This window comes from Lampetra fluviatilis, chromosome 41 (assembly GCF_964198595.1).
Source record: "Lampetra fluviatilis chromosome 41, kcLamFluv1.1, whole genome shotgun sequence".
Taxonomy (NCBI): Eukaryota; Metazoa; Chordata; class Hyperoartia; order Petromyzontiformes; family Petromyzontidae; genus Lampetra; species Lampetra fluviatilis.
In genome coordinates, this window is record NC_136315.1 from 915,372 (window position 1) to 1,038,116 (window position 122,745).

Sequence of the window (122,745 nt, forward strand, 5' to 3'; positions counted from 1 at the left end):
AAATCATGTCTCTAGCTTCTGTATATGTTCTCTTATCCACAAATTCTTCTGTCTGTGTCACTCATTTACACTCTTTTCAACTTTAGCTGTATTTTCCTTGTCAGCGTTTGAGTAATATATATTGACATATTTGAATCTAGATTGAAAACTAATTTCTTTAGAACTGCTTTTGTGTTTAGTGTGTTGTCCTTCCCTCGCACCACCGATTAGTAAGGTTGGCTACGCACGGTGCGAATTAGTTCAACATACAGCCATACGTAATATTTGCGAATCAAAACACTGTACACAACAGATGCCTTTCTCGCAAAAGTGCCATGTGCGGTTTGGAGTCGATAAAAACAACACATTGGACTGCTGTGCTGCATGTGCTAATTGGTCACCAAAATATCGTTTTGGCGTGGAATTAACCCAGAGGAATTGCCAGCGTGTCCCCTTTAAAAAGAAACATATCGCATGATGCATAGCGATATTAATGATGGCACAATCATATTAACCAGACACTTCAGATGTGTGGGTATGATTAAATTATGTCCTTGTGTGTTTGGCTAACGTCCAGGCAGCTGGGTCAACTGAGTGTGAGGAGTGCATGTCCCATGCCAGGTATTTTCGCCAATTCCCTCCTAATCGTGCAGTCGGGGGGAGGTGATGAGGATGCCTTCATATAGCAGTGGATTGAACATGGATGATGGCGATAATAATTAAGACAAAAGCATTTACCACATGTGAACAGAATGCGCAGTATTGATGACACCCGCACCTCCGATTAGCACGGTTGGATACGTACGGTGCGAAAAAAGTTTTACATACATATACGACGTGCACAGCAATTTATCCTGTAGCCTGACCTTGTTTAAAGTTAAAGGGGGAACAGGAGGTCGGGGCAGTGTACGAAAACTAATGGGGGCATTACAAGCTCTGTGAAAAGCGCTTAATAGCTCATCGGATTCCTCAAGTACAGTATAAATGCATACTCTGATTCTGAATGTTAAACCCTGACAATCAGAATTAGTCATGATCCGGTCTGCCTGTGTCTATGGTGCGATCTGCCGTAGCTCTCACCCCCTGTGTATGTACGAGGAATGGCTGTATGGTACCTACTTTTTTACTTGACGGCCGCATAAGAATGCAGAGGGGGCATCGCCCTCCCCGGCGCGACGTGTCTGAGAGCAACTCGAGGCGAAGGAGGCGAAACAACCGAACGCACTTGGCATCACGCCGTCCCCGTCTGCAAACGTGACGGTTGAAATGTCGACCAAGGCATTTAGTATTAGGAGTAATAATAATTTACTTATTTATTCATGAAAACCACACGGATTCGTATAGGTTTATTTTTTCCGGAGTGTTTTGCATTGGGTTTTAATTTTACGATGTGTCCAGCCAATTTGTGATGAGTTTATTATACGGGGATGGAGCCGCAGCACCCGGAGAAAACCCACGCTCGCGAGGGGGCAACGCTCCATCCCCGTACAGATGGAAACATATGGCGATTAGTCCGCTTGATGGCCAGCACTGTGGCGATGTGCCATACCCTGGTAACATAACGCAGAATGTGGCACACACCCTGCCCACGGGAAGGGTGTTTCCCAACCTTTGTGCGGTGATCGACCATCCCTCGCTGCTGCCCCGACAGCGCTGTATTACAGGGCACGGGCATCGCCACCACCGCCTGGCTTGTGTTTGGTTGACCGCAGCCACGCGACTTGAGTATTTCTCCAGCTGATCAGAAATTGCTGACATAGCAGCCAGGAACATTTTTCTATTGAAACCAAATGTTTCGTTTATTATACATTTTTTTCAACGTGCCACTGTAAAGTGTTTGTTGTTTTGCGACGGTAATAGAACAAGTTGGTTTATTAGCGAAGTTAAACAAATAGTTCGCCTAAGGAATGTATAGTGTACCACCAAATTAAACTGCACTGATTTGTGTTTTTTATTGTAATGTATCGCGCAGTATATTGTTAGCAATCAGTGCTAATGGTCTGCAGATGCGTGGGGTGTATACACAGAACTGAACCACTGCATGTTACGATATTATATTGAATAAACTGTACAGATGAATGGACTCTAAACGATTAAGAACCCTTCGAGATAAACATTTAGAAGAATAGAAATGCCATTTAAAAACATACAAAAACGTAGAAATGCACTTATGATTAACAGTACATTACCAAAAATAATAATTATGTTTACACTATGCTATGTGTAAGAGAGGTTAAAACTCAATGCCTTATTTAAAATTCCATGATGAAATTTAAATAGGTATATCCTGTAATTCCACATTAAAGAGTGGGGTGATTATTGTAGACATGATGAAGTGCTTAGCAGTGGTGAAGAGCTACCTGTGTGTGATATTCAGAGTTCACAGTAATACAGCGCAGAATGTTATATATTGCCAACAGTGCTGTATAATGGGACTTAATTGAAACAGGTAAGAGCCTACTGGCAGAGAAATTTGGCATGTAAATATCTAATCGTATGGTAAGCATTGTTAGGTAATTGTCCCACATGTCAGCTAGATGAAGCCATGCCCACAATAGTGTGATACCACAGCCTCGTGATGCCACGTGAGGCGACTTACTCCACTGCAGGCGTCGTCGCAGGCATCTTCCTGCCTTTGGCTGCTATTCTGTCACCAGTCTCTCCCATTGGCCATAGAAGTTTCCTCCTCCTCCTCCTCCTCAAGCCCACTTCTGAATCAGAATATCATAATCCGTTGAGCTTAAAGCTCTTTGTCATATGTTCTTAGGTTTTTTCGGTAAAGTCACGTAGGTAAAAAATTAAAATTAATAAAAGTAAAATAAAAATAAAATAAAAAATCACGACGTTTCGGAGGCAACACAAGCTTCCGTCTTCAGGTGGAACTGTCACAGCACGATTGCTGTATCAAGTGAGATAAATTCCAAGAACACAGTATTTGTATATATACTGGTTGAGGGTGGGAGGAGCCAAGGTAGGCCCTGAATATTATTTTTGTGAGGTTCGGTGCGGCTGAAGCAGGCTGTTAGGAATGAGCCTTTGTCAGATGTCCACTTATATTCTATAACAGTAAATCGGATTATTTCAATTGGCGTTTGTTCCCTGATTCATGTGTTACTCTTTCTGCATCTCGGTGTAATTTAAAGCATGCAATTCTCCAATGCCTCTGCATTTTGAGGTGTTTTTCCATTATATGTGTTAGTTGTGCATGTCTCTCTCCATGTCATAGCACACGCAACAAAAATACTCAACATATTCGTCAAAAGCAGATTATATGCACGGATTGAAAACTTTCTCCAGGCATGTTGCATTTAAATCCAAATTGTATTGCATTGTTAATGAGAAATAGTTAGAGAGCAAGACAGAACCAGACCATATGATAGACATAAGAGTAAAACTCGTGAAGGGACTTTATGCAGATCTCTAAAGAAAAAAAAAACCCTAAATCTAATATTTTTTTCAGATGAGGATGTTCCATATGCCCTTCACAATATGAATTATGGAAAGCCCCTGGACTGGATGGAATCAAGTCAATTTTATTTTGTTTAACCCAGGTGAGAACGCAAGAGACCCAGGATAGTCTCATTTGCGAGAGTGACCTGCAATGAGAAGAACGCTGTGGTCACCATCATGAAAAGCACAACCAGCTGCTGGGTTAAATTAGTTGAGCTGTTTACAAAACGTATATCCAGAAGCGAAATACGTCTCACGTAATGATTCCTGAGTCATTATACTCTTGAACATAAAATACACGGTTACAATGATGCACAAATCAACAGGGCATTGAATACCAACACCAAATCAAATAACACGAGCATTGAAACTTCCCAAGTAATTAAAACTATCAAAATACCGTACATTGCGGGAGTAACTGATAAACTAGCCAGATGTTTGGAAAAACAAAACATCCTAGTCCGATTTGGCATAGTACATAAAATACAAAATTTATATCTGGTACAAAAGATGTCTTTCCGAAGCTATCAACAGAAGGTGTGTACAGGATTAACTGCACGTGTGGTAAATGTTATGTTGGGCAAACAGGACGATGATCAACACGAGACTAAAAGAACATCAGAAAAATGTTAAATTATCCCAAATACAACTGTCAGCAGTAGCAGAACACGCGTGCCAACAAGGACACTCAATTGATTTTGATATTGTTGAACTTTCGTGCAAAACTAGCTACTACTGGCCAAGACTAATTAGAGAATCTATCGAAATTGAAAAATCAAAATAAATGTAACCGTTCGGATAGCTACCGTCTTAGTTCTACGTGGAAGCAAATCATCAAATAATACATTATTTAAATGCATGCCTACAAAGGGCAGCGTACTTCAATAGGGATTACCGTTGGGAGGGCTATTTTAGTAAACACAATAGACAGGAAGGACAAGTTCAAAGGGTTCGCAAAATGCACATGCATAATGTACGTTGCCTCAGTAATCTCCCCCCACATTGTGCAAGAGCGCAGAAGCGTGGTCACCACATCTACGCCTCTATATAAGGAACGAAACAGGTGGACTTCTCCACAAATCTGGCTGTCGCCTGATGAAGCTAGTTGTAATTACTGGCGAAACGTCGTACTCAAATAAAAAATGTTCTGGCTTGGCTCTCCAACACACCGGTTAGTGCTGTACTAGTGACGAATTGGCCACGCTCTGTTTACGTGACAACCCTTACTAGTTGGCTGTGTCGGGTGGTGGCGGGTTTAACGACACATTTATATATTTACGCGATCTAACCCAAGAACCTCTATTATGGATAAAAGACAACCCATTTGCAGAATTACAGATGCTATTTTGCTGTTTATCACGTTTACCCCATATAATTGTTCACAAAGGTCACACAGAACTGAATAACGCTAAATTTTGAGGCCAAACAACCAACCGAGCAAGCTACTGGTAGGAACCTCCTGGTTACACCAGCCCACAGGGGATTATTGTGTCCGTCGTGCAGGGAGGGGCTGGGTGGGGGAGGGAGGGGCTGGGTGGGGAGGGTGGGGAGGGGCTGGGTGGGGATGGTGGGGAGGGGCTTGGTGGGGAGGGTAGGGGGGTGCTGGGTGGGGCTGGGTGGGGGGTGGGGAGGGTGGGGAGGGGCTGGGTAGGGGGGCTGGGTGGGGAGGGGCTGGGTGGGGAGGGAGGGGCAGGATGGGGAGGGGCTGGGTGGGGAGGGTGGGGAGGTGCTGAGTGGGGAGGGGTGGGGCTGGGTGGGGGAGGGGCTGGTCACCCCGTGATGCCCTTATCAAACTCAACATTTAACCTACTCACGCCGACTTGTGCCCGCCCTCACAGTCGGCCATATTTGCGGAATACACCACGCCGCCGTTGACCCTGGCCATTGACCGAGCAACCCAACGTTCCTACCAGCTCCCTCCGCAGGAATGTGTTCTACCAATGGCTAAACAAGTACTGTGCTATCAGACGTCCAATGATGGATATCATTAACATGTGATGATGTCCATTGCTGGGCGGTGGTGGCTCTGCACGTGCCCTGTAACCTAGCACTGTGGAGGCAGCAGCGGGGCTTGGTGGATCGCTGCACAAATACTCTTTGTTTTTTCGGTGAAGTCACGCATTTTATTGATTATTTTACCTACGTAACTTTACCGAAAAAAACAAAGAGTATGAATCCTTGCGGTCACGAAAGCTTCAAATCTAGAATCACTGCACCAATGTTGGGAAACAGCCTTCCCGCAAACAGGGTGCGCGCCATCGTCTGCGTCCTGGTACCAGGGTATGGCACGTCGACACAACGATGCACAGCAAGCGGACTAATCGCCATCTGTTTGCATCTGTATGGGGATGGAGTGTTGCACCCTCTCGAGCGTGGGTTTTTGTCCGAGTGCTCGGGTTTCCTCCTCACGTGTCGTCGTCGGCATCGCAGTCGTGAGAGACCATCGATGTCTTGTGCCTTGGTTGGTGAGGTCTCAGCGCAGCGTCTGCTGCGGCTGCCAAGTCCAATCCGTGAGAGGCAGACATGGCCGCAGTTTTCTTGGTTCTTTCGGTAAAGTCACGTAGAAGGGAAGTAATAAAATAATAAAAATAAAAACATAATAAAATAATTCTCACGACGTTTCGGCCACAACGCAAGCAGCCGTCCTCAGGTGAAGACCAGGTCTGTCGGGGAGACAGCGTCTGAATGAAACACCACCACGCTTGGAAAGTCTATTTAAGCTGGGTTGGAAGGGGGGAAGGGCGCCTTGACAAAATAATTTGCATATCAAGAGGAATTTAGCATATTTATGGGAAAGCAAGTATGTGATTAGTACTACTTGTGAAATGCGTAGGAGGTGGGCGGGGGGTTTCAAAGTCATATTATGCCCGTGCATTATGCAGGATTAGCAGCATCAAAGGGAGGGGATAGGGGGTAGCATTAATAAGGGAAGGAATGTTAATAGTATGTAGCTGCAGTAACTAAACAACCACGTAAAAAACTAAAGTATAAACTACATAGTATCATATTCTCAGGTTTTTTCGGTAAAGTCACGTAGGTAAAACATTAAAAGTAATGAAAGTAAAATAAAACAAAACAAAAATAAAATTCACGACGTTTCGGAGGCAACACAAGTCTCCGTCATCAGGTGGGACCGTCACAGCCAGATTAGCTGCATCAAGTGAAGCAATGATTCAAGATGTAATCCCTTATAAGCAAGTTGAAGGGGGGGAGGAGAGGGGGGGGGAGTTCATCAGAATGTGGTAGCCAATGAATGGAACGTATCGGGAGGGAGGGGGGTGGGAGGGGGAGGGAGCCAACAAAACATTTGGCGACGGCTTGGACGCGGCTGCTGCGCACGCCAACACAATGGGCAGAAAGGGGGGAGGGGAGGTCTGATACACATGATAGAACAAAGGAACGAAAATGCCCATGTTTATACCAATGCAGGCTGAAAAATGAAGAGAGTACTGTTAAAAATAACTGGGGATGTTAACACTCGGTGAAGTAAATTAAAATAGTGCCTGTCAGATAAGATGGTCCAAAAAGTGTAATTAAGTCTTTTTTGCGTGGTTAATAACATCTTTCCAGTGATTACTGAGTTTGTACCCATCATCACGGTTGAAATTATGTCTGTGTTTGTATATTTGTATGGCTTCGTGTACATAGTATCATCAGTATACTAAATATACTCTCCAATACGCTGTTTTATTTTTATTATTTTATTACTTCCCTTCTACGTGACTTTAACGAAATAACCAAAAAGATGAATCCCTGCAGTCACGAAAGCTTTAAATCGAAATAATAAAATACAATTCTCACGACGCTGTCTTTCCGACAGACCTGCTCTTCACCTGAGGACGGCTGCTTGCGTTGTGGCCGAAACGTCGTGAGAATTGTATTTAATGTTTTATTTTTATTATTTTATATTTCCTTCTACGTGACTTTACCGAAAGAACCAAAAAGATGAATCCCTGCAGTCACGAAAGCTTTACATCGAAATTTAACGTCCCCTTCGTACATCAATTAAATGTAATATCATTTTAGAGAGTTTAGTAAAAGTGACACGCAATGGATCGTGAAAGGGTCGCTGATAAGATTGGTCAAGAATGCCTGTATCGTGTGCGTTACGTGACCGATCAAGTTATTCAGATTCAACACGAAGCTCTGTCGGGCGAATCTTGTCGCATAAATTTATTCTGAGGCCAAATTTTGACTTACAACTTTCGTGACTGCAGGAATTCTTATTCTATGGTTCTTTCGGTAAAGTCACGTAGATAGAAAATAAAGTGATTTAATATATCACAGCCTGTTCCTGATGACGACCGCTGGTGTTGCGATCGAAACGTCGTGATATTTTTAATCATTTTATTTTTATTTTTTATTTATAATTATTTTTTCTATCTACGTGACTTTACCGAAATACCATAGAACATGATATTATTCTGAAGCCCCCCTCGCCCCCCCCCCCCACATCTCGCCCCCCCCCCCCTTCTCGCCCCCCCCCCATTCTCGCCCCCCCCATTCTCGCCCCCTCCCCCTTCTCGCCCCCCTCTCACCCTCACCCCTCTGCCCCCTCTCGCTCCACTCCATCCCCCCCTCGCACCCCCCCTCTCGCCCCCCCCCCCTCTCGCCCCCCCCCCCTCTCGCCCCCCCCTCTCGCCCCCCCCCTCTCGCCCCCCCCCTCTCGCCCTCCCCCCTCTCGCCCCCCCCCCCCTCTCGCCCCCCCCCGCACTCCCCTCTCACCCCCTCCGCCCCCCTCTCCCCCCTTTCGCCCCCCCCGCGCTCCCCCTCTCCTCCCCATTCGTAGTGACGTCACTGCCGGCGCACTGTACACAGACTGTACGGCATCACGGCTCGCCTTGGACCGCGGCGTCCCTGCCGCTAATTTCTTCACTTTTAGTCGCCCTCGACTTGAATTGATTATTCCGCTTTTACTAATCCTCTCGCTTTGTTCGCAGTCGTCGTCGGTGGTGAGAGGGGGGAGGGGGGACGATGTCGGCTCCAGGTCGCGAGCTGCAGCGCGACAACGGTGAGCGGCGCTCTTAATGAATGGAGGGGGTGGGAGACGAGGCGATTTGGGCCCTCTCACGCCTCTCTCTCTCACGTCCCTCAGTCAGACACTCACTCTCTCTCACTCTCTCACGCCTCTCTCACGCCTCTCTCTCTCACGTCCCTCTCTCTCTCTCCTCTCTCACGTCCCTCAGTCAGACACTCACTCTCTCTCACTCTCTCACGCCTCTCTCACGCCTCTCTCTCAAGTCCCTCGCTGTCAGCCACTCACACTCTCTCCTCTCTCACGTCTCTCTGTCAGACACTCACTCTCTAACGCCTTTCTCACGCCTCTCTCTCACGTCCCTCGCTGTCAGCCACTCTCTCACGTTTCTCTGTCAGACACTCACTCTCTCACGTCTCTCTCCTCTCTGTCAGGCACTCACTCTCTCACGTCTCTCTCACGGCTCTCTCGCCCCTCTCTCGCTGTAAGGCTCTCACACATTCTCTCGGATTAATTATTATTTAAGGCGGTATGAAGCTGTCATTGCCACACACGTCGATAATCGATAATGAACGATGGGAGAGGGGGTGATAAGAAATGAGAAAGAACTGGGCTTTGCGCCTAACCTCATTTCTATCTCGGTGTGAGAACTGAGCTCTACCCGCCCTGTGCTGGAGAGGTGCTGGCGAGGTTACTGGGCCAGGATTAAGCGCCTCTTTGTCCCCACGTGTCCCTAGCCGGGCTCGGTCCTTTCCCAAGCCACCAACATTTAACGTGGATATTGTGTTGGTGCCTTCTTTGGAGAGGTGGTGAGGGCACTACGCTATACGTCCGGTGACCTAATTAAACTCCCAGACACGGCTCACATCAGTGGCGAGTAATATGTGAACCAGACCCGTGCCTCACAACCCACGCTGACCAGCGAAGTGAGGTTAAACAATCTCCGCGACGAACACGGTGAGGGAGAGAGGCCTTCGTATATATGTACTATACTTATCTATTTATAACTTTTTTCGCACCGTACGTAGCCAAACAGTGGATTGACAAGTGTCTTATAGTTCATATTTTAAACCCCAAACATGGCTGAAGAGTTAAAATATCAAGTGATGTCACAGTACTCACGTATTTCCCCCCCTACATTGACCCCTCGTGACAGCATGGATGGTTGTGGAGTTGGTCTCACTCTCACTTGTGTGGTCATGTGCCAAGCCCTACTGGTTGGTGATCGATTTGGTCCTGGAAAGCCTCTTCCCTTTGCGGGAACAGTTTTGTTACCGACTGGTCGTGATGGAAACGTGGCAACTGCGATGACAAATTATGCCAACACCTGCCTACGTACGCTTTGTGGGGCCCAGCATTTGCTGTGTTTGTTCTGTCCAGCTGCTTGTATGTACACTGTAGTTAATTTTACTTAAGCCTTAGCCTAAGAGCAAAACAATTGACTTGGTTGTCCTTCAGACAACATAACACGTCTCTCGTAGCTGAAAGGCAACATTTTGTCGGCACGTAAATTGCATTACCCGATTGTAGTGGGGGGTGGTGCTGTTAATATTGGGTCAGCACAGCTGAGTTTGTTCAGACATTGTTGTTATCATATCTTTGATTGAAAGCATTGTTCTTGTTTATCCTCTGGCAAAACACAGCCTGGGGGCTAGTCTATTATCCACAGTTATCAGAATTGCTAATTATATAATAACATTCTGCCTTAACCCTTTCTGCACATCTTACCCAACTGTGGTCTCTTTTTGAGTTGTATACATTCTTGTAACAAAATTCCAGTGTATTTATAGAACGGATAATCTATTTTGTGGGATTAATTCCATGCATATCAATGTATGGTTTCTTGATAGAATACCACAATTAACTTTTTAAAATCTTATCTGTACCTGAAATTCCATTTATGTGTACTATCCCCCTACATTTACCAATCTCGGACATGTTTTGTTGAAGTAATAACAGCGTATGGAAATCTACATTATACATTATAACCTTGAAATGTGATGTTTTGACTCAAAATAGCAAAACAAATTTTTTCACATGAACACAATTTTAATTATCAATATGTTTGCTTTAATTGAAAACACCAAGGGATGTGGAATGGACAGATGTCCATAAATTATGCAATCTCTCCCGTCCCCCCCTCACTTGCTCAGATTATAGAAATAAAATATATTGCTTTTTCGGTTTCAGAATAGCTGTCAAATTTTTGAGCAGGGATTGCTGGTCACAGGATGTGAGAAAAGTGTCTAAATAGGGACACATGTGTCTTTTTGTGAAGCGAATGTGCCAGGAAACGAGAGTTGCAAAACGGAGAAATGTGGAAAAGGTTGGAATTGGAGCAAAGACTGCAAAAAAAAATATTGCCACTCACTGTCACATGCACCGAAATGGTTTGGGATAATTCCAGTGAGATGTTATTAAATATGCTGGGTTTGAGATTCCAGTTTTTAAAATGTGCCTTCATGACAACATTTCTATTGGAGGTTAATCTCAAACTCAATATATATGTGGTCCAAATATGCCAGAAACAGTGTTTGGCAGTGTTTGGCATACTTCGATCTGGTGACCTGAGTTTGATTACAAAAAACTCAACACATTGCTCAATAACACTGCTTTGAAATAAGAATATGTATGTATTAGGGGTGCCACATTGGCGAGATGTTTACGACCTCGCTTGGTATACAAAGTAATTCCGACCCTGACCCCTCCATATTTGGAGTTTGCATGTTGTCCCCGTGGATTTTTCTCCGGTTTCTCCCTCCACTTTTAGAAACATGCGTTTAGAGTATTTGCCTGCTATAATTTTCCACACGATAAGCTGCAAAGTTGAGTTTTCATTTGTGACCAAATCACTTCTCAAAAAGAGCTTTATAGCTCAGTGGGCCTTACCTGGTAGAACAAAAAGAAAACAAATAAGCGACGTTTCGGGCAATGGCCCTTCATAGCGCAGTTTGATTATCATCAGTGGTGAGTGATATCTGAAGTGGTTCTGCACCCCCCTCTACCCCTTCATCAACCTTCACTGAGCAGCGTAGTGAAGCAAGGTCAAACAAGCCCCATGACCGACCTGCTGAAGAGAGGCCTTTGTCCAGGAGTGGATTGACAAATGGCCAAACATTTATAAAATATAATTTAAGCAAATATTAAGGAGCAGTATATATATAATTTAGCGTTTTATTTTTGTCAAATCGGCTTGTCTTGTGAGAAATATTTGTTACCGCAACATACATACGCTCATTTACACGTTTATGTTTAAAATGGTTTAAACGAAACAAAGCACCTCTTTGCCCAATATACTGTTTGGTTGCTATAAAGCGTCTGTATATAAATAGGGATTTGTATTAGCATTGTGGAATTTAAAATATATTCTGATATGTTGTTTAAAATAAGTCAAAACTGGATATTGGCGTGACGCTTGTCAAGTTTATCTTATATTTTCGTGTTACTTTTTGCAGGTTCTGCACACAACTGGTACCCAGCCATCCCACAGCCTGGCCCCTACAATGCTTACCCCTACCAGTCCCAGCCTGCTCACTCGGTGGACACAAACGGCCTGGTATTCCCTCCCACGTCCTACCACCACCACCATCACCACCCTCCAACTTCCGCACAGCACCCCTACGGGCATCACACCATGCCACCACTGACCAGTGGGCAGCCACCAGGGAGCCGAGCTCCTGTGGTGGTGGGGCAGCCGCCCCTCCCGGGACACCTCGCCAGTGCCCCAAGAGGCCTTCCTCCTCCCATGCAGCACCGGATGGCGGCACCTAATGTGCAGGCAGGGGAACCGTATGGACCAAGAAAACCCTCACAGCCTTACCCGGCCATGCCTACGTCTCATCAACGTTGTCCTCCTCCTCAACTGGCGACCACACGTGGCCCACCCCTCGAGCCGAATTGCTACCAGAAAGGGCCCGCCTCAAGTTATGGCTATCAGACGCATGCTGGGTTCTTCCAGCAAGTCCCGAATGTGACGGCAACGACCCCGTACGCTTTGCCGCCCGGCCACCAAGCGGCAGCAACGGTGGCGCCCGCCCCACGGCCGCCGGCAGCAGCAGCAGCTTCGGCGACCCTGCGACCCCCAAGCAGCAATGCCGCTGCTCCTCATCGCTCAGCGCTGGAAACTGCTGCTTCTGCCTCCGGAACGCAGCAGCAGCAGCCGCCCAGGAGCGAGGCTGACATGACCACGAGACAACATCTGCCAGCAGCGAACTTCACCGCCGGCGCGCATCCACCACGGTCGCACGCTGCACCAGGCGTGGTGCCACCGGCCGCGCTGAACGTGCCGGACGCGGAGTCCATGGGGCCCGCTCACTCAGCCGAAGCGGCGTTTACGAGTCATCAAACGCACCTGAGCGCCGGCTATCCTACAGGTGATACTTCTCCACTTTTACCCACAGGCCCCATTGAGTGCCAGGAACCTGGCAAATTAAGTAAAGCTGTCCGCAATGCACCGCAGCTCTAGATGTAGCAGCCGCTCCCGTTGTTTTATACGATGTGCGATGTGGCGCTTGTACTGTAAACGTATGATATCTGGGTGCGAAAAACTTAAAGGAGAAAAATGGTCACGAAAGTCACAGCCACCTCGCCATTATTTTTGTATTTGCCAAGAGTAATTTCCATTTCCATGTTAAGTGTTGAATCAGCTGTTTGATCAAGCCAACTGTCCCCAACTCCCCACTTCCCCCCTCATGATGTCATTGTGGTTGGAAATTCCTGGCAAGTGTTAAGAGAGGAAAGCTTTTTAATGGCAGGATCTTTTCCTGGTTTGGCAACGGCATTGGTTCGCATCCGTGTGACCCGACTTTTCAAGTAGTCTCATGTAACCTGTAAGATTTAAATATAATTTGGTACACAGTGACGATCGTGGATTAAATAATGGCACAGTGTTGGTATTGGGTTATTTTAACTGTTAAATGTTGCGTGTGTGGTTTTTTTTATGAAAGCCACTTAAAGATATTTGTGACAGGCCAGCACTTACTTAAGGCCTCATTTGCCATGCGATTAAAGAGCTGTTTTCTGAGCGAGTTTGGGCTAGAAGCGCGACACACTCTTTCATCGTTTTCATCCCTAGCTGCCGCTTTCATATTAACGAAGTTGTGACGTTACCGTCGTGAGTGTCGCTGAATGTTTTGCCGCTGCAACGTCGTCCGAACTGCAATAAACCCTTTTCATTGCCACAAAAAATACAATTCACATTTATGTTCCGAAAACACTTGCACAAGTGTGCATGCATCTAGCCGTTGGTTCACTGCACCGTGTAGCTTTGGCTTAAATTTCCTTTGCTGTCTACGCTGTTCGTTAGCACAGCACATAAAATAGGGTAAGAAAGCATGCGGCGTTGGCAGCAGGTTTTGGGATGGTGGTGGGTGTGCTCACCTCCTCTGGCTAATTAGTTGGAGTCGACGTCTTTCTCTGATTAGCTTCGTGCACTGTGTTCTTAACTTCGCATGAATGCCAATTATTTTTTTGGTTTTGTGACTAAGCCGCTTGCGTTTCCAACAGGGATGAGAGCCGTCAGCTCATCATACTGTGACGGCTCCGGCACCGCTACGCCTTTATCCTCCTCATCTGCAGCTGACGACGACTCAGGTGATGACACGCTCACCCAGACGTCAGTCATTGTCTGGGCAAGTGTTATCATTCTGTTCTTTAATCGATCGTAGAAGCCCTATCTTTTTGGCTTTAAGTACATATAAGTGTGTCTTTGTCTACTCCAGTAGTGTAGCGGTTAGTGCACTGCGCTATGAACCCACGATCCGACTTCGATTCCCGCTCATGGCCAAGACCAGTGACGATTTTCTGAACTGGTCCTGGGCCTCCCGTAGGTCGGCTCAGCCTCAAATTAGTTAATGGTGCGGTGTGTAAACATCGCCACTTGGGAGACAAAGGTGCTTGGGTGTGGTGCTTGCCACCCACCCCCTTGTGTGCCGTGCCAGTGTTCATAGGTGCTGGCTAACTGCACTTGTCCCAACAGTCTGTTAAGGCTATACGGAGGTCTTTGTGTTTGCTCTAAAGCTTATTGGCTGCTGATGGTGGGTATTGGGGATAACAGAGATGTTGGTGTTAATGCTGCGAAATGATGGTGGTTACGGTGGTGATGATGACTAGATTCAGACGCTTCCTGCAGCAGTGACCTTCAAGAGAACTGTGGTTATGATGCCCTGGAGGATGGTGGCTATTCTGGTGAGTAATACACATTAACACATTTATTAAATGTCAGTATTTTATAGTTTTTTCAGGTTTGTGCATGCGTGTGTGTTTGTTGTCTTTTTTGCGCATTGCGCTACAAATCTGGCGACCTGAGTTTGATTCCCACCCACGACCAAGAAGAGTGACGAATATCTGAACCGATCCTGGGTCTCACCTAGGTCAAGTCAATCTTAAATTAGTACCTGGTTCGGTGTGTAAGTATCAGCACTAGGGAGATAAAGGCGGCGAGACATGGTATTGGTCACCCACCCTCTCGTGTACTGTGCCTCCCTTTAAAGGTGCTAACAGCACTTGTCCCAAAAGTCTGTTAAAGCTGTTGCGTGTGGGGAGCAGAAATGTCGTGGTTTTGCAAACGGCACTGCGTTCCTAGAAAACTGGGTTCAAATCCAGGCCTCATGCAACATCAGTTGCAGGACAATCTGCAACTGCTCACTTGATAGTCTCAATTCCAAATCACAGTTCTGAACCAACAGAGGTGCCTTGAACCCATTACACTCAACATCTATGAATTGAAAACAATTATTCCATACTCGATTCAATGTGTGCTATCTGCAGCCTAAGACTCTATTAATTGATGGACTGACATATGATTCCATTCCTAACAATACAAATGACCCTACATCAGGGGTCGAGAAAAACTCAATATTTCAAGACCCGCAATGCATGTGACTACGAGACGGCGGTCCTTCATTGATAACGTCACGAAGCAGTCCTTTAAGAGCCGCAACTGGCTCCGGAGCTGCAGGTTGTTGACCCCTGCCATCTACAATGTGTGCTTGAGCACCTTCACACTAAGGAAGGCTAAGTGTCTGGCATCTGTTGCCTGCACGCGCACCCCTCACTACACGGCGGGTAACTCGCGATTATTCGTGGGTGGATTAGCCGGGCTGGAGATTAACCTTGCTTGCAGAAAATGTGCAGTTGTATTTTTTTGCACACACCGCTGGTTTAATTATCACTTGCTCATCACTAGTCGGGAGTCTGCGATTGGTTTAATCAAAAGACAAATACAAAGAACCCCCGTATAGCCTTACCAGACTTTTGGGGCAAGTGCTGTTTGTGAGCACCTATGATGGCCGGAACAGCACATCAGGGGGTGGGTGGCTAACACCATGCCCGGCCGCCTCAGTCTCTCCAGTGGCGATATTTACACATCGCACCTGGTACTCATTTGAGGCGGAGTCGACCTAGGGGATGCCCAGGACCGGTTCAGATAATCATCACTGGTGTTGGCCGTGAGCAGGAATCGAACTCGGGCCACTGGGTTTGTAGCGCAGCGCGCTCACCGCTGACTGTATACCCTGCAGAATAGTCGATATAAATATATAAGAGGGACTTGTGAGAATGGGGCCCCGCAGGATATAAGGTGCAAAAAGCAGCCCTGGGGGTTCTCCCTTCATATGTAAACGTCCGGAGGTTGAACCCTTGGCTGAGAAGATTCTCATTAATGCAAACACACGGGGCTCAATTGAATGTGCAGCCACAGCATGCAGAGTGGTACAGGAGTTGACGGCATTGCGGCATTTTTTTGTGGGCGCCATGCTGGGAGATGGAAGTGCAAGAGTCGGCCAGTGTTTTGGCCTTGACAGACATATCACCCAGACCAAGATGGGGGCCCCCAAGGCATCGTGTAACTCATGCGCATGTTTGTTTTCCTTAGCATATATTAGACGCCCTGTGATATTCCCAGCCGATGCGGCGTAATTGAAGTGGAAATTGTGCGCAGCCGGAGTCTATAATGAATGCGCTCCACATCTGCTAATTTATCACTGCACTTCGTGAAGATACTTGTTGAATGCTATGCGATGAAAGTGGCATTTGGATGAAGTTTTTATTGGTTTTTGCTTTCCGCTCCGCTGCGCAACAGACTTGGATGCTACACACACCTGCCTCGATCGCCCCCCAGGGTCCAACACCCAACGGAATCCACCCCAAGAATCCAGAAACACGAAGCTCAATTGCCAGCAGTCTACCTACTCGAATTCGCCCGCACACATTGGAAGGCCTGCTCAACAGGTACGTGCAAAGTAATTATCTTTGCGGCTTTGTTTCTGCCTACGTGCCTTCGCATGATCCCATTGGTTTCTGATTATGCTCGATTAGCCACGCATGCGTGCACCGTCTCCTCGCCACTATCCATTCGAAGGGAGAACAGTTATTGTGCGTTGATGTAGGACTTTAATGACACTCGCCCAGAAGGGATCTGAATTGATACCTCGTACCATAACGTGATGTAGCACAATCGTGATGTGACATGGATTGCACAGCTAGGAAAATATTTGGGAAAAAATATGAAAATCATTATTATCTGGGCTATTCTGTGATACACAGCATTGCCTGCCTCTGAAATGATACCAATAATAAAATTTGGATAAAATCAATATTCCTTGACCTCATTATGCATTTTAAAACATTCAGTTGTGGAAAATGTCGCAGCAGCTGCTACCGTGCAGCAGCTGTAGTGATTTTGCAGAAGGCAGAACGTGTTGAGGTACAATGTCACCGGCGGCTTTGGCCACGATGGCACCTCTTGATCTTGACTGACAACTTGTGGCTGCTTGACGACACTGAAATGTTCGTTCTCCCCCCCCCCCCGGGGGGGCCCTGTCCTCCACATGTCGCCCACCCCCCTCTGCCAGGGCGGTTACTCCGGGCTGGGCGAGCTGAGCGCACGTATGCAGGGTCTCGCGCTGCAGCGGTCTCCACGCGACTCCTCGGGGATGCCCTACGACGACATGCGACCCGTTGACCTGCTGCAGGAGCGCTTCGTGCTGCCGCCCACGCCGATGCCCGCCCCGAGGCCCCGCATCCACACGCACCTCAGCAAGCGCAACTGCAGCCCCGAGTATTAACCGCTATTCACAGCGCCATCATTGTCTCCAACCGTCATGATCATCGTTTAACTATTTTAACTTTTTTATTTTACCGGGTAAAGCCCATTGAGCTATGTAGTTATTTTTCCGAAGTGACCTGGCCACAAATGATAGCTCAACGAAGTGGCTTATCACAGACATTTATAGCCGCCAAATACTCTAAACACATGTTTATAAATGTGGAGGGGAAAACCGGAGGACCCGGAGACAAATCCATACGACCACCAGGAGAACACGCAAACTCCAAATATGCAGGCGTCAGGGTCGGGATCGAACCCACGACCCTACTGCATACCAGGCAAGGTTGTAAACATATCGACACCATCTATTGGAGAATTTCAGCTAGTGTTGACACTTCTATGCTGGATAACTATTGATAGGGACCAGGACAAAGTGATGCAGCTACTCGTTTTTCTGAGCCCAAACACGAGTGCAACCTTGTATATGAATACCAGCAGCACTAGCAACAGCACTGTCATCATCATCGTCATCATAGCCATCATTATTGGAGAGCTTCTACTCGTGGCAATAATTTCACACAAAATAACTTGGGTAAGGACCGGGGCAAATTATGTAGCCTTCGCCAGGTAGTGCACATGGTTCTGTATGTATGTTGAACTTGTTTCGCACCGTACATAGCCAACTGCGCTAATTGGAGGTGCGGGAGAAGGACGACCAACTGAACACAAAAATCTAAATCCACATTTAAAAGTGCATAGCTCCAGTGCCTTCCTAAAATCGGAAGGAAGAGCGTTCCAGGCGGCCGCAGAAACGCATCTGAAAGCGCACAATGCAGTGGCTGTCTGGGTTTGATGGCTAGCCAAAAGCCGCTGCGAGGATGACTGGAGTCTGAACCTAAAGGGAACATACATTCAGACAATGTCAATCATGGGGTTATTTGACAAGCTGGTGAGTGCGGGTTTCTGAAGTGGGGGGGACAAGATGTGTTCAAATGTCGCCTGCTTTTATTTAACTGTCTCAGATCACCTGGTTCATAGTGTGGTGCACAGAGCACTGCACCACTGCTACTATTATTTCATCAGCTTTTAAAGTTCAGTAAAGTTGGTGGACCATCTACTTGTGCACTCAGAAGACAATTCTGTTGTCATAAACTCAAATTCAGAATCTCAGCGATGCTCAATCAGTACTCTGATGACACAGCCGCCCGTCTATTTCTCGTCCTCATTACCGTTGTAATAACGCCAATAACGACGGTGACGGCAGTGAGGTGATGTTCTCATGCACAACTCCTTTTGCTGCCTCCAGGGTTCTGCGGTCCACGCTCATGAACCTGCCCCAGTCGCCGGCGCTGCTGGCCAAGGCCAAGCTTCCCCTGGGTCTGGTGCTGCATCCCTTCAAAGATCTCGCGGTAAAGGGTTTCACTCGGGCGAGCACATGTGAAGGTGGTGCCCTACTTGTGCACGTACACAGCCTTTTTGCGTCAGTCCACTGCTGAGCGAGGGCCCTCCCTACAAGCCGTCTTGGTCATGGTACTTTGATCATACTTCACCATGCTGGTTTTTGCATGTTGGAGAAAGGGGGGGGGGTACCTGGACAGATTCAGGAATCGCTCACCAATGATGTTAGGCGTGGTACATGTGCGACTGTTATTGAAGGGCCAAAAATAAAAGAGATTCTTTCTTCGTTCGGTTCTCATGCATGTCAGTTGTAAGTTGCCGAAAGTGAGGAGCATCGTTGTGGGAGCACGGAAGTACGGTACACGGACGGATCTGTTTTCTATAGAAAATTAGGCATTTACGATATCTCGGTTCAGTAGAGTGGCGCAGATCTCATCTCACAGGAAGGTTGCCCCCCCCCCCCCCCCCGTGTTCCGTCCATTGGGTGGATCATCCGCGGGTATTTTTCCGTTGCAAAATTGCCCATGACATCCGCCGCACAATGGCTTGCCCTCATGGTGAATAGCGCGGGATCTTCTCAAGTTAACGGCCTGTGGGTGTGCATTCCCACACCGCGTAACCGAGTGCCTTTAGACAGGGGCTGAAACCCAGTTATAGACCTTGGCTTCCCAGCGAATGCGTCGGGTTTTTTTTTTTAAGTAGCCCGTGTTTTTTGGGATGATCATGTGGCCTCCATGTGGTGCAACCTCATGTTGACTCCCAATGAATGAGCAACTATTTGAAATGCCAATTTCTTAAGCTCATAAGTCAAATAAAACGATTAAATACAAAAAATATGTTGTGGGTTTTAGGGATTTGGCTGCCAAACTTGACAATACAAATCGGAACACAATTGGTGCAGTCATAAAAGAAATTAATAAAAAAGTTAAGGGGTTCCTATGTGAAATGGTGCTTTTTTATGTGCAGTCTTCGAAGCCAGAAAAATGAATTGCATTGTTAGAGCTTCATACGCCCACGTGAGAATTTTGCATGAATTGTAGTGTGGAATTTTTTTTACATTTCAGTTCATCACCACAGGGGGGTGGGGGTACAGTAATAAATGTGCACCGTTACGCATCGGCTCTCACAGCACTCTCTTAATGACCTTTGCTGAAGTTTTTTCACAATTGTATCCACAAGAGTGCAACAGAAATGGCTCGTAACTGATTATGTTACATCCACTGCTGGATGAGGCCCTCCCTGTGCGTGGTGCGGGCCATCTGACCGCACTTCACCACGCTGATCGGTGTGTGGGTTTGTGTAGGCAAGGAGCATAGTACGGTACAATAAAGGATTTGCTGCATTGCTCTCTGCTGACTACATAGCCTCGCAGCGGCCTGTGGACACCCGCTTTGTTGCATGCAGTCACTCATAGAAGCGCTGTTCAGGATCAACTCTACTTCGTTTCTGATCTCTCTTGAGGTCAGGTGCATTCCGGCTGATTTTGTCATATGTTACAAGAGATCTTGCTACGTATTGTTATACCACCATTCCGTAGCAGCAGACCCGTGTGAAGTCACTTTTTAGTAGCCCACCATTGGCGTGCAAGACTTTGTTTCACAAGTGAATGAGCCAGATGGGTGGATTGCACTTATCTCAATTAAATGCATCTCATGAGGTATAGGGATCTTGTGATTACAGCACTTGTGTCTTGGTTTTGTTTGTTTAGCAGGGGATTAGATGCGCTTAGCTCTCACAGTGATGATGTCCAACCACATCTTTAGCAATTTGCCAACAACATGTGTGGGCTGGGTCGGTGGGACACAGACATTTGTCTCGAGATTTTTTAAGTTGTGCTTTTTGTCTTTCATGGTCATGGTGGCTTTTTGTTTAATCCCATTTTGTGTTTTTTCCTTCGTGGTTGTTGCATTTTATTCACAGTGTTTCTGCAATGTTTGTTAATGCCCGGGCATTCATTGCAAAATACCGTGTTTTCTTCCTCTCACTGGACCATGTGGTCTGAAGTTAATTGCATCATTAATTTCTCAACATCAGTGCATGTAATACTTGTGTTAATGAATATATATACCAAAAGCTGTTCATGAGTATCTACTAAGACTGGCATAGCATACATGAAATTTGTGGATTTTTCTCCGGGTCCTCTGGTTTTTCCCTCCACATTTCAAATCAACGTACGTTTAGGGTATTTGGCTGCTTTAAATGTCCACGTAATAAGCCAACTTCGTTGAGCTATCATTTGTGGCTATTTCGCTTCTGAAAAAGAGCTATGTAGCTCAGTGGGCCTCACCTGGTAAAATAAAACATAGTTTAGTTTAACCTCAGTTGCTGGACACCGACGCATGGACTGCAGCAGCCACGCGCTGTCCCAGAGCTTCCCTTGACCCGGCGCGTCCGTTCCATGGGTCGCGCGCGTGCAGCAGCTGCCCGTCATCACGTCGAGCGTCATCGTGCGATGCCGCTCGTGCAGAACGTACATCAACCCGTTCGTCGCGTTCATCGATCAGCGGCGATGGCGGTGCAACATCTGCTACAGGATCAACGACGGTGAGGACAGCTCGACGTTGAGAGCTGCGTGCCGCGGCGGTTACTCTCTCCAGATCCCCACGGGCCAGTGTAGTATTATTTGATTTAAAAAAATCTATTACCAGGAAAGGTTCACCGAGTTTAATGACTCTTTTTAAGGAAGTGTCTTGCCAAGTCTTTCGCAGTAGGGTGTTCGATGATTTCTACGTATATTCCAGTTGAGTAATATGCAAGTCATCTTTCAAATTTGGCAAATTTGGACCATGATGCCAGCCCACGCAATGCCCAACGCTTGCGAATGGTGTCACGGGGTCTTTGGCGTTCACCACAATGCGGAGGGAATTGTGTTGGTTAATACACCCGCAGTCATAACCAGGGCAGCCGCTGGATTTGAACCATGAACCTCTGCAACAAGTGGCAAACGCACTACAGCTGGGCCACGTCACCGCCACGTTAACATAATGACCCATGAACGTTTTTTGAGTGGCTCCCGGACTTATGGCCCACCGAAAGAGATGGCTCACTGAGCCATACAGAGATTAGTTAGATGAGAGATATTCAAGGGGTTGGACATGAGAGAGATGTAGATTCGTGACCACATGTACAGAATGATGCCATAACGATCCTGCCCCTCCAATTAGCACAGTTGGCTATGTTTTGTGCGAAAGAAGTTCAACATGTACATGACATGATATTGTACATGCGCCATGTGATGTCAAGTGGCCTGACAGCAAACACTAATTTCATGATGTGGCCCAACACTATATAGAGTTGACGCACTCTCCAGTATGAGAAGAGTGTAGCTCTTGAGTGCCATCTTTACTTTTGGTCTGTGTGTTGCTAGCAACTTTGTGTGGAAGGCCTGTGTTTAAACCAATGTAAATAATGTTAGGTGTCATTGAATAGAGTAAGAGAGATACGTAGATTACTATTGATCATGTCGCAATCATTGAAGAGAGTAATCCAGATTGTGTTGAATGCCTTTAACATTTTTGGGGTTTTTGTTTCCCGGCCCCAGCTCCCGAGGAGTTCATGTACAACCCGGTAACGCGCAGCTACGGGGAGCCGCAGAAACGGCCCGAAGTGCTTAACTCCACCGTCGAATTCATCGCTCCCTCTGAGTACATGGTGAGTATGAGATCAGTGTTGCGGAAGCTGGTAAGGTGGCTCGGCGACCAAACACCCATGCCAGACAGCTTATTGCCTCCACGTGAGTGCTGTGAAGCAATTGATGATTGGCCCGATCACCACAAGTTGCACACAAAAACCCAAATATACTTACCTATGCACGTTAAACTTCATTTGAACCATACGTAGCCATTCGTGCTAATCGGTTTGATGAGGTATTTTCCACACTGTGTAGTTTGTGGGGGTTCATTGACCATACTTCACTGCTAATTGCGGGTTGCTGAAGGCTGGGAGCATATCCATTGAAACATGGTACAGTACAAATATGGATTTTAATGCACCACCATGTGCTGCCAACGTAGCCCGGCAGGAGCATGCAAGCGCCTGTTGTGCATTCTGGTTATCCAACGCTGCTTAGCGTCCGAGATCTGATGAGATTGACCGCCCTTCTGGATGATTTAGTCACAGGCACACAGCTGGTGCGGAGATGGTTAATTCAGCCAAGACCAGCTATGAGGGGTATTAATTGGTCAAAAATGAACCATGTCTGCATGGCTAGAGAGAGAATTGTGGTCTATGGGTAAAATAAATCCATAGATGGAGTATCATGTGTTGGTCCGCTCTGTGGCTCGGAGATTTGTCACTGCTGTTAGGGAAATCAGGACAGAATAGAATGTTTACTATAACTCATTCTTGCGGTATGATTTGTACAAGTGAGACATGATTTGGTTTGGTTTTTGTAATTTATTTTTTAATTAACGATTCTTACTTTACGGGCTATTCGTTTAGAATAGTCGTGTTGAAATGATGTGGAAAAATTATATCAAAACAACATTTTATTATTTTGAAGCCTGCACATGCCTCTCTCATGAAATCTCATTAATTCTATAAACATTCTCCTATGTAAGCTACTGCAGAGCTATCACGATATTCAACGAAGCTGTTAGGAAGAGAGTGAAGGGCGTCATTAAAACTGAGTGGGCGTTTCTAAGAATGGATCACCCTGTACTTTCAAAAGTCACTTATAGACTGCTGATCTCATAATTGTTTCACTAAACTTGAGTTTAACTCTTTATAAGAATCACAAAATAAAGTTATTCCTTTGCCATTGAAGCGATTGGCTATACTTGGTTTCTAATGGCTCTTTAAACGCCAGCTTTATTCAGGAGTGTTTGTGGCGTAAGTGACTCCCACGAGTGAGAAGTTTCGTCGTGTTGCAAAGGGGCGCCACGGTGGCAAGATGTTAACGACCTTGCCTGGTATACAGAAGGTCGTGGGTTCGATGCTGACCTTGACGCCTGCTGTTCTCCCCATGGTTGCGTGGTTTTTCCTTCCGATCCTCCGGTTTTTTCCCTCCACATTTAGAATCAACATGCGTTTAGAGTATTTGGCTGCTCTAAATTTCTTTGTGATGAGCCCACTTCATTGAGCTGCCATTTGTGATGGCCACGTCACTTCTGAAAAAGAGGTCTATAGCCCAGTGGGCCTTACCTCGTAAAATAATTAGTTTGTCTCACCCCATCCGCGTGACGTCTCTCTCGCAGCTGCGGCCGCCGCAGCCGGCCGTCTACCTGTTCCTCTTCGACGTATCGTATGGCGCCATCGACTCAGGATACCTCTCCATGGTCTGCGAGTCTCTGCTTGAAAACCTGGACAGGTGAGGTTGGGCGGGGCGGTTCGTGATCCAATTGTGACCTTCATGCCCTGCCGGCTGAACACCAGACGATGTCATTAGTTATTGAGTGAAATTCGATATTTATGTACGTATATGCTCGTGAGATGTGCATCCAATTGTTGCGCATAAATATCCGTTACAATTTCAGTGTGTGCAACCGTCGTATTTCGGGAAGCCGTTTTTACGATTCGGTTTTTAAACAATTAAAAAAAGTCGATCAAATAACCCAACAGTTGAATTATATTCTTTGATTTTTTTCGGTAAAGTCACGTAGATAGAAAATAAAATTAATAAAAAATAATAATTAAAAACCAAAATCTCACGACGTTTCGATCGCAACACAAGCGGTCGTCATCGGGCGGAGAGAAAAGGGGGGCAAACCTCCAACTGCAACTGTTTATAAAGGCAGAAGGAGTGGAGGACAAGAGCTGTGGAGCAGCATAAAATGACGAACCAAAGCTGTGAGTGGGTGGGGCACAAGAGCCGTGGAGCCAGCGCTGAGCGGCGAGCGGCACAGTCCAAGTGTGTTAGCAGCATGAGCGGGGCAGCCAATGCTAAGGCAGGAGAAGACAAAGGGGGGAGAGAGAGGGGGCAGAGATGGGGGGAGAGAGAGGGGGCAGAGATAGGGGAAGAGAGAGGGGGCAGAGACGGGAGAGAGAAGGGACAGAGATAGGTGGGGAGAGACAAGGGGGAGAGAGATGGGGCAGAGATAGGAGGAGAGAAGGGGCCCGAGATAGGGGGAGAGAGAGGGGGGCAGAGATAGGGGACAGAGAGGGGGGGGGGTAGAAATAGGGGGAGAGAGAGGGGGTAGAGATGGGCGACATTGCACCTCGCTCCACACACCCACACTGCTGACGGTGGAGGTAGACAAGAAAACACAAATCAAGTCATGACCTAAAAGTGGTTGATGACATCTTTCCAATGATTGCTGAGTTTATAACCATCCTCTCGGTTGAAATTGTGTCTGTATATATGGATGGCTTCATGAACGAATCTTTGTTGATAGCCAGTAGGCTTGCAAAGTACCATCGTCTTAGAGAAATCAATTTCGTGTGAGCCAGCCGCATTAAAATAATGATCGGCCACGGCAGAAGTATTGGTCCTGCCGTGTTTCAAATCTGCCTTATGCTCACGGACACGGTCTGAGACGTGTCGCTTAGTTTCCCCAATGTAACTGCTGCCGCAGGTACTGCTTAGTTTGTAGACGCCGGGATATTGAATGTCAAGAATCTCGTCCTTCACAGATGGGATCAGGTCACGAATTGTATGTACTGTGTTAAATCGGACCTGGATCTTGTGTTCATGATTTTGGAAATATTTTTGGTTACGCCTGCTATGTATGGCAAGGTGATGGTTTTGATTGTATCCTCAGATGGCTCCTTCCTCATGGTCGGAGTGATGGCTTTGCGGATTGTGTAGTCAGAATATCCATTCGCCTTGAGTCCTAAACTCGGTGTTCCTGGGTTTAGGGGAGGAGAACAAAATTGAGCTCATTGCCCCAACCAGGTGGGGACCACGAGCGGGAGCATGGCAGGGGAAGATGAGGGAAGAAGAACACACGCAGGGACGGGGGCCCCTGGGGGATCCATGTCTTTGTGATGTATATCTACATTGTGACCTGTGCGTACCATTGCAGGCTGCCTGGAGATTCCCGTACCAAGATCGGCTTCGTCACTTTTGACAGCAGCGTTCACTTCTACCAGATGCACGAGAGCCTCTCGCAGCCGCACATGCTGGTCGTTCCCGACATCGACGGTGAGTGTCCATAATGGCCTCCCTGTTCCACCGTGGCGGTCGGTTGGCAGAAGGCGGAGGGGGAGGTGATCGTGTAGCTTAGGGAAGGCATGCTGGCGCTAGCCTGTGAATCCACCTTGTTGAAACATGGTGTGGTGGATCGTACAGATGTGTGAAACGCCCAAACCCATTCAGCCGTTCGGTGGAGGTTGACCATGTGGCTCGGAGGGGCACGATGATGCCATCCATGCCTGTGATCCACCACTCTGAAGCAACGGTTGGTAGAATCGAGCACATTTGTGAAACTCCAAAACTCACGCAACATCTCAGTGCAGGGCCTTAGTAAATAAGTAAGAACATTTGATAGTGTGCACTCTTATGAGTCCAGTCCATCACGAATGCGCGTTGATCACATGTTGAAGTCAGGCTCTCTGAACCAACAACACTGTTTAGAGTCTGTTTTATAACCGGCTCAGACTCAGGGACGGTCTTTGGGCCGGAGACCCCGAAACTGCGCTGGTTGTATCGCACGAGGTTTACACGTGGGTACAGCAGGTCGCCTCGGATCGTAGTCGGAGTCGATTTGGGTCTGTTGAAGCTGGTACGCACCGATCGGTGAGATAAGACGGAATAGATTGATGGAGACTGTTGAAGACGAGTCGGCATAATTAATGGCAGTTTTCTATTTAATAGGTAGCCAGTGCAACTCATCACGTATCAAAATCGTGATCGGATCATATTTCTGTTTCCTAACCGTCAGACGAGCTGTAGCATTTAACACCGACTGGAGTGGCCGCAGGTGAACAGCTGGTGCAGCCGAAGATGTTGCTGCAGTAGTTCAAGCAGCTAATGATGAATGCGTGGATGAGCATCCTCAGTCTCCACAGTTAGAACACGACGGACTGTGCGCAGTGGTCGAAGCTGGTCGAAGCACTGTCCAGTCAGGTGCCGGATGTGAGTGGCAAACAGTCTTCAGTCTTGATTGAGGCTATCCTCGATAATTAAATTATGATATACTTGCATTATATATTGCCTGGAGTGGAGCGGTGGTTCAGTAGTTTGGTGCACTCCTGCTATGGACCCGGCAACCTGAATTTGATTTTTGGCCACAGCTCACATCAGCAAACATCAGAGTGATATCTGAACTGGTCTTGTGTATCCCCTTCCTTACCAACCTGCACACTATGGTCAGACAGCCTCGATGACCAACACAGGATGGAGAAATGCCCATCCAGCAGTAGATTCACAAAAGCGCTGTTTCTACACAAACAATGTGAACGGAATTGAGGGGGGGATAATGAAAAACACAACACATTTTCAACGTAATCTTTTGCCTTTATTTTGTTTCTCTGCAATAGATGTGTTCATCCCAACGTCAGAACATCTGCTTGTCAATCTGCAGGACAGGAAGGAGGTAATGTGCTCAAACAAACCACGTACCGTCACGCCGTGTGTAACCACGATGCCCCACCGGCCCCACATGTGTGGTCATCGTGTGTCATAGCAACAACGGTCGCAATGAGTGACGGCAACGTTGACACAGAACTTGTGTCAGGCTACGTACACTTTGAGGCCATTTGAAGTCTCGAAGTCTCACTGGCAGGAGATCACGGGACAGACCAAGTTGTCATGGGTTAACTGGCTGAGATATCCGGCATTATGCACCACCTGTACTCTCTGCTATGCTTCCTTGCTGTGCTTTAGCTGCCATCCTTCCATTTATTTTACCTCGAAAAAGTGCGAGTTGACTGTAAATGGATGGGAGTACGAATATTATGATAACGATGATGGTGTATGTACGTATGTTGAATTTCTTTCGCATAGTACGTAGCCAACCTTGCTCATCGGAGGTGCGTGAAAGGACAACAAACTAAATACAAAAAGCAATTCTAAAGAAATTAGTTTTCAGATTAATGATGATGATGATTTTGGTACGACACAGGATTATGACAATGCATAGTATGATGATGGATGGAATCATAATGAATATGAAAGTAGCGCACCATTCAATAATTCCTGGGATGTTGATGATGACGACGAAGTGGACTGACGAGACTCGTCGTGCGTGGGGCAGCTGGTGCGGGAGCTGGTGCGAGCGCTGCCCGAGCGGTTCCGGCGCACGCACGAGACGCGCAGCGCGCTGGGGCCCGCGCTGCAGGCCGCGCACAAGCTCGTGGCGCCGACGGGCGGGCGTGTCACCGTCTTCCAAACGCAGCTGCCCAACCTGGGCCACGGCGCCCTGCAGTCGCGCGAGGACCCCAACGTGCGCGCCAGCACCAAGGCGAGGGAGCGCCGTGCACGCCCGCGGTCGCTTGCGTCATGGACCCAGTCGCATCGTCACTTCACTTATGCTTGGAGTTTGCATTTTCTCAGTTGGGCAGTGGTCGGTGTTACAACACTTCAATAACACCGCTTTGAAAGAAGAATATTGTATTTATTAGGGGCGCCACGGTGGCGAGATGTTCAATAGTTAGTCTGGCATACGGGAGGTCATGGGTTCGAATCTGACCCTGATGCCTGTATATTTGGAATTTGCATGTTCTCTTTCCTTGGTTGCTTGGATTTTTATCCCAGTCCTCTTCTTTTTCCCTCTACATTTAGAAACATGCATTTAGAGTATTTGGCTGTTATACAATTCCATGTGATTAACCACTTTATTGAGCTATCATTTGTGGTCACGTCATATCTGCAAAAGAGCGATATAGCTCAGTGGGCCTTACCTAGTAGTATAAAAAGTTTAGTTTAGTCTAACCGCGTGGCGCTTTAAAAAATATTGTAATCAGTTGTCCCAAGTATATTATCCTGTTCGTACACCTTCATCAAAAACGACAGGCAGTGATTTTTTCTGTAATAAAATGCCATTACGTGTTTTCGTCTTGGCCTAATTTGAATATTTAACGTAGAAAGCTAATATAGAATTGCGTCCATAAGAGCAGAAGTTGTTCATAAGGTGGGCTTCAGCCCAGAAAGCTCCCTTATGCATTTCTCATTTCGTAAAGCTGCATTTGTTTAACGATGCTGGTATTTTTCAGCTGGTGCTGTTAATTTTAAATTCTTTCGTCTCGCCTACAAAGTCCAACTTGTCTTGATTTTACCCTTCAATCAAGCGAACAGTCTTTATTTTTTGTGCCAATATCGATCTCAGTAAAGTAGCCATCGGTGCACATCACAACAGAATGGTAACGGTACAAGGGGCATGGAACAACAGGAACGAAAAAAACAACCCATCTCAATCTCAGCGGCTAACACCGACCGAGCAAAGTATATTTAAACCGCGTGCAAAATAAAGTGCAACTTTGCGCAACGAATGGCATAAGAAAGTTTAAGTAGTAAATACAAATAAATAAAAGAAAAGTAAAGAGACAGTTTTTTTTTTATGTTGCTCTAGTATTGTCTTTCCATCCGAACGAAAACAAAGACCCTACGTGGATATGAGCACCCGGATCATTGAAAAGTCAAACCCATCGTTTAGAAACCACTGCTCTGAGATATATTTCACAGTGTGGGGTTTGCGAACCAGCAGCGGGGTCAGGAATAGTCTGCTGGTAGCGCTCACCGGACCTCTTTGAAGTGAATCCAGCCAGATCTGATATCAAGTAATTTGGGGGTAATGTCGGTCCTGAATAATTGAACCATTACCAATGTAACGGTGTGTTAATGCAACTTTCAATGCTCGGCTACATCGGCCACCGTGGTTGCCTTTTTGGGCAGCAGACCTCGGTAATTTTGCTCGGTGAGCGCCAAATGGGCACCCAACCAGAGTTACATTCCCTGGGACAGATCCGTTTTCCACATTGAGTAGAGAATGAGGTCTATGCAATGTTTTTTTTGTATCAAATTCAAGCCTTGACACAAGTTAAGATGGATTCCTACTTAAAGGATTAGCTTTTGAGTAACCTTTGTCTCCCCATAGAAATTTTAAAATTCCTTCCCCTTTAAAATAGAAAAAAAATCAATTTTCTCGTTTCATTTTAACGGAGGGCAATAAGGAATGCTTGAGCGCCATGCGCTCGCAATTTGACGCGAGCATTCATCAGGCATTATAAAACCCGGGACGTTTCCTCAAAGACTTCGAGTGGGCTTTGTCAGGAGCTGATGAGACTATGAGGCAGGATATGGAGTGGAAGTAGATTGCATTCCTCAAATTCAATTTCTACCATTATCTACAGTAATGAAAATACTTGCCTTTCAATCGAATGTGTGTTAATTCTTAACAGTATTTGCATTTAAATTTAACCTTCGCATTTCTCCAGTTACGGTCATCTTAGATCATCTTGCCATACATTTTCCGCGGGTGCAAGTGAATCAATCCACAGGTGAGCCCAGGCATGGTGGACGTCCGCCTATATTCCGGCATTTAGGAGGCTAGCGTTGGTGTTTTCACGCCAGTTTTTCAGATTGACACGTAGGCTTTCACCATCAATATTCATAAGAGAGGTCATTTTTTGGGGGTTAGATTGCATAAGTACAAATTTGGCAAAATCGCCCAATGATGCTGGATGTAATTACCAGCAAAACGTCACAGTACAAAATTGTGAACATTGTGGATTTACTCTCCAATACTCCGGTGGGCTGAAGTAGTAACTAAGTGCCACGTTTTGCTCACGTGACAAAGCGATTTGTCAGACTTTACAACTGTGCGGTTCTCCAAAGGGGCGAGGGGGTTGTGAAGCCGTCTGTGGATATTGGTTTTCTCCCAAGTGCAAAATACATGTTGAAGTTCCAGTTGCCCAAATATGACAATGAAGGATCTTTGAAAAAGAAAGTGTTAAAACAATCCTGGATAAATATGTGATATTGTACGACCAGGTTTGGTTCCAAGTGCACCGTTCCCTTTCTCTTCCCCTTTAATGAAATTAATTGTCTGCGGTAATATTGTTGTATGAATGCTCATGCTGGGATAAAGCGTAGGAATGCATTCACATCTTTAACATCATCGTCGTTGCATGGAATATCAGCCTAAATGCAACCTACACAGGAAGGCTGCCCTCTTTTAATGTTACGAGCAATGCATACAAGGCTGATATAAAAAAAAACATTAATGTACTGCGGGTCTATTCTAAGTCTACACAGAAATGACATTAAGCATGCGTAGCCACCCACTTCCTCAAGGTTGATGATTGAATGCATATTGATTGCAGAATGTGCAGCACTTGCGACCTGGAACGGATTTCTACAAGAAGCTGGCCCTGGACTGCTCCGGTCATCAGATTGCTGTGGACCTTTTCCTGCTCAGTGGACAGTATGCAGACCTGGCTACCTTAGGTAAATGTTCACTTAGAGCTCCGTCTAGAGCTCCTCCAGTTGGCTACGTACGGTGTGAAAGAAGTCAATGTACGTACATGGTAGGTCCTTCCACCAGCAGTTACATGAGCAAGCAATTGAAGAGCTGTAGCTTGACTTTTTCTTAAACGATATATGTGGATCACAAATGTATACTTACAGCTCTCCTGAGAACACTGCTGGATAAGGACCTTCCCCAAACCCGTGCGTTGTCGTGGGGATTATGTAACCGTACTTAACCGTGCCTATCAGTGCAGGTTGAAGGCAGTGCACCTATAGATGGGAGCATGGAAGTGCAGCACAGAAATGGATTTGACCGCACTGCTGTCCACAACGTAGCCCCACATCAGCCTGATACGGCCTTTGTTATTTTGCACGTTTGTCGCCCATCCAAGCACGAATCAGACCTGAATCTACTTCCGAGTTCTGACAAGATCGCATACATATTATAATAGTTTCAAAGACAATGCATAAATTACCAGAGCATATTTTTGTTTGTATGTTCACCACAAGTATGTGTGGATAATGCACACAGGATTCCTTGCAAAAGGTTTCTGTTTGGTGTTTTAACATTTTAACTCCTGTTTTATTGCCAGAAAGGGTACAACCTATTCCAAAATTTTGATACTGGCAAGAAAGATCACATACGTTTCAAGCGTGTGGCTATGAACCATTTAATGGTTGACACAATGCAAATAGAAAAACAAATCTCGAATTGCCGACTGAGGCAGCGGCATATCCCAGCCTGCCTGATGCTCATTGTCAATCTTTGTCGGTATGAGAAAAGAATGAAAAATCATGGTTTAATGCCTTTCAAGAGCGCCACTATAGCACCCTCTAGTGATGTCAGCCGCAGTGTCACTGCAGTGACCTACACTATGAACCACGGTGCATTCTGGGAACTATAACAAACGTTACTCCGTTCGATGCTCCGTTCATTATAAATCTAATGGAGGTTTTTGCATTGGACAACTTCAAACCCATAATGGCTGGGGCCAATTGCATGGGCTTTCAGAGGTGAATATGCATTTTATAATTAGTATAAGTGTCTGCAGCATTTTGTCAATGCACTACTGGATGAATACCTCCCAACGCCATCTCAGTCATGGGGGTTGTTTGACCATACTTCACCAAACTTGTCAGTGCGTGACTGTGAACCGGGAGCCACGACCAATTGTGGTTGCGAATCTTAACTCGTGTCGCCATGTCCGTAGTACAGCGTAATGGCTCGGTGCACTTTTATTGTCGTGAGGATCAAATATGAACGTAGTATTACGTCGTGTTGCTATTGAAAACTGGCCAAATCGATCAAATGGTCGTCCAAAACTGAGACTGCTGGTGGACGAGCTTCCACTAGAGGGAGGTGTAGAGCGCCTATACTGACTCAGCAATGCTATAAGCGAAGCAATTTTTAGTTTACCGGGTGAAGCCCACTGAGCTATATTCCTCTTTTTCAGAACCGACCCGGCCAAAGATGATAGCTCAACGAAGTGGCTTATCACGTGGGAATGTATAGCAGCCAAAGAATCTAAATGCATGTTGATTCTAACTGTTGAGGGAAAAACCAGAAAAATGTACACGACCACGGGGAGAACATGCAAATTTCAAATATACAGGGGTCGGGATCGAACCTAGGGCCTCCTGCATACCAGGCGAGGTTGTTAACATCTCCCCACCGTGGCACCCCGTCACAGGGCGCCTGGCAGGGTTTAGCCTGTTGCATCTGTAAAGGAATAGTGTGGCACCCAGTTGTTGTTGCTTGATTTACGTCTAAGCCTGCTACGGTGATTTATCTGTGCCACGTGTGTGCCACGTGTGTGCAGCGTGCGTCTCGAGGTACTCGTCAGGCACGGTGTACTTCTACCCGTCGTTCCACCGCGTGCACACGCCTGTGCAGGTGGAGCGGCTGGAGAAGGACCTGCAGCGGTACCTCACGCGCAAGATCGGCTTCGAGGCCGTCATGAGGATACGCTGCAGCAAAGGTCGGTCTACGTCGGCGCTCCCACAGCCACGGTGGTGGAAGCCCCACGGCATTTCGAGCGGTAGTCTCAAAATATCTGGCCAATTTGGTGGTGGGAAGCCCACGGAATAGCCGTTTTCTTAAAAAAAAAACAGTTATTGCCGTGACCATTAAATTTAGGCCATTTCCAGCACGCGATGTATAAAGAAAGGCAAATTAACACCACACAAGCCAATTCGAGAATGCACAGGTCCAATGCTGGAGTGTTTATCGTGCAATGCAGCACCAAACTGGGACCGCCTGGCGCGTGGCATTTCTGCACAGCGTGGAGATGCTGATAACAAGTCCGCATTGTTTTGAACGCTGTTCACGCCCTGAGCTTCAGGAATGTGGTTTTCAATTATTTTGCTGATCACGCTACCGGGCATCTGACCAGCATCTGTTCAATGCGCCATACTTATAGGTTAATCGCAGACGAATAAATCAAAACCAGTCTTGAATTTATCTGATTCAATTCTACTTTTTTCGTGGAATATTTCTCACCCGTGTGGGGTCTGCCTTGACTGTTTTCTCCACTCATGCCTGTCCTGGACCATCTGCAAGCTGCTGCTTTAAAAAAAAAAAAATTTGTCCAGAAGTCTCATTGTCCGAGGGACGCGTGTGTTATTTAATTTTGGCGGTGAAAGCCTCTTGCCTGCGCATTGTCCGTGATTATAAACGTTTCGTTCCGTCTGTCGGGCGATGACTGCTCAGGGGTGTCTATCCACACGTTCCACGGGAACTTCTTCGTGCGCTCCACCGACCTCCTGTCGCTGCCCAACGTGAACCCGGATGCCGGCTTCGCCGTACAGATGTCCATCGACGAGACCCTGACGGACACGACGCTCTGCTCCTTCCAGGCCGCACTGCTCTACACATCCAGCAAAGGTGGGGGGGCGGCGAGGCGGCAGGGGCGCGACGCGCTGACTCGCTTGCACGGACAGTCAGATGCAGCGCCCATATCCCATGACGTGGTAATCACGCTGCCCTATTAACCCAGAGACCTGCGTTTGATCCCCGGCCTTGGTTAACATCGGAGGCGAGCGATTCCTGAATGGGTCCTCGGCACCCGCTTGAATATACAGCGCCGAACATTGTGTAAAAGTATGGTCGTACAACTCCGTTGAGCCACATGGTGTCGAGAGCTATTTATCCAGGAATAGATTCACAAAGGGCTGTTTATTCATTTTTGTTTGAACTGCTTTAACATGGATCGCCGGCAGAAAAAGGTTATCCTATCGTACCCGTCCTGCGTTGACATTAACATCTGTATTGTGTTTAATGTCCTCGTGACTGTGTGGTGTGTGATTGGTTAGGCGATCGTCGAATCCGGGTGCACACGCTGTGCCTGCCTGTAGTGAACACTCTGGCCGAGATCTACCACGGAGCAGACGTGCAGGCCATCATGGGCCTGCTCGCCACCATGGGTGAGTCTAGATGATCCCCTACCCCCTGCAGGATTGGTAACAGCATTGTGGGGGCTGAACTCTTCGGTGTGGTGGAGCAAATGATGCCATTTGGCTGTACTCCATACTATTTGGTTCTTTCGGTAAAGTCACGTAGGCAGAAAATAATAGATCACGACGTTTCGATCGCAACACAAGCGACCGTCATCGGGTGAGACAATCACAGCAGGGAAACTGCTGGAAAGCCTTTCACTGTCCTGCAATGCGATGCGTACGAGTGGTGTTGGTTGCGGAAGGCCGAGAGGCCACTGCGTAGGTCTTTTTGCGGTTGTGCTGCTTAGCACTTGATGTGTTTCCGGGTTGTGATCATGCGTTCGGGCAGAATAATACACTTGCTGGGAGTGTCTTTAGGAATTTAAACAGAAGTTTCAGGCATGTAAAAGTATCACATCAAAGGATTTCCGATGACCAAATTACCCAGATTGTATCGGACATGTTGAATGTCGGTATAACACGTGGTACGCGTGGGAGAGCGGTAGCCCAGTGGCTAGCCCAGGAGTGAATACAAGACGGTGGTCCTCAATAAATAACACTACGAAGCAGTCCTTCAAGAGCCACAGGCTGCCGACCCCTTGGCTAGCCATTTCCGCACCTGAGGCGTCGAGAATCTCGGCGCGGGCGTCAACTCCTGCGTGCGTTTCTTTTTTTAAACGTCGCTGCCGTTTCCTCTGGGCGCTCCCTCTTTCCCCCGGTCACCACTGCCGCCGCGGGCCGCAGCGGTGGAGCGGTCGGTGACGTCCAGCCTGCCCGACGCGCGAGACGCCCTGGTGAACGCCGTGGCCGACTCCCTGTCCGGCTTCCGCTCCACGGTCTCCAACCTGCAGCAGGGCGGCCTCGTCGCGCCGCGCTCGCTCAGCCTGCTGCCGCTCTACGTGCACGCCCTGCTCAAACACGTGGGCCGCCACCTCGCACCGGCACGCAACGCTGTGGGCGCTGGGGCGCAGTCGGGTCATTTCGTTCCCTTGGATAGGCCAGAGGGGGGGGTCCGTTGTTGTTGATCTGCGATGTCCTCCATGTATGACCTAGTCCCGAGTGTCGTTGATTGTAGCAGGTGAGGAGTCATCACCGATTTAGATGGATTCGGGATAGGCAAGCGTGACGTGTGACATCGTCATACGACATCACATGCCGTGCGCCCGCCTCCCCTCCCGATAACATGATATTCCACGTCCCGTCATCTCCTTGTGCAGCTAGAAATGTAACATCACTGCTAATTAAATACTTCCGAGGACAAAATGCCCGTTAGAATGTTTTTCTAGCAGCGTCGTAACCAAAAGCATCCTGCACCGTGTTCTTCGGCGCCAGTATGCGAAGTGGTTTCCAAGCTGGAACTGAAAGGCCTCCGGAGCATGCTGGGCTCTCGTGGCTCCCGCGTGGCTCCCGCGTGGCTCCCGCGTGGCTCCCGCGTGGCTCCCGCGTGGCTCCCGCGTGGCTCCCGCGTGGCTCCCGCGTGGCTCCCGCGTGGCGCCGCTCACCGCTGCCCCACGACCTCCGGTTGCCCACAGACGGCGTTCCGGCTCGGCACGAGCACGCGCCTGGACGAGCGGGTGTTCGCCATGTGCCAGATGAAGAGCCAGCCGCTCGTGCACCTCATGCCTATGATCCACCCACACCTGTACCGCATCGACAACCTCATGCAGCAGGTGGGGACATTGCGCGCGCACGCACGCACGCCTCACCTGCGAGTCCGGGTTCACGGACGGGAGCTGTCGGATCGTAGGGCAGTGTCGTAGTATTTTATATTGCGAGGCTGCCAGGTTTTTTGTTTGAGTTGTTTTCTCCCAATTCTATTCTAACAGTGTTGTGAGTGCAATGTGAAGAAATGTCCATTGGGAGCGTCATGAGATGCAGAAATGTTCACAAGGAATTTGCATAGAAAGTAGTGCATTGCCTCGTCTGTGAGAATGGTCCCTTGAACATAATGTTACAGAACTACATCTGAGGGCCCTTTGAATTGCTCTTCCTGTCACAAGGCGGTGCCTTTTACATGCTCGGCTATAATTGTGTTCATCACTTCGCATTCATGACGAACACGTTTTGGTTCTCAGAGCTGTAATGCACTGACTTAACTTAAACAAATTGAACAGAAAGGAGGTTGCCACCATCACCTTAATGCATTGGCAAATCCAGTTTAATCATGAATGTCCAATGCCGATTTAAATCGAGAATCTCACTGGTGTCAGCTTAGGGCTCTGACCAGGCATTAACCGAAAGAGCCGCCCGGCCATCCCCCGTTGGAGGAAGTCAGCGGTGATCATCCCATGAAAATGTGGAATGTTCATCACTGACTGACAGCCAGCCAACAGAGATGAGAGCCACTCCATGTTTATTTGAGCGGCTAAACAATTTAACTTTATTTTCATGCTTTGTGGCAGGTTGGAGTCAACTTTTCATTGGTGCAGTTCATAGAGTGTTGGAGCATTGCGGCGAATATCTGGTGGAGCAGTATTTAAGATCACAGGAAGCCAAGACAAGAGTGTAGAACTTAGCTTTGACAGTTTCTGTGATAGTCGTATTGCGATGTTCATTCACGTAGCGATGAGTGAGAACGGCAGCTTTAATACCCAAACGGGCGCAATATTTAACGTTTGCAATACAAAATAGTTCTTGTTTTCGACGATAAGTCTTGCGTCCTGGAATTTCATTGACGTGGTTGCTTTCTATGTGCACAATCTGCGGAGTGACGGTTGGGTTCTCCACGTTTTTCACTTCAGGTGACCATGAATATCAACGACAAGAGCGTCCCACAGCCTCCCATCCTCCAGCTGTCGTCTGAGCACCTCAACACGGACGGGGCCTTCCTCCTGGACTGCGGCAGCGTAAGGAGCGCGTCTAGAGCTGGGAATCTCCGAATATTTAAGCCGTCGATTACTCTTACCGATGATCGGTTTGATTACTCGACTTATCGGAAAACACGACTTCAGATGGAGATGGAACACAAAAGTCTCCCCTCTGTTCCTTCATGTCTGTCGCTGGACAGGAAGTGATATGGGGCAAGGTTTGGTGACATTACAGTCATCATTGGTCGTGTCATGCTGGGCCCGTCTTGTTGGGGTGGCCTTAAAACTTAAACGGACCCAAGTAATCGACCCCAATCAAGTAGACGGTTTCAACTTTTAGTTGATTAATTGACTCGCATGCTGTCTTAGCATCATGTGGCCTTGAGAGAGCGAGTGAATTGTTTGTTGTGTTTTTGTGTTTCCCAGTTTTACTTTAATTGCGCTATCAACATCGTGTCGTGAGACAGAGCATCCATTATGGAATGCCCAGAGGGCAGTGCAACAGCCTCATGCGAAAGAGAACGACCCGCAGAAGCGAATATAGTATCAACACTGCTTCTGAAATTTCTTGAAGTGACCTCTTTCATTTAACCACACACTTGGGGGCAGCACTTTCCCATGCGCCGTGCTATTGAGAACTGTTGGATGGCAGTCAAACCAATATTTTCAGTTTACTAAAGATATGTCTTTAAATATATATAGGGTGGCCCAAAATCCAGGACACACAGAGGTAAAATATTTATTTTAACAAATCACAAAGGGTTATGGCATTTATTTTAACGTTTTTCGAACTGACTTGCATTAATATTCATTTATGTTTGTATGAATTCCCTTTTGAATAGAATTTAGGACTTTTTCAAGAATCCAGGTGTAAGTGTAATCTTGAGCATTCATCATTTATGTTTTATCTCAATTCATTCAGAGTTCTCAGGTGAGGCTTGTAAATTATTATAGGTGACCCCCAGGAAAAAATATATTAATAACAGCTAGCTACAATATTTACGTAATGAATAGACAATTGAAACATTTTAATGCCAGTGTTAATAAAAGTTAAATAACCCTTTGTGTCCTGACTTTTGGACCGCCCTGGAGATACAGAAAGACAAAGATCCCCCGTGTAGCCTTAACAAACATTTGGGGCAAGTGCTGTTAGCGAGCACTTACGAATGCCGGCACGGCACACGAGAGGGGGTGGGTGGCCTGCACCATGCCCGACCGCCTTTGTCTCCCCAGTGGCGATGCTTACACACCGCCCCAGGTACTAATTTGAGGCCTAGTCGACCTAGGGGAGGCCTAGGACCGGTTCAGATATTCGCCACTGGTGTTGGCCGTGAGCGGGAATCGAACGCGGGTCACCGGATTCATAGCGCAGCGTAGCGCTAACCGCTACGTGACCACTCCCCATTGTATAGGCACACACACAAACACACTTGGTGCTTGTGTGTGTTTTAAGTTGCACCTTCAGAGTAACATACCAGGTGAATACGGGGATTTTCTAGAAGTGGCATCACCGCATGCTGTGGACATTGGCAAAGTGCTTTTATTCATTCCCACAGCAGGATACCATCCTCAAATGGAGGTGTAGGGGGTGTTTTAGAGTTACCTTGCTGTTTTGATTGCAAATAATAAAAAAAAACTATTTTATTTACCAGGTAAGACCTACTGAGCTGTATCGCTCTTTTTCAGAAGCGACCTAAGCCACAAATGATAGCCCAATGCAGCGACTTATTACGTGGAAATGTAAAGCAGCCAAACACATTAAACGCATGCTTTATAAATGTGGAGGGAAACACCACAGGACCCAGATGAAAAATCCACGCAACCACGGCGGGGGGGGGGAGAGAGAGAACACGCAAACTCTGAATATACAGGAGGCGTCAGGGTCGGGATTGAGCCTTGCCAATGAAAATATGCCGGAGGGGGGGTAGTGTCCCCGAGAGTCCAAAACCAACATGTCGCTGCGCTGCGCCGATGCTGGGATATTACACAAACAAGCCTCGGGAGAAGCCCCTGGGGGGAATGTTGCATTTGCAGGTGTTTGCTGCTGGCACCGTTGAATGAATGCGCGGGGTTGTTTCGACGTGCAAGGCAGTGGGAAAATGGCTTCAGAAGCCGTAGTTGTACCAATTCCCACCTTCCACCCTCCATACTCTTGGCCAAATAGCAGTCTGGGACGGAGTCGGGCACTGGAACTTGTAATGTGGTACTTTCGCTCCACTTGTCCTGCAATGAGTATTCCCAGGTGTGACCTCATATTCTCGGTTTATGCACCAAAACGTCGATGTAGAGCTTGGGGACCCGTTACCAGTTTCTAAGGGGTCGAGTGGTGGCGCGGTGGAAAGTGCACTTGCTCTACAAACCTGGTGGCCTGTGCTCGATTTGCAGCTTCGGCTAAAATTAGTGATGGGTGATTATTGAACCGGTTCTGGGTCTCCCCCGACCTCTTTCACTTGTATGGACCAGAGTGGTTAAATATGGAGAGGCCTTCATCTAGCAGTGGATTGACAAAGGACTGTATAATTACCAATTACTACAACAGCAAATTATTAAACCGATTTCAGCATTGCAGTATGTTTATCAGTTATCATATTTTGTTTGGTGTTTAAATAGATTTCCTAGTGAACAATATATTTATATTACCATGTGCTGGCAGGCCACATGACATCTTACATCATATGTATGGACATGATGACATCATACTTTATTTGGAGCTTTCGTGACTGCAGGAATTACTCTTTGGTTCTTTCGGTAAAGTCACGTATAAAGAGAAAATAATAAATTAAATACATGCCATGTGATGACATCACATGGCATCATGACGTCAATAGCTCTACATGTGGCCACTGATATTGTCTTCAGGTATATTGTCTTCACCTTGTACATCTTGCGTTCATCTCACGAGTCTGTATCCCTTGTCTGCAGCTCTCTCATCTTTGTCTATCTCCCTTTCATCTCAATAATATGTGTCTCGCTGGGTCCCAGCGAGCCATGTCTCTTGACAGGCCATCGTTTTGGTGGGTCCACTCCAAGAAGCTTCGTAGGCTGTATCTGGCCAGCGGGCCATCAGTTCGGGAGAACTCTGCACAAAATGAATGAATGGAACAGCGAACGCATTGGATCTCATCTCCCTCATCCATAGGTGCTGTACATTTGGGTCGGGAGGAACTGCAGCAACCGATTCATCAAGGACGTCCTTGGTTTTCCCAACTACATCTCCATTCCGAACACAATGGTGAGATTCATTCCCGCTGCTTCAAGTGACGTTTCTCCCGGGCTTGGGCCACACATGGCCACGCACCAGTGGCAGTGTGCGTAGGCCACGCTGTTGTGTGCCATGCTGGCTCCAAGTTGATGCTCTCTGTGTAAGAATAGATGTTTGTCTTTGCGCACACGTGTCTGTGTGTGGTTTGGGGAGTGGTAACGTAGTCGTTCATTAACTTTGCTATGAACCTCGTCAACTGAGTTTGATTCCTGGCCACAGCTGATGTTAGTGGCGAATATCTTGAGCCGGTCTGGGGCTCTCCTCTAAGTGGACTTGGCATTAAATGTGTACCTTGTGCGGTATGTACACATTATCACTGGGAAGACGAGGCTGTCTAGGCATGGTGGTCATACCACCTCAAGCACTGTGCTGGCCTCCACAGGTGCTCACCCACAGCACTTGCCCCAACTATTTATAAAGGCTACATGGGGGGTGTTTTGTATTTGTGCGTGTGTGCGAGCACACGTCTTGGTGTTTGATGTGTGCGATCTTGAGAGGCCACTTCTGTGCGGTGCCCTGATTTCACGGTGCAATGGTGCGGTGAAGCAGAGTCCCTGGCGATGCGATCTTTTCGCAGGTCGATTTGCCCGAACTGGACAACACCACGTCGGAGAGAACGAGAGACTTCTTGTCGTGGATTCGAGAGCCAAGGCCCTTCCATTCCACGCAGCACGTCATCAAGTATGCTCCCCACCAAAGACGCATCGCTCCTGATCGCTAGGCTGATTTTCAGAGGCGTTTTAAAAGCCACTTACGATATTCTTTGTTCTTTCGGTGAAGTCACGTAGAAGGGAAATAATAAAAAGAACCAAGAATATTGTAAGCGGCTTTTATAACGCCTCTTTACCGAAAGAACCAAGAATACGGATCCCTGCAGTCACGAAAGCTTTAAATCAAGATTTAGCCGCTTACGATGTTTATAAAATAAAATCGTCACATTTATTGCATCGTGCAAGTTGAATGGGGACCCGATGCTCAGGTGCACGAATTACATCTCATGTTTTTCATTTCTTTTGTCGGGTTAGCCCCTTGCACGCAGCTAACAAGGGAGTCAACTATAAAATAAAGAATGGGGAAGGTCACAGAGGGAAATAAACGGGAGGAGTGGGGGGGCACGGTCTGGTTAGGGTTAGTCCCACATGTGACATGTGTCAATGCTGATTTCAGAAGCCACTTTTTCTATTTAATGTTAGCGATTAATACGGTTGTGTGATACAGCATGCACGTATGTTCAACCAGATGCACATGTACAGCCCATTTAGCAGTCCATTGCTGGATGAGAGACTCCCAACGCGATGTGGGCTGCGCCTCCAAGTTGGCCATGTGCTGTTGTAGTCAGCATGCAGTCGCCCGTCGGTGTATGTTGTGCATTATGTAGTAATGGTCTCTCTTGTGCATGCACGGTGTGTGTTATGTCGTTATTGCGTTTAATAAGCATGCCCTTGACTGGCACTTGAAACGTGTCCACGCAGTGTAATTTAGGCCTGTGGTCTATTAGGTGTGCTCATGTTTCTGTACGAGACACCATGTAGTATACGCTGCCTATAGGGTATTATCAGTTACACGTTCATGTACAGTCTTTGTGTGCAATTTAGATGAAAAAAATCATTTCAAATTTTTTTTGGTCCTGTCGTTGGTGACTGGGCTTAGACCATCAATTCGCTGCAACTGAAAATCCGGTTTAAATCGTGAGCAGCTGAAATCCAGCATTGATGTATTTTGAACTTATTTCACATCGTTCATTGCCAACCATGCTAATTGGACTTGCGGGGGAAGGATAACAAACGAAACACATAAAGCAATTGTTAAGAAATTCGTTTTCAATGAATATTTAAAAGTGCATAGCTCCAGTGGCTTCATAATATCGGTAGGAAGAGCATTCCAGACGGCCGCAGAAGCGCATCTAAAAGCGCGCGATGCAGTGACCATCTTTGCTCCATGGCTAGCCAAAAGCCGCTGTGAGGATGACCAGAGTTCGCGTGATGGTTTATGCTCCTTAAAGAGATCAGCAAGGCATTGCGGTTAATTTGTGGCAAGCACTTTTTGTGTATTGAGTGCGACCTTAGAATGTATTCGGCGAGCACTGGACGGACGCAGTCAGATCATGCAGTACCCGTCAGTGTTTTGACCCCTGAGCCTCCCGGCCTCTTCTCTCAAGCCTTCGTTAACCCTGCACTTGGCTGCTTTCTATGACATTATCTTGCGGTAGTTGTCCCAAAGCGTCATTGCGCCACTTCCCTGTGTTCTAACCGTTGATGTTGCCGCTTGCAGGGACGACAGCACCAACAGGACGATCTTCATCGAGCATCTTGTGGAGGACAGGTCCGAGTCTTCGATGTCATACTCTGAGTTCCTGCAGCACATACAGCGACAGATCTGCAAGTAGGGAATGGAGTTTCGCTGGTGCTTATGGATCCTTGGAATCGGCCTCAAGTGGAAAAGCAGAGATGCTTTTTTTTGTCAGCTGGTTCTTATTTGGCTACAGTTTTTTGGATTAGGTGTTCTGTCAGAGCTCATAAATGTTGATGTGGAATTAACTGGTTTAACGGCGAGAGGCCAGTGGACTTGTGGTGGTGCTGCCTTTTAAAATGCAGGCCATTCGTCGGCAAGGAATGGCAGGACCATTGTGGGGCTCTGCACAGTACATTTCGGAGCACAGCTACACCAGAGAAACTGTCAATGCAGGAATGTGTGAGTCATCAACATGTCGATACACTAGAATCCAGACTAAGATATTGTGAAATATAAAAAAGTAATTTGCTGAATGTGCCGTATTACATATTCTCAGATCAATTACGTGGTCTTAACCTTGAATGCATCCGACACAGTTAATTCCAGAATTGATGAGAACGTTCGAAAAATGTATCCAAAAATTGATCCAAAAATTTATTAAATTGTTTCGCAACAACTTGAATTGCTTGGCGCACAGCCCATTAGGCTCATGGCTTTTTGGATTGAGGTGCCATGTGTTTTGGCCTTGGGGCCAAATACGATTTCAAAAGCTGATTAATGTTGTTTTTTGTTTGTCAAATGGCTGTGTTTTTGAGGATGAACGAACCCCATGCCTGGTTTACTTAAAGATGTGCACGTGTATAATTTATATTCACTGTTTCTCAACCCTTTCTCACGTGCCGAGTTAATTTTCCTCTCTAAAAAAATAAATCCACACCTGGCATTTTTTACCGTTAGTTGCAATTAACTTCTGTTATGAGACCATCCTTGCTCTCACAAGGCTGAGCAGTCTCTTTTTTGAGGTCTTATTTATTGATCATATCGCAACGTGAGCTGATGCCAGAGGACGGCCTTCGTTTGCTTAGAGGACCCCGGCAACATTTAAGATATTGAATCGTACAGAAATGTGAAATGTTCGTCTCATTTTTATACCGTATACTTTTTTCTATGAGTTAGAATAAGCTATAAAGTACATAAGGAAATAGCCCTTGCTTTGCTGGAGAGCTCGACACCAAACGGAAAATAACCCCCAGCATTAAAATGGATTTAAAGAGACTGCATGTCTCAAATGTTCATGATTATAACATGGCATCGCCATTTGATGAAGTGTTTCAGTAGGTTCCAGAGAAAAGTCTTCATGTGCGGTAGAATCGTGTGCTTGTTCTCAACCTACACAGGGAGTCTGAATAACGATACAAGTTGATTTAACTTTCTTTCCCACGTAAGGAAATTCGATTGTCCTAACGAGACTAAACTTGATTTGAAGCTTTCGTGACTGCAGGAATTACTCTTTAGTTCTTTCGGTAAAGTCACGTAGAATGAAAATAAAATAAATAATAGAGTACGACGTTTCGGTGGCAACAAAAGCAACCGTCATCAGGTAGAACTAAATTTGAGAGAGAGACACAACATAGACACACAGAGACACACAACATAGACACACAGAGAGAGAGACAAAACACAGACACACAGACACACACAACATAGACACACAGAGACAGAGACATCTCTGTGTCTATGTTGTGTGTCTCTCTGTGTGAGACGTCTCTGCGTGTCTATGTTGTGTGTCTGTGTTGTCTCTCACTGCCTGTGTGTCTGTGTCTCCGTGTCTGTGTTGTGTCTCTCTCTCAAATGTAGTTCTACCTGATGACGGTTGCTTGTGTTGCAATCGAAAGGTCGTACTCTATTATTTAATGTATTTTCTTTCTACGTTACTTTACTGAAAGAACCAAAGAGCCGAACGAGATTAGTTGATACAAATTTTCCCCAGCTGAATGGACAGCTCAATGGCAAAAGATGGATTTTTTTGCACGACGGTGCTAAGTTTGGAGAAAACGATGAAACTTATGGTTGTGATTTATGGCAACAGAGGCAATTTGCAGACGCTATAATTACAATTCAGCTGTCGTGTTAAACCGTGGCTTAAGCGTGAGCACATAAAATGAGGGCACTAATCCTTCAAAGACGACACCACTTGAATTGAATTATAAACACTACTTAAAACAAGAATGAAGTATTTTTTTTACCAGATGCACATATCTCTTCAGAGTGGGCTGTACCTATCGAAGCAGCTATTTCTATTTCATGGAACATTCTCATATGGTATTTGTAAAACGTTTAAAAACAAAAAATCACTGCACTTTCTTTAATAACCCTGAAATGGTGTACACAAGCAATGCTTTTGTTTTTCATGTGATCTTCGTTAAGTGGCTGCACGTGATTTTCTTTCCTCTCACTTTTGACGTTCGAAGCTTTGTTCCCTCTAGATGGCATGCATGGACTTAACTTTGGGCCTAGGTGCACGTGTCTAATAAGCCTAGTGAATGTGACTGACCAAAATGCCATGCTGTGGCTGCATTTGCTCATCAGAAAATATTAGGGGGAAAACCAGGAGGGTTTATTTATATTGGTCAGGTTTTCCCTGGTGACACGTTTCGTGGGTACATCTTTTCTACACGTGCAGCCCATTTTGTTAACCTGCTGCCAGAAAGGGCCTCCCCACCACTCACACCTTGATGGCCCTGAAGGATATTGGTCCATTCTTCACCACGCCGGTCAGTGCGAGTTTGTGCACTGCGGTTGCGCATCCAAGCACTATCCAGGCTTAAAGCTTGCTTAGCTTCCCAAGTCTGGTGTAATCAGGCGCATTGTGGGCGATTTCATCACACAGGTGGCACCTATATCTTGGGAAACAAAAATAAGGCGAGGCTGCGATTGGCGTAAACACTACGCAAGCATTGCATGTCTCTGACGACGTCGGCGTGGACTATCGCGTAAATGTAACACATTTTCCCCAAAAATAACATCAGCCTGTGGGCAAATCCCAACCCATTGTCCCACTGCTTTGCGCATTCTTAAAATAAAGCACAAACCTGCCAGTGTTTTCACGTTGTGGGGCCACCTCCGAGAAAACCACAGGCCCCGCCAAAAAAGTTCATGAACAGTGGCATATCCTCACATTGTCATTCGTAATATGTGAGCAGTACCTCTTAATACTAAATTGCAGAAGGATGGCTTTAGCTATGGGGCTCGAATGCTTGACTGCAGGGGGGGTGGGGGGAGTGAGACATTTTTAACTTGAAGGATGCTTTTGTGATATTCTCTCCGAGTGTAGTCCTTATAATCCACAGCCGTTCATTGCTTTTGCCGACTGATGGAATACAAATACTTGATGTTTAGCATTTCGTTATACAGTATACTGAAGCTTGACCAGCAGGGCAAATACATTATAATTATATTCATCAAGCCGTCAGCGTTTCATGTTTATGTCCGTGTGTTTATGCTTGTTGTCACATTTAGATGTTCAGTATTTGAGTGTACTTGCAGTATATAAGGTAAATGGTTTTTCCTTACTCTTGCAGGCATAGCAAGCAGGGCTTGGCATTGCACCTGAAGGGGCGTTAACCGGGCAGTTGTGGGGCGCACAAGACTAATGTAACTGTGCCGGAGATAAATCGCTCAGAACGTCTGTGGTTCAGGGTTCAAGCCCTGGTTTTGGTAAGTTAATAAAAAGAAACAGAGTCCAGACATGTGTTTTTTTACACACGCTGCATTTTATTCTCTCAGAACCGTCAGAAACTTAACGAGTTCTGAGTATATTGTCACAAGTGGTTGAACTCGATTTATCGCAGCTCAAGTCCCCGAGAGCAAAAAGTTACTTGCGTTTGAGTGTGGAATTCTGTTTTATTTATAAGGGAAAGGCATTCCTTGCACAAGTGCGTATTTTTGATCAGTTTGAAAATAACTTTTAAAAAAGTCACTATCAGTTATACAAAACAATTGGACCAACAGTGTTCCTTCCGTTCATAATTGTTACAGCAAATGCTGTTCGTGATTGGCATCTGCTGTAGTAGCTTTAAAATAACTCTGGCTCAAAACGCCAACGAGCATGTCTGCGTGCTGGGTCTTACATTTTTAACAGCTTGTGGTTTATTGGACCATCTTTTAAAATGCAGTCTAAAACTTTTGCTTTAAAATAGATTTGTTATTGTAAGTTAAACAAGCAAAAAAACAATGAAAATAATCCCACACAAAACACTCTTGCAGTAGATATGTGGGAAAAGAGTTGTGATAAAAACCAAAAATGGGAATTAACGATCATGGAACTCGTAATGTGGCCACTTTTTTAATCCCTATTTTCAGTTGCATTCAAAGAAAAGCTGACACACAACTCGGCGCTTAACCACCGGTAAGAATAAGCTTAAACAACATGCGGGAAAGCTGATCAGCTCGTACTTATTTAAACGAATTTGGTCCCTCCGTGTTACCCGAGCCGGCTTTTTTTTGCACAACTTTTGTGCAGTTTACATCGAACCTTGCGGCGTTTAAGTGCCGCGTGCGACGCAACGATTCTCACACCACAGCGATCGGTCACCCCCCTCCGCCTCAAGCGCAGCCCTTCCATCGCTGCCAGGATGCACAGTGCACACGTGCGGAGGTGATGTGAGACACGCGCCTGGAGTGGTAGCGATGGGAGCTTGGCTAAGGTGGTGGGGTACACGGTGCTCGCAGTTTGTGAACTACTGACACAAGGTAACTTGTAGCATAGTGTAACTAAGAGTGAAGGCTCACCGCGTCCTGTATTTTACTAACGTGTCTATTTACACTGGAGATGTGAAGCGTTTTATACAAAAATTGTATAGCGACAACCAGGTAACATATATAACTTATTTCCATGTTTAATCAAAATAACAGCAGCCTGCTCTGTTAACTTGTTTCCTTTGAGCTTTCAAATTAAGTGCAGAGTTTGAATAGTTAGCATTGGAAAGATCGATGGCATTTGAAAATTGTTGAAATAAATATTTTCTGGTCACGAGTTGATGTGTTGCCTCTTGATGCGCAGCTTCAAACGCCCGACATAAAAACCGAATATCGCTTGGCTTGCTACAATTTACCTATTGCTTCAAATAACTCCAAACATAGATATGCACAAATAACCTGATTACAAATATGTATAATAGCCTCTCCGATGTGTGTTGAGGTTGCACTGCACACGGCCCAACGTCAAAACCCGAAAAATAAACACCGGAGAGCAATAGGCCACAATCGCAAACCTAATCCATAAATAAAGTTTTGTACTGGGAGGAATTTTGAGAGTTTTTTTTGGGTGGGGGGGTCACGCTTTAAGGCAAGGCGGCTACAGTTTCACCATTATTTCAGCTTAACAAACCCGCTCAGCAGGGGGTAGACCACTCTGCTCATTTGCTGCTCGGATTTCCAGAAGACGGAAAAAAACCACATCCTCAGGTGATGTTCATGCAGTTCACGTCTGACAATGTTCCTGGCTACCCTGTATGTTGAATTTCTTTCTCACCGTACGTAGCCAACCGCACTCAACGGAGGTACGGGGGGAAGGACAACTAAGCACAAAAAGCAGTTTTAAAGATGTAAAAGTGCAAAGCTCCAGTGGCTCCTAATATCGAAAGGCCATTCCAGGCGGCCGCAGAAACACATCTGAAAACGCGCGACGTCTTTGTTCGATGGCTGGCCAAAAGCCGCTGCTGCGTGGATGACCACCGGAGTTCGCTGCGATGCTTCCTGCTCCTTGATCAGCGAGGTGCCGTGGCTCATTTGTGACATCCACTTTGTCCCATCGTGCTGCGGCGGCAGTCACTGGCAAGACGGGCCGTTTTTAAGTTGAAGTCTCCTCGCTCACATAATGAGTGATGGCAGCTTAAAACGTGCCAGCAGCTTTGGGGTCACATTGCTGGAATTTATAATTTATATTTGTATAAAGTGCCCGCCGAATGGGAAAAATGTCAAAGACTGTACAGAAATACAGAAAATGTATGCAGTGCCACGTTCCAAGTTACCATAAGTGTTCATCTAAAATCCATGCATTCTGCAAATTGCTTGTTTGTAAACAGTTTATTTGAGCTTCTATTGTACTATTAAAGAGTAACGGATGCAATAAGCTTCAAGATTTTTAGGAAACCATTGGATACGTTTTGTGAACTTGGCTGATTTCCACTGAATATTGGTCTCCGGCGTTAAGTGAAAGCAGTGCTTGGCAGTAGAGGCCTTGTATTTAATATTCACCGTATATCTGATACCTTAACATTTCATACCCATTCCTGAATCACAACAGCTGGGAAATTTTTCTACCAGTGTATCGCACATTACAGGAAATACCTTGGTAATGAAAGTCATGAAATAGATATTGCTCCATGAGCAATACATTTGCAAAGGGAAATAGCAAAATAACGTTTATCAAGACTCCCAGTATCAAGGTGATACCGAAAATACTGATAACTATATTTCTATAGCACAACATATGATCCAGTCTTGAATATTGCCAGTATCACTCGTTATACCATGTGTGTGTATGCACGGTTTCCACTGCTGGATTAAGGCCTTCCAACAGCGTGTGGGGGTTATTTGACCATACTCCATAACGCTGCTCTGTGTGGGTTGAAGGCGGTGGCAGGGGGGGCACAGAGGGGGTACAATACTACAATATATTTAGCTGCACACTGCCCTCTGCTGCCCACCACATAGCCCAGCAGAACTGGAATGCAGAATTCTCACCACAGGTTCACGGATGCCAATGGTGATGTGCACCACTCACCATGACTTGGAGAAAGGAGACTAAGGGTTGGGGACTGGGTTTTTCATAGTTGTGCCGTATAGCTCGGATGTGCTTTCAGGCTGTAACCGTGGGGTTGTTCGGAATTATGTCCTACGTTTCACTACATATCTGCTGGGAACCTCTTCACAACCAGAAGGTAGGAAGATCTCGAGAAGCTCCCAGCACGTGGGCCAAATTGTCAAACATCATGCCAAACAACACGCGGTACAAACCGAAAACAATTCAGAGCTAAGGGTTGCGGTGGAGGGGGGAGCGGAGTTGGTGGGATGAGTGCATTGCAGAGGGAAGGCCGGAGGAGAGCGAGAGAGAGCCGGTGCTCAGTACAGCTTGAGGTGCCCCGTCACCTCGCCCACCGCGCGCACGGGGCCGGGCCCCACGGCCAGCACTGTGCACGACCCGGCGGCCACCTGCGTGCGCCCGGCGTCGCACACCACGGGCGCCCCGAGCCCCAGCGCGCGCGCCCTCTCCTGCAGCTCCAGCAGCGCCGCCTCGTCTTCCACGCGCGTCACGATCTTGGCCTGCCCGCCGCGGCGCCAGCGTCTCAGCGCGCCCGGCTGGCGCGCCGCCGCCAGCCGGTACGCGGCCACGGCGGCGTGCGCGCACTGAGCCGCCGCCTTGCCCTTGCCCATCTTGAGGTCGGCGCGCACGACCAGCACCATCTTGTGCTCGTCGGCGTCGTCGTCGCTTCCTGTGTCATCGCCGACGCTGTTGCCGTCGCTGTCCACGTCGTCTCCGCCGCCGTCGTCGAAGTCGTCATCCTTGTCGTAGCCGTCGTCGCTGCTGCTGCCGCCCCCCTCGCGACCGTGTGCCTGGCCGGCGTGGTCTGCCGGAGGACCGTGGGCAGGGGCGGTGGCCAAGCGACCTCGCAGGAACCACGCGAGTGCGAAGCCGCAGCCCAGGCTGGCGAGGAGAGACGCCGCGGAGGCGTGGAGCGGCATGGCAGACATCGCTCGGGGAGGGGGTGACGCTTGAGATTTTTGAGATCGCGTCCTTCCTGCCCACCTTTAAAAAATGACAAAGAACATTAATTGCAGCACTTCATGAGATAAACAAAAGGCGCACACTCACAATGGTTTTCAAGTTGACAGGAGAAACATCCTCGTCACTGCCTTCGACATGCATTTAAAAAATGTGGACAAACTAAGCTTGATTCTAGATTTGAAGCTTTCGTGACTTTACCGAAAAAACAAAAGAGTATAAACTAAGCTTGACCAAGTTTAGTTAAGTTTACAAAAAAACATCCCATGTAATTTTTAGCTGTGTAGGGTAATTTATAAGGACCATTAATGTATGTAAACAAAACATCCAGTTTTTGTTTATGAAATATGCGACATGTCACTAAATCTTGTGGGTTTTTTCCCAATGGTCTCGACTCCAGAACAACATTGCAGCATGTTATGTATCGGCCCGTGGAATCCGATTTTGCTGTTCTAACTTTCTGACCCGCCCATAATGGACATCAGAGACAAAGAGCTTCATAGCTCATCGGATTCCTCCTCCAGTCTAAATCAAGATGCTGATATTTTACAAGGGGTGTGTAATGTTATTGTGACTTGCATTTAAAACATGTAAAATGTCACGCTCGATTGTTTTAATGTTTATGCACCGTTGCATTTAATTAGGCCAGTACTGTACTAAGAATAAATTGTATAAACTTGACACTGCCCTGACGTTGATCACTGCTGTCACAGCCTTTTCCGTTTTTGTCTCTTGGGATTTGGTGTTCGAGAAGGGCAAGAGAGATGAAATTGTACACACCCTAAAGTGTGGTGATTATCAGTCTGAAAACCCATCGTCAAACTTAGGCTCCCAAACGGCCCAAGCTGGGCCTAAAATGCAGCATTACATTGATTAGAAAGCAGGTCACGTGTAACAACAGGAACGTGTATCAGCCCCTTTGTCAATCCACTGCTGGATGTGTGTCTCACCCAGGCCGTACGGATTCGTGGGAGTTACTTGACTATACTTCACCGTGCTGGTTGCCGCCGCCACAGGTATCACTCGCCACTGATGCCAGACGCGTCGTCTGTGCCGTTTGAAACGAGATAGCAGCGATATGAATCACGATATCCGCACTTGTAGATACGCATAGGTACCGTACAACAAATTCGCCAAACACGAAGAGGTAATTCACTTCTGTGAATGCCTTACTTTATACGGTACGTGAAGAGGGGGTGCAGTGTATAGCGATGACTAATCCGGCGACCCGAGTTCCATTTCCGACCACGGCTAACGTCAATGGTGATATCCAAAATCGGCGCTGGGCCACCAATAACAACTCTATCCACTGTGCCTGGCCATGTGCACCTTGAGGCCACGTGAAGTGCTGACGGCTCGCTTACAGGAAGACCTCGGGAGAGACCCAGCAGGTGCCATGGGTTGGTTGAGATGACTGGTAGATGGAGCAGCTGTACCCCCTCCTGTGCCAGGCTAGGTGCAGGTCACAGGACAGACCCAGCAGGTGCCATGGGTTGGCTGGCTGAGATGACCAGTTGATGTACCCAGCTGTACCCCCTACTGGGCCACACCACGTACTGTATGTCACCCCTCTCCCCGTACTGACCAACGTGATGAAGTATGGTCCAACAATGCTGATGACCAACACAACGTGCGCATTAACTACAGCATTGTGGCAGACGCGTGGCTGACAATGACTGCTACTGTACACCCACGTGGTTCGGAGCACGTGGCCGAGTTAAAGATTCGTGGATTCGGCTTTAAGGCTTCATTACCCCCCCCCCGCGTCTCGTTCCGTGCGTCGTCACCAGCTGCTAACAACAAGATGTTTTAGTGTCTCTTGCGGTGTAAATATTTCGCGTTTCGTCGTCAATTCCCCCAGACACGTGGGTCGAGAGAAACCTAAGAAACGCGACCCGCGCGCGGCTTTTGACGCCGTGAGCCGATGGGAGTGGAGGCGGCGATCCTCGCGCGATGTCATCCGAAGGCCGCGTTGTTCGTCACCGCCGTCGTTCTCGACAACCCATCAGACCCGCACGGCGCACGAGGCAAGAGCAGACGGCGAAACAGAACGGAGAGACGAGAGCCGAGACGAGCGCGGTGGCGCACACGGACGCAGTTTTACCTGCAGCCGCGTTGCGCTAACACCCCCCACCCCACCACCCCCACTGTGATCTCGTATTAAAGCTGTCGCCTACACGGTTGTTCGTGTTCCCCATTAACCCTCGCTGCTAATGCGTTGATCAAAATCGTCAGTAACAGGAGTGGTAGTGGTGGTAGGAGTGTTGATGCCAACCATGGAACGACGTTCTTCGCTTGAAGCCGCCTGCCCTCCGCGCGGCGGCGAAGTCCCCGCCAGAGCGGGCGGGGGTAGTGGGGGGAGCCGAGATCCACTGACATCCCCCCCCCCCTGCTGCCTCCATCGTCCAGGCTCGATCCACTGCTGCCGGATGAAGGCGACCACCCACCACGCGTCCACTCACACAGCCCGTGGCCAGAAAGCCACCGTCCCTGCCGATGTAACAACAACAACTCAAATTTTCGATTTAAAGCTTTCGTGACTGCAGGGATTCATCTTCTTGGTTCTTTCGGTAAAGTCACGTAGAAGGGAAATAATAAAATAAAACAATAAAATAATTATTATGTTTTATTTTTATTATTTTATTGTTTTATTCTTATTATTTTATTACTTCCCTTCCACGTGACTTTACCGAAAGAACCAAGAAGAACAACTCAGTGCAGACGTATCACAAGTGCACGCTTATCCGGATTGCTGGTGTGCACACACGAAGTGTGCTTATATCCGCGACGTACGCTTGTGTTTAGAAGTGCACCATTGGAACCTCCTTTGCCAGTAGCAAAATGTAATTGTTTTTTTTTACCCTTTTATCTGGCAACAAAACTGACACCTTTTGGCGTCATCTGGTCCAACACCATGTGAGACTAGGCTCTAAGCAAAGCTGTCTCGGGTGTGGACCAATCAATTTCAAGGACAGTGCATACATTATCAGAGTTGTGTTTTTTGTTTGCATTCCGACCGCAGGTATTGTGGTCAATGCAAACATGACTCCTTGTAAAAATGTGTCAGTTTAGAAGTGCGCTTATCAGAAGTGTACTTGTACCAACGGTGTCCTTATATTCGAACTGCGCTCGCATCTGATCTGTGCTTATAGGCAAGGTGTGCTTATATGCGACGTGTGTACATGTGTTGGTCTGCTTGTATCAGAAGTGTCCTCATTCAAAGTGTATGTATATCCGAAGTGTGCTTAAATATAACGATCGAATGCTGTGCCTCTGGCAATACTGTCAAGACAAGAGTCGTTATAGCTATTTAAGTCTAATTTTTTAAGCCAATTTAAAGGTGAGTTTAAATTTAAAGGTGAATGTAAATTGGCTTAAAATGAGACTTAAATAGCTGACCTTTAAACTCCCCTTTAAATTGGCCTTTACCACCACGTGTCCTGCTTTCAAAAGTCTACGGATGAAAAGCGCCTTACAAATGTAAATAATTATTAATGACAATATTTATAATTGAAGTTTTATTGCAAAAGAGTCTCCCAGCTGGCCACCTCAATTCTCTCCTTCAGGTTAATCAAATAAGCGAGACCTGATTTGCCTGTACCATGAGTCTACTTCGGCAGCAGAATCTTTACACTGCAGGAGGAATCCGATTAGCTCTAAAGCTCTTTCTCACAGATGTCCAGTGGGGACGGGTCACAAAGTTACAAAAACAACAACAAGCAGTACAAAAACACGTGGAACAAATATTCCTCTTATCGTGGGCGGTTATCGATTGACGGAGTGGGTGGGTGAGTAGATGGGTGGGTGTGTGAATGTGTGAGGAGGTGGGTGTGTGAGTCCGCTGTGTGTAGTTGAATGTGTCTGTGTGTGTGCAGTGTGTGTGTGTGCGTGTGCACAGTGTGTGCAGTGTGTGTGTGCGGTGTGTGCAATGCGTGTGTGTGGTGAGTGCAGTGTGTGTGGTGTGTGCGGTGTGTGTGTGCGGTGTGTGCAGTGTGTGTGTGTAGTTGTGTGTATTTGTTTGTAGTTGTGTGTAGTTGTGTGTGTAGTAGTGTGTGTGTGTAGTTGTGTGTGTAGTAGTGTGTGTGTGTAGTTGTGTGTGTGTAGGTGTGTAGTTGTGTGTGTAGTTGTGTGTGTGTAGTTGTGTGTGTAGGTGTGTGTGTAGTTGTGTGTAGTTGTGTGTGTAGGTGTGTGTGTAGTGTAGTTGTGTGTGTGTGTGGTTGTGTCTAGTTGTGTGTGTGTGTAGTTGTGTGTGTGTAGTTGTGTGTAGTTGTGTGTGTGTAGTGGTGTAGTTGTGTGTGTGTGTAGTTGCGTGTGTAGTTGTGTGGTTGTGTGTAGGTGTGTGTGTGTAGTGTAGTTGTGTGTAGTTGTGTGTGTAGGTGTGTGTAGCTGTGTGTAGATGTGTGTAGTAGTGTGTGTGTAGTTGTATGTGTGTAGGTGTGTGTGTAGTTGTGTGTAGGTGTGTAGTGTAGTTGTGTGTGTGTGTAGGTGTGTGTAGCTGTGTGTAGTTGTGTGTAGATGTGTGTGTGTAGTTGACCACCCACACCCCTCGTGCGTCACAGTGCCGGGCGCTGCGCCCCGCCCCCCGCACTTGCCCCAGCAGCGCTGCGGCTACACGCGGCGCCTTTGTCTTTGTCTGACGCGCGGTCACGGCAGCCAGCGCCGCGCTGCATTGTGGGACGGCGCCATGTTGTCTCTCCCCAGTGGGGAAGTGAGTAGAAGCAGCGGCAGCAACGACAACCACAACAAGCACAACAACAACAACAGCAGCGACAACAACAACAACAAGACGAGGAGCAGGAGGCTCGGCACCCGAGGCCGCCGTTTGAATCAGAGCCGGCGAGGGGTTTTTTTAATGTAAATTCCCGCCCCCCACGATCTCCACAGCGCGCCGAGGCGACCGCGAGCGAGGCCCCCCTGGCCCGGCCCGGCCCGGCGTGGGATGTCGGCCTGGCCCCGCATGTCGGCGTGACGACGTGGCCCGGGATGTCGGCGTGACGGCGTGGCCGGGGCCGCGGCCATGAAGAAGTTCTTCGACGCGAGGCGAGACGGGGGCGGCGGTGGTGGAGGTGGCGGTGGCGGCCTCGTGGGGAAGGCGTTCGGTGTGGGCAGGTTCCAGGTGACGGTGGAGGATGTCCTGGCCGAAGGTGAGGGCGCGGATCGTCGAACCGCTTTGGACGTTCGAGGAGGTTAGGGCAGCAGCGGAGAGAGAATGGGGGGGGGGACGTTGAGGTCGAGCTTGGACGAGACGCGGGAGGGGAGATGGGGACGGAGACTTTGACTCGAGGATTCACAGGCGGGGAGTATCCCCACTCGCCATGATACACCAGCACGCAATGCACTGCATTGTACAGAATGTGTATGGTGGCAGCAGCTGTAGAGGACGCGTAGCGACATGGCAAGACTGCCAAGGAGATGGTTACGAGAACGTGGCACGGCGTGAGCATGTCACTCACAATGCACCACATTGTACACCGCGCGGACGGCATGTCAGCTCCTGTGGCAAGACGTGAAACAAGAGGGGACGGCGTGGACAGGTGAGGGCGAGGGACGTGGTGGCCGAGGATAAGACCACAGCCTGTGTTGTGACATGCTACGTTGCACAGACGATGCAACAGCTGCAGGGAGACGACACGGTAGCGGGTGGTTGGGAGGCTGGGCACGGTGTGGTGGAGAGTGGCGGTGGTGTGGCAGTGAGCACGATGCGCTACGAACCCGGCCACCCGACCTAGATTCCGTGGCCAACACCGGCAATGGGCCTCCCCCTAGGTCGACTCGGCCTAAAACAAATTAGGACCTGGTGCGGTGTGTAAACATCGACACTGGGGAGACAAAAGCGGCCGGGCGTGATGCTGACCATCACTCCCTCGTGTGCCGTGCCAGCCGTCATAGTTGCTCGCTAACATCACTTGCCCCAACCTTCTGTTGAGGCTTTACCGGGGGGGGGGGGATCTTTGTTTTGTTGGATGACGTGCTGGTCGAGAGTAAATCAGCAATATGCACGATGTAATTCTACGTGTAACACAGAGTGCACTACACACAACAGTGTACCAGCTCTGCAGGGCCCCCCATACGACTGTGCAGGCCAGAAGCAGGGAGAGACCCTGTCCAAGTGACTGGTAGAGGGCCTTCTGTCTGGCCTTGGGTTCATCGCTAACTCATTACAAGACAGTCCACGATATTCAAAGTTAAATACAATGTACAGAATATATGTAACCAGTCTATATGGCGCGAAGGTGGCGGGATGTTGACTACCTCGCCTGGTGTGTAGGAGGTTCTGGGTTTGATCCTGAACCTGTCTCTCTCCCCGTGGTCGTGTGGATTTTTCTCCAGGTCCTGTTTGTCCCTCTACGTTTAGAATCGACACGCGTTTAGAGTGTTTGGCTGCTATACATTATCGCGTGTCAAGCCACTTTGTTTGAGCTATCATTTGTGGCCAGGTCACTTCTGAAAAAGAGGCAGAATACAGGAAGAAAATGTTACACATGACGCGATGTGGAGTGAGCAGTGTCCCGTGTGAAGGTGGAGGACTTGCTGACCAAGGGTAGATCAAAATTAAATATACCATGCCATATAAAATATACTTAATATCACATAGTGCACTTTACATAATGTATAACTGTAAATAACATTCCATTACTATACAAGACAGTAGGAGACGCTGGGGATACATGACCTAATGTGAGTGGGCTCTAGCTCGACTCAGCCTTAAAAACGAGTAGGTGGTGCGGTGTGTAAACATCGTCACTGGGGAGACAAAAGTGGCCGGGCTTGGTTGTGGCCACCCACCCACTTGTGTGCCCTACCGTCCTTCATCGTTGCTCGCTCACAGCACTTGCCACAACAGTTTGTCAATGTCCATGCAGGGAATCGTTGTCTTTGGCCTCCGGGTGACTGGGAGGAACTGCAGGCTGAGAGTAAAATCTCCTCCTGGACATCTGTGAAAAAGAGTTTCATAGCTCATCACATTCCTCCAGTCTAAATAAAGATTATGATTCCAATTAAACACGTGTTAAAATGAACCGTGTTTTTTTACACTGCTGTTGGTATATAATAAAGGTCTACGTGACATATAACATCTCTACTTGACATCGTCACACAAGACGCGGAGGATATTACACGCTTCACACCGCAACTCTGTAATGCTCTCCACAAACAAACACAGTATCTATACACAGTCACACAGAACTAAAGCCTATAAACACTGTGTATAGTCTACAGAATGTGCTCAAGGTGCAGTAGGTAAAGGCAACGCACAATACTTGCAGCATAAACGTGCGATAGTAAACATCACGCTATATATACGCCTGTGACCAAAATCACCTGAAATACTCCTCACCTCGTCAAGTTAAGCAGGTTTGAACCTGGATAGTACTTGGATTTGTAACTATTACGCACAATCAGCTTACCTTTGAGGCTGCCCGCCTAACCTGTTGGTGAGCAGAGGGTAGTGAAATAAAAGTCCATGTTGTTCTGTGCTCCCTACTCTATGCTCACCACCTTATCCAGCCCATAGTAACCTTCGTGGAGAATTCTGGACAAATAAAAACCCCACGACCCGCGCAGGGCATGGCGAGGCCCCCATCCAGCAGGAGATTGACAAAAGGGCTGCTGTACATGCTCACAGCATGTGGTGTGACATGCAAACATGTGAACCCCACGAGACTAAGTTACACCGCGTGGGCATGTTTCAGGGGATGGTGAAGGGCACACTCATCAAACGAGATGCATACAGAAAATATCTAACTTGATTTAATGAAAGCGAAAACATTGTTATGTAATGTGAAAAATATACCTCTGAGATTAAATCTAACGCCAATGCATCATAATTGGATAATCTTCCCGGTGACTGCTTGAAGACCTCCAGGGTTAATGCACTCTAGGCAACAGAAATACAACAAGCATAGCAACACTGCCAACACAGCAGAGTGTGCGTGGCAAGTCACACGCAATGGAACAAGATCCCCCACGAACTCCCCCTTCTCGCATCACTCTGCTCCCCCTTCACTCTCATACCTTCTTGCCTTCTCATTTCAATCTGTTCCCTACCATGCACTCTCCGCTCCCATCAATCAAAGCTTTCTGTTGAAGCCGCCCGCCCCCCCCAAAGATTTGTGGCTTTGCCCCAGGTAGTGGCCGCCTCTCAAATATTTTAAACGGCTCGCACGAACGTTATCACCGGAATAGCTCAACACATCCTTCCTGGCAAGGCCACGGAGAGACCTTCCCAGAACTATTTCCTTTGGGCTTAACTTCCTTCACCTAAAGCTTCCCTTGTTTATTTGCGTAGGACAGAAGGAACCTTTGGGGTGGGGGCGGAGAACTATTGCTAACTTCCAGTCTGTGTGTGTACCGTTTATGGTTATTGCTTCATTGACAACGATAAAGGAAATACTGTAGATGTATTTTAAAACGGCTACCTCCCTTTGTACAAATAGTCAACACGGGAAGTCAAAATTGCAACGCGGTAAGATTGCGTGTCGAAGATGATGTAAACATCTGATATGTAGATTTCAATTGCTATGTTGCTATGTTGCTATGCACCCGTGCACATGCTTGTCGAGTGGCTCGCCTTCACTGCGTAGAAGTTACATGTCAACAGATTCCATGCATATTGATGACTTTGATGAACTTTCAAAATTAACAACTTAAAATTAACAACTTTTGCAGGCGTGTTCAAGGTGCCTACAATTGTGTAGAGGTACATGTCACGCAGCCCATTCTTACTCCACTGCTAGATGAGTGCCTCCCCACACCTGCGGGACATGGGGATAATTTAACCGTATTGCGCCACACTGGTCAGTGCAGGTTGGTGATGGCAGATAACGGATGTAGGAGCATGCATAATAAAACATTTTAAAAACCCACTCTTTACATAGAGGCTGCACAGCAGTGCCTTTGGTGCTGCTTTCAAGCCACCTTCACGGAACATCGCCACCGCTGGAGTTCCACGCATCGTGGCGGGGATTTTTGCTCGCCATGGTAGCTGCTTTTCTTGTCTTAGGATTGCCACAATGTGGTGATTACTATGAGCTATCATACAAAGTACAGGGGGGCCACGATAATCATGTTGTCTGTTTATCAAAATGTCGTTATAATTGTCAGTTTTATATTTTTTAAATCTGTAATTATCGGAATATTTCAGAAATAACGAGCACAATGCAATTTCTGAATAAGTAGCTGTTATCTGCTAAATTAGTACTTTTTGAAAAAAAATCTTGAATAATTAACGGAACGACGTTAATATGACATTATCATAGATATATTCACCCTTAGTTTAATCATTTCCTGTGTAGCATGTGCGGTGTAAGGGTTACAGATTATGATTTTTCAATGATTAAAGACTTATTACAGGCTCCAGTGAATGAACTGTGACCGCACTAGAAGTCGGGCGAAGCACACCAAAGCAATACTAAATACATGTACAAAGTTGTGGAAAACTGTTGGCACAGTCATCATATCTTTTATTGTCGAATCGTGCATTGAAATATCACGGCAACCCTGTTCTGTCCGCAGGTGAGACCGTGGCTCGTGCTTGTACAGTGCCTAAGGCGACGTTACCCCTCTCACAGGGCGTGCAAATCCTCGCTGACCTTGACTAGGTTTCGCCATTTAGGCCAAATAGCAGCTCGGCGAGCCAAACCTCTGCTGCAATTAGCCTCGTGAGACTGCCCGCTTTGTTAAACATTGCCACATCAGGCACGCTCAATAAACTTGGAGCAAACAGCATTTAAAGCTACATTTATGTGCCTTTTATGTGTTTATTGGAGTTTCTAAATAGCAGACGTGCGCACTTGTCACAAGTCGGCATTTGTACACGGTTTGCGGTGGAGTTGACTTGCGTCTTTTTTTATAATCAGATGTGGGGAGCAGTAACACACTGGTTGGTGCATACTGCTAAATAGAGAACTCATTTATTTAAAATTGCTTTTCATGTTCAATTTGTTGTCTTTACCCCACACCTCCGATTAGCAGGGTTGGCTACGTACGGTGCGAAATACGTTCAGCGACCTGAATTTGATTCTCAGCCATAGCTAACAGCAGCGAGGAGTGATGTCTGAACTGGTCCAGGGCCCCCATCTTCACCAACCCGTTCTGGTCAGTGCGGGTTGGTAGGTTACAGACACCCAACACTGGTTCAGGTATTACTTGCTGGTGTTGTTGGCCTTGGTGCGGAATGGAATTCCGGTCACTATGTTTTTCGCGTAGTGTGATAACTCCCTGCAATACTACTTCACCCCCTTTCATTGCTGAACAACTCAGAAATATTTTTTCTCAACAACAACAAGATTCCAGATTTTATCACAATGACTTTAGAGAATGTTAAACATTTATTTATGGCGCAGTTGTGCGCATGTGCATTGTAGCCAGGTATTATGTCCGCATTCTAGTGTAGTAATTAACACAGCACTGCCATCCTGCTGCCTTGGGTTTCGCTTATTGGCGATGGATTTCCCTAATTCATCTCTGTATAAAAATAAGCACCTGGGAGGTTGTGGTCATGATCGTAAGGATTTGGTGGACTAAGTCAACTGGGCACGCCAACAGCACCATCCCTTCGTGCTCCCTCACGCGGTTGCTCCACCAGTCGCAGACTAAAAGTCGCCTATGTCTCGCTGTGTGTGCGCGCGTGGTTTTGCAGGGGGATTTTCCGTCGTCTTCTTGGCCCGGACTCACAGCGGAATTCAGTGCGCGCTGAAGCGCATGTACGTCAACAACGAGCACGACCTCAAGGTCTGCAAGCGGGAGATCACCATCATGGTAGGCGCGGTCGCTCCCTTGCTTGGTTTTAGCACAAGATAATCCACACACTGCAGTCACCCAAGGGATTCTGATTTCTTTTTTTGTATTTCTCAATCGGCCGTGTGCCAATCGTACTACCCACGACCAAATCACCGGGAATGTGCCTGATCTCGGCAGATTTCGGAAGCTGAACAAATTTGAGCTTGGATAGATACTGCCAGTAACCTGTTGTTTCTACAGTGGTCTCCTGTCTGAGCACCCACCGGGTCCAAGCTTGCTTAGCTTACGAAAACCGACGAGATCAGACGCATCCTAGATGACTTGACAATGGGATGTAAATATAATAAATGCAAGGGGGGGAAATCAAGTTACGGGAGTTAGGGGAACACAGGGCGTGGGCCACAAGTATATACGGAAGTTGCGTTCAGAATTTTAGTTGATCGTTCGTGCGTGGCTGTGTGCGAAGACTGCGGGTGAGCACTAGCCGTTGTCCGGGGTCTCTGCGGTTGTTTTTTCCGTGATCGCAATCGTCAGTTTGAAACAATGCTTCAATATTCAGTTGAGTTGCTTGCCGTGTTTTTTTTTTTGCCGAATGAGTGACTCCGGTGCCATAAATGGAACATTCTCATCCAGACTTCTATACACAAGAGGCCACAGAGAAAAACCCTGTGGGAGGCAATCTGCATTCCAGCTTGACTCTTGGATTATAAACTTGAGATTTTAAGCCGGTGGGCAGTGAAATAGCTTCACGGTTATTCGGGTTGATAGTTGATCGTCGTTTTTTTCGATAATGGTTTCAGAATTGATTTTGAGGAGAGCTAAAATGCTCATGGTTAGTGTCCTTTCCGCATGGTTTGCTAATTGCTTTGGAGGAACGGTTGGGATGCCCACAGCATGAGAGAAGAGACACCCACGGTTGTGCACTAGACATCACGATGTCTAGACAGCGGGTGAGTCTTTGCTCACAATCTGGTTTTTGCCACATGTTGTCATATGAATTTGATTTAATTCACCAACGGTTGTGAGACTCACTGGTTACGTTTAACGGTTGATGAAGCCAAGAATGTGGGCTCTACCCAAGGCAATAGAGCACTCACTACCCCTTTCCTTCGGCTCCATATCAATAGTTTGATTAGCAATAGCGAGCAAAGAGAAATAAATAAACAAAGCGACGAGGTATTTTTTTAGGCTCTGCTGTGGTCATTGCGAACACATTGTTCCCCCTCTGCGTCTGTGCAGCTCTCAAAAGTGGAACAAAAAACGCGGAATGGCTGTAGCTAGATTGGCTGTAGCTAGATTTGATAATGTCAAAACTGACAATGGCGCAAAAGCCTTCAAGCTTTGCTAAGGGTTCCGTGGGAGTGCACACTCTGCTTTTATCTGGTCTCTGTGTCGCCTCACTTTTGCTTAGGGCCTCAGCTGGCAGTGTAAGGAATGTTTAAGTTATGTGTCAGCCTAGTCACAGGTTATAAGAATAGCTTTTACCCTTTATTGCAATACAACGGTTGTGTTAAGATGTTCAAACACCAAACAGAAACTTTTTGCAAGGAATCCTGTCTATATTAGCCACACATACTTGTGGTGAACATGCAAACAAAAATATGCTCCGGTAATGCATATAATTGTCTTTGAAGCTGATTGGTTTACACCAGAGACAGCCATCATTAGGGACACGTCTCAACCAGTGTTAGACCAGAGAGGGCCAAAACTAGACATTGCATATATTACCAGAGCATGTTTTTGTTTGCATGTTCACCACAAGAATGTGTGGTGAAGGCAGACATGATTCCCTGAAAAAGGTTTCTGTTTGGTGTTTGAACATCCTAACACAACTGTTTTATTGCCAGGGAGAGTAAAAACCTCCTCTTATACTCTGATACTGACAAGAAAGGTCCCATGTTGCAGTCATAGATTACCCCCACGCACGAGTGGCTCTCAATTCACAGCCCGTGCTCGGTAAAAGCTAATGTGAATAAGTTTAACGCTCTTTTCAGAATAAGCGTGCGTGTTTTCAATTTTTTGTCGGCTTCTTGTTTTGTATACCTAAAAAGAATGTTGTTGTGAAACTTTTTCCGATAGTTGTCAGTAATCGGATCGGATTCATGAGGCTGTGTTGGAACATAGATGACACATTCTGCGTGTCTTTGACACATGACGCATGGTCTAAACCAAACTCTTCCCATGTGCATACTCGTAAGCGCAATACTAGATTCAATCTTAAAAGTTTGTTCAAAGAACATTAAGGCTTTATCTCTCAATGCATTATTTATTTGTGATTGTGGATTGCCAATCCATAAAATCAGTGAAAAACTAATTTTGGAATGTTAAATGCAAAAATGTATCTTAAAAACTTAACTTTTCATGGATCTGTGCATAAAGTTAGAATGTGTTCACAAAGTGAATATTAGAAATAAACCAAATTACATGCAGTTTAGTGGGTGGAACAAGATGTTAAGTGACATCGCAGAATCTCAATGTGGTAGTTTTAGCAGAGACAGTCACTCTTGAGACGTGGCAGGAGGTGAATCTGTGGCCACAAGTGACCTCACATCGCGTGCACATGGAGACACCCCCCCCCCCCCTTTTCCGTGAATTGCGTTTTTTGGATTTTTTTCTCCCCTTTTATTCGACTTAATCCAATACCCTTCGGTTGCGGTGAACTGTGGAGAAATCCATTGCTGCTAATTTACATTCTCCAGTGCAGTGAAACGTGACACTGGAGCGGTTTGGTGGGAGGTTCTAGGTTCTAGAGAAGTGGTCGTGTGCTTTCCAAAACGTGCGAGTTGCGAGCTTGGTTTAGTGTTTTCAACCAGACGACCTGGTTTTTAAGATACATTTTTACATTTAACATGACGAAATGCTTTGGCACGTGGTCGTGACGGGTACTATAATATCGAGCCATGCCTGTCCAGTTCTCACTGAGCTGTATTTGCTTCCGGTTACCGAATTAATACATTATAGGGTTGCACTTATTACACGCATAGTGCTTGAAATAAATTAACCACAATACCCTTGCTGATCTCGGCAAAAGGCATAAACCATCACGTGAACTCCGGTCAATCTCGCAGCGGCTTTTGGCTAACCATCAAACAAAGGCGGTCACCGCATCGCGTCCTTTTAGATTCTCTTCTGCGACCGTCTGGAAAGTTGTTCCTTCCGATATTAGGAAGCCACTGAAGCTATGTTCTTTTAAATCATTAGATTGCAAACTAATTTCTTTAGAACTGCTTTTTGTGTTTAGTTCTGCTCCCCCCGCACCTCCGCTTTAACATGGTTGGCTACGCACGGTGCGAAAGACGTTCAACATACTTGCACGCATTGCCTTCGAGGACCAGTATGTTGTCCCACTTTAACTCGGTGCTAGGGCCATGAATACAAATCTGAGCACGATGGGAGAAAATATTCCAAAGTTGCAAGACTGGTCAACTTGCCTCCACTTTGTTGGCGTATTAAAAAAAAATGTTTGCTTGCTAATTTTGGAGCCTGTGACTAAATCGCCTAGAGTGCACTGTAATTTGGAAGATTAGCACCATTGATCCTGGACGTGATTGGATGGGGTGACCACCATGTTTGACACAGGTTGTTACAGGCTGTGGTTTTGGCTGTGGACAACAAAGGGTACGTCAGCAAAGTTAATTGTTGTACAGTTTGTCTGTACTGCCAAGTTTGTGCTTCCCTTCACAAACCCGCGTTGACCGGCTTGGCGAAGTCTGAACCCGCACGGCGTGGGGAGGCCCTCATTCGCTTTAATGCAGCATGTGCTGCCTCGTTTGCCCGTGTAGAAGGAACTGTCCGGACACAAGAACATCGTGGGCTACCTCGACTCCGCTATCAACGCTCAGGCAGTCACAGAGGTCTGGGAAGTGCTCATCCTCATGGAGTTTTGTAAAGGTAACCTGGAGGCTGAGTTGCCTCCCTGCACCTGGCAGAGAGGTTATTATGTCACTAAGTGTGATACGCATGTTTTGGTTTGGTTCCAATCTCTATTTCTTCATTGCTGTAATGTTTTTTCAATTTCTTTTGTTTATGATATTTTGGTGACCCAGTTCACTCCTGATAATGAGACTACAGTAAACTCTCGATTATCCGCGTGCGATTTATCCCATTTGAGGATTAACTGCACACCAGAGATTTTAACATAAATAACTCATGCATTTTCCCTTAAGCCCAAATTAATAATCTAAAAACATTCGTACATTTGTATTCTTTGAATTTTATTTTACAAGTCACTTTCTGAAACCAAACAAATTTGTTGCTCTGGTTAATCCAAGAACCATGTGATTGCCTCTACAGTACAGTAGTTGCATATCTTTACAAAAGTTGGCGGAGTTTGATTTTGATCGGCATGTCTCTGCTATGCACTTAGAGGGCCGAGTCTTCTGCGCGGGAGCAGGAAAATGTTGTCGAAAGAGAAACAATCAAAATCGTCAGTGGTGCATCACTTTGAGTGATTTATTTGATAATTTATTTTGCGAGTTTTAATTTATGAAATTGCGATGTCAGAGAAACGGAAGCGTGTGATATTCACTTTAACTTGGGTTTTTGGCTCGGAGATCCATGGAAAATTGATATTTTTGGTTCACCCGTGATTTTGAAATATCCGTGGCCGTTCCTCCCTGTCATTAGCGCGGATAATCGAGACTGTACTGTATATCCTGGTCTCTCGAGTTCTCACCCATTTAAACAAAATAAACTTGAAAACTTAACTTATCCTCACCAAACACAAGCACATTCCTCCTCCAGCAGCCTGCTCACCATGCCGCATTGTTGTACATCACACTACCCCCGCTTGTAAGTTTTCTGTGCACGTGATTTTCTTCCGCGTGATCCTCACCAACTCCTCCCGACTCATGGGGGTAGACCCTGACTACTGGCGTGTTCATCTTTGTCGGTGCAGCGGGGCAGGTGGTGAACCAGATGAACCGGCGTCTGCAGAACGGCTTCAGCGAGAGGGAGGTGCTCAGCATCTTCTGCGACACCTGTGAGGCGGTGGCGAGGTTGCACCAGTGCAAGACGCCCATCATCCATCGCGACCTGAAGGTGCTTTGGTTTCTGCCGTCGCCGTTAGTGCCGACTCCCGTCAGTTTCCGTCAGGGGGGGGGGGTGCGTCTCAGGCCCGCGAGCACCAGGGATGCGTGAACGCTCGGCAAGCAACTCGGACGCGCTGTTCACGGGCGCCCACTTCTGCTGGCGGGTTTCACGTCTCGATCTTTTAAGTTTCCACGCCACCCTCGCAGTCTGTGGGGGGAGCTCAGAGATTCTGACTGTGACCTGTGCTCGAAAAAGGGTTGCGCACGCCCCTGGTAGATGCGGCTTTCAGGTGGTCCTGCCACTGCTGTTCCTGCTGCTGTTTGCAGTTCTCGCTGCTGCTGTTGTTGACTTGCTTTGATGGAATTTTTAGTTATAATGTTACGCATTACCAGTTTCTTTACCTAGGAATGACTCGCACCATTACAATTGTTTAAAAATGTTCTGCTTAGATTATTTGGCTAATTATTCCTTTTTTGAGCCTGTTGTTTTCTCGTGAAAGATAACCAGAATGTTCGGAGCAAGGTACACTGCACAGTTTGACTATCACTCATTAACTTCCTTGCTACACTGCCTCCTGCAGTCATCTCTCTGCCCTCTAGAAAGACGTTCCACATACGTGCTCTCAGCTGCCTCCCAATCGCTAATTTGAAAATCGCGTGTCGCCACCATAGCTGAGCAGGCACAAGATTATGCGCGGGAATTGCGCTTTGGCGAAAAGCCATTAGTTTGTGACCTCTGCTGGCACAGCCAGTAATAATGCATGGGATATGACATTGCTCCAACAGGTGGAGAACATCTTGCTTCATGACAATGGCAACTACGTGCTGTGCGACTTTGGCAGTGCCACAAACAAGGTCCTGAATACTCAAGTCAGCGGCGTCCCAGCTGTGGAGGAGGAAATACAGAAGTAAGTCACGTGCGTCATTACACACTGATAGCGGCGAGCAGGCAACCGGAGGCGAGTGTGCAGAGTGTTATTGGTAACCCGCTTGTGGTTGTCGCGAGGTTTGAAAGCAAGGATGCGTGTTATGAAAACAAGCATTGATTTGTGTGTTGTAGGTACACAACTCTGTCCTACCGATCCCCCGAGATGGTCAACCTCTACAGCGGCATCCCCATCACCACCAAAGCAGACATATGGGTTTGTACTTCTGCATCGCGTGTCACGCTCAACGTTTGCTGCGAGCAGGAATGGCCTGGCAATCTACCTCCCTGCAATACAATTGGCAAGGAGGAGGAGGAGGCAATGGCGCAGTGGTTTAGAGCGCTGTGTTCTGAACTCGGTCAACTTGGGTTCAATTCCTGGCTACGGCGAGCACCAGTGGCGAGTAATTTCTGAACCGGTCCTGCCCCCATTCAACATTGAGCATTGCTATATACAGGTAAACCTGCCTAATTGTCAATAAAAGTCCGGATTCTCGATAGGTTATAAGTTTACATGATATTTTTTGTGAGGAGGTGGAATGTTTATGTTTTAACTTTTTCAGTAGAAATTAAAAATGCTAGACATAGCATTACTGCCATTGTTTTTTTTTATATCTCAACACTTTACCCCAAAGTATGTTTTACTCTGGCATGTACCAATGTCCCTTAGCTGCAGCAGATTGTTTTTAAATTCTACACCACAAGGGAAGTAGGAATATAGGTCCTTGATGTGAATACACACTCTGTGTCATTGTGTAGATCTGTGTATGTCTATACGTGCTGCCAACATTATTTGGACGAGGCCACATGCACAAAAGAGGGATTGAGTTCGAACTCAGTACTGTGGAAATGTGTAGCAGTCAAATACTATAAACTCACATTTCTAAATGTGGAGGGGAAAACCGGAGGACCCGGAGAAAATCCACATGACCACGAGGAGAGAGAACACTCAAACTACAAATATACAGGTGTCAGGATCGGGATCGAACCCACGACCTCCTGCATACCAGGCGAGGCAGATGACATCTTGCCACCGCGGCGTCCCTAACTCGGCGCACCCATCGGACGCTGTGGACCAGCGCTTGTCCAGCTCACAGCCCGCAGAGCAGATGTGGCCTGTGAAGGCTTGCGGAGATGTCGTACTATGATATATGGCTTTCTGAGAAAGGTACAGCTTAGCAAGATAAAAAATATACAGGGAACCTGGGGCTAAGAGGTGCATATTCGTGGTAACGTGTACAGGCTTTACGACGTCATGACGTCCGTACACATGACATGACGTCACATGGTTTGCCAGTACACATACTCAATTTGTTATGTGACCCACTGGGAAATATTGTTGTATAATCCTGCTATTGACCGTATTTTGCTTGAGGTTCCTACAGGACCATCTGTCAATTGTTCCTTACACCGTACTTCCTGCCGATGATAGGCATGTCCTCTGTTGGCAGGCCCTGGGCTGCCTGCTTTACAAGCTGTGCTTCTTCTCACTGCCATTCGGAGAGAGCCAGGTGGCCATCTGCGATGGCAGCTTCACCGTGCCCGACAACTCCAAATACTCACACGACCTCCACTGCCTCATACGTACGCATGCCTTACCTCTGCTATGCTTTAACCATCCCCTTATCCTGACGCACAGCAGCCTGCCGATTAACTGCGGGACTGTTAACGACCCAACGATTTATATTTATTCTTACGCTCATTGTGTCTCAGTGAGTTGTGTATCTAAGAATTGGTTACAGTTACCAACTGCTAACCTGCCCTTACTGGACATCTGTGAAAAAAGAGCTTTATAGAGCATCGGATTCCTCCAGTATAAATTATGATTCAGACTACAAATTGGATGGAGATGTTATGCAAATGTTTACCTTTAGGCGTAGTAGGCTGTTGCAGACAGAACAGACAAGACAGAATGAGACCAACTTTCCAAATGAAACTAAGAAATAACACCTGATTCTCGAGAGGAATTGTGACCCCTGAAATCATGGCCATTCATCAAATTTAGTCATGGTTGAGGGTGTGAATAGTTTTATTCCTTTCCTGGACGGAGGACCGATCCAATAATTAGTATGCAAAGCTGCTTATCTCATCTCATATTTTTATAGCGCCTTACATCCAAGGCACTTTACAAGGGTTTTAAACGGTACAGTTAGCTAAAGGTGATATGGTGGCATACGAGAGGAGGAGGGAAAAGAGGGGAGGGGGGATAGAGATGGGAAAGAGGAGATAGTTTAGTGGAAATGGGAATTGCGGGGGTACCTAGAGATGGAGGAAAGGATGGGCCAGGGAGGAGAGTAGGGGGTCTTGAGGGAGGAGCGGGAACTGGACAGGGAGGGTGCTCGTTGCTTAATGTGGAGGGGACGTTTGTTTTGGTGCTAAGGGGGCAAGTAGGGGAAAGGAGCGGAAACGGGAGAGGGGGGACGGTGAGGAGTAGGAGGGGGATGGCGAGCGAAGCGGGCAGGAGGGGACATCGTATGAGACGTGTCACACTATTATACCGTCTCATCCGGAAGACAGGAACCATCCGGTATTTTTTAAGAAAGTCTCACAAGGAGGAGGGTTCAATACTTTTATTTCAGGAGGGTCTATTTACTGCTTTCCTTGGGGCCCTTTGTGGTTGGTGTTGGGCTCAAGTTGCTTCTCCTCTGCCGTGCTTTCTGCCCCCCCTCCCCGCCCTTCCCCCCAACTGCCCTTCTACTCGAATGTATTTTGGTAAATCCCCTTGAAATATGATTCCGTGTTTTGTTTATAGGCTTATGAAGTTGAGTTCATGTTGTCTTGCTTTATGTTTCGCCCTGATTTATTGAGCATTCCCTCATGTAAGTCACTCAAATGTGAACAAAAATAGCTGAGCAACCCACTTTCTGTGCTGCCAACTTCTAAGCAACTGCCTCGTAGCCCAGTTCATCGGGCAGTCTGAAGATTGTGGCGGTGTTTTATGTGATCCATTAACTCTTTCTCAAAGAATGCTCGTTTAGACGGGACGTGCGTGATGGTGCCGAGCATGCGTTGTTGAGAGCCCCTTGTCCGTGGTGTCCTGTGTCCGGCACAGGTTACATGCTGGAGCCCGAGCCAGACACCAGGCCGGACATTTTTCAAGTTGCATCCGTCGGCTTCAAGCTTGCCAAGAAGGACTGCCTAGTGCCTAACCTGCATGTACGTCAGCCGGATCTTTTGTGTCCTTTTCATTTAGTTTGTTCGAAAAGAAAATCGAAATTTAGCCCATTTGTGCTGTCCAGTGTCCTATCAGGAGACAAAGTAATCCATCCGGGGGGGGCGGGGTACTCTTGCAGAGCCGTGTGCCACCTCCTGTGTTCGAGAATGGCTCGTGAAAGCGGATATCACAGAGCTACTTCTGAGTTCCCTTCCGAGTGTCCCCTGGCCCACACAGTAGCGGGCAAGCACCTTCCCACATGCCCTGCCACACCAGAGTAATGTTCATCGCATATTCATCAAACAAATGTATTTAATTGTCGGAGCTAAATTTTTCTGCACAAATGATGTGCACAGCCAAATTTAACATGATAATTGTTAACTTTTATACAGCCATTGATGAATTGGTTAAGATCATCATCTCACTACACTGTGATATCATTCGCATAATGAGGACACTTGTGTGTCAGTGTTGTGAACCGCAAAGTCCTCTCGCATGGTCATATGTGATGTACCTTGGCATTTAATATATTCCTCACGCAAGAGCTCATGGCTAATGCCAGTGGTGAGTAAAAATACCAACGTAGGCTGAAATGAAGTACCAAAGTAAAGCGTAACGTTGCGAGCAGGTGCGTCAAGCGTGGATGCGTCCGTGTGACTCTGCGTGTCAATCCCGTGCTGTCGCCACAGAGCGCACCTGTCCCGTCCCGGCTGCCAGAACCTCTGCTCGCGAGTGAAGCGGCAGCCAGGCGCATCCAGGTCAAAACCAAGTGAGCGACTTTGGGTGATCAGCGGCGGAGGGGAAGATCACCGTTTACTGTCTCTCCTTTAAAATCGACAAGCTTGGTTACTTGCGTGTGCGTGTGCGGTTGTGTACCTGTGCGTGTTCAGTGAGTGTGGGTTGTGTACCTGTGCGTGAACGCATCTTCAGTGTGTGTCGGTGTGTGAGAGCATGTGGGGGAGCGGTAGTGTAGCGGTTAGAGTGCTGCACTACGAACCCGGCAACCCGAGTTCGATTCCTGCTCACGGCCAACACCAATGACGATTATCTGAACCGGTCCTGGACCTCCCCTATGTCTGCTCAGCCTCAAATGAGTACCGTGTGCGGTGTGTAAAATCATCGGCACTGGTGAGACAAAGGTGTTCGAGCGTGGTGCTGGTCACCCACCCCGTCGTCTACTGTGCCAGCTTTCATAGGTGCTCGCTAACAGCACTTTCCCCAACAGTCTGTGAAGGCTACACGGGGGATCTTTGGCTTTGTGAGAGCATGTGAGTGTGTCCCTGTGTGTGAGAGCACATGTCTAGTGTGTCCTGCCATCTCCAGAACTGGGCGAAAACGTGTGTACGGAGTGCCCAGGGTGCTGTTGCTGAATCAAGCGTTGGCCTCCACTTTTTCTTTTATTCCAGGTTGCCTGACCCATGTGGCCCCACGGAGACCTCCATAGCTCCTCGACAGAGACCCAAGGCCGGCCACAACCCAGTGGGCCTGGGGGCCGTGTCCATACAGGCGGGCGACACGCCCCGCAAGGCCCCACCGGAGCATGCCGCCATGGGACCCGGCCACACTGCCGCAGCTGGTACGGAGCACAGCCCGCGGTTTAGATTGCACGCGGCTGTCACAGAGCACAGCTGTGTAAACACGAAGCAGCGCCGGGTGGATGTCTGCACACAGATGCAGAGATACGCACGTAAAGACGGTGACACGGATCGCTTTGGGTGCCCACAAAGAAGTGTGGGTTTGAACCCACGACCTCCTGTACACCAGGCGAGGTAGATAACATCTTGCCACCATGGCACCTACAAATAATACATTCGATTAAATAAATCGTGTCCCCCCCTCCCTCCCCCGTCCTTTGCGTCCTCAGACACAGTGGTGTGTGTTGCTGACGGCCACTTGGCACCGGAGCAGAACATGCAGCCTCACCCCACCCAGCCGACTCCAGCGCAGCTCCTGCAGCAGCAACAGCAGCACGCGTACATCCAGCAGGTGAGGACTGCTGTCCCAGACCCTGTGCTTTACAACCATCATTGCCACCATGCCGTTGGGTTTTTATGGTGACAGTTTCCCATCGTAGTTGTGTGGTGGTGGTGGGCGAGGTAGTGGACGTTCTGCATAACACACGAATAAGAGTCATTGCTGACATGTTCCCTATTGGAGACTTTTTATTTTAAGGCCAGAGTGTTATTGACGATCGGCGCTATATTTTATGCCTGCTGTTGGGCCTGTAATTATGAAATTAATCGTCAGTTAATATAAATTCTTGTGCTCAAAGGTGATGCGTCGGTCGTGCATGTGGGAAGGATTTTTGACCCTTGTGTGTTGCAATTGGTTCAATAGAGGCTTTACTTTGACCACTATAGCAACAAAATAATAGATTCTCACAATCACAGCCTGCATCGCGAGGGGTGCAAATTTCAACACGAGCAGTGGGGAGACAAATGTGGCTGGTGTGAAATTGGTTTAGTATTATTTGTATTTTCTATATTTTTAAAGTGATTTGGTTACTTTTCCTGTACTTTTAACTCCTTTTGTGTCTTTGTAGTGTAGGTTTGTTGTAACATTCTGACCCGCCCCTACGGGACTTCTGTGAAAAAGAGCTTTATAGCTCATCGGATTCTGCCAGTATCAATAAATATTCTCATTCTTAACTCCACCACGTCGTTCCATGATGGCCCGGATAGGTGATCACGGACAGTCTTAGCCCCGATTGTCTAAAAATATAAAGTTGGGATCTTTGTCATTTTCTCTTTTTTTATTTGCTCAGTACTTGGCCATGCAGCAGGCAGCGCAGCAGCAGCAACAGCAGCTGTATGCGCAGCAGATGATGATGCAACAGCAACTCTACCTGCAACAGCTGGCAGCCGCACAGCAGCAGGAAGCAGCGCTGCAGCAACAGGCACAGCACGAAGCCCAACAGCAGCAGCAACAGGCAGCGCTGCAGCAGCAGGCGCACCAGGCAGCTCTGCAGCAGCAGCAGCAGCAGCAGGCGGCTATTCAGCACAGGGCACAGCAGGAGGCCGCTCTGCAGCAGCAAGCTCAACACGATGCCTTGCAACAGCAGGCGCATCAGGCGGCATTACAGCAGCAGGCAGCCCTCCAGCACAGGGCGCAGCAGGAGGCTGTGTTGCAACAACAAGCACAGCATGACGCTCTCCAGCAGCAAGCAGCACTGCAGCAGCATCAAGCGCAGCAGGCAGCACTGCAGCAACAGGCGGCGTTACAGCACAGGGTGCAGCAGGAAGCTGCGTTTCAACAGCAAGCACAACACGACGCGCTTCAGCTGCAGCAGCAGCAGCAGATGGCGCTGCAACAGAAGCAGCAGGCGGCGTTGCAGCACAGGGCGCAGCAGGAAGCTGTGTTGCAACAGCAAGCACAGCACGAAGCGCTTCAGAAGCATCAGGCGCAGCAGGCGGTGCTGCAGCACAGGACTCAGCAGGATACGCAGCAACAGCAGCAGGAGGCAGTGCTACAGCAACAAGCGCAGCACCTGGCAGCCCTGCAGCAACAGGCACTCGTAAGTCATGCACCCCTGCTGCCATGTGAACACGCGGCCACGTGTGATGGTGCTCACCTGCTTGGGCGGCAGCTTGTGGGGGTCGATGGGGATTGTGGAATACACGTGGAGGTGGGAGTGAGTCAAATACCCTTAAGTGGTTCGTTCGTGAAGTCGAGTCTAGGTGAGGCTTTCCTGGTGAGCACATGTTGATCTTCTCTCCCGTGTGTTTTCGGGTTGTTGTTCAGCATGTTGGCTGACATCACTCTGTGCTGTGAGCACGGACCAACACGCTAGATAACCTTACAACAGCAGCAGGAATTGTCAGGAAGGAAAAAGTAATTTCTCTTGAAAAATTTCTCGTAAATTGAATATGTGTTGTCCTCTTTCTGTGTGGACTTCTGGTCCAGACATTAAGAGGGCAATACTTTCCCACCTGCTTACATTGCAGAGTAGTAGGATGAGAATGTGGGATGGCATCGTCAGCACCTGCCGCGGTGATCTTCTTACTAGAACGCAAGCCACAGGAGCCGTAAAATTGAGCGTCGCTTAGCGTTGTTCCCATCTGCAGTGGCAGCAGGCCCAGCACGTGCGATCCCCGGCCGCCGACAGGACGGGCCATGGTTCTCCTCCGCCCAGTCCGGCCGTCCCCGTGGCGAGCAACGGGGGCGGCACCCTGGCCAGCGACGGCGGCGGAGGCGTCGTCAACTACGGGACGCTCTTCTTCGTGACGGCCTCCTCCAAGTCCTCGCAGCAGCCGCCCCAGCCGGCCGAGGCCGCGGGAGAGATCGCGGAGTGAGTGATGCGTGTCCCCCACCCCCCCCCCTCTGGATATACATTGGCGATTGATTACGCACGCAGAGTGTAAGCATTGAATCGTGCGGGGTAAGAGTTATTTACAATGTTTTAAATTACAAATGTCACAATTAGGCCATGAGAATAACCAATACTGAAATTATGAGAAAGACCACGTGAATAGTTTGGTATCGACGAGATAAAAAAATAACCTATTAATGGTTATTAAATTTCCCATTGTTAAAATGCATACATTTAGTAATACCGTGTTGGTCTTTGTTTCAGGCCATTGGGCAGGGTGTTGAACTCCTCACCCACACCGCAAATCCACCACGGAATCTCCGACTGGAACCCCTTCGTGCAAGACACCTCCGAGTACCTCTGGGATTCGGCAAACAACAGTGAGTTGCGTCGGAGGTCGCGGCTTTCTCTCCACACGCCGGGGGACGGTGACGTGACCTAGCGTTCACCGCTTAATTCGCTCCTGGTGGCCGCCCTGGTTATTACTACGGGTTTATTGACAATAATACTACGACTAATCGCAGTCTACTACTCAGTGGATATTAAAGATGCCCTCACGTCATACGAAATGAGCTGTCGTGTTGTTCAAACTGGGTTCAATGTGATTAATAAAACCCAGAATTACCCCGTAGCAATGATTGTCCCTTACTGGCAGACTCACGTCAGATTGCAGGTCAGGTACAGTCTCATCCTTTTTATCCATAGGGGCAGCTGTCACTGGGAGTGCCCTTTCAAAGGTTTTGAGATGACGTCATTGTTATTTCACTCTGGTATTTTATTTTGTCCATTGTCGTCATCGTGAGACATAGAAATCGTTGCTGTCTCTCGCAGATTGTACTCAGGTTTAGGCACGTTTTGATTACAATAAAAATGGGAGGGTTTATGAGAATTTGTAGCAAGTCACCAGAGACCCTGGAATAGTTACTCGCCCTCCCGTATTATGTTGGGGAAAAGAGGAAAAAAAAGGAGACTTAATTTTCTCCGTGATTGTTGTTTTCTCAGCTGGAGTTGCCGGGTTAAAATTCGTCTTTGAGCGCTTTTGCGGACTCGTATGAAGCTGTCGCATTTCTCCATTTCTCGCGTCGTTTCCCAGCGACGACAGAGGTGGCGCCGCTGCACCCGGAGCGGCCGGCCACTCGTGACTCGTCCGCCTTCTCCGGCACCTCGCTGGCGTCCTCGCGCACTCTCGAGGATGTTGCCGGCACGGCGCCGTCGAGCGACGGCGACCCGGCGCGCGCGAGGATCTCGGCCTCCGTCTCCCTGCCGGAGATGCCGTCCGCCGCTCAGCCCTGCGCCCCGAGGCGCGACGAGGGCGGCAGCGACTTTGAGTCGGACCCGCCGACGCCCAACAGCAGCGGGGAGGAGCAGAACGATGACGAGGAGGAGGATGAGGAAGAAGAGGATGGAGCGTTCACCGCTTGCAGCCACGAGGAAGAGAAGCTGGGCTCCCAGCCGCTGCTCGTCGACTCGGGCAGTGACGTGGAGGAGGAGGAAAACGCCGCCGCCGAGGAGTTTCAGCGCCACAGCTCCGACTCGGACTCCGCGGGCAAAGGATCTCCGAGCGCCGCCACCGCTGCCGCCAGCGAGCTGGACGTGTTCGGGGCGGCTCCGTTCGTGAGGCCGGGCGAGCGGCCGGCGAGGGATGGCCAGGGCCGCGATGTGTTCCTGAGCGCGCCCTTCAGGCCCGTGTCGAAGCAGGAAGAGGAGGAGGAGGAGGAGGAAGACGACAACGACGCCTTCGACGTCTTCAGCAACGCTCCGTTTGGCAGGAAGGCGGCGGTGGTGGCGGCGGCGGTGGCACCGGTGGCACCACCCTTCTCTAAACCCGAGGTCTATCCGCCCCCTCGCACCGCCACCACCACCGACATGTTTGGCTCGGTTCCCTTCCAGCCCAAAGCGACGCCGAACTTTCCGTTGAAGCCGGACCTCTTTGGGCAGGTCCCCTTTGAGAAGATATCGCCCGGCCCACAAGCGAATGTCGCGATACAGCAGAGGTGCGGCCACCGGGGAGGCGAGCAGCCGGAGCCCCAGGACAGGCGGCGGCACGCTCCGCTGCAGCACTCGGCCAGCGTCGTCGGCCACGAGGTGAACAACAGCGGCAATGGAAGCGGTGGCAGCGGTGACAGCGGTTGCGGCGGCGGCTCTCCGGATCCGCACCACGTGCCGCGCCGATCCAGCAGTTGCGACTCGCTCGGCAGTCGCGGCGAAGCGCGGACCCCGGGCGGGACGTGCCGGGAGGGCGCGGACGCTCCCGACGACAAACACAAACCCTCGCACGAGTCGAGAGCTGGCGTGGCGGAGCCTTCCGGCCCCAAGCTCTTCCACCCACTTGCACTCCAGCCGAGCAACCACGCCGGCGCCGCCGACGGTTGCGCCGTGGTCTCGACCGCCGCGTCTGCGGCCGCCGCCGCGGCAGCAGCGGGGCCTGGCTCTGACAATTTTGGCTTCGTCCCGTTTCCGCACGTCGTGGTGTCCCCGGGCACTTTGGACGAGGTGGACCCGTTCGGCTCGGCGCCCTTCCCCTCGCGGCACGGCGTCTCCGTCTCAAAGACGAGCCCCTCCTTGCAGGCAGCCAAGGGTCTGTAGTGCGGTGCGCGCGCACCGCGGCCTTACCACAAAGCCGGCGACGTCCGGCTTCGGGCAAAGCTCTGGTGTGACTCGACACGTTCATCCTTCTTCCATCTTGACAGGGTCTTATAAGGGGTGTTGGGTTTGTTGTCCGAGTGATCACCTTCACGAGTGGGCAACTGTTGCATTCGGTTTCCGTACATTGACACAATTTGTAAATAAAACTAAGCCATCCTCCAGTGCATGGTTTCTCAAACACCACTCACTCCTCCCTCTCCTGTAATCCACCCTTTTTTTGTTACTTTTGCCAATATTCCCTATTATTAGAAAGAAAATTTACTGATTGTAGGCTTGCAGGCATGTGGCAAATGGAATCGATATAAAGCTGCACTGTGGTGGGGTGTGAGGATTGGAGTTTGAGTAGCCGTGCTCTAACAAGTGTACAAGAGCCACACGGTTGTGTACAGGGTTTGTATGAGAGAGTGCATTGTGAGTGGCCAGTGGCAACGGTTTGGCCTCTTGGTATAACGTTTGCTGCCCCATCACACCACTGGCCCTCGCCGCGTGCCCGTGTGGCACTTTGCGGGGCTTCACCTTTGACGGCACTCGCTCGATCACCAACACGCGGTGCTCCGCCATCCACACTGGAGCGCTCCAAAGAACTCCCCCCTTAGATTTAGTCATTCGACAAATTAGGTATCAACTTGTGTGCCCCTTGGCTATGTTTGGCTCTACTCTTTGGTACTTTCGGTAAAGTCACGTAGGTAGAAAAAATAATAATAGATCTCGACGTTTCGATCGCAATACAAGCGGTCGTCCTCGGGCGGAAAAAATAATCCAGCAGTGGAACTGCTGAAGCAGCGTGTGTTTGGCTACTTTTAACCTTCGCGAAACGAATGCCGCTCATTTCCCACCTCCTGCCACTTGTATCTTCCATTGCATTGCCGAGGACAGTTTTCACTTTGCGGAAGCAGAGTGCCGTAGGATGAGGCGGTGTTTGGCTCGCTTGTTAAAAAATGTCATGTTTAGCAAATGTCTCCAAATCCTTTTTTTTCTGAGGACATCTTGACACAGTTGATTGTGATATCAGAATTACAAATGGCCTTAAATGATTGCCAGGTGTGCAATTAGATAGTTTCTTTTTTCATGGTAGCCACTTTAAACTTAAAATGATTGACCATGAATGATCTAAGCTGATGTTTGGAACGTTGCACAGATGTACGAAGAGGTGTCATTGTAACAGGCACATGGGCTGGAATATAATTGGTTGCAAATTCAAAATCAACGTTGCCACAATTCTCTGTTTGAGAATTATTGTTTGAAACTCGCGTCGATACGTTTATACACATTGCTCGCATAACGTCGCGCCTCCACTGCTAAACCAGTTCAGTGGGGGTGGGCTGTGGTGGTGTCATTACCAAAACGTCTGCAGTCGGTAAACGAAAGCGGTGCAGAGAAATGCGTGTCAGTGTTTAAATGTGTTTGGTTTTTCACGTGGCCATTGCTGCCGCAATGGGTCTTGGTGCTGTGTTCCACCTTAAATGCACATGGACAAAGGGAGGGGGTGGTCCAAAACGTGACGAAGATACCCACCTTAGAATACTGTGTGACCGGGGCATGGAAGGTTGCTACTACATTCATGAATAAAGTAACTTTTGCCGAGGGACATGCTTGATTTAGAAAAATATTGCTCCAATTTTTCTATCACCCTTTGTACGGTATATTCATATGGTATTGTACGGTTTATTCAGACAACACTTGAAGCAAACCGTTTCGGAGGCCCATGGACCGGAGTTGACGCAATGTGAATAAGTGCAGTATTATGGCTTCACGTTGCACTGGGTTCTTGTGCACAATGTCTTGGCAAGGGGCCTTGTCTGATGATACCTGGTGTCTTCTTCCGCTCTTGGTAGAAGCTGCATTCACTACCACTCGGTTACAGTGTACAGCTTTGTTTATCCACTGCTGGATGAAGGCATCCTGCACGCTCTGTCGGTCATGGGGGTTGTTTGACCATATTTCACCACTCTGGTCAGTTTAGGTTGGCTGGACCACCACACAACATGGCCTTAATTTGGCATTCAGCAGCCAATCATCATGACCCCTCAGTGGCTACTCTCACCACGACTCAGGCCCTAGGGTTTGCAGGTAGTGGTCCAGAGATGGTGTCAAATGTAATTGCCTCTACCACCAACAACATCCACTTGAATCGGCCATTTGTTTTTAATACACATTCGTAAATGAGATTGTTAGTTTAATCTGGTACCCCTCTTAAGAGTGTTCTGATAAACTAGGTTTATTCAGAATAAGGTTCTGGAGTGCAAACCGCTCGCAAAATTGTGGTCTCGTCATTGCCACTCCGTGACCCGACCCTCAAAATAGACAGCTGACGGGCAATGTTTGTTGACTGTGCGCAGAGTTCCACTCCCAATGGACGAAACAATTTACGTTTCCAGCTGTGCGACATTGAAGTGGCTCTCTTGGATCTGTGAATGGAAATGCTTGATGTGACATAATGTGATCATTGCTGTAATTCTGATGCAATGTACACTGGACACTTGTCAATTTTTTGTTTTGTTTATCACAGTCTTGATATGCAGAGCTCACACGGAAGCGATGGTAAACCCGCGTGGGTTTACGGGAATAGCGAGTGAAGTTGCGCTGTTACTCGAAGTTTAACGAGAGCAAATCATTCAATCGGCGCCTTTCCACAATGGCTGTTTCAGCAGAGTGAAACGCAAGTGAAATGCTGACAACGCTTTTGTTCGTTGGGTTGTGATTTTTCGTTATTACTGTTGGAACTGTATCTTAGTGAACACGTCGACACTAGTTCCGTGAAGCCTTAAAGTACAATATTTTATTTCTCCTACCTTTATTGCTCCCAAGTAAAAACAAATCTCCAGGCAGAGCAAATGTGTACCTTACAACAAACTACACTCACACGCACATGTGTATATATACACACACACACGTAGCTCGGGCAGTTCACCTCTAAACATCCCATGCTTTCTCCATGTTTGTGTAAGAGTAGTTGCTCAGACTGGGACTGGTACACTTTTATCAGATGTCTCCTTGCGCGAAGCTCTTCCTGTCTTCTGCTCCATTGTCAGTCTAGTCCAGGGGGCACAATTTCCACACCTTGACATTGAAAAGGATGAATGTTGACTATGGCCACAACCACCTGTTGCTCGATTCACCTGTAGTATGACTTGCACGGGGTGTGTATTAAATACACTCAAAGGCACACTGCCTTACGCAAAGAGTGGCCAACTCGGCTTAGCAGGAACTCCCCGGAGTTGTCACTTGTCAGTCACTCTTGATATTGGACACTGTATGCACGTGTGTATGTGGAACGTCTTTTGCACCATATGCAGCCAACCGCGCTAATCGAAGGACAACAAATGTTTGGGGACGATGCAGAAAGGCTCCTTGAGGGTTGGTTGGCTACACCCACCCACTCACTCAGACGATGACAAAGCCTGTGGTTTAATCGTTTGTTAACGCCGCTTTGGGTTTCACGGCAAAGCGAGGGGATGATGTTTCACACGCCCGAGTCCTACCGAGCACATGCCGGTGCAGTCTCCTTGCAAGCGGCTGCAGATTTAGTGGCGAGATGTGGAATATAGTACACTTTGTGCGTGTATATACATATGTATATTTTTTCACTCACTGCAGCACTCTAGCACGTGTTTTCCCATGACGCAATAATCTTGTAAATCGGTGTACAAATGCACTTGTGCCATTAACACTCTTATTTTTGAAAGAAATTATATGGTGTAATGCTTTGAGATCCTGTGTATTGTATGGTTTGAAAGAGAACCATGATATCGCAGAAACGCACTTTGGCCACCCACCCCCTTTGTTTCCGGTTGATGACTTAACGAATGCGTGTGCTTGCGTGAAAGCCGTGGATTTAGCGTTTGATTTTACATTCACCTTGTTATTGGAAGACTGTACAACTGCAGTGCCTAACTCTAGCCTAGCTGTGTGATGGAGTCACACTATCGTATGTACCTCCTGCTGTCTGCTGGATTATACAAAATAAAAGTGCACTTTTTAAATGAAGCTATGGCGAGTTGAATTCATAACAGATGTCAAGGTTTCACGGAAGGCCTCCCGGTATCGTCTGAATTGTTTCCGGGACCGTGAGATAAAATGTGGTAGCATTTACGGTTCTGCCCAATTCATGCGGTTATATTTTTGTACGATTTTCAACAATTTTTTTAGTGAGAAAAATATAGATTTTTAGATATTTTATACTTTAGCAAATGGTGTATTTTTCATTCCCAGCTATTATCTTGAGCATTTGTTTTAATGTGGATTAAGTTATTAAATGACATTATTTGGGCAAATTGAATATATACATGCATGTTAAACGTACTATAACTTGAATAAATGTAAAGATTTTTTTACACCAACAATCATGCCATTTTTGGTGAGAAGATAAAAAATTTAAATGTTTTTTGTTAAAATCTAAAATCATGTCCAGGCACGTTATACCTGCATTTTGAACAAAAGTGTGTTTATTTACAAAGTCCGCACAGCCAAGGTTTTAGCTTAAAATGACAGGAATTGTTATTTTACATTTTTAAATAAATGGAAATATTTGTTTAAAGTCACAATATACTAATAGTTTCAATGAAAACTGCCAAATTGTGACGCCTTATATTTTTCTGTGACAGATTAGTGCAATTCAAGCAAACTGTATAATGCATGAAGTTTAACTGACCGTGTTATATCCGACATTGCATGTGGACGGCCTTCATACCAAATTGGATTTACAAAAAAATATTTTAAATAACAAGACCTGAATAAATCAGACTAATTTACTTTACCTCACAAATTCAACAGACACAAAACTCAAGAAAATGGAGTTTATTTCAAAGTTTCCCACTATGTATAACACTAGTATTCTACAGAAAGTATAATTTTCCATATCCCTCTTTATTCAATGACACTCCACAATTATAATTGTTCAGTCCACCAGCACCACTGCAAGATTGTCTCCACATAGCAAACTGTTTACAACCTTCAGGGATCAACAAAGCATTTGCCATTCTTTGCTTAGTCCATGGCCCCAGACTTATACGGACTTTAATGAGTTGACAAAGGTTTGGTGTTTTTAAAAGGTTTATCGTCACAAATGAGACGTGGATTTAATAACCATTTTAAACGGTGTACATTTTATTGGCCATATAAGGATATGTCAGTGGTTTAGTTGAAGCCATCAGTAGTGGATTGGGCCATGGCTGATACTGTTAATGATAAAGATATTATCATGGGACCTTTTGCCAGTATCAACGTATGAAAAATAAAAATAGATTTTACCCTTTCTGGCACTAAACAGGAGGTGTTAAGACGTTCACATACCAAATAGATACTTCTTGCAAGGAATAAAGTCTGCATCAACCACACGTACTTGTGGTGAGCATGCAAACAAGCATGCTCACACTATATATATTCTTCAACAGTCCATTTTTGTACTATTCGCCTTTTGGCTTTCTCTGGTCTGACACTGGTGGTGAGACTAGGCCATAAAGAAGCCGGCCTCTGGTGTAGGGTAATCAGTCTCAAAGACAATGCATTTATATTATCACAGCATGTTTGTCTGCACGTTCATCACAATGACGTGTGGTTAATACAAACTTGATTACTTGCAAAAGGTATCTATTTGGTGTTTGAACGTCTTAACAGATAAAGATTGTTCACACAAGTTACACACGGCACCAATCGGCTCTGGCTCCTTCACAGTAATCTTCAGACGCTCGGCTACACCAATCAGTTGGTGGGTCACACTTACACCAAGTTACCAAATGTCTCATTCAAGTCTTCACAGCAGTGCAGTCTAACCATACAAAAGTGTGCATCATCTAAATTTTGTTCCTGCACTTTGTTTAACAAATATATATATGGGGCTCAGAGGACAAAGTTTCTTCAAGCTGGGTCCCAGATTTTTGTGTGTCAACATTAATGACTGATGGCACTCAAAACGTATGGCCCTTGTTAGCGCGTGTAAACAGTGGCCATAGACGCAGAGTAACCCAGGCATGATGGGAGGCTAATTGGTAATTCTGTAACAACTGCTGGCACGATCTTTGTGCACGTGCGAAATAATAATACTTGGCATGACAGGCACCGTTTCATTTCAGTCTTAACAGTTTGAGTCAACTACCCTTTCCTCATGTAAATAATGCATTGTTTAAGTTGTCGCGTTACAAAACATAACCATGTTTGGCAGCACAATGCATCTTTCAAGAAGCATTTTCATCCTTCATAACTGCAATCTTCATATAAATGGAAAAACAATGCAATTCAAATGTGAGATGGCTTTGTGGTAATTTTGTATGCTTTGGCATGTGAATGTAACGGGCGTATTATTTATGAATGTGAATTATCTGGTTTGGATGACCAACACACATTTCACGAGACCGGCTTCGCGCGTAGTCAGGTTTTACTAATTTAGCTCCGAGGCAGCGGTTAGGCACAGCATGTTACACTTGCAGTTTAACATGAAAGCCAGCGAAAATATAAAAATGTATTTATCATTTGCGATGATTATTATTAAGCACATATTAATCCTGGCCAGAGTGGACTGATACATGAATGTGCTTGCCTGTGTTACACCACACTAAACGCAAATGTGCATCAATACCCTTGAAAATGTTATAGATAGACATGGCTCATGCAGCAAGAAAAAGCACCTGTAAATGAAATACAAACTCATGCCAGCCCCTCAAAGCTTACAAAAGTATTCCGTTATTCATCCTCACATAGTTCTTATCCAGGTATACAAATGACACAAGGCACGCGGGTTTATGTGCAAAAGTCAAGTTGGCTTTGTGTCAGCAGCTCGTGATGGTCTCGGTCGCGGGACACCCTCAGAAACACGTTCCCAGAAACACGTCGGGAAACTTATTCCAGCAGCACGCACCTCGTCACGTGATCGATGATGTGTGCGCTGCCTCTCCTACCAATTGGCCAAACGGAAAGTTTTTCTCAAAGTAGAACCCAGGTCAACTCTGGGAAACACATTTCCGTGTTTCTGGAAACGTGGAGGCACCCAGCATTTGCGAGCAAACGTTTTGTCTGGAATCGTTTCTGGAATCGTATTTCCTCTTTCATGCCGGGCTTTACACTTCCGTGCTGTGATTTGTTTATCTAGAAACCTGATTATTAATTTCTTCACGTAATTCAAATACAGCAAGGGCTCTTTTCTAAAACTTTCCCACGAGAGGTATCTTGACGTGGGTGTGTGTTTGATAACTTAACACATCTACATGACTTGTATACAATGTTATATTTAGCCCATGCATTGGTTAACAAATCACAATATACAATACACCCCATCTACTATCTCCCTGCATGGCAGGTAAAGGGAAACGGATGGCAATTGTGGGTGTGGCTGATCGACGCCGCCATGTGTCATGTGCAAGCTCTGGACCGGATGGGCGTCCTTTTGCGAACATGAAGCCACTTTGACCCCAAATTCCCATTGTTGCATGCAAATGTTTTGACTGCAACAGTGCTCATTTTATCTGATTTTTTTAGAGCACTCTTTGATTATATTATCGTCTGCATGATTGCTGCTGCATCATATTACAAACTTGCCATTGCTTTTGCCATTTTATTTGACCTGCAGCGCAAACACTTCTCATCAGCCAATAAGGAAGCATTAACTCAGAAAATGTATGAGGAAGTGGAGTTGCTTTTCGGGAGACACAGAACACAAAAATACATTTGTGCGTTACTGATAAAGGTCACTTAAATTGCAAATTTCACAACCCAACTGATGAATTGGTCCTGTTTATAAATCGCATGTGATGTTTGGATTAACGTGCACGCTTTTCTTCATTGAAATACTATCAAGAACTACATTTATGCTGCCTGCCATGGACATCCCCTAGGTGGGTGAGGTGCGTGTGCGTACATGCTTATGCATCGGCAAGTTGAGCGCCATCTGCTGTGTTTGCTCACTGCGAGGCTTATGCATACTTGTAGAAGCCCTCCCCACTCTTGCGTCCAAACTTGCCTTCTTCCACCAGCTTGTTGAGCATTTTGCTGGGAGCAAAAAGTGGATTCTGAGGCTCCAGCTGGTGCCAGCCTACAACACAGGCACACAGGAGAGCAATTGAGGCAGCTTTAAACCATTTGTGGTCCACTGTCCGGCCTGGCAAAACATTGTGAAAATTCCATTCTGGTGGTCAAATGTGGTGCGTGCCGCGGACACTGCTTATTCAGCTGTTCTAGCCGGTCCACTGTTTGGACTTTTCCAACATTAACGCTGAAGGATGCATCTGCAGGAGCTAGGCAGGAGGGGTGGCGTGTGTATAGGGGTGTACGTGGAGTCGGTAGTCAAATGCACTTCCATTTGAGAGAAAGTCGCTGTTGAACATAGCAGCTGCTACAAGTTTGCATTTACCAAGAACTGCTGCAGATGTTAGGAAATTAATGATGACCGGGATATTGATTTTGATTAAACCTGAGCAATCTGACTGTGTGCGAGCATAAAGAAGAGCACCACGTCCAAGTAGAGGACTTTAAAACTACAGATGATGTTGAGAAATGTTCTTTTTTAATCATTAAAGGCCTTATTCTTCATGTTATCTGGGTAAGAACACATCTTGCTGCGCTAAAATTGGTTGAGAAAAGCCAAAACAGCAGATGTGAGAAGATTTATATTTTTTGGACTAAAATAGATAGGAAGACCAGAATGGCTGGGCTTTGTTCAGTAAAATGGACCGCACATGGTTATTATTCTTACGACATCACCGGCTCTCGGTTACGGGCAGTATGTTTCATCCAGCGCACATGTATAGTTCTTATGGCTCTACAATTATACATAATCAGCTCTGACAGGAAAAGGATGAGAGCCAAAGTAAAAGAGTACATGATTCATTTAAACACAACATAAGTTCCAGCTCGAACTGATGAACCCCAGTGAGGCCAACATTCAACTACGCCACACTGCAGATGGTGTGTGGAGTGCTACAAGTGCTTACATATCCAACGTGTTGTTTCACATCACACACTGGACACTTGCATAACACATGTTGCCACTAAAAGGAAACATCAAAATGTCCCACGTGCTGCACAAATGTAACGAATATCACTGAAGAATTAAAAATGTGAAAATTAAAAAGCCTCATTAAGTCCAGAATGAAGGGCACCAAATTAACAAAACATTTTTTTGTCTTATTTACAAAATCTTTCTGCAATGGTGCTATCAGTGTCATATCATGAGAAGAATACATTCAGATTTCTCAGACCAGTGCAATCCTTCGTGTTGGACTACAGCCAAAGCAAGTGGACATTACAGAGTTACTACTGAGACCACAAACTAGAGAGAGAGTGTCTCAGCAGCTTTGCTACTGAAGTGTAATGTTTGCCACGAGACATTTAAACTCTTGTATAATTGTCAAAAGCTAGAATTTAGCCAAATTACATGCAGAGCCAAATTGAAAGTGATGGTTTACTATTGGGTAGTCATTGGTGACCGGGCTCAGACCATCAGCTCACTACACTGAAGGGCACGGCAGCTGCCTGCATTCAATCCCAGGATCTCAACAGTTGGGAGCTCAGAACTCTGACATCTGAGCCACCCAGCCACCTCAGAAGACCAACTCAGTCTTAAATGTGCTGTTTCTGTACCTCTGGTGCCCACATTGCCAGTCCTACGGTTATGCCAATGTCGTTTTACCATCAATGATGAACTTTCCAGTGTCCAGTCCCACATAGTCCAGAAGCTCGAAGGGGCCCATGGGGTAACCAGCACCCAACTTCATGGCCAAGTCAATGTCTTCCTTGGAGCCGTGGCCTGGGCAGGGGTGAGATTGAGAGAGAAAACACATCACTTGTCAGGTGAGTGGGAGGTTGAGTGATGAGGTTTAGTAAAGAAGTCATGCCCAGTGGTGGCTGGGTGAGATGTTGGGTGAGTGGTATATAATTATTGGTGGAGAGAATGGGTGAGTGGACCTGGTTTCAGTCGGGAACATTACACAGACTGCTCGCCTATGTACAATGCTTGGCCATGACCATCTCTCACTCTTATTTCTCCAATACCTCACTCCTGCTCTTGACACCATAGATGCACCTATCCCCTTTAAGCGCATCCATACTTCTGACGTCTCTCTCTGGCACACATCTCTCCTGGTTCCGCTCCGACCTCTCAAAACTGCTCCTGTATTTCCATGAAAGGCCTAACTCTTACAAAAACCCTTGTGTCGCAGAGGTCACTAATTCACCTCTGCTGCCCACCAAGTTTGGAGCTCCCTGCTTTCAACTTCCTGCCCCTATTCCAAGTCCAGGCTCAGGCCTTCCTTTTCCCCTCTCTCCATGACTCTCTTTCACTTAAAAATATACAATGGTCTCCTTTCCCCAAGATACCCATTTTACACTGTTCTTCCTCAGTGTCTTGAGATGTAGTTGCATTTGGATGTTATAGAACACATTGTATTGCACGTGGGTGAGAGATTATCAGGGATTGGGTGAGAGATTATCAGGGATTGGGTGAGAGGTTAGAAGGGATTGTGTGATCGGTCAGGTAAAAAGTTGTGCAAGAAGTGTTATAAAACATTGGGTGTTTAACCAATGTGCAGCAAAACGATTGCAAGAAAAATAATGCCGCCACCACCACCAATGTTGTTAAGATGACTAAATAACAGCATCTTTTAGTCCAGCATGGGTCACAGATTTATTTGGATGCCCATGGGAGGAAATCGGTGCTCGGTTCTTGGGCACTTGCGATGCAGTCCCCAAGAGGCACTGACCCCTCTCGTGCAGACGGACGGCTTCCATCATGTACGGCACCAAGAGGCGATTCACGATGAACCCCGGCGTGTCCTGCACGCGCAGCCACCGCAGACGACGTGTCAACTTGCTCACCGTCACCACTGCTGCCGCCAGTCAACAGTCAAGAGGGATTTAACTGCTCAACCGATCATTGAGGCATCGGTGCTCATCTCCTATATTATGAATAATATTGGTTGCGAAAGCCTACGTATTAAATTGACAATTGTTTACGTTCAAAAACATAACCACAAACAACCCTTTGATCAATATAGTGTGGAGGCCTGCACCTCGCAGCGAACTGCAAACTTGGAGTGATGTGGGGTGATGTGGGGTGCACAAATTTCATCTCGCAAACTGGAGCATGGTTGGTGGGTCTCCCAGATAGGAGCCGTCACATGTATGACGGCTTCCATCATGTACGGCATGGGTGACCAACGACCAGGGAAAGAGATGTGCATGGGGTCATTTGATTTGAAAAGAGGTTGGGTGTCAGGAAAAACATGACAACCAATATATTTTCCAAAAAACAAACAATGCTTTTTATTTGACCAGGTAAGGCCCACTGAGCTCTGTAGCTCTTTTTCAGAAGCGACCTGACCACAAATGATAGCTCAACCAAGTGGCTTGTTACGTTGACATTTCTAGCAGTCAAATACTCTTAAACCCATGTTTTTAAATGTGGAGGGAAAAATTTGAGGACCCAGAGAAAAATATACGCGACCACAGGGAGAACATGAAAACTCCAAATATACAGGTGTCAGAATTGATCAATGCCTTCCTGCATACCATTGCGAGAAAGTTAACATCTCACCACCGCAGCAAGATGTTAAAAGTCGGCTTTTGGGTCGGCAGGTTAAGTGCATGAAAACATTAAGTTAACTTTGCAGCTATCTGTAGTGAGACAGTACAAATAACAACTATCACAAGTGGATTACGAAGCGTTTCAATGAAGTGAACGTTGGTTATTTTCAAATATATACGTGGCTTATCAAGTTTTTCCCAACACATCCCTCAAATTCCATAATCATAAACATTAGCACAATTCATACTCGACGGCACACACATATAAATCGGAGCACGTGCAGTGGGCACAACAATTAATTTTATTCGGCGAATCAGTGCGTCGTAATATGCGTCACCTTCACCACATAGAATATAACTGAGAGTGGCTGATGATCACGATGATTCATTTTGTCAGAGGCTACTCACCTTGCAAGACACCGGTTTTTTCCCCAATGCAATTGTGAAGTCGGTCAGCGCTTCAAATGTTGCCTTGCTTGTCATGGGTGTCTCAACGACCTGAACACATAAGGTTGAAACACTTCACATGTTATTCCATGCAAGCACCACCTCTGAGAAAATCACTCGGAACGCTCCTTATCTCGTGGATATTGGTCGCGAAAGCCTACGTGTTAAATGATATTTATAACATGTCTGTGCCACCCCAGCATATTTCTATAAAATCCGACATTTACATGTTTAGAGACACAACCGGCCTGGTTTCCCAGTAGTAGAGTGAGCAGCTCGCAACCGAAAGGTTGCGAGTACAAATCCTAGTTTGGGGGGATGTACTCAGCCCATCATCCATCTGGGATCGATAATATTGGCACCATTTAGTGGCTATCCTATGGTTAGATTCACCCTTGCCATGGGAATGCTGAATTTGCACCACCAGCTCAGGAGATGCAGGAAAGCACTTGGACTCAAAACACTGTCCAGGAATTGGATTTCTCAAAACTATTTGTTTAAACTCTACATCAGTGTGATGGCAAGGCTGATAGCAGCAAAGCAGTGCTTAGCAAGCTGCACTACGCTATGAAACTGGTGACCCGAGTTTGACTCCCAGCCCCCGGCGAGCATCAGTGGCGAGTGATGTAAGCCATAGCCGGGGGCCCTGGGTCGCCACTTGACCAACCTGCACTGACCAGCGTGGTGAAGTATGTTCAAACAACCCCCATGACCAACACAGAGCAGGGAGGCCTCCATCTAGCAGTAAACTAACTAAATTTGGTAAATGCCTCCTCTGTGGCTGTGACGCGTGGACTCACCTCCACCAGCTTCATCACAGGCACAGGGTTGAAAAAGTGCAGCCCCCCAAAGCGGTCCTGACGTGAGGTGGAGTTTGCGATGTCGGTGATAGGCAGCGACGATGTGTTGCTCGCAAAAATAGTTTTCCTAGGTGGAAAAAAACCAATAAGTAAAAGAACTCAGAATGTATCATTTTGCTAAGTAGTACCATTGGTATTTGTGCCACTCTTATAGCGCAGGGCGATTGCGAAGGTGCTATGTTTCACATAGTTTTCAGAAGTTTCACAGTCGGGGGTGATGTTGATATGCTTAATCCTAATAGAGTAATTGTGCAGGCCATTTTTCAAATGTGGCAAATGTGGACCATGACACTGGCACACATTAGCCTCCTCTTTTTTGAATGGCGTCGTGGGATCTTTACCGTCCCCTGTGAAGTAGACGGAGCGAGATATTTTACGGTCAATACACCTGCTGAGTGAACCAGGACAGCCGCCAGAATCAAACCGTGAATCTCTACAAGTGACAAACGCGCGACAGCTAGGCCACGTCAGTGCCTTATGCTGTAATATGTTAATGACACGATGTAACGAAAGCGGCACACCCACAACACCGCCGAAGCCACCTGCGTCGCTCCATCCTTCACGTCAGGGCTCGCCCCTGCCCAGGTTACTGCCTGTGCTTACTCTGGAGCGAACTTGTCCAGCTGAGAGAAGAGCGACTGCTTGACGGAGAGGTTCTCCACGATGGCCTCCAGCACCAGGTCGCAGCTGTGCACCACCGCGGTGGCGTCGGTGCTCGTGCTGATGTTGCTCATGGTGTCAGCCACGAACTTGGCTCCCGCCTACAAAGACAAAGATCCCCCGTATAGCCTTAATAAACTTTTTGGGGCATGTGTTGTGAGCAGACACATATTAAAGCAGCATGGCACACGAGGGGGTGGGTGGCCTTTGTCTCCCTATGTGGCGATGTTTACACACCGCAGCAGGCACTCATTTTAGGCTGAGTCAACTTAGGAGATGCCCAGTACCGGTTCATATCATCGTCACTGGTGTTGGTCCTGAGTGGGAATCGAACTCGGGTCGCGAGGTTTGTAATGCAGCACGCGAACCGCTAAACTACCACTCCCCGCATGCATGACGACAGATGATCGACGGTCGGTGATGCAGCAGATATATAATTAATTAACCCTTGTGCTCTGATTAAAATATATATTGCAGCCCTTTGTCAATCTCCTGCTGGACAAAGGCCTCCCCAGACCTTTCAGTCACGGGGGATGTTTAACCATACTTCACCGTGTTGGTCAGTGAGGGTTAGTAAAGGTGGTGGGGGGGCCCAGCACTGGTTCCGATATTACTCGCTACTGATGTTAGCCGTGGCCAGGAATCAAACTCAGGTTGCAGTACTCCAGGCTTAGTGAGCTAACCACTTTGCCAGCTGTCACACACCTGCTTGCCGTACTGCTTATCTGCAGGCACAATGTAAACATTACAGAAAAGCAAACCAATGTGCTCACAATGTAGTACCTCACATGCACTCTCTTGGGATTGAACGGTATCACGGATTCGTATTCACACCGTTTGGTCCTTCTATCCAATGGTAAAGGAGCATTATTAAAATGCACCCGGAGAAGCAGTATAGCAGCCAACAATTACTCTCCCACCGATTCATTTCCATTCTCTCTGATGTTGGGCCTATTCCCTGGTTGACTGTTGGCTACATCTCTGCTCGAACGAGAAAGCGCATATTTTTATAAGCATAAGTTGAATGCGATGTTACTTCTTTACCCTTTCATTTCCCTTGCCTCTCTGTTTGCAGTGTGTTCATGCAATTCTGTTTGCGTAACCTAACTTAATAAGTGGATAGTCCTTTTTTCCCTATGTCTATATGTCATGTTTATTAAATATATAGTTTTTCAAACACTGTTTGCTCAAAATATTTGATCAAAGAAGTCCTGCTCGGGAAAAAGCAAGTTTCCATTTTACAAACATTTTACATTTCTCCTGCTCCCACTGTAAACACCAGGCAGCTTGGTCTAATTGGCACAATGCCACGTGCGGCAGCTGAACCACATTCCTGTCTGAGTTTAAAACCCCAAGGGGGCAGTTGCCACATCTAGGACTGTACACTTACTAACTTTGCTCTGGCAAGAGGCAATGTGCCTATTTGCCAGCTATTTTTGTGTTCTATTCCATATCTAGGTCATGGAATTATTCCCCGTTTGTCAGAAACTTTTTTTTGCTCAAGGTAAAGAATTATAACGAAGGATGCACAATGCTATCAAAATCAGGTTATTTATTTACACTGCCATTTTCCATAACAATGCTAGTTTCACAGCAATCAAATGTCCTAGTAACCAAACTGGCATGCAATCCATACGGGGGTTATAATTCCATTTGAAGGAAAGGAATGTATCACTAAGAAATCACCTAGAATACATCCGATATTGTTGGATATCAGAAGCTTAACTGAAATGAGCCTGGATAATGCTTGAAATTGAGTCACTTTTTACAAAAGTTGGCTTGGGCAGGACACGTCATGGCAAGAAGAATTGCAGTTAATGAAGAATACACGCCCAAGAGTATGTCCGCAGCAGAGATGAAGCGATAAAATAATTTCGATAAAATTATTTATTGCGCAGGTGCTAGATGAATTGCTGCTTTGTATGAGAGATGGAAATGGCCTTGGAAGATTTTAATTCATCAGTGGATTAATCATGGCTGATGATGATGATGCATCTCCCTGCGACCTCTAAAGCAGATGACATCCAACGCTGGTGAATTACCTCCGTGTTGTCCCCAAACTTCTTCTTCACCACCCGCTTCAGGCTGGACTCAATGCCCTTGATGGCCTTCTGCAGAATGTCATCAGTCTGGTCCACTATCACCACCTTGTGGCCGGTAGTTGCGGCGATCTGCAGGGTACATGTTGGTCAAGTATGCAACAGTTATTGAGATTTTAAAACAAAAGCGTGACACCCACATACGGTGATAACTCAAGAGACCTTGGCAGCCTCATTTCGAATAGTGACTTGGGACACCAAGATGACAAAGTATGTCCATGTACAGCGCGCTTGTTACTCTACTGCTAGATGAGGATCTCCCCATGTTGTGCTGGCAGCGAAGTTTATTTGACCATACCTCACCTTGCTGGTCATTGCGTATTGCAGAATGTAGAGATGTGTTTTGCAGATATCTCGGCATGCCAAGTACACTGTTTTTGTACAGATTGTTCTAGTTTGGATTGGTCTATGCATATCTGCACTGCAAACACCACGGCTGGCATGCATGCAGGCAGAAAGCCATCCGAGCATTACACTCAATACAAACTCTTGCCATTCTCAATCCACCAATGGATAAAGGCCTCCCTACGCCACGTTCGTCTTTCTCAAATCGTACTTCACCAAGCTGGTCAGGGCATCAGTGCAGCTTGTCGAAGGGGGGTGGTGGTGGGCATGCTGGCAAGGCTGGTTTAGATGTCACTTGTCACTGAAGTCAGCCACAGCCCGATATAGACATCTGGTCGCCTGGGTTCACAGCGCAGGGCACTCAACCACACGTCTTGCCAACAAGTTTGAAAAGACAAATGTTAAAACCTGTCTAACTTGGTGGGTTTTGTATACTTTCATGCCAGCCAGGATGCTGTATTAAGGTCAATTATATATGGCAACGCTGTTTCAAAATGTATTGCAACAGCGTTAACGTGCACCCCAATTGCACAAGTGACAGCATTGGGTCTGGCTCGCGGTTTTGCCAAATATCTTCCAGCAGGACATGGACTGCCATTCAAAGTCAAAAGCAAGACAATGAAAAATCACATCGGGATACATCATCACGACATTAACAATCTCCTAACACCTCGCTTACGGAACGCGCTCGAGTGTGGGATGAGGTTCAGGGAATTCCAAAGCACCTCGATCCCACAGTAGAGTTTAGTTTTAGATTGTTTTGTGTTTGTGCAATGTCCAGCAACTTAATGTTTTTGTTTGTTGGGTTACAAAGGGGACAGGCAAGAGGGTGGTGGAATTGTGAACAGATTTCAGGAGCCCTCAAATAGACCTGGCATGGGTCTCTTGCACATACTTTGGGTTTCTTTTCAGCTGCCACGATCATTATCAAGAGACGGGTAAATCGTAAATAAATCGCAGTGTTGCTACACTAACACGTGCAGTATTGTAGTAATACATACACTGTGGTATTTACTCTATGCAGCACAAAACACAATACACGGGACACACGATCTGTGTAAATCTACCGTATGCCACACAGTATGTGTGTGTTTAATGTATTGCAATAATATAATACAGTCTACATGCACTGCCGGGGCAATCCCAGCTGTGTATTTACACGGCAATGTAAACTGCACTGCACAGGTTGTATTACAAACCCTATGCAAGCTAATACTATGTACTGTATGCAGTAGAGTGTACTGTGCCGTGTTCACATGGCAGGCTACATAGACTGTAGCTACAGTCTATGTAGTCTATGTAGACTGTAGCTAAGTAGACTGTAGCTACGTAGACTGTAGCTATATAGACATTAACTACATAGACTGTAGTTACATAGACTATAACTGCATAGACTATAGCTACAGTCTACATAGACTGTAATATATCGATATTAACTACATAGACTGTAGCTACATAGACTGTAGTTACATAGACTGTAGCTACAGTCTACTGTAGCTATATAGACATTAACTACAGACTGTTTAGCTACAGTCTATGTAGACTGTAGCTAAGTCGACTGTAGCTACGTAGACTGTCAGTAGGTACCGAGTTACCTGCGCGATGCCCGCGCCCATCTGCCCGCTGCCGATGACCGAGAGGCTCTCGATTTTTATCTTCTTCACGGCGCCGCCCGAAGACATCGTCCGCACGAGCTGCCTGCCGATGAACGCCATTGCGTTGTCCGGGGCACGGCGACGATGAGATTGAGTTCGGGAAATGTGGGTGGTGTGAACACAAGGTTAGGTGAGGTGAGAGCGTATGTCCTTGCAAAGCTCCCCGCTCGTGGTGGACTGGCGCGGCCGCTTCAACTTTGCCCGAGTTTCAGCCGCCAGCCCTCCCCCCGTGACGAGAACGACGACTCAAAGTCTCCGCCATCTTGCTACGGGACAACGACGACTCAAAGTCTCCGCCATCTTGCTACGGGACGACGACGTTTCAAAGTGTCCGCCATCTTGCTACGGGACGACGACTCAAAGTCTCCGCCATCTTGCTACAGGACGGCTCAAAGTCTCCGCCATCTTGCTACGGAACAACGACTCAAAGTCTCCGCCATCTTGCTACGGGACGACGACTCAAAGTATCCTTCATCTTGCTAGGGGACGACTCAAAGTCTCCGCCATCTTGCTACGGGACGACGACTCAAAATCTCCGCCATCTTGCTACGGGACGACGCCCGCGTTGTTGCTGTTGTTTGGTTGCACTTTAAAACACGTTATTAATGTTGCTGGTGCCAATTGTGCTTGGTTACACGAGCACAATTGATAATAACAAAAACGCAACACGCTCGTCAACAACTCCTTTGCCTCAGAAAGAAATACGAAAAACTCGACACTCAACTATTTTGCCTCAGAAATAGAAAAAATTTAACACACTCGCCAGCAACTCTTTGCATCCGAAAGAAAAAACAAACAAAAAACTTCACACGCTCGTCAACAACTCTGCCTCAGAAATAAAAGAGGCAACAGTTTCGGGACAACGGATTATATTCAAAGGCACATACAGTATAACAATATAAACATTCGCAACACGTTGGTTTATGCGCTGTCGCCAATTTTTTTGTTACGTGCGTGTGTATATATATGTTTGTATGTTAACGCCACAGTGTTGACTTTATTTGTGTATATTGACAACGGGGGGGGGGGGGACTCTGGACTCTCTCTCTGTGCCGCCAAACTGCGTCGACTTCCCCGCCTAAGATGGCGGCAGGGAACGCGTCGCTGATCCGATGGGCGAGCGGAGAGGGAATCGATTTCTAGCGACGATCAAACGTCGGGAATCGATAACCTCACCTCCAAAGCACACTCCCAACCTCACTTCCAACCTCACTCTACTCTTAGTTCTTTCGGTAAAGTCACGTAGGTAAAAAATGAAATTTAAATTAAAAAAATAATAAAAATCACGACGTTTCGGAGGCAACACAAGTCTCCGTCATCAGGTGGGACCGTCACAGCCAGATTTGCTGCATCAAGTGTGTAGCCTCTGAAACGTCGTGATTTTTATTATTTTATTAATTTTAATTTCATTTTTTACCTACGTGACTTTAGCGAAAGAACTAAGAGTATGAATCCTTGCAGTCACGAAAGCTTCAAATCTAGAACTCACTCTACTCCTCTCCCCGCTAATCTCACTCTACTCTCCATTTGTCTTCTACCCATCCCCACTCATCTCATTCTACTCCCAGTGTTCTCCCACTCCTCATCACTCTACTCGCCATTACTCTCCTACTTCTTCGCCCTCTCATCTCACTCGACTCCCGACCAGTTCTCTCCGACTTCTCCCGCTTCATCTAACCATACTGCCCCTCCCCACACTCGCTTACCTCTCCCCACCAACACCTGAAAAAGGTAGCCGCCAAGATCAAAACGAGGGTCAACTTGGTCCACAGACTGGCAAGCACCAGCTGGGCAGCACCAGCACCCAATGCTACGGACATCAACGATGCACCAATCTGGGGGCTGTCCATAAATAACGTCACGCGATTTTGGACCATTTTTGACCCCCCTCCGTCGTCACGCGGCGTCACAAAAAGTCAGACCCCTCCCCCCCTCAAATATGACGTCACAAAGCTCTGACCTCCCCACCCTCCCAAAAAAAATAAAACATGCTTCAAATCGCTTTAAACTGTTGTCATTGTAGTGCGTATTTAATGTGGCGCTGCACTTTGATGTTGTAGGAGAAAACATGTATTAAAAAGTCTATTTAATGAAGTAGAACGTGTTGTCTATGTTTAAAGTTGCGCATTTTGATGTGACGTCACATTTCTCACCCCCCCCCCTCCTCGTCACACATCGTCACAAATGTCTGACCCCCCCCCAGGTGCGTTACGTCATTTATGGACGGCCCCATGGACTATAAGTAGTCACCACTCGACTTTTTGATGTCCAACTGAACACTGCAATGTGGTGTGTCACTGGGACCCTCAGGTCCAATATAACTAAAAAAATAATTGTTCACGACTCAATCAACATTGGCTGAGAGTACACTTCACTCAAAACATTCAGAGACTGGCACCTGGGGAATTCACCTTCACCAAGCACCACCAGAACCCACAACACCACGCACACCTGGGTGTATAAGCCCTGCACAACTGTCTCAACATCAGAACTCTCCGCTGTAGGTGTTCTTCCCAAATGATCTCACAAGTGGCCTCAGCCAAATGTTTCCTAACGGGGAGGGGGGGGGGGCTGGGGGATTGGCCAGAGTAGCGAGATGTTAACTCCCTCGCTTGTCGTGGGTTCGATCCCGACCCTGACGCCTGCTTTATATTTTGAGTTTGCATGTCTCTCTCCCCGTGGTTGCGTGGATTTCCCCCCTCCACATTTAGAAACAACATGCGTTTAGAGTATTTAGGTGCTATACATTTCCACGTAATAAGCCACTTCATTGGACTATCATTTCTGGCCAGGTCGCTTCTGAAAAAGAGCTATGCAGGTCAGTGGGCCTTACCTGGTAAAATAGAATTAAAATCGGTTGGTTTCAAAGCCTGATGTACATATGGAGTGCCCCGGCCCCTATTATAGCCGTCGGGTGAGCCCAGGATGGGGCCCACTTCCAGGTGAGCTGGGCGGCCACGAAGGCCTTTAGTCGATACACCACGGAGCTCTCTGATTTGGGCGAAACGGCGGTAACCACTGCCGCAAATCATGGGCTACGACCTTGAAGCAGCAGCGTGATGATACCGCTCCCGTGCTTTTACACAGTGATCCCAGAGTAGGTAGGGGAAAGGTCAAATAGGACAAGGGAGAGTGGGCGGCTGGGGAGATTAAGGCCCTGATAAGGGTTATCACTCTCTTGCTTCAGGGCCAGCATAGGCAGTAAACCCTATGAGTACGTGCCACTCTCATCCTGCATTCCGCGTCCGAGAAATGCATTAGTTGTAGGTACTGTATGTTGAATTTTTTTCACACCGTACATAGCCAACCGTGCTAATCGGAGTTCTGGGGGAAGGACAACAGAATAAACACAAAAACGCAGTTCCCAAGAAATGAGTTTTCAATCTAAATGACTTAAAAGTGTATAGCTCCAGTGGCTTCCTAATATCGGAAGAGCGTTCCAGACAGCCGCAGAAACGCATCTGATAGCGCGCCATGCGGTGACCATCTTTGTTCGATGGTGAGCCAAACGCCACTGTGAGGATGACCGGAGGTCGCGTGATGATGGTTAATGCTCCTTGATGAGATCAGCGAGGTGTCGTGGTTCATTTGTGGCAAGCACTGTGTGTGTAGTGAGCACGACCTTATAATGAATGTATTCGTTTGTCAACCAGAAGCCAACTGGACGGATATGATCGTATCTTGCAGTACCCGTCACAACACATGCCAAAGAATGTTGTACAGTACATTGTTTCGCAAATGCAGCAGAAACTTGGACAGAAAAAAACAATACAATTGAGTCTTAAAGTATGGTGTTGAATTGTAAAAATCAGTTGGATGGAAAGAAAGAGTGAGGACACTTTTTATATCAAGTTACGGAGAAAAGTATAATTCAAACAATCCAGAAAATGAAAAATGTGCGGATTGGATACAGTCTTGGAGGTAAAAGTTTGACCAATAATGTTCTAGATGGAAGAATGTTAGAAAAGTTACCCAGATGGAGACAAATGAAAATGCTGCTATATGACCTAAAGGAAGGTGGCGGGGGGGGGGTGAAATGAAGAACAAAGCTCTAAACCATACAAGATGAAGTTTAATTCAAAGATCCACCAATGAACAGATAGCTAAAGAAGAGGAAGTTGTCATTAAGTCATAGGGATATACCACAACCCTCAATGAAAGTAGATATTGGTTTCAGAGCCAATCCTTTTCTTTCGTCTCTCTTTTTGCCCCTAAAGTCCATGTTGACCCCTCGCACCGGGTGGGGGGGGGGGGAAGCAATTGACCTGAGTCATCATGGTAGGCCGAGTGAGCAAACATCACGAGGCATAATGCCACCAGTGCCACTGCCCGTTGGTTTGTGAATGGGCGCTTAGGTCAAAATTAAAGCTACACTCTGAATTCTCTGCCTTCCCGAGTGGTCGATCGTCAGGTGTCACCAGCGCAACCCATGGCTCGACCTCACAGTGTAGAAAGCACTGGTCTCAAATTCGGGGTGGTACTTGATTAGCAGGGAGGAGAAGGGGAGAATGTTTGCTCAGAGGCCGCCCCTCATGACAATGATGATTCTTTATTAGTTTTGGGTTAGATCATTTAGGTATAATGTCCATTTGTTTTAACTAGGCTCAATGACACGTTGAAATTATAACTGCAGTACGGTAACCGCACGATCTAACCCAAAATAAACTAATCACAAATCATATTTGTCATGCAATCCTCTATATATGTAGAGGATGTTCGGGACATCCTCACACACAAACGCCACACAACCACGGGTTAAGGGTCACGGGAGCGCTGCCGTGTACGACACGAAATCCGATCATTGAGTGGAGGACCCTCTGAACGGATTGGCCCCAGAAGGATTAACAAAGTGGGGAAAACCAGAGAAGGATGGACAAAGGGGGGTGGGGGGGACATTCCCGAGAAGGTAATGAGTGTGAAAGGGGGGTGGGGGGAGACGGGCTATAAAAGGGAGATGAGTTGGAGGGTTCGTCGTTGGTTGTCGATGATGAGTGGAAGTACGGCGTGAGTTGCCTTGAAAATAAAGATCCTGCTTAACCATCTCAAGTCTCCCCTTCATATATATGAACAGGGCAATGATCATATTGACTATAGCAAACAATGCACATTACAAGATGCATAAAGAGGGATTTTAAAATATAGAGCATATGCAATATCGTGCAAAGTGCTGCTTGTTTCAATTGAAAACAACTTTAATGAACAAAGAACCCATTATGGTCCTCGGCTTCATTCAATGTTTATTATTATTATTTTAGAGCTATAATTGCCCAAATGATGGCCTACTTTATTGAGCTATCATTTGTGGCCAGGTCGCTTCTGAAAAATAAGTTAATACCTCAGTAGGCTTTGCCTGGTAGGATGGGGATGGTTTCGTTGTATTTGTGTTTGTTTCGGTGATTTGTTTACCTTTCTTGTACTTTGCACTCCTATCGTGTTTTTTTTTTTGTATTCTTGTAACGTTCTTACCTGCCCCCGACTGGGCATTTGTGAAATAGAGCTTCATAGCTCATCGGATTCCTCCAGTATAAATAAATATTCTGATTCTGATGATGCCGTCACTTCTCCACAGCACACGAGCCGTGCCAGAGTCGGTTCTTCCGAGAATCAACTCCGAGTCTCTCCCCTTGAGAAACCACTTTCGATACCTCGCCCCAGATTTGCTTAAACTTCCTCATTCCTCAGCTGCACCTTTGCCTGCCACTCCACCGCGCCTCCTGGTCCAGCTATAAAAACGGAGCTACCGTCAACACCAGCGAGCTGTTCGCCTTGAACATTGGTGGTTATTGTATCAGTTTCCGTTTGCAAATCTAAGAAGGTAAGTCGGGTTCACTTCGCGGGACGAGCAGTGGGGAAATAGTCTCATGATTTTCACAATCGCTCAACCGCTGGCTTAAAATGCAGCTAGATGAATGTTCTTGCATTTCTGACAAATAATGTGCTCGCCGAAATGTAACAATGTATCTTACAGTGATAGACATGCATGACTTGGTATCTTCATTTGGGTAATTTGCGATGTTGTAAAGATACTTTTATTCACATTTTTAAATGTTCACACGTGGAACTGCTTTTGATAAATCACTTGAGCAATAACGAAAACTTTAACGACAGAATATTCATTTCAAGAGAAGACGGTGACTTTCGTTCATTGTTTTCTCATCTATAAATGGCGTATGTGTTTCAACAATTCAACGGCAGTTTCGTTTTTCGTCATTATATTATTTTATCATCGGTAGAGCAATGGGATTGTGGGTTACTTAGGGGGTACACAACATGGGAGGTCGATAATTTTTTGGAAAAGTGATACTGACCAATGCCCCCCCACTCACCCCCTTTTCCATTTGCTCAAATTATTCCCGGACTTCATGACTTCCACCTGCAACAGACGATGGCCCTCTGTCCGAGATCCAGCCACCCACTGCTACTGCTGCTGCTGCTTCAGCAGCAACTGTTGATGTCAGTGACGGCCGCCACCACAGAGAGCGACCATGGCGCCGAATTGTTTCAGCAGCAAATGTTGATGTCAATGACGGCCGCCGCCACAGATAGTGGCCGTGGCGCCGAGCAGGACGTGGGAAGGTTCTGCACAGGCATGCCGGGGATACCGGGGAACCACGGGATCCCGGGAAACCCAGGCCCGATCGGTCCTCTTGGGCGAGATGGACGGGACGGGCATGACGGCCAGCCTGGCAAGAACGGCGAGAAAGGAGACCGGGGGGATGATGGCGTGCAAGGGGACAAAGGGAGCGCAGGAGAGACCGGTAAAAAACCTTGAACTCTCACTGCACCCCACCATAGCCAGGCGTTACAAAGTCCTCCAGATGTAAACTTTTGTGGCGGCACTATAATACAGAGCGTCGATTGTGTTAAGCACACTGGATCATTGCTTTCACGATTGACAAAGGCTCAGCTCTGATAACCTATCTTTCTAAACATCATTCCGATGTATATGTCGGGACTCATTCCAGGGTTTGTGAATGTTAATTTTTTTGTATATTTTTTTGCACATTTTTTTTTATATCGCCATCAAAAACAATAAGGTAAACAACCAAGGTCCAATGTGTTGGGCTTAGTGTGTTTAATGTAGGATTTACAAAATCATTTATGGGTCTACGTTATTGTCCACTGAAGTACGCCTGCTAAACACAAGTACGATTAAACGATGAATTACGCCACCGGAGACACTTGCTTTTCAATTTTTAAAGGTGCAGAAACTTTTCGTAATCCCTTCGCAGGGTTTCCTGGAAAATTCGGGCCGATGGGTCCCGCTGGAGAGAGAGGGGATCGTGGACTTCAGGGAGAAAAGGGAGACAAAGGAGAAGCCCCGGCTGCCACCCCCAGATCCGCATTCACCGCGGGTCTGTCTGTATCGAACCCTCGCAGCGGATCCCCTATAACATTCAGCAAGGCCATGTACAATGAGCAGAATCATTACAACACGTTCACCGGCAAGTTCACTTGCCATTTCCCGGGCGTCTATTACTTTGACTACCATCTCACCGGTGGAAGTGGCACCGCCCGGGTCTCCCTGAGACGCAATGGACAAGCAGTTCAGTTTAAATATTCCTCCGTCACGGGCCATTACAGCTTGTCAGGCTCTTCAGTTTTGCGTTTGACAAAGGGTGATGAAGTGTGGCTACAAACAGAAAGTTCTCACATTAAGGTTTACACAGATTCGAGCACCGACAGCACTTTTTCAGGTTTCCTACTGTACCCCGACCTGCCCTTATAAAACACATTTCGTGCTCAGAAAGATAACATAGGAATTGTCTCAATAATATTATGTATTTTCATAATCACAATGATGAGGAAATGTATAATTGATTCGTAAATGGTTGTTTGAATGTTTTTTTTGTTAAGGAAACTTGTCACCACAGACAGAAAAGTCTAACTTCACTCGAGCTATGTAACAGTACATTTAACATACCACATATTTCATAATTCGCAGACCACGAATGGTAAACGTTTGTTATACCAAGGCAATTCTGCTTCAGAGAAAGGACAAATCTTGTATTTGTTTATATATTTTATTAAACTAATGTGTCTTGAACGGTCAGAAGAGTTGATTTTATGTACAGGTGAAATGGCATGGTATACTTAACTGATTTTAATGTAACAATTTTACATAGCATATTTACAAATAACAACTGTTTAAAATTGGTAAATGATTAAACACATTTTCCCACATGTTAAGGAAACAATAAAGCATGTATTCATACCAATATGTGTTCAGCACTGCTTATTTAAGTACTGCAAGAACAACAAGAAAGCCGAGACCTCTTTTCAGTGTTTCCATCATTAATATTCAGGCCTTTGTAGCCTGGTGCTCTGAGAAAGAGTGAATCCCACATCGTGTAATTTTGCATGGGTCATGAGGTCTATTGCGGAAGTTGTACACAAAGGGCTCTCTGTGCCAAAAGACGAGGGGCCTGATTACAGAAAAAACTGCATACATCCTCTCAGGCAAATATATATGTAGTGTAATAACGCGGGCTGCTGACGGGCAGGTGGTACTGGCAGCAGGGGGCAGTACCCACGTCAGGAGAAGGGGATCGAAGGGGAAGCCCAGGAAGGGGTCGATCTGGAAGCCCGAGAACCTGCTAGTAGGTTCTAGAAAAGGGGCATGGTGGGGGCGGGGCGAGGCCACGCCAGGAGGATAAGAGGGGCCCCGGGACGAGGGCTCAGGGCGGTTGCTGCAAGTGGATCCCCTCGCTGTGTTGCGGTTCGTCACCTTCGTTGCCGCCATCTCGACCACCTTAGATGCCGCTAACTAGACAACCTGCCAACTGTTCTAGCTAGGTAGTGCCGTCGAAAGATATGGATGTGTCACTAGCGTGTAAGCACGTGGGGCGCGGTTATCTCCGCAACGTGTAGAATAAAAGGTGCCTTAAAGAACCCTGTCTGCGACTGAGCCCATACATATATATGGATGCTCCGAAAGTGTGTAGTGCAAAGAGGGACGCGCTACAGTGGTTGCTAGGGACTGTCATTCCCACTACACCAGCCAATCAGCTGCCAGGAAAACAATCCAAATGCAACATGGCTGCCCATGTTGCATCAAGTCCCTGTGCAAAATGTCATCACTCCATGCACTTAAACAGGATGGCAGCTGAAGTCGGTTAAATATAGAGTATTTTATGCCCTTTTAAAGTGATGTGTGAATTTGCATGCATTTATGTATGGAAATGTGAGTGCGTGTTAGTTATTTCATTGTTCAAATTTGTTATCTTGCACGAGAATGTTTATTTTCAGGCGAGGTCGGGCTCCCACGTGGCATCAGGCCCGCATTCTCTTGTGCGTGTCTCTCTCGTCCTCCCGCAGCCCAGGGTCACACTCTTTAGTGCAACCACATCGCACACAGCTAAGAACCCGTGCAGAGCGAGGGTCAGGTGACTTTTGCGGTCGTGTGTGCAGTGGTGTGCAATAACCGTCTGTAAATGGATAGTGCTCAGGATTCCAGTTCGTCGTTAAGGACATTACTGGGGTCATTATGCCCGCTTAAAAAAAGTAAAAACGGGTGATAGTCCTCCTTGGTTTGATCTGAACATTTCTGAATTATTGAAAAAAATATATAGCCTGGAATAATGCAAAACCGTCAAATAACCTCCCCGATTGGATTACTATGGTACACTTTGAAATAGATGCACTCTCCAAGTAAGAAATTCAACATTTTCCTACTACCACCAAACCACCCTAAATTTACAAATAAATCTAAGAAGTTTCTGGCAAACGTTTAACTTAGTTGAAATCAAAGGAAAGCAAAATGTTCTTCCAAAAAAATTCTTATTGGATGACAAATAACTATTCAGAAAACAAGAAATTGTCAATGGATTTAATTCTCATTTTGGAACAGCAGGGCATATCTTTGACAAAACACACCAGGGTAAAATGTATCCGAATACAGCACTGTTCACATCACTCACTTCTTCCTCTTCACACATCAACCGTAAAAATGTCCGTGAGAGTCATCGTCCATACTTCTTGTTTCGTCCTATACCTGAACTGGATGTATTGTGTAAGCTGGCATCAATTAAGGCATCATCGTCCACGGGAGAAGACGAGTTGCCTGTATTTGCACTTGTGGCTGTGGCAGATCTCTTTTAAAAACCCCTCACAAACATTTTAACCTCTTACTTATCAAAGGTACATTTATGGTCGAGTGTAAATCCTCTCTTATTCGTCTACTATATAGAAATTGCTCCAAAGAATTCCCTAATAATTATAGTAGCCTGGGCTACTTAAAAAGTCACAATCTCCTTCACAGCAATGATGGATGTACTACATTTATTTTCAGTAACCTGGATAAAGGCCACAAATGCTGTGCGCTATTCATCAACTTGTCAAACGCCTTTAATACTGTTAACCATGATAATCTACTTACAAAACTTGATCAATGGAACATTTTAGACAGTAAAATAAAATGTTTAAGAGATACCTCTCAGACCGTTTACAGAAGGTACATAGTGATAACATATGTTGCTCGGTCTGGTTTTTCCACTTGAATACACACATAGATATACAGTACAGTACAAGGAACTATGAAATCACTAATATAATGAGCCAAAAATGTCTGTGTGTAACGCGCGTGACGTCACTCCACGTCGACCAGCCCCCTCATTAATAATCATGAATGGGTGACGTCACTCCGCATGAAGAAGGTGGAGCGGAAACGAAAATTAGTTTACACAAATTAGCTTTCATTTTGACCTTTCTTTATGGAAAGTAAAGCGAATAAAGAAATCAACACAGCAACTAATATAACGAGCCAAAAAAGGCTGTGTGATGTCACACCACATGTCCCCCCCCTCATTATTATTCATGTGCCGAGATTTTTAGTTGAACGCAGAAGGTCGAGCGGCTATGATATTTTTTTACGCAAATTCGCTTCAGATTTGACATATCTCTTTAGCAAGTGACGGCAATAATGAATTCTACGCCGCATCAGAGTGCTTTAGGTGATTTGAATACAGTGCTAAAGTGAAGTTAGGGGTTTTTTTTAAATTATACAGCCACAGAGATTGTTCGCCTTTGCCTATTGTGTAAGATACCGAAGAGTCCCTTGGTCAGAAAATTTACCAATTTTAATGCTTCGTTTGCCTCTTCGCTAGCTAGATTTGGCCCCTCTGCAGATCACATTGCCCCTATACAGTGTCTAGAAAGCGCGAGGCAACCTTTTTCGCAATGTTCCAGCTGCTAGAGCACGTTATACGTCAGCCCAGGATTGCCAAACATCATGGAGGATGAAAATACGACAGCTGAGAAATGCCGTTTGCAAAGAGAAAGACAGCAGAGATGGAGAGCTCGCCAGAGCCAAGACACTTTGGACAGTATTGTTACAGAGAATGTTGAAAGGCAAGCACATCGACGAGAACAAGAAAGTCCGGATCAGACGCAATCTCGATGTGCAGCTGACGCTCTTTATCAAGCAAATCGACGCAAGCGAGAAAACTCCACATCAGACACAAGCTCGCCTCGCTGCCAATACTGAAGATCGTCTCGTAAGCCAAGAACGTCGTAGTCAAGCTATTCGTGCTACGGCAAATGACTTTGTGGAAGTGGAAGTGATTGAACACAACTGTAGTGTGTTGAATGTAGTTTGCCAGTTCTGTGGTTCACTAAATTTTGCTGAGGAGCGGCCATCAGATGGAAAGTTCACAAGTTGCTGTCGGAAAAGGCAAAGTGAAAGTGGAAAAGCATATCGACTCCAATGGCAACGTGCTCCAATAAATTGCAGGGAAACCTTTTGATCAGTGATAAGAGATTCACACAAAATATCGTATACCGAGAACTCTTCCAAAGTCCTTAATTTAATTTAATAAGTTCAGAAAAATGATCACACAATTAAACGTTAATTTACATCTTTAATATTACAGCTTCCGTCCTAGGACGGGCTAACGAGCTAGTTTCTAAATACACATTTAAAAATATGATTTTTTTGGAAAAAGAAAACACAACATCCACAACAACATAGGCAGGAGAGGCTCACATGGTAGACTGGGCTGTCAGTTCGGGCTGTGCGGGCCATAGGTGTAATTGTTTGTATGGCTGTTAGTCCACCCATTGGTGACGATTACCTTCCCTGAGCGTTCGCATTCGGTAGTTTCTCATTCATTCTGTCGCGGATTCATTACAGCGTGTTACAGCGTGGCTGTGCGGAATCCATGTGGAGCGAGGGGAGAGCAAGTTTCGGAAAGTGCACAGCATAACCACCGCCGCCTTCACAACCCCTGCAGTTGAGATCCGCACCCGGTACTTTCTGAAATTTTTGGTATAAAAAAAGACCATGAAGCTGCCATTCTATGAAATAATGACCTGTGCAGAGGTGATATGATGTAGTTTGTGCTTGTGTGATTGTGGTGGTGCATGCAGTGGTTTTGCAAAAACTGCCTGTGGAATAGTGCTCGGGGTTACCGTTTGTCATTAAGGACAATACTGGGATCGTTATAGATAGGTATACAATGTACTCGACTAGTAGTTTGTGCCTACTACAAGCCACCATAAGGATTCATCACTCCTTCCTAAATATTAAGACAGCACAGATCAGGGCTCTGCAGTCACCCATGCAAATCCATGGTCAATCGGCTTCGAAAGCCCAAATTGTGTGGCCCACTGTAATGAATTGGTGTTTTCTTCATTAATATAACCAAACAGAGGGAAATCCTCATTTAATGTGGGTATAATTGCTGCCATACACTGTGACAACAGACCCTTCTTGCGGTAGTCAGGCCTCACAAATGCTATGCCAAGCGCTCCATATGAGTAGCAGAGAATCCAGGCGACTGGACTTCCAGAAGCGTCCAGGACACAGCTATTGGGAAATCCATTTTTTATACAAGTCTGGATTAAGCGCAGGCTGTCAGGGTGGCCTTTGTATTTCCATGAGTTGCACACCAACTCAGCGTGGCTTGTATTTAACATCGCTGTTTTCATGCCTGATTTAGAATTTGGAATTCTGCAAAACAATGGAAGCACAAATAAAACACACGCATAAAACAGAAGTTAATAATTGGACAATTTTTTAATTCATGGCTTTGGTTGTCAAAGCCGAAGTTAATGATTGGGATGAATATCTTATCGTCACAAGAGGGGGGAACTACATTACATTGTGGTGTTTCAAGTGATGAATTATTACACAACCTGGATTTTTAATGTCCTGGAAAGACTTACAGATTTCTCAAGAAAGCCACTTCAAAACGAGGACGATTCTGAGAAATCCAGGGAAGGTGGACACTCTATTCAATGTCGGGATCTACAAGGCCAAGTTGGAGGATGAAAGGTCAAGAGTATGAGGTTGAGGCCAGTGCCAGTCAAGGTCGTATCCTCAAGACTAGTGTATATATGTTGAACTTTTTTCACACCATACGTAGCCAAGTGACCGCTGGCCCTCTGGTAGTCCGCAAGGTCATGGGGAAGTAGTCGACGTCACCATTGAAAGCACTATGATTCAGAGTAGTTTTAAAGAAATTGGCTTATTGTGCATTACAAAACTTTTTTTGTGGATTGGCAATGGTCTCCGGATCCAAAAATATTGGGAACCACTGCTCTAGTATTAGGCCATTGTGAAGGCTGGGGGCTCTATGCCAAGGCCTTGGGACTAAGGCCACACTCGAGGCCTAGGCTGAAAACAAGAGTTGCATTCATTTTTGAATTCGTCTCCTGATAAAATCGCATGGTTGAATAAAACAAAAACATGGCAAATATAGCACGGCATGACTTGTACCTGAGTGTGGCAGGGTAATTCATTGTGAACATGTCGTAGGGCGAGGGCCAGGAGAGACGGACATTTTTTCTGGCCGCCAAATCATCCACACGTTCTTTCAAATCAACATCTATACCTGTTTACACACAAAACGTTCAACCAAATGTAACAGTGCTGTGTAGCGGTTTAGGATTTCCTCAGACAAAGATTCATGCATGTGCCACTTATTGCTTGAAATACAATGTACAGTGGCAAGAAATGGCAGAATCATGCTGCAGTATTTTTAATGTGATAATTATGAATGCAAAGAAAGCCAAATTGTATGTAACTGTTGTTCTAGTGTGTTTTTTTTCCAAAACTAAAAACTCTACATTTTTGGTAATAACATTATAAGGAACATTATATAACGGGAGATGCTTCTAGCAATGGCCCTTCTTTATAACACAAACAGACCAGATAGGTGGAGTAGATGAGAGTTGAAGAATGCACTGTACACCATGGGGCCTGTTAAGAATATATAAATAATGTTTCCTGATTGACATATGAAAAGTTATCCAAGAGTAGATATTGAGTAACAGATAATCCCTTCCGTAATCTAAAATGTATTTTCATTTAAAGAACAATACAAACATTTTGCATACTGGGTAAGAGAAGCCCATTTTATATTTACTAATTCATTCCGATCCCCCAGTACAATCTATTTTGGATGTATAGACAGTTCACCTGCCAGCATGAAGGGCTTCTTCCATTCCACAACATTAAACAGGAGGTCAGCAAGGCTGCTTGGGTTGAGTGAAAATGTGGAATAGCTGGGCATGAACGGCTTTTCACCGGCCTTGAAGGGAAGATTGCAACATGAATCATTAAGTTCTACATACGAGTCGAACTTAAATAAAACGAATCAACACAACTTTCGCCTTTACATTTTTTATGAGCTCAAAGAAAGTTGCTTCAATGTTATTGGCACGAATAAAATATACGTCCACCCACCATTCCTATGCATATTCTGGCCTCAACTTCAAAATTAGTACTTGGTGTGTAAACATCGCCACTTGGGTGACAAAGGCGTCGAGCGTGATGCTGGCCACCCATCCCCTCGTGTGCCGTGATGGCCTTCAGAGGTGCTCGCTAACAGCACTTGCCCCAACAGTTTGTTCAGGCTATCGGGGGGATCTTCGTCTTTGTGTGGGCAATTGTGGTGACTCATTGTGCCCCTTTCTACACGCAAGCCAGTATCAGGACTCAAGTGAAAATAAAACTGACTTTTTTTTTCTATTTATGGTACTTAAGTTTGTGTTTATTTACCATATAGTGTTATTATAGTGTCACATGTGTTATGGGCAGCCCGGGTTACGGGGTGTAGTACCAGCCCTAGCGGTGCTTTGGTGAGCGCTGGTTTGCGCGGAGGCACCGCTAGCAGTGTGCGGTGCGGGCTCCCGGTGAAGGAGCGAGAGGGAGCATCAGCCAGCCAGGGTTACGTTGAGGCATGATACGCTGGTTGACCTGCTGACACGTGACTGGATGATATTGGAGGGGGGCCACCGCTGGACGGGGGCCGCGGGGCGGTCACGTGGTCCAAAAGAGCTCTCGGGAACCTTCGAGAAAGAGCTCGAGAGACTTGGAATGTGGGTGGGGCGGAGGGCGGAGACAGCCCCAGCCCCAGCCCCAGCCCGGGTGCATATAACGAGGACCCCGTGAGGAGCTCGAGGTTTTCGTGTGCTGGTGTTACGAAGATCCACGTCGGGGAGAACAAGCCTCTAGCCGGGACCCAGCTTGTGGTCCGGACCGGGATAGTGAACCGTGTCTAGTTCTGCCGTAGCGTGGTTACATGGGCATTCGAGACCTGAGTGTAGACCGTGTTGTGTTGGGTGCTGTTGTATAATACATAGTGTTGCTCCCAAGATAACGTCTGCGACTGAGTTGGACTCACTACACATGTACATGTACAATACTTATTCTGCTTCATGAGTTTATCTTATCTTAACAATGTTTCCCTTTGAACCATAATATATTGAATAACATTGACCGAATTGGCATTGAAATCTGGTACATTGTTGTTCCAACTTAGGAACAAATTATGTTCGTAAGTCGAGCATTACCCGCTACTGGTCAACCCACCCATGCCCCAAATATAACTCACCTGCTCCCTTGGCTGTACAACGACGGCTTGAAAGTTTGGCCAGGAGTCCACGTAAACGTCCATAGGTCCCGACATGCCTTTCAGTCCAAAGTACAACCTCCCATACGTCTACAGAAACACGATAGTTAATTAATGTACCTATTTAGAGATTCAGATGATGGTGAGGATGAAGGAGTTGATGTCAATGGTTGAACACGATAGATGACAACACTGCATACTGAGAGAAGACTTAACAGATAATGAAATGTTATGGTGATGGAGGTTTAAGATGGTTTTGATTATGATCATTATAGATAGATGATGAAGACTTTGATTAGAGAAGGATGAAGATCAGATATATGTGATGATGATGGATTATGAAGATGATTAATAAGATGGTCATAAAAGGTAGTGATTGTGGTGATGATTTAATTTTCTATGCTTTCCCAGTCAGGAAATCCTGCAGTGAGTCAGGTCTATTTGAGCATTCGGAGTATGACAATGAAAGAGGTATATGATGATGGCAGACATGGATGATAATAAGAATGAAGATACCGTGCAGTGGCGGCTCCTGCAAAATCTCTCAGGGGGGGCAAATGTCTGGATGAATGATAAGGTCCACCCATGCAATGGATAAATTAACAGCTTAAGCATGTAAAGGCAACTTCACTTCTTTAATATTAATGAAAAATAAAGTGACTCTTACAATACATCTTGTTTGTTTCTATACTCACTATTATTACAATCCACTCAGTTTCTTTTATTAAAGATTCCACTAGGTGGCGACAAATAATATTGTTGACTGAAACGTGCTTACGTATGATGACGTAAGCACGTTAGTGCGAGCCCTCCCGGAAGCCATAGAGAATGCATTGCAGCGCCCGCCGTTCGAAAAAAAACATCTTTGAATGTAAGTCTATGGGACCACTCGGGGTGATTCTCAGCTGGCGCCAAATCGCCCAAAAAGAGGCGGTACTCCACAGAACGTAGCATGACGCTGATTGGACTATATCCAGAGGCACAGTAACGGCTCGCGGAACTCCGTGGTTGAATGACATTGGTGGTGCGTCGCCCAATCGCCCTAATGAAGAAACCTCCCCTGATACCGTGTGATGAAGATGGTGCAGTTACACTGCACGTTACTTGTCACGCCAATCAGGGACATATTTACCGCACTACCGTGAGAGGAAGAGCGCTAGTTATCCACACACTGAGGCCACGATACCGCTGATAAGTGGGGCGCACAGCATAGTACAGTACAACTGCATTTTAATTGCATTGCCTTCTGCTGCCCATAACGTAGCTCTTGCACCACCCGACAGCACCTGTGTTATGCGTGGTGGTTGCCCATCCAAGCACTATCCAGGCTCCACCCTTGCTTAGCTTCTAAGATGTGATGAGATTGGTTTCATTCGGGGTGGTTTGGTCACGGGCAATGAAACAAAGCTCCAGTTAACAAACCAAGCAGGTGCTGCTGAGTTCACTCGCCTTGGCAGAGTGAGGAAGACGGCGAGACAAGGCCACCATCAGCTCCCTCAAGTGCTGCCTGCTGCGCAGAATGATCATTTTCTTGTCTGCGAGACCATGGTAAGAGGATGGATCACACACATTCACGTAGTACCAAACTAAACAGGAGCAATTGGCTGGTTACGAAACATGGATACAGGCAGTCATCTACTCATGAACACCAGCGCTTACGAACCAGCTGGACATGTTCGTCGGATTGGCAGACCCCGCCTACAACTCCCATTGGTGCGGGAGCCGTGGTGCCCGGGCCAGGTACCACACCAGTGCTGGGCGCCATTTTACCCGGGAAGGGCATGACATGGCCGGCGGGCGCCATTTTGCAGAGAGCTCGGGACAGCGCTGCATGTAAGCCGGTTGTTTTTTTATGCTCAGGAACACGGTCCAAGACATGTCGCTTAGTTTCCCCAATGTAACTACTGTTGTAGATACAGCTTAGTTTGTAGATGCCAGAGTTTGCATATCAGGGATCCTATTCTTCACAGATGGGATCAGATCACGAATTTTATGTACTGTGTTAAATCGAGCCTGGATCGTGTGTTTGCTCAAGATTTTGGAAATATTTTTGGTGACCCCTGCTATGTATGACAAGGTGATGGTTTTGATTGGGTCCTCAGATGGCTCTTTCCCAACGGTTGGGGTGGTGGCTTTACAGATTGTGTGGTCCGAATATCCATTCATCTTGAGAGCTTGGTGCATGGGTTTCAGTTCACTGGCTAGGTGATGATGGTCGGAGATGCATCGAGCTCAATGGTGTAGAGTTTTTATGAGGGAATTCTTCTGGGATGGATAGTGTTGGGCGTCAGGTTTTAGGTAGGCATCTGTATGAGTTGCTTTCCTGTAGACAGTGTCCAATTGAGCCATCTGGTCTCTTTTCGATTAAAACATCCAAAGATGGTAGCTTTCCATCCCTTTCCACCTCCATGGTGAATTTGATGGCTGGGTGTATGGAACTAATGTGGTTGAGGAATTGGATCAGAGCTGGTAGGCCATGTGGCTAGATGACGAACGTGTCATCTACGTACCTCTTCCACAAGGACGGGCGTAGAGTGGATGCCTGGATGGTGTCTGTCTCAAAATTTTCCATGAAAACATTGGCTCCCACCGGAGATAAGGGAGAACCCATTGGGGTGCCTTCAACTTGTTTGTAAAATGTTCCATTCCAGATGAAGTATGTATTGGTGAGGCAGTATCTAACCAGGGCCGGTACATCAGCATTCAATCCTTGTTGGACTAAATCTTCAATGATTGCAATGTTGTCGGTCACATGAACTTTGGTGAACAAAGAAACTACGTCGAAACTAACGAGTAAATCACCTGGAGATAGTGAGATGTCATTAATTAAGGATACCAAGTGAGCTGAGTTAAGTACAGATGAGGTGGTCTTACCAGTAAATGGTTGCAAGGTCTCAGACAGAAACCGGGCCAGTTTGTAGGTGGGTGAGTCAATGGTGAGACGATGGGACGAAGGGGTGTACCTTCTTTATGGATTTTTGGTAAGCCATACAATCTGGTAAGTCTAGCAGCAAAGGGTTTTAAGGAAACCCGTTTGGATTGTTCAATTAATGAAGCCGAATCAGTGATGATACTACTGGTGTAAGGGCCTCTGCTCAAGGGAGCTCTAGAGAGCCCCTCCATGAGTTGTTTAACCTGCTCTTCCTTGCTGGCCAAAATTATTGGAAGCGTTGGGGATTCTGTACCTACACTTTACCCCACCACACATGACCTGCCAATGAACCGCAATGTACCCATGTTTACTGCTGGGTGGACAGACGCGGGGGAGTGGATTTCAGAATTAGAATCTTTATTTATACTGGAGGAATCCGATGAGCTATAAAGCTCTTTTTCACAGATGTCCAGCCGACTCACAGATGTCCAGTAGTTTAAATTAATACATTAATAGATATAATACACTTACAACTGTTGTTTCAATTGTCAAGCCAGGAGATTGAAGCCCACAAACGACTTCTGGGACCACAAGTACGGTACGTACTGTGCCGTGTGCAAACCATCCCACCATGTCATCAATTAACACAGCGGCATAAATATCAGAGCACATTTCCAGATGTTTGGAGGTCGTATATCATAGGCCACTTTCGAGATCCCTCATTAATATAAACTTGTACGTAACGTATTTATAATTAATTGTAGCTTCATATGCTACAGTAGGAAAGCTTAATTTACACCCAATTGTGTTTCCCGCAATGATGTACCCCCTCCAAAATGTTTGGCTGGGTCTGCTACTGCAAGTTATAGTTTCATACCTTTGTTATTATTCCCAACAAAATTATTCCCAAAAAACAAAACAAATAAAAAAACGATGCATTAAAACTTTCATAGAAAGTAGCAGTTTTGCATATTAATTCCGTGCATTATTACATGTACACAATTTTAAATAAAAACGAGCACAACTTACTTTTGTTAACCTGAATAGTGCGTGTGATCTCGAGTGCTGGAAATCTTTTATGCCACCTCCTTTGTCGAGAAGAGCAGGGCAATATTTCCTCGCCCAGCAGTCTACATGCAATTTATATGACGACTCCGCTAATATGCTAATATGTAACTACACTTGACCGCTTTTCCATAGTTAAACGGAAAATTATTGTTTAAATTTCTGCAACTGATTCACTGGGATAAGACATACGGAGCCATTATGTACAATTTTAAGAACACGATGGCATTTTCTAGCTCTAACCCCATTATCACAAAAGATCATCATCAGCCATTCTGAATCTACTGCCGGGAGAAAGCTTATCTTTTGACACGGTTGTAATGTGTAATGCGAGCGTAAACGGGGTTCGCTGCTGGGCTCTGGCCCAATCACACGGGCCGGGGTATTGGGGGGCGGAGCCCAGTATGGGGGGCGTGTGGGAGAGGCCGCCGTTCACCTCGGGTCCAATTGGAAGCGAGGTGAATGGATGTGGAGCCAGCAGAGCAGAATGGGAAGGCCGGATCTGACGATCCGGAAGGGGAGGAGTCAGGGTCACGTGGTAAAGAGGATATAGGTGGGAGCCCGGAAGGGCTCCGGGTCAGTTGCTGTAGTAAAGAAGCTGAGCCATGTTGGGTGGCCGGAGGGGATCCACGCCATCGGCCACGTGGCTCAAGGGGCTTCGGCACGCTGTCGGCCAGCGGTGTGCGGAGTGGGGAAGCGGAGGAACTGACGGGGGAAGCGCGTGCGGGGCGCGCGCGAGGAGACGCTGGTCCGCTGTCAGGACCAGCGGGGTGCGAGAAGGAAACTAAATAAAAGAGCAACGGAGACCAGCAGTGCCTGACGAAGTCTTTTATTACAAATGTAACAATCGATGTGGCTCTTAGCGTCCGATACTTCATCACGCTGGTCAGTGCCGGTTGATGAAGACGGTGAGCATAAATGTGGGAACATAGAAGTACAATACAACGATTATTTTCGCACCTGATAGGCTCACAGTGATGACATGACCTTTACTCCTCTATTTAAGACCGAAACAGGAGGACTTCTTCAAAATTCTGGCTATCACCTGATGAAGCTGATGTAATCACCAGCGAAACGTCGTGCTCTAATTGTAAATGTTGTGGGTTTACTCTCAAACACACCGTTGTGCTGAAGTAATAACTAATTGGTAGGTGTTGCTTCCATGTCAAACCTTACTAATTGGCTGTGACGGGTGGTAGCAGATTTAACGACACATTTATTGCTACACGATCTAACCCAAATTAACTGTCGGTGCATTCCAGGTGATTTGGTCATAGGGCAAATGTTAAATGTACAGCTCTTTCTGGCAATAATACAAGTTTAAGATGTTGAAACACCAATTAAATCTATGGATATACATGAAGTCTGTATTAATCACACATACTTGTGCTAAAACATGCAAACAAATATGCGTTGGTACAATGATGTATGCATTGTGATATTGATTCTGCCATAAAGGGTCCCATTGATATATATGGGGCTAGTTTGTTGTTTTAATTAGCCCCACCTCTGTCTACTCTTCAATATAAATTGCACATCACAGTTAAGTATTTGGTAGGTTGTAAGTGGTGGGATAAAGTGTGGGTAGGCAGCTCTTTCAAGACGTCTGTCCAGTGTGGAAGAGTAGGGCAAATGACAATAGTAAGAGTCTCTCTAGTGCTCTATAACAGATGTGATTCACCAGCAGTGCCATAATCAAGCAATTGCAGGGCTGCACCATTACATAGAAATACTCATTCTTAGACACGTGATTCAGTGCATGTGTAGTGTAATAGCGCCAGCTGCTGGGCAGCAGCAGCAACTGTGGTGGACAGAGTACACACACCGGTGAGCGTGTGTTGGGGTGTGTTGGCAGGGCGGAGGAACTGGGGAAAACGTCACAGACGACGCCATCTGGAAGCCCCTGGAACCCGCTAGTGGGTTCGAGAAGGGAGGTGTGGCCAGGGCGGAGTTAGGCCACGCTGGGAGGATAAAAGGAGCCGAGAGTGGGAGCTCGAGGCTGCCGGTTCTGGGATTGGATTTGTCTCGCCGTTGCTGTCGTCTTGTCGCCGTTGTCACTGCCATCTGTCTCAGTCAGCGCCGTCAGTGTTAGACGGCGCTGCCATCTTCGCTAGATATTGTCAGTGTTAGACGTCTAGTGTTGTGTTTCGGCGAGGCTAAGCGACTAGAGAGATTCTGTGGATGAGACCATGAATGTTCTGAATAAAATAAGTTGCCTCCTACAAACCTCTTCTCCGAATCGCTGACACTACACATGTTAGTGAACAGAAGTCCAACAGGAAGTCAGTCAGCTTATGAGCTTTTTAATCAGCCAGCATAGAAGGCATATCCAGTCATAACCTACTTTCACGAAGGCTTCTGAGCAATAATTTACCTGTCCTTTGTATACCCTTTTGTGTCCTCTATCCAAACCACTCATGTTTGTACTGTGCAAAGTGATCCAGCGTGGACCGAAGGTCATTTAATGAGTACCAGGATTTAAAATAAGTACCACATTGTGGGGAAGTCAACGTTGGTTGTTCTACGGATGGACTCATGCCCACCATAGGAAAATGGAATTTCCACCGCTTGCTCAGGGTTGCAAACAGGTTATGAGTCCTGGCGCAATGTTCATTTTGAGCAGAAAAAAAAACTTTGACTCATAATTTCTCGTTTTGTAAAACTGCCCTTGAGGATCGTGACCAACTCCCTCGTGGCTGATGAGACTCTGAACGTCGAGAAGCATATCTGGAGTCAGGGAGTCTACTAATCGTTTGTGTTGCCTAATAATCCAGTGTGGCTGAAGGGGTTTGTGTAAATGTGTGAATTCGTAGCTGTCAACCCATACGATTTACCCCGTATCCTCGTACATGGAAATTGAGTTGTCAGGTCCACACGGCGTACAGCCGTGCCAGAAAAATAAAAAAAATGTCTATTTGTTTGTTTGTTTCTCCCTTGTGATGGCACTTTTCAGGATAAACTATGAGATGTTTAGGGGCACGGGGGTGACCATGAAGGTGTTAATTTGTGTGTAACAAGGTAGAGGGCACGGCTGGTGAGGGGTTGAAGTCTCGGGGGGCGCCACTGAGCCCGCATTTAAAAGACAACCACCGAGCAGCCCCCGGCCGTGTGAGTCGCAGCGTAAGTTTATTTATCTTCTCGACGTCTTTCTTTGTATAACGATGTCGTGCTGCGGTCATTTTGTGCTTCGTTTCGTGCTTGATGTGACGACCGAAGCGTTCTCCAAACCTCTGCTGCCCGTGCCTTGGATGTCTCAATTGGATCCAAGCTCAAGGCCGTCTCTCTTTCTCGTATCTTGTCAGTAAAATAAAGTCACAATGTATTGTGCTGCGGCTTGTAATCGCGTGTATTTATATGCTCCTGTGTGTTTATGTTCGTGTGTGTATCTACAATTTGTATGACATCGCTACGTCTCTGTCGGACTAAATACGTGAATCTGTATTCAAGTCCTCTTGTTAAAAATAAACACTTTGCTCAGTCGTGCTGTAGGCCCAAGGCTCGGTGCACTGTACGGTAGCACTAACACCAGCAATGATACTAACTCTCTTAACTCTCTAACACCAGCAGTGTCACTAACTCTGTAACTAACACCAGCAATGATACTAACTCTCTAACACCAGCAAAGATACTAACTCTCTAACACCAGCAAAGATACTAACTCTCTAACTAACTAACACCAGCAAAGATACTAACTCTCTAACTAACACCAGCAGTGTCACTAACTCTGTAACACCAGCAATGTTACTAACTCTCTAACTAACTAACACCAGCAGGTCACTAACTGCTCGGCACACCACCACTATACTTCACCACGCCGGTCGGTGCGGGTTGGCCTTGGCGAGGAATCGAACTCGGGACAATGACCCCCCCCCCCCCCCCCCGTGGAGACTGTGTTAGCGAGCAGCAACAACCACGCCCGGCCGCCTTTGTCTCCCTAGTGGCGATGTTTACCACACACCGCACCGGGTACTCATTTGAGGCCGAGCCGACCTAGGGGGAGGCCCTGTGGTGTTGTGCCGTGAGCGGGAATCGAACTCGGGGTTCTCTGGCGGGTTGGCAGCGCTGCGCTAACAGCGGCACCACCGCTCCCCCACGCATTTGTTGTATTGCAACAAACAGCAGCGCCACTCGCAATTATGAAATTACGAGGCTTTCCCGGACAAATGAGTTACGTTATAGTAATTATTACCATTGATATTGTTACAAAAAATAATTCTCTGGAGTTTATAACGAAGGATTGCAGCTGATTGTGCCCCTAGGATTGCGTGCGTGGCGGTGTTGGTGGTCAGCGTGCCGTGCTAAGAACCCGGCCACGCCAGGAGGATAAGAGGGGCCCCGGGACGAGGGCTCAGGGCGGTTGCTGCAAGTGGATCCCCTCGCTGTGTTGCGATTCGTCACCTTCGTCGCCGACATCTCGACCACCTTAGATGCCGCTAACTAGACAACCTGCCAACTGTTCTAGCTAGGTAGTGCCGTCGAAAGAGATGGATGTGTGACTAGCGTGTAAGCATGTGGGACGCGGTTAGCTCCCCAACGTGTAGAATAAAAGGTGCCTTAAAGAACCCTGTCTACGACTGAGCCCCTACATATATATGGATGCTCCGAAAGTGTGTAGTGCAAAGAGGGACGCGCTACAGTGGTTGCTCGGGACTGTCATCATTCCCACTACACCAGCCAATCAGCTGCCGGGAAAACAATCAAAATGCAAGATGGCTGCCCATGTTGCATCAAGTCCCTGTGCAAAATGTAATCACTCCGTGCACTTAAACAGGATGGCAGCTGAAGTGATGTGTGAATTTGCATGCATTTATGTATGGAAGTGTGAGTGCGTGTTAGTTATTTCATCGTTCAAATTTATTATTTTGCACGAGAATGTTTCTTTTCAGGCGATGTCGGGCTTCCACATGGCATCAGGCCTGCAGCTCTTGTGCGTGCCTCTCTTGTCCTCCCGCAGCCCAGGGTCACACTATTTTAGTGCAACCACATCGCACACAGCTAGGAACCCGTGCAGAGCGAGGGTCAGGTGACTTTTGTCCATGTGATATTGTGGTCGTGTGTGCAGTGGTGTGCAATAAACGTCTGTAAATGGATAGTGCTCAGGATTCCAGTTCGTCGTTAAGGACATTACTGGGGTCATGCCCGCTTAAAAAAAGTAAAAACGGGTGATAGTCCTCCTTGGTTTGATCTGAACATTTCTGAATTAATTAAAAAAATATATAGCCTGGAATAATGCAAAACTGTCAAATAACCTTCTCGATTGGATTACCATAGTACACTTTGAAATAGATGCACTCTCCAAGTAAGAAATTCAACATTTTCCTACTACCACCAAACCACCCTAAATTCACAAATAAATCTAAGAAGTTTCTGGCAAATGTTTAACTTAGTTGAAAACAAAGGAAAGCAAAATGTTCTTCCAAAAAAATTCTTATTGGATGTCAAATAACTGTTCAGAAAACAAGAAATTGTCAATGGATTTAATTCTCATTTTGGATCAGCAGGGCATATCTTTGACAAAACACACCAGGGTAAAATGTATCCAAATACAGCACTGTTCACATCACTCACTTCTTCCTCTTCACACATCAACCGTAAAAATGTTCGTGAGAGTCATCGTCCATACTTCTTGTTTCGTCCTATACCTCTTGTTTCGTCCTATACCTGAACTGGATGTATTGTGTAAGCTGGCATCAATTAAGGCATCATCGTCCACGGGAGAAGACGAGTTGCCTGTATTTGCACTTGTGGCTGTGGCAGATCTCTTTTATAAACCCCTCACACACATTTTAACCTCTTACTTATCAAAGGTACATTTATGGTCGAGTGTAAATCCTCTCTTATTCGTCCACTATATATAAATTGCTCCAAAGAATACCCTAATAATTATAGTAGCCTGGGCTACTTAAAAAGTCACAATCTCCTTCACAGCAATGATGGATGTACTACAATTATTTTCAGTAACCTGGATAAAGGCCACAAATGCTGTGCGCTATTCATCAACTTGTCAAACGCCTTTAATACTGTTAACCATGATAATCTACTTACAAGACTTGATCAATGGAACATTTTAGACAGTAAAATAAAATGGTTAAGAGATACCTCTCAGACCGTTTTACAGAAGGTACATAGTGATAGCATCTTTTGCTCGGTCTGGTTTTTCCACTTGAAAACACACATAGATATACAGTACAGTACAAGGAACTATGAAATCACTAATATAATGAAATCACTAATATAATAATATAATGAGCCAAAAATGTCTGTGTGTAATGCGCGTGACGTCACTCCATGTCGACCAGCCCCCTCATTAATAATCATGAACGGGTGACGTCACTCCGCATGAAGGTGGAGCGGAAACGAAAATTTGTTTACACAAATTAGCTTTCATTTTGACCTTTCTTTATGGAAAGTAAAGCGAATAAAGAAATCAACACGGCAACTAATATAACGAGCCAAAAAAGGCTGACGTCACACCACATGCTTCCCCCCCTAATTATTATTCATGTGCCTAGATTTTTAGTATAACGTAGAAGGTCGAGCAGCAATGATATTTTTTTTACACAAATTCGCTTTAGATTTGACATATCTCTTTAGCAAGTGACGACAATAATGAATTCTACGCCGCATCAGAGTGCTTCAGGTGATTTGAATACAGTGCTAAAGTGAAGTTAGGGGTTTTTTTCAAATTATACAGCCACAGAGATTGTTCGCCTTTGCCTATTGTGTAAGATACCGAAGAGTCCCTTGGTCAGAAAATTTACCAATTTTAATGCTTCGTTTGCCTCTTCGCTAGCTAGATTTGGTCCCTCTGCAGATCACATTGCCCCTATACAGTGTCTAAAAAGCGCGAGGCAACCTTTATCGCAATGTTCCAGCTGCTAGAGCACGTTAAGTGTCAAAAGATCTAAATACGTCAGCCCAGGATTGCCAAACATGGAGGATGAAAATACGACAGCTGAGAAATGCCGTTTGCAAAGAGAAAGACAGCAGAGATGGAGAGCTCGCCAGAGCCAAGACACTTTGGACAGTATTTTTACAGAGAATGCTGAAAGGCAAGCATATCGACGAGAACAAGAAAGTCCGGATCAGACGCAATCTCGATGTGCAGCTGACGCTCTTTATCAAGCAAATCGACGCAAGTGAGAAACTCCACATCAGACACAAGCTCGCCTCGCTGCCAATACTGAACATCGTCTCGCAGGCCAAGAACGTCGTAGTCAAGCTATTCCTGCTACGGCAAATGACTTTGTGGAAGTGGAAGTGATTGAACACAACTGCAGTGTGTTGAATGTAGTTTGCCAGTTCTGTGGTTCACTAAATTTTGCTGAGGAGCGGCCATCAGATGGAAAGTTCACAAGTTGCTGTCGGAAAAGGCAAAGTGAAAGTGGAAAAGCATATCGACTCCAATGGCAACGTGCTCCAATAAATTGCAGGGAAACCTGTTGATCAGTGATAAGAGATTAACACAAAATATCGTATACCGAGAACTCTTCCAAAGTCCTTAATTTAATAAGTTCAGAAAAATGTCTTTATGTGCTACATTTTCTAATAAAATTAACAATCACACAATACAACGTTAATTTACATCTTTAATATTACAGCTTCCGTCCTAGGACGGGCTAACGAGCTAGTTTCTAAATACACATTTAAAAATATGATTTTTTTGGAAAAGAAAACATCCACAACAACATAGCTGTCAGTTCGGGCTGTGCGGGCCATAGGTGTAATTGTTTTTATGGCTGTTAGTCCGCCCATTGGTGACGATTGACTTCCCTGAGCGTCCGCATTCGGTAGTTTCTCATTCTGTCGCGGATTCATTACAGCGTGTTACAGCGTGGCTGTGCGGAATCCATGTGG

General features: G+C 46.6%; 5 protein-coding genes across 12 annotated transcripts; 2 read left to right on the forward strand and 3 right to left on the reverse strand.

Moving 5' to 3' along the window:
• Positions 1-8,233: 8,233 nt before the first annotated feature.
• SEC24B (SEC24 homolog B, COPII component) lies at positions 8,234-46,856 on the forward strand. 3 transcript variants are annotated; one of them, XM_078875226.1, is made up of 23 exons: positions 8,234-8,440; positions 11,860-12,777; positions 13,910-13,996; positions 14,516-14,590; positions 16,485-16,633; positions 17,257-17,462; positions 18,757-18,859; positions 21,266-21,392; positions 22,390-22,499; positions 24,044-24,156; positions 25,811-25,929; positions 27,267-27,322; positions 27,983-28,189; positions 31,050-31,173; positions 33,015-33,173; positions 33,905-34,078; positions 34,507-34,617; positions 35,374-35,549; positions 36,162-36,299; positions 37,371-37,475; positions 40,576-40,668; positions 41,276-41,379; positions 42,970-46,856. In XM_078875226.1, exons 1-23 carry the CDS (start codon positions 8,404-8,406, stop codon positions 43,082-43,084), a joined length of 3,606 nt encoding a protein of 1,201 aa, XP_078731352.1. In that variant the 5' UTR covers positions 8,234-8,403; the 3' UTR covers positions 43,085-46,856. The 3 variants fall into 3 exon arrangements, with proteins under 3 accessions (XP_078731352.1, XP_078731353.1, XP_078731354.1); XM_078875227.1 differs by having other exon boundaries at positions 21,269-21,392; XM_078875228.1 differs by having other exon boundaries at positions 14,522-14,590.
• A 1,085-nt stretch (positions 46,857-47,941) lies between these two features.
• LOC144946413 (peptidyl-tRNA hydrolase 2, mitochondrial-like) lies at positions 47,942-53,246 on the reverse strand. Of its 3 annotated transcripts, none has more exons than XM_078875232.1 (3): positions 52,992-53,033; positions 51,667-51,764; positions 47,942-50,740 (listed from the first exon to the last, which is right to left on the reverse strand). In XM_078875232.1, the coding sequence occupies exon 3, from the start codon at positions 50,683-50,685 to the stop codon at positions 50,056-50,058; it is 630 nt and encodes a 209-aa protein (XP_078731358.1). In that variant the 5' UTR covers positions 50,686-50,740; positions 51,667-51,764; positions 52,992-53,033; the 3' UTR covers positions 47,942-50,055. The 3 variants fall into 3 exon arrangements, with proteins under 3 accessions (XP_078731358.1, XP_078731357.1, XP_078731356.1); XM_078875231.1 differs by lacking the exon at positions 52,992-53,033 and adding an exon at positions 52,821-52,847; XM_078875230.1 differs by lacking the exon at positions 51,667-51,764 and having other exon boundaries at positions 52,992-53,246.
• Positions 53,247-55,395: 2,149 nt separating this feature from the next.
• On the forward strand, positions 55,396-81,569 carry LOC144946414 (uncharacterized). Of its 4 annotated transcripts, XM_078875233.1 has the most exons (15): positions 55,396-55,860; positions 61,356-61,474; positions 65,239-65,347; positions 66,354-66,496; positions 67,273-67,394; positions 67,547-67,628; positions 68,863-68,995; positions 70,464-70,567; positions 71,255-71,334; positions 71,972-72,141; positions 72,430-72,551; positions 73,330-74,079; positions 74,630-74,853; positions 75,139-75,254; positions 75,968-81,568. In XM_078875233.1, exons 1-15 carry the CDS (start codon positions 55,734-55,736, stop codon positions 77,458-77,460), a joined length of 3,894 nt encoding a protein of 1,297 aa, XP_078731359.1. In that variant the 5' UTR covers positions 55,396-55,733; the 3' UTR covers positions 77,461-81,568. The 4 variants fall into 4 exon arrangements, with proteins under 4 accessions (XP_078731359.1, XP_078731360.1, XP_078731361.1 ...); XM_078875234.1 differs by lacking the exon at positions 68,863-68,995 and having other exon boundaries at positions 67,329-67,394; XM_078875235.1 differs by lacking the exon at positions 55,396-55,860 and having other exon boundaries at positions 61,396-61,474; positions 65,212-65,347; positions 75,968-81,569.
• A 733-nt stretch (positions 81,570-82,302) lies between these two features.
• Positions 82,303-95,367, reverse strand: HADH (hydroxyacyl-CoA dehydrogenase). Its single transcript, XM_078875237.1, has 8 exons — positions 95,038-95,367; positions 93,041-93,169; positions 90,942-91,099; positions 90,279-90,405; positions 89,440-89,529; positions 88,209-88,281; positions 87,140-87,256; positions 82,303-85,543 (listed from the first exon to the last, which is right to left on the reverse strand). Exons 1-8 carry the CDS (start codon positions 95,155-95,157, stop codon positions 85,425-85,427), a joined length of 933 nt encoding a protein of 310 aa, XP_078731363.1. The 5' UTR covers positions 95,158-95,367; the 3' UTR covers positions 82,303-85,424.
• Positions 95,368-107,634: 12,267 nt separating this feature from the next.
• On the reverse strand, positions 107,635-112,478 carry LOC144946587 (glycine N-acyltransferase-like protein). Its single transcript, XM_078875604.1, has 5 exons — positions 112,401-112,478; positions 110,934-111,041; positions 109,517-109,628; positions 108,815-108,929; positions 107,635-108,046 (listed from the first exon to the last, which is right to left on the reverse strand). Exons 1-5 carry the CDS (start codon positions 112,476-112,478, stop codon positions 107,635-107,637), a joined length of 825 nt encoding a protein of 274 aa, XP_078731730.1.
• Positions 112,479-122,745: the final 10,267 nt, after the last annotated feature.

Coding starts and splice junctions, on each gene's coding strand:
- LOC144946414 (XM_078875233.1), top strand. CDS start 55,734: ATGAAGAAGTTCTTCGACGCGAGGCGAGACGGGGGCGGCGGTGGTGGA. Junction 61,475..65,238: donor AGCGGGAGATCACCATCATG/GTAGGCGCGGTC, acceptor TTGCCCGTGTAG/AAGGAACTGTCCGGACACAA. Junction 74,080..74,629: donor CCCTGCAGCAACAGGCACTC/GTAAGTCATGCA, acceptor TCCCATCTGCAG/TGGCAGCAGGCCCAGCACGT.
- SEC24B (XM_078875226.1), top strand. CDS start 8,404: ATGTCGGCTCCAGGTCGCGAGCTGCAGCGCGACAACG. Junction 18,860..21,265: donor ATCCCTTCAAAGATCTCGCG/GTAAAGGGTTTC, acceptor GCGCGCGTGCAG/CAGCTGCCCGTCATCACGTC. Junction 34,079..34,506: donor GCTCTACACATCCAGCAAAG/GTGGGGGGGCGG, acceptor GTGATTGGTTAG/GCGATCGTCGAATCCGGGTG.
- HADH (XM_078875237.1), bottom strand. CDS start 95,157: ATGGCGTTCATCGGCAGGCAGCTCGTGCGGACGATGTCTTCGGGCGGC. Junction 88,282..89,439: donor AAAAACCGGTGTCTTGCAAG/GTGAGTAGCCTC, acceptor CTGCGCGTGCAG/GACACGCCGGGGTTCATCGT. Junction 85,544..87,139: donor TGGAAAGTTCATCATTGATG/GTAAAACGACAT, acceptor CCTGTGTTGTAG/GCTGGCACCAGCTGGAGCCT.
- LOC144946413 (XM_078875230.1), bottom strand. CDS start 53,095: ATGTCAGTGGATCTCGGCTCCCCCCACTACCCCCGCCCGCTCTGGCGG. Junction 50,741..52,991: donor GCGAAGAACGTCGTTCCATG/GTTGGCATCAAC, acceptor CATTTTTTAAAG/GTGGGCAGGAAGGACGCGAT.
- LOC144946587 (XM_078875604.1), bottom strand. CDS start 112,478: ATGATCATTCTGCGCAGCAGGCAGCACTTGAGGGAGCTGATGGTGGCC. Junction 111,042..112,400: donor GTCTTCCTCACTCTGCCAAG/GCGAGTGAACTC, acceptor GTGTTTCTGTAG/ACGTATGGGAGGTTGTACTT. Junction 108,930..109,516: donor GAAGCCCTTCATGCTGGCAG/GTGAACTGTCTA, acceptor GTGTGTAAACAG/GTATAGATGTTGATTTGAAA.